Source organism: Cupressus sempervirens, chromosome 5 (genome assembly GCF_028749045.1).
Source record: "Cupressus sempervirens isolate cs-2001-9-10 chromosome 5, ASM2874904v1, whole genome shotgun sequence".
NCBI lineage: Eukaryota > Viridiplantae > Streptophyta > Pinopsida > Cupressales > Cupressaceae > Cupressus > Cupressus sempervirens.
Genome location: NC_143122.1, coordinates 951,446,200 through 951,590,378, shown reverse-complemented (window position 1 = coordinate 951,590,378; position 144,179 = coordinate 951,446,200). Strand labels below are relative to the sequence as shown.

General features: G+C 35.9%; 1 long non-coding RNA gene and 1 pseudogene across 1 annotated transcript; one reads left to right on the top strand and one right to left on the bottom strand.

Moving 5' to 3' along the window:
- Positions 1 to 65,245: 65,245 nt before the first annotated feature.
- LOC149559113 (putative cyclic nucleotide-gated ion channel 6) lies at positions 65,246 to 134,473 on the top strand (annotated as a pseudogene).
- On the bottom strand, positions 78,385 to 116,446 carry LOC149559114 (uncharacterized). The gene is made up of 3 exons (XR_016365114.1): positions 115,630 to 116,446; positions 113,336 to 113,419; positions 78,385 to 78,640 (listed from the first exon to the last, which is right to left on the bottom strand). It is a non-coding gene; the product is annotated as an uncharacterized LOC149559114 (long non-coding RNA).
- Positions 134,474 to 144,179: the final 9,706 nt, after the last annotated feature.

Sequence of the window (144,179 nt, the reverse complement as noted above, 5' to 3'; positions counted from 1 at the left end):
ATACTAGTATGTGTATTTTAAAAAGTAGAATAGAGCATACCAGTAATTAGAGTTGTACGACTTAAGGAATTATTTTTGTGACAAAATAATTACTAAGTCATGATGAGATGACTATGTGGATATTATTCCATGAATTATTTTATATTATGTCAAGTGTGTGATGACATGATGGTCCAACTGAGTAAAGATTTGCTAATATGCAAGGTATAAGTAAAGATCTTATCTTGAGCAGATAAAATGTGATATGTGTGATATGCTAGGGAAAGTTTTGTGATATGTGAACTATTTTCCATACTATCTAAAAGATATGCAAGCCTTATATGATGCAAGATATGATGTATGATCAAATGAAGTGTGAAGTACAACAGTGAGAAAGAATTGTACGTATACCTATTCTTGTGAAGAACTAAATTGTATAATTACATGTTAGGGTAGTAAGCTCTTCTTGCATACATTATATTTGATCTATCAACTCCTAATAGGTTTGAAAGCAACTCCTAACAATTTTAAGGCTTCTAAATAGGCCTAGTCCTCTAATAGAGACTTGAGACACTATTTGTATTTCATAGACTCCTAATAGGGTCAATATCCTTAATAGGATCCTATTGTTTAGTGAATCATCTAGTGGGTATCATCCCCACTAGGGTTTTCCCTTGGCCAAGGTTTCTCTAGTTAACAAATGATGGTGTTATGAGTTATTTATGTGCATGGTTATATTTTCTATTCAGCATTGTTGGTTTACTTTCATATGTAAGTTATAAAGTAATTAACAATATTCAATTGTAGCAAAATGTTTGTATAATACTAATTCACACCCCCGTCCCTATTAGTATTATCTATTTCTAACTATTGGTATCAGAGAAAAATTACTTTGAAGAGGCTTAACATCTTGAGTAAGACCCCTGTGAATATGGAACAGTTGAAGAAAAACCTTAAATAAGCTCTTGAATAGATTGACCATTTTACTAAAGAAAGAGATAACCTAAAAGACAAGTATGAGGATGATAATGTTTATATTGGCAAACTAAAAGAAAAGATTGATGATTTGGAATCTAGTAAAGAATAAATTGTGTAGACTAGTGAAAATGATGAGGTAGGAAAACTCAAGAAAGAAAATTAGATCTTGAAACATGAATTGAAAATTGTTGAACTTGAGTCTTAAGACTAATGACAGTAAGAGTGAGCCTGATCTAAAATATGAGAATCTAGACCTTAGTTCCCAGTTGAGTTAAGTGACATATAAATTAGATTCTATTAAGATAGACCAAGTTGAGTTGGAAAAACACAACATTACTGTGAAGGAGAATTGACACAAGCCAATCAGTAGTTAGAGAAACTTTACACAAGTTCTAAAAAAATTGATGAACAAATATTTCATCAGAGACCCTCTTATGACAAGATAGGTCTTGGATACCTTATTGGAGAAAAAATAGCAAAAAAAGTTGAGATTAGGAAAGAACTAGATCCAAACCCCTAAGGAAACTAATTAGAATATGATCCAGTCATCTAAAAAAGTTGAGGTAGCTAATTTGTTTAAGAATTCTGATGAACCTAAAATAACAAAGCAAGTTGATCAACCTAAGGGAGATGATTCACCCAAAGAAGTTAGACATGAATTCAGAGTTATATTTTTTGTATGTAATGAATTTGGACATATGAAGAGAGATTTCATAGGTAAGTCCTTTAGACTATTACTAATTTCTATTGTTAGAATTGTCATGTTTATGGACATAAAGCAATATAATTTAAGAAACCTAATTTTGATGGTGATAATGGGAATAGTAGAATGTTTAGGAATACTAACCCTATAGATAATGAAAGAGGTAGATTCCAAAGCATATCCAGTAATGAAGAGAGACCTAATAGTGAAATGAAGCATATTGTATGTTACAAGTGTAGCAATCTTGGACACATTGCAAGGAATTACAGAACACTTGAAAATCAGAATGGAACCAATCAAAGGAGAAATACACTTATATGTTAGTTATGCAATAAGTTTGGACACACAGCAAGATATTATAAAATGGATAGAAGGAACTTTAATAGGAATCCTAATAATAGGAGGAACAATAACAAGAATGGTAGAAGAAGTGAAAATGATAGTGACAATAGTTAGAAGGAAGCAATTAAGGAACATGTTGATGAATTCAATAAAGCATTTTTTGCATCTTGTAATCTAGAGAGATCTTTTATAGTTTTGGAACAATGGTACTTTGATGCATTTGAAGGAAGATTAAAGAGTGACATATTGTTTGTGACTCATCCTTCCTAAATTAAGCAGTTTTAGAAGAGTGAGAAGTGTCAGTTGGTCAAAACTATTGTTAGAGAGCAAGTTAGAAGTTGCATAGTTATCAGAAGGTGTTAAGATAATGGGTGTTGTACACATTGCATAATATTGTTATATTGTATTATTTTATTTTATTATGTAATATTGCACCTAGATGGACATGCAACATGCAAAGATTCCCATGGGATATACTTAATGAGTTGTATTATAACATTATGATAATATTTCATGTAATTATTTAATATTGAGGAAAAGAATTAAATTTACAATATTAAATGTGGGCTCAATGGGTTAGGTAGCACATAGTTTATGTAATACCGCTTGGTGGTTTTGTGGGACTTGCTACTATATCAGCAAGCATGAGGGTAGTTGTTGTGTGAGAAAGATAGAAGGAAAAAAGACAAGAGTTGAGTGGGACAAGGCTTGACAGGGTAGCCAAGGGAGCATTTGTGGAGCTTGGAAGAATGGCATGGGATGTGTGGATTCATGCTTGTTCACATGGATTGCTTGGTTGTGGGTATGGCTTTGAAGGCTTCCATGGTTGTATTACAATGGTGTTTTTTACTAGATAATAGATGGTTGCGGATGCTTTTGTAGGTTGGATTTTTCCCTTAATGAGGGTTTCCGAGGGTATATCTGGTGTCACATTTTTGTGGGTATATTTTCTATTCTCTTGCATGTGAATTTTAATTCCATATTTATTTCTAATCTATTATGGGTTATGTGGAAACAGTTATATAATTTGTTGCAAGTTTCCTTGCAAGTGGTATCAAAGCTATGGTTTTTTTGTTGTAACCCTAGATCAAATCCATGGGAATGCATGAGAGGATAAAAGAAAGGGAAAGATATATGAGTTGTTTATTACAAATATGAGGGTTTTGGATTTGTTGTTATCATGGGATATTGGTAGATTTTGGGCATGTGAAATTTTTGGACAAAAGGGTTTTTTAGATGTTTCATTTAAATGAGGGTTTAATGAAGAGCTTGCAAAAATGACTCTTAGGTAAAAATAGACCTAACCATTGGATCCAGGTTGACATTTCCATAAATTTTGATATATAATATGTCCTAGTTTGGCCATGTTCAAAGGAAATGAAAGAGGTTTTCAATTTAAACCTATAATGGCCATCAAATTTAATCTTGTCAGAATTTTTGTCACGCAAAAGAAATTGTAGTGAAAATGGTAAAATGACTATCTTAGTAAAATGGTCATAACATTCTCTCTAGATGTTGGATTTTAGACTTCTTATAGGCATTGGAAACCTAATTTATAGCACTAAAACTTGGTGTAGGTTTGGTTATGTGATTTTGACATTTTGTTAGGTTTTAAGAGCCCAAAAGTTAGATGTTATTTATTTTGAGCATAGATTAGGGCATAACTTTGGCATATGGAGCCAGATTTTGGACTTCAAGTAGTCAACATAAATCTCTTGGAGATCTCTATACATTGGTTCAAATTTGGTGTAGGTTTGGCATGGTCTATTTGGTGATATATTAATCTGAATAGTTTATGGTTTAAATTGACTATGGTACCATTGTGAGTTTATGACATTGTATGTTTGGAGATTTAAGATTTGATGTCATTGTATACTCAATTCATATTTCAGATTGGTCTCATGATGATATTGCTATTAGTGTTCAGAAATGGATATCTATGATTGTCTTATTAGGTCTACAAGTTGTGTAGTGTTATAAGAATTCTATACTTAGATATTGCATTTATAGCTTCATTATGGGTTGTCTTTGCCCATTGATCTTTCATTATTGATGCATATTTAGATTGGTGGCTTGGATTTGGGTTGTTTATGCCCTAAGTCACATGATTTGTTGATTTTTCTTCATGTTGAAGGGATAAGATGTTGTTACTATGTACAATCATGGAGGAGAATTGTGGTTGACTATTTTATACTGACAAGTTTGACACTTTCAAAATCAAAAGCTTGATTTATAGATGTACACACCCCCACTTTTCACTCAATCAAAAGATGCCCCCAAAAAAAATGCTTTTGGCACTTTATATGTAGTGCATGCACAATAGGCCTCTTGTCAAAATGAACAAAGTGGACTTCTATTTTTTGCTATTACAACTTCCTTTTGAGGCCAAAATCTAGAACTAAACATTGTAGTTAAGATACACAACAATTTTGAAAAGAAATGAAAGCAATACAATGTAGAAAAGACCCTAGCTCTAAAAGTGATATTTGTGTCCACACAACCCTAGAATCTAACTGTAGATCTGGAAGGTAGATAAAAAACAACACACTTTCAAAAAAAATGGAACCTAAAAATGTGTTCATATGAGCCTATATGGAGCATTTGAAGTTGCAAAATACAGGATTTAATAGGTATAGTCACCAAAAACTACAATTTTTGATAAATCCTTGCACAAAAACTAGAAAAGAACATCACCACTAAAAATTTCAAGAAATTCTACCGAAAATCAAAAAAAATTGCACCTAATTTGGAGTCTAGATAACCAAGTTATGGCCTCTCAAAGTTAGGCTGCCAAATCAAAAATGCATCTGAAGAGGGGCTTGGGCGTAAAATTTCTATCTTAAATTTGATGGTCAAATGGCCATCACAGTAGTTAGAAAATGCCTAGGAATGATAGTCAGACAGTCGCCAAATTTAACCTCATGTCTGGCTAACGTCAGTGAAAAAAGACTCCTCTACTAACATGGCATGCTGACTAGATGTATGGTCATAAAAAATTATTACATGTCTGACTGACATGGAGTACAGACTTGACATGTGGATGCTGACTCAACTAGTGTGAACCCATCAAATTTTGATGATTGACTAGTCACTAGTGGAATATAGTAAGTCGGATGTCGAATTTAATTGTGGTCATCGTAAATTGCTTAATGCCTGCAAAATAATAAATAAAATATTCCATACAAGTGCAGGGCTAGGCTATGACAACTCTATTCTGCAAAAAAAAAAATTCTTTGCAAGCCCACCTAGGTGAATTTTTTTACAAAAATACCCAATTTGAAAAATAATGCAAAGAATTAATTTAATGCAGATCTGAAACAATTGAAATGTGCAGATCAAATAGATCATACCCAGTTTGCAAAGTGGTGCCTTTGAGTGCCAGTTTGCAAAAAAAATTGACCCACGATCAACTTTAGCCCAACATAGGCAAATTTATAGCTAATTTTCACCAAATTGATGTTTCAAACATAATGGCAAGGTCCTGATTTGGCTCTAGATGCTCCCAATGACTGTGATACTCTGGATTTGGGCCAAGGTGCTAAAGCAACAATGGTCTCAAATGGCTATGTGAAGATAAATTTTCCAAGCTTTGATGCCATGTAAGAATTTGTGTTAGGACAAAATTCATCTAAGAACAAAGAACTCAAATGCAAACACAACTGTAGACCAAAAGGAGTATTATCAAAATATCGATATGTATTTGATTCAATATGAAAGTAAACTAGGAGTGCCTGTATATAAAAGCCTCTGAGATGCATCTAGAATTCCTAAAAATTAGCATCATGATAAGTCATAAAACTAGGCACATGTCAACCAGATATAGATTATCCTCCATTAAGCACAAAAGTAAGTATGATGATGAGAGGATAAGCCTACAAGGTGTATCATGCAAAATAATGTTGTAAACACCATGTGCTAAATTAGGAGTGCGAATAATTATGTTGTCTACATTATAAGTGAAGTAATAATGCAAACTCTAATGTTGTAGACACCATGTGCTTAATTAGAGTTGTGTACTTCTGTGTTGTCAACATGACAACTCATAAAGGTATGCGAACTCCTAAGTGTCTCAAAAAATAAATAATAAAATAATACATTAACCTGAGTAAACTTAAGTAAAGTGTAAAAAGTAAATATGTATTTACACCAACACTCTTTTCCACAAGAGTCAAAGTTATAATGTTCATCATGGTCTATAACTTAAAATACCTAATTAAAGACCTTTAACAAAAATGCAAACCTGTTACATTTTTTAGCTACACCTGATGTTGTATGCATATGAATTGAGATTGCATATTGAATTATGGCCTCCTTCTACATTGCTTGAAACCAAAAGATTCACATAGTTAGTTGTAATGCAATCATAGGTTAATGTTGAGCTTCACTTGGTTTCAAGAATAGTTTAATATTCTCTACTAATCAAGGCCAATCACGTGAAGGTAGAAGCTCATTTTCCCCACCCCCCAACATCTAAATTCCCTGTTAAAATGTAAAATTTTTAATAAAGGATCAATTTTTAAAGTACTTTGAATGTCCTCATTACCTCCTACTCTTAGGGGAAGTCCATCTTCATTTCTCATGAGTAATTCATCACAATTCTTTAGTGATTCTCCTACATCTAACACAGGTACATCCAAGAATGTCCTCATTGCCTCTTGCATAAAATGAGTCTGATACTACAAAATGCCCCCTAATAAATAATAGTTCAAGTGAAATAAACACATGAAAAATGAGAGAGAGAAAGAGGAATCTACTTACCAATAAGTGTTGCCATCGCGTTTGTGGACATGTTATGTGTTGAGTGAGTTTTATTGTTTTTATGTTGTGCCAAGATCTCTTTGTTTATATACATAGACACACGTATGTATGTATGTATGTATCTATGTATGTATATATGTATATGTATATGTATATACATATGTATATGTATATGTAACTATACATGTACATGTACATATACATACATATATGTACATATACATATACATGTGCATATACATATACATATACATATACATATACATATACATATACATATACATATACATACATACATACATATATATATATATATATATATATATATATATATACATACATATACAGAGATCACAAGGGCACAACAATGAAATCCTAGATCTCCATTGAACACCACAATCCATAAGATCTCTCTCTATATATATAAATACATACATACATACATAGACACACACATATGTGTGTGTATGTATATATACACACACACACATATATACATATACATGTATATATACATACATGCATACATATATATACATACAAATATACATACAATGATACATCCTTTGCATGGTTTAGAGGTAATATCATTGTGGCAGAGGCTTCTCCAAGGGAATGAGCCTCGAGATTATGGAATTTATATAGAACTAGAACTTGCTTCTTCAACTCATTACACTCAACTCTTCACTAAAGTTATTCTTCAAGTAGTGATTTTGTTGTCATGCCCTTGTGATCGCTGCATTTCATTATCATGCTCTTGTGATCTCTGCATTTCATTATCATACCCTTGTCATCTATGTGCCCTTTCTCTATGATTTTTTTATCATGCCATCACCTTGAGATCTATGTGCCCTTGCTCTATGATTTTCTTCAAGGGGAGAAGAGGTACCTATTGGTCTGATTTTTCACGATATAGAAAAGGTCTAAAATTTTGGTGAAAAATCATTTAGGTCATTGTATTTTGCAAATTAGGGTTTCATTCAATCATAATTTTCATCATGCCTTGATTCATGTGTTGTTTAATTCTATTAAATTCTCTAGGTTTGTATCTCAACATAGCCATTAAAATACCCTAAGTCTAAAAAAAATCCTAGGTCTCTTTTCAAATTTTTGAAAGGGTTTATAAAGCACTTAAGTTTTGCCCTTTATGGACTTATGAGGTAGGGTTTCACATAAGAACAAAAAACCTTCTTCCTCATGTTTCCATGGTTTTTTTTTATCATGAAATGTAAGAGCATGAAGAAGTTTTTATTTTAAAAGGATAAACTTTTGTCTTTCATAATAGGGGAACAATTCATTTTGAGGCTCCCCGATCATATGTTTGGTCTTTAAGTGACGAAGCATAAAGGCTTTTTGTGCCTTGGAAGTGGTATTATGCTTTATAGTGAATAATTGTGCAGGTAAGCAAAAGAATCTCAAAGAGGCATTCTCAGTCATACGATAGAGTATTAAGTGTGTGATTGTAAAAGGTTTTAAAGGAGATGTGTCATGTTTCTTTACGAGACTACAAGTAAACAGTTGAGCAAAAGGGTGGAAAGTTGTTCAGTTTTGATCTATGCATCTATATTCTAATGGATGGAGTAAGAGCATAATGCCCTAACATAGCATAAATGATGGTTTGTAAGAATGCATAAAGTGTTTTACGATTCTATGGGTAAAAGGAAGTCGTAAGAACAAAAGTAAGGTTTAGTTGTGTTTACGTGCATAGGTTCCTTGGGCTCGCAAACAACCGTAAAGCCATATCATAACATGATTGTGCTAAGTGGGACCTGTTGAGTTTACAGATTGGCCCTAGTGCAAGCAAATCAAATGGTGACATATCACAAACATTAGATGTGCCCAACACACATGACAGACAACTTAAGTTCTTAATTTTGCATGTGCTTGAAATCAACGGCGATGTTATTTTCTATTTTTCTAAGAATCAATCTAAGTCGTTGATAAGTGAAAGGTGAAATTTTATCATTACGCTTTTATAGTTGTAGGGTGAGTGTAAATTTTCTACTAGGCCTTGCAGGATGTATGACCCTAACAACTACATTACCAATGAGGTCAAGGCCATTAGGGGATACATCCTACCTCCAAACAAGCCAATCCTTGTAGAGGATTTAATTGCCAACATAGTAGCAATAGGGGAGGCTGATGAGCTATTAAGGATGTATGAAGAGATAAGGAAGGTAGAGGAGGCTTTGAAAAGGATCAACCCTAATTTTAAGGGATTTTATACAGAGGTTCCATACCCTGGTAACCTAAGAAAAATGGTGGACAATTTTGATTACATCATGTCACAAATGCCACATGAGCCAGATGGATAGGAAGCCACTATAAATAGAGGATCACCTAAGCTAGATGTAGAGTTGGAGATTGAGTTAGAGGATGAACAACCATCAACTTCAACTTGGGTGGAAAAAGGAAATAAAAGGCAAAAGACAATGCACATCCTAGAAAGGGTTGTAAGCAGAGCCTTACAAGTGATGCCAAGAAATAGAGAGTATTTTGCTAATATTAGGAAAAATTATTTACATAAAAGGGCTACAGAGGCAAGAAAATCCTCTAGTGATCTTCAAATTGCAGCATCAAGAATGGATGAAAGGCTCATCCAATCTAAAAAGTTTATGGAGGATGGTGATTTCATCAAATCATCAGAGTTTAAAATTTTTTTTTATAAGATAAAACAATATGAGCTCACATTGAGTCCCATGCCAGGAGAGGATCCAAATAACAAAAATTTAGTTGAAAAGCTATTAGCCTATGATCTTAAGAGTGAGACAATGACCCTTGCAGAAGCCAGGGAGTTAGTACATAGGAGTGGTATGATTTTGATACCCAATTGGGATATTGAGAAAGCTTGTGTCCTTGATCAAATGAAAAGATAGGATAAAGCCATCAATTATGAAGCCAATAGCAATAAGAGGCTGAAAAGGGGGTTTGGATTTAATGTAGATACAAAAACCCTATCAGTATGGAGTGTTGCCCCTGACAACAAAAAGCCCAGAATGATGGATATATAGGAAACTGCATGGGGCAACATGATTGTGTGGAAAATGGAAAACACTACTGGGAAAGAAATCTCTAGCCTAGTCAAACACTTTGATCTCATGAATGAGGTAAAGGTGGATGAAATTTAGGATAGGCTAGCTGTTGTGTACAACAAATATATTGATATCAAAAAATTGTATAAAGAGGAGCTCAAAATGAGCTATGTACAAAAACAAAGAATAGAAGAGTTGGAGGGAAAAATTCAAAGTTTAGAAGCAGAAATAACATCCCTCAAGGAGTAATTCAAGGCTGTAGCAGAGGAAAAACATGCACCTAGGTAGGTGGAAGAAGAAAGGCACACTATAGAAGTAGAGGCCCAAATAGAAGAGATACCTTTAGGGGTAATAGTGCTAGTGTCTATAGTAAATGTGGAAAGAAAGGCTCCTCAATCTGATATTGAAACAAAAAAGAATGTTATGATGAATATACTAAGTCACAAAATAAGTATTTTGAAGAGAATATCTCAAGATGTTTATAGTGCATTCATCAATCTATAGTGTGTAGAATAGGTATGTAGGGATTCAATAAGATGGCTTGATCCTATCTTTCAACAATGGGGGCCATATATGCAATTTTTTGATAGATTGATACCATTGTTAGCCAAAAAGCCAAATCTCCCAGATAAAGTTATTGTTGTCAAGGAGGGTATGGACAAGGTCAAAGATCTATTGCAATTTTTCACAAGGAAACTAGCAACCATTCAAAGCAACATGAAAGTATTGACAAGTGGCTTCTATTCTTTTGTTCTTCTTGTTCTTGATTGTGATAATAAACTAAGGGATTTCAATGAATGATCTAGTTCTTTTGACCATATTGTAGACTTGCCATAGGTGGCATCTATTTTCCAAGATAATTTTTGTATGTTTCCAATTTTCAAGAAAGTACATTCGATGTAGTCATGTGTAGTTTCTTTTGAGTTTACTTTTAGTCATATACTTTTTTTATGACAAATAAAAAGGACATAATTAGTATGAATTTCTAGGTTCTTTACTAAGTTTCTATTTGTTATTGTATTAATCAGCAAAAAAGATAATGTAAAAGGGTATTTCCACCAAATCTGTGTCACCATTTTCTGTCTCCCTTTCATGAATTTTTTTATTTTGAGATCACTTGAATAATGTTCATTTGATTGAATGCATTTTGGATGGGTTGTGTATTGGTTATATTGTTTCTTTTAATTCAATGGATTATGTAAATGCTTTAGTTAATCAGTAGAATTCATAAATTTATGAAGAGGATATCACATAAGAATGGAACTAGGTGATTGGAGTTGATAGATTCAATTACAAGTTAATTAAACAAGATCTTCTACTAATAGTTGACTCTTGGCCCCCAGGGATAAGGCACTAGTCATATAAATCAGAGATGATTGAGAGTGAATTCTGCCTCTACGTGTCAAAACAATTCAAAATTCAAAGTCATTTTCATTCTATTTTGTTCAAGGTTGTAATGCTGGTCACCACTCATTTATATTTAGTGTTTTGAGTCTTGGATAGTTGTTATTTCTAGGAATACTTGTAAACTCTAGGAGAATTATGACCAGATCTACTTATAGGGGATGCATATAAATTTGAGAGTATTGAAGAAATTGGTAAATTGTGTATGTGCATAAGGATAAAAGATGAAAATTAGAATGAAACTAAGATAGTTTTAATACATCATTTTGCATTAGAATTCATCCCTAGGTATACCCACCTTGGTTTTGCAAATCTTAAAGAGTAGGAAATCATCCTTGGTTTTGTTGAAGTTGGGTCCAAATGGTTTACTTATGTAATTGTTCATGGGAATTGGCTAATCCTTAGGTTGTATGAGTAATTATCATTCTAGGGTTGAGCATTTTGTTGCTCAATAATTTTAAACACCAACAAAATGGTAACTTTGCTGGGAAAAATAACATTGTAAGTATCAACAACCAGTGTATCATTTAAGATCTTTGCTTCCCTTGGGTAGATTCTAAGGTAGGTCTTTTCATGAGAACTTTTTTGTGGTCCCAAGGGTCATTTATATTTTTTCTGTGTTATTTCAAGAAAGAATTGTGATCCATTTAAAAGGTTTTCCCATTTTGATAGGGTGGGTGGTGACTCATAAGGTTTTAACTAGTGTCATTATTTAGAAGTTTGTTGTCTCAAAATCATGGAAAATAAAAGGAACACGAGGGAAAATGTGGGGAAAAACCTAGGAATCAAATAACAAACTTATCTCCCTCCAAAGGAAAGGCATAATTGGGCTATGAAAAGATCTCAGATGCATAGAGAAAACCATCCCCAAGAGCAAGTAATAAGGGGAGAGAATGTTCATTTTTCTACTATAGAAAGGGAATCATCTTGCCAAAGTTCTAGATCCCATATTGGACTGTTTGGTAATGACTTTTTCAGCACACCCAAAGTAATATGCTAAGAAACTATATAGCTACACAATACACTCAATTTAGACAAAAAGAATAGCAACAATTTTTTTAGCAAAGTACGAACCCTTTCTTATCTAACTATTTTGAAGGAGAAATAGCACCAAAACATATAGATCCTAAGAGTTTCAATGATGAAAAAACTACTAGTTATGAGTTTACTATCCCATATCCTGATGAGATTGAAGTCTTGAGAATGCAACTTGCTAAGCAAGAAGTCATAAATAAGAAATTGCAAAAGTAAAGGGTGGAAAAAATCACAAAAGCCTTTGAAGAAAAGTAGACATTACTTAGGAAAATTGCTACCCTTAAAAAGAAAAATGAAATAGTAGCTAATGCAGGGCAACCAAAGATTATAGGTCAAGTTGAACAACTTAAGATGCAAGAACAAAAGCTATTCCAAGCTCAAAATATAAACCTTTTAGGACCTGTAATACAACAGATTAAGGACTATAATGCTCTAGAAGCTAACAACAACAAAGAAAAAGGTGTAGGGCAACCTATAGAAGCTAAAGATAAGGGCAAACAAAAGGAGATTGGTGTTAAGATTAATGAACCAGCAAAAATTGTCCATATCCATGATTCCATGTCACTTTTAGATATTGAGCTAGAAAAGAAAAGGAAGGATAAGGATGCTCTGGTAAAGAGACTGGAGATTTCAGAAAATGAAGCAGCCATAGCTGAGATAAACAAGAAGATCAAATTCTTTGAGAATACTAGAAAGCAATCTACAGTTATGCCTAAAAATGATGATGGATCTAATGATGCAAATCAAAATACTAATAAGGTACCTACTCCTTTATTATCCTCATTTTCACATAAAGTAGATCTTAACAAATGTTTTAGTGATGCTAGCACTAGTAATACTATGGGTAACACTAGGAAAGATATTGACCATCATCATAAGTTTGATTTACATAGAACACCTGTCTAGTTAGAGGGTTATAGGAAAATATGTTTTTATGGAATCCCTAGTTACCCTAATCTTATTCCATAAGAAATGAGAAAAAGGTTATCTAAATTTGTCGAGAACATCGCTATCACTTGTGAAGACCATTTGAGGAGTTTTCTTGATATGATGAGTGATTATGAGGTTGAGGCTGAAGATGTTATTATGAAATTGTTTGTTCAGTCCTTAACTAAAGATGCTAGAGAGTGGTTCAAGAGACTTCTTGAATTATCTATTGTTGATTGGAAGGATATTGAGTACTATTTCAATGAACAGTATGGTGACAAGAAAAATTAGAGCTACATTTTGAGTGAATTTGATAATATTAAGAGGTTACCCAATTAATCTATCACTGAATTTAACATTAGATTCTAGAAGAGATGTACAAGCTAATGTAGGCCATATGATTAGAGGACAAGGTATGCTTGATTACTTGTTTGAATACTTTTGATGGTAAAATGGCATACCAGGTTAGGGATAAAGAACCTAGGACTTTAAGAGATGCTTTCAGAATTGCTATAAATGTGGAAAATAATTTTAGAATTTTAGAAAGGCTTGAAAGTAAGAGAGATAACCCTAGATTTTTTGGAAATAAGGGAAATAGAAAGGAAGACAGCAAGGGTGGAGGTGAAAAAAGGCAAGAGCCTAGTGAGATAAGTCAAGTTCTAAATGCTATAAAGAATCTAAATATCCTTTAGGTAAAAAATAATAGGAATCCCACTAAAAATCAGGCCCCTTACAAGTCAAATTTCAATAGACAAAATAGGTTGCAAAATTTCCCTTATACTACCACTTGGAAAGATGGTTAGCCTAACTTTCCTCCTCCCAAGAATACTAACAACAAGGTCACCACTAATCCCTTATCAAATGCTATAGGCCATAAGGTATGTTGTAGTGCAAGGTCAATTATGGTGGAGAAATATGGAAGGGGTACTTCTAAAATGTGTAGATGAAATTGAATCTAAAAGGATTTTGAAAGATATTCATGAAGGTGCATGTGGTGGTAATTATATGGATAAGACCACTACTCATAAAATTCTTAGGGGTGGTTTTTAGTGGTCAACACTTTTTAGAGATGCTCATGAGTTTGTAAAGTTTTGTGATGCTTGTCAAAGGTTTAGTGGAAAGTTAATTTTTTTGAGAATCTACCATTAAGACTAGTTGAAGTGCAAGCACCTTTTTAGCAATGGGGAATTATTTCATAGGTGAGATCTAAAATAAATCCAGTGGTGGACATTCATGGATCCTAGTTGCTACTGATTACTTCATTATGTGGGTTGAAGCAATTCCTACTAAGAATGCAACAAGTAAGGTGGTGATTAATTTCATCTTAAATAATATTGTGACCAGGTTTGGGTGCCCATAGAAAATTGTAACTAATAATGCTATGTGCTTTAGATCTGAGAAGTTTAATTTTTTTTGTAAAAGATATGGCATTACAGAGTGTACATCATCACCTTATCATCCCCAAGGAAATGCTCAGGAAGAATCAAATAATAATAGAATATTGAAAATCATCAAGAGGATTTTAGGAGAAAATAAGAAGGCCTGGGATTCAAAGTTTCCATTAGCTGTGTGGGCTAATAGAGTTACTATGAAAAAGTCCATTGGATGTGCTCCATTTGATTTAATTTATGGTATACAAGCTAGACTTCCCCAGGCTAGACTTTAGTTTATGGTATACTATTGGTCTAATTTTTCACAGTATAGAAAAGGTCTAAAATTATGGTGAAAAAGCATTTAGGTCATTGTATTTTGTAAATTAGGGTTTCATTCAATCATAATTTTTAAATTTTTAGGTTGCCCTAGTCATGCCCTGATTCATGTGTTGTTGAATTCTATTAAATTCTCTAAGTTTGTCTCTCAACACAGCCATTAAAATACCCTAAGTATGAAAAAAACCCTAGGTCTCTTTTCAAATTTTTGAAAGGGTTTGTAAAGTGCTTAAGTTTTTCCCTTTACGGTCTTACGGTGTAGGGTTTTAAGTAAGAATGAAAAACCTTCTTCCTCATGTTTTCGTCGTCACGTTTTATCATGCAACATAAGAGCATAAAGAAGTTCTTGTTTTATGAGGATACACTTTTTTCTTTCATAGTAGTGGAATAGTTCATTTTGAGGTTCCTCGATCATACATTTGGTCTTTCAACGAAGAAGCATAAAGGCTTTTTGTGCCTTGGAAGTGGTATTATGGCTTTATGGTGAACAACTGTGCGGGTAAGCGAAAGAAGCTTGAAGAGGTATTCTCGATCATACGATAGAGTGTTAAGCATGTGATCGTAAAAGGTTTTAAAAGAGATGTGTCATGTTTCTTTATGGGATTACGAGTAAACAATTGAATAAAAGGGTAGAAAGGTGTTGAGTTTTGATCTATGCATCTACCGTCTACTGGATGGCGGAAGAGCGTAATGCCTTAGCATGGTATTAAGGATGGTTTGTAAGAATGCATCAAGTATTTTACGATTCTACGGGTAAAAGGAATTCATAAGAACAAAAGTAAGGTTTAGTTATGTCTATGTGCATATGTTCCTAGGGGTCGCGGACAACCGTAAAGCCATATCATAACATGATCATGCTAAGTGGGAGCTGTTGAGTTGACAGATGGGCACTGGTGCAAGTGAATCAAATGGTGACACATCACAAACATTAGATGGGCCCAACCTACATGGTAGAAAACTTAAGTTCTTAATTTTGCATGTGCTTGAAATCAATGGCGACGTTATTTTCTATTTTTCTAAGAATCAATCTGGATCATTGATAAGTGAAAGGTGAAATTTTATCATTACGCCTTTATGGTTGTAGGGTGAGTATATGAATGAAGATCTATTTCATCTGTCTCTTCATGGTTACAAGGTTAGGGTAACTCGTGCAAGCATAAAGGGGCAATAAAGAAAAGATAAGAGGTATTATGATACCACGAGGAAAGCCTAGCTCGTATGACTGGAAGATGGGTATATAAAGAGTTACAATTACTCGAGTAATGCAATGAGTGGAGCAACATAAAAAAAAATTTAAAGGTTTTCGATAATACGTGTGTGTATGAGTGTAAAGGGGTAAAGAGAGGGTTGCAACAAGGGCTTTATTCTCTCATGAGGAATGTTTGATGCATAAGAGCCAAGGTATCAATTGAGAAGGCTTGAGATTCTATAGTGTAAGTGGTCTGTAACCTAGTCTATAACCCATGGAATAGTAATATGGAAAAGCTGATATTCCCAAAAGTGTTTGTTGATGTGGACCTTTTGAAAGCATTGATAAATTCCTACAATCTAGTCACTAGAACATTTCAAAGACATAATGGGAGTTTTTTGTGCACATTGGATAAAACTTCTTTTATAGAAGCCTTCGGACTGGAAGAGAAAATGGATGTGCCTATTGATATTGAAGACTTGTAGAGGAAATTTGGGAGAAATAAGACCTATTTTTTGAACAATGTCATGTTGCCCCACATCCCTTATAATGTGAAAAAGGCAGGGATGATTCCAAAGAAGGTGGGGGATATTTTTCTCTTGAGCAGATTCAAGAATTATTTCAAGAACACTATATGTGGGCTACACAAAGTATTGGGAAGTGATGGTGTAGAGGATTGTGTCTATGGATCCTTATTTTTTATGGCATGTGATATACAAGACCCCTTTCACCATAAAGAGTATGACTATGTGGCCTTTATAAATCATGGATAGCATGCACAATCAGCTTGTCAGTGCAAAGAAGGGAGAAATGAAAGATTTAAAGTTCCACCATTACTCACCATTGATGCACCTTATCCTATATCACAACATTGGTTAAATCAGCCCAGACTTCATTGATCAAACCTATGATGAATTTGGTGAGTTACCTGTGCAACTATGGACTCGCATTTGGGATAAAAAAAAATTCATTATTCAAATGCACTTATCTTTTTTAATTTATTCAGTTCTATTATCATAAGGCAATTGGACCATACTTTCTTTAGGGCACCAAATATTTTGAAGACTTTTCTTAGGCCCTCATTTTTAGATGAGAAAACCAAATTAGATCATAACTGGGGAACATCTTTTTATTCAAAGAGTGCACATTGATAAGAGTATATGCATGCCCACAACCTCCTCACCTTCTACCTAAATATTTACCCCCTAGATTGGCCATTATTAAGTTCTTTTGCCAATTTTTATTGATGAATAAAGAAATGATCCCTCTTTTTCTACACAAGCCTACTGTTGTTACTAGAACTTTTTAAGTGGAAGATTTTGAAATAGGAAAAAATGCATATGAAGATTTGAGTGAGTACCTAGGGCAGTAAGAATTTGCTATTGGGCCTTACAAGATGTATGACCCTGACAACTACATTACCAATGAGGTCAAGGTCATTAGGGGATACATCCTACCTCCAAGCAAGCCGAGCCCTAAAGAGGATTTAATTGCCAACATAGTAGCAACATGGGATGTTGATGAGCTATTGAGGAAGTATGAAGAGATAAGGAAGGTAGAGGAGGCTTTGAAAAGGATCAACACTAATTTTAAGGGATTTTATATAGAGGTTCCATACCTTGGTAACCTAAGAAAAATGGTGGACAATTTTGATTACATTATGTCACAAATGCCACATGAGCTAGAGGGAGAGGAAGCCACTATAAAAAAATAATCCTCTAAACTAGATGTACAGTTGGAGATTGAGTTGGATGAGGAGCAACCATCAACTTTAACTTGGGTGCCAAAAGCAAATAAAAGGCAAAAGACAATGCACATCTTGGAAAGGGTGGTAACTACAACCTTACAAGTGATGCCAGGAAATAGTGAATATTTTGCTGATATTAGGAAAAATTATTTACATCAAAGGGCTACAGAAGCAAGAAAAGCCTCTAGTGATCTTTAAATGAAAAGTTTATGGAGGAGGATGATTTCATCAAATCATCAAAGTTTAAAAGTTTTCTTTACAAGATAAAACAATATGAGCTCACATTGAGTCTCATGCCAGGAGAGGATCCAAAGAAGAACAAAGAGTTAGTTGAAAAACCATAAGCCTATGATCTTGAGAGTGAGACAATGACCACAGTAGAAGGTAGGGAATTAGTACATAGGAGTGGTATGATTTTGATACCCAACTAGGATATTAAGAAAGATTGTATCCTTGATCAAATTAGAAGATATGATAAAGCCATTAGTTATGAAGCCAATAGTAGTGTGGGGCTGAAAAGGGGGTCAATATTTAATGTAGATATAAAAACCCTAGTAGTATGGAGTGTTTCCCCTGACAAAAAAAAGCCTAGAATGATGGATATACAAGAAACTACACAGGGCAACATGATTGTGTGGACATTGGAAAACACTACTAGGAAAGAAATCTCTAGCCTAGTCAAGCACTTTTCTCTCATGAATGAGGCAAAGGTGGATGAAATTGAGGATGGGCCAGGTGTTGTGTAGAATGAATGTCTTGATAGTAGAAAATTGTATGAAGAGGAGCTCAAAATTAGCTATGTACAAAAATAGAGAATAGAAGAGTTGGAGGGGAAAATTCAAAGTTTAGAAGCAGAAATAGCATCCCTCAAGGAACAACTCAAGGTTGCAGCAGAGGCAGAACATGCGCCTAGGCAGGTGGAAGAAGAAAGGCACACTATAGAAGTAGAGGCCCAAACAAAGAGATACCTATAGGGGTAATAGTGCCAGTGCCTGTGGTAAATGTGGAAATAGAGGCTCCTCAATCTGATATTGAAACAAAAAGGAATGTTATGATGAATATAATAAATCACAGAATAAGTATTTTGAAGAAAATATCTCAAGATGCTTATAGTGCATTCATCAATCTACAGTCTACAAAATAGGTATGCAGGGATTCAATAGGATGGCTTGATCCTATCTTTCAACAATGTGGGCCATATATGAAATTCTTTAATAGATTGATACCATTGTTAGCCAAAAAGCCAAATCTCCTGGATAAAGTTATTGCTATCAAGGAGGGTATAAACAAGGTGAAAGATCTATTTCAATTTTTCACAGGGAAACTGGCAGCCATTCAAAGCAAAATGAAAATATTGATAAGTGGCTTCTATTCTTTAATTCTTCCTATTCTTGATTCTGATAATAAAGTAAGGGATTTCAATGAATGGTCTAGTTCTTTTGAGCATATTGTAGACTTGCCACAGGTGGCATCTATTTTCCAAGATGATATTGATGAATGTGTTTTCAATGAATTGATTGATACCCTATTCAAGATAGAAACTTAAATGAATAGGTTTACTATAGAGGGGAAAGTGATTACTTATGCCAAGTGGCAGAAGTCTGTTAATGAATTAGCAAAAATCAAGACATGTGAGTGGCCCACCAAGAGAGAATTTATTGTCTGGGAGGCAATCACAGAAATCAAAGCTTTACCAACATGGAGCAGTTAGAGAAAAGGACAAAGATAAAGATTTTATGCTCCAACTATCATTTGCAACTGCCTTTTATTGTTTCTTTTTTATTAAGGTGTCCAGATATTTTTGAAAAAGTTGTTATACTCATTGTTGTAAAAGGACACTTGTCAATCACAATTGTCCTTTGCTTGTTGCATCTCATGTTATATAAATGAGTTTTCAAGGCTTTGTGAGGGTTTAAAATTTTTGTATGTTTTCAGTTTTCAAGAAAGTACATTTGGTCTAGTCATGTGTAGTTGTTTTTGAGTTTACTTTTACTCATGTACTTTTTTGATGACAAATAAAAGGACAGAATCAGTATGAATTTATGGGTTCTTTACTAAGTTTCTATTGATTACTGTATTAATTAACAAAAAAAATAATGCAAAAGGGTATTTACACCAAATCTATGTCACCATTTTCTATCTCCCTTTCATGAATTTGTTAATTTTGAGATCATTTGAATAATGTTCATTTGATTGAATGCATTCTGGATGGGCTGTGTATTGGTTATATTGTTGCTTTTAATTCAATGGATTATGTAAATGCTTTAGTTAAGCAGTGGAATTCATAAATTTATGAAGAGGATATCACATAGGAATGGAACTAGGTGATTAGAGTTGATAGATTTAATTACAAGTTAATTGAACAAGATCTTTTGCTAATAGTTTACTCTTGGCCCCTAGGGATAAGGCACTAGACATATAAATTAGAGATGATTAAGAGTGAATTATACCTCTACATGTCAAAACAATTATAAATTCAAAGTCATTTTCATTCTATTTTGTTCAAGGTTGTAATGTTGGTGACCACTTGTTTACATTCAGTGTTCTAATTCTTAGGTAGCTGCTATTTCTAGGAATACTTGTAAACTCTATGAGAATTATGACCAGATCTACTTATAGGGGATGCATATAAATTTAAGAGCATTGAAGAAATTGGTAAATTTTGTATGTGCATAAGGATAAAAGATGAAAATTAGAAAGAAACTAAGATAGTTTTAATACATCAGTTTACATTAGAATTCATTCCTAGGTATACCCACCTTGATTTTACAGAGCCTAAAGAGTAGGAAACCATCCTTGGTTTTGTTGAAGTTGGGTCCAAATGGTTTACTTATGCAATTGTTCATGGGAATTGGCTAATCCTTAGGTTGTATGAGTATTATCATTCTAGTGTTGAGCATTTTGTTGCTCAGTAGTTTCAAACACCAACAATACTTATATAAATGTTATTATCCTTCTAAACTTGTATCTCTTTATATTTCCCCCAGCAGGTGTTTAGAGAAGCTTCTCTTTATGTGTGTGTGTGTGTGTACAAACATACACACACGTATGTGTGTGTCTATGTATGTGTGTGTGTGTCTATATGTATCTATGTATGTATGTATGTATGTATGTATGTACATAAATACATATACAAAGATCGCAAGGGCATGACGACAATATGTAGAGATTGCAAGGGCATGACAACGAAATGCAATGATCACAAGGGCATGGCAAAAATATCCTAGATCTCCATGTATCTCCACAATCCACAAGATCTCACTGTATATATACATACATACATTGATATACACATGTGTGTGTGTATATGTATGCTAGAGAACCTAACCTATCAGGACCATGCATAAACAAGAAAATATCAGTTGCACATATATATCAAATATTCAAAAGAAAGAAAAATACATTTAACACTATGCTTGAGTTTTACAACTCAATACAACCAAAAATAAACATTCTCATGCAACCTCAAAGTAGCTCAAAAAGGGCACCCATAAGATGCCTTGTCGATGTTCTTAAGTGTGAGGGATGTAGATGTGCTCTCCCAAACACAACTATGAATGGATCCCTTGATGATTAAAGTATGTGAATATGATATGAATCTAAGCTAGATGAGTGAGGAATGCTTCAAGAGGAGGTTATGGAAGAAGCCATTCTTAAAATATTCTAGGAAATGGAGATGAATGCAAGAAAGTAAACTAGAGAAATCTAGCAACTACCAAAGGGTTAGTAACAATACATAAAATCACCAAAATCACTACAAAGCTCTAACTCTAAACTAGCATGATAACAATGCAAATGAGGGAGATGAAAAATGCTTGAGATAAGGGCTCTATTTATAGGTTTGAGAGAGGCCTTGGGGAAGTGGCATCTATGTGGCATCCACATAGATTCGACAAGGGAGACACATGGGCTAAAGGACAAGCCATGCAAAAGTCACAAAGAATTTTTATGGTTGAGAGGCTCAAGGTGTGCTCCCCCATGTGTGAGCAACCTTGGGGAAAGGAGTGGGAGACAAAGGTGTAAAAGGTGTAAGAGGTGTAAATGAAGTAGAAGCTTTGATCATGAGCTTCTCACACATGTGTGAGCAAATGCTAAGGAGCTAAAAGGTGTTAAGAAAGGTGTTTAAGATAAATAAGTGGGATTAAGTAGTGAGCAGGCTTAGAAGGATGAGAGTGATAGGTGTAGACTAGGTTTTAAGATGGGATTAGGATTAAATTAAGTAGGATTTAACTTAATCATAGGATTAAAAAAATTAATAAAGTGGAGGGAATTAAATAAATTAGAATTTATTTAAAATGGGATTTATGGAGCACTATGCATTAAATGAATTTAATACATTGGAGGGGATGCATTTAAATTAAATTTAAATACATTAGGGAAATGAACCTATTTAATTAAATAAATTTAATTAAATAAGTAGAACAATATAACAAATATAATGTCAAAAAAAATATTAAATGAAGTAATATAACATTTGGGACTATTTTAAGCATCTACAATATACATATATATACATATACATATGTATATATATGTATATACATGCATACATACATATACATACATGTATACATACGTACATACATATACACATACATATATAGATACATACATAAATATCCATACATACATACATCTACATATGCAATTTATCACCTTGGAAAATTGTATTTAATCCCACTAGCTATGAACAACTAATTGTTCATTTTATTGTACCTAATTTGATGACAATTCTATTGGAAATGTAAGAGGAGCAACTGAGAGTGGAGGGGTGAATTACTTACCATAAAATAAAATAAAATCAACACCAAAACTCTATTGAAGCTAAATACACTATTGTAACTCAGTTAGCACATAATCACTTGGTTGACATAGTAAGTCAGTTTACACTAAGAATGATTGTCACTCGGTAAACACTTAGTTAATATTGAATATATGTATTATTACTTGTTAACACTGAACATGCAGATCTTAAGATATTAAGTGTGATTAACCTTAATTAATTTAGTTGCATAAACAAAAAGAAATAACATGAACACATGAGAACCAAGATTTAATGCGGAAACTCAATTTGGGAAACCACCAATTGCAACTAGTTACTATTTTTCACTCTTCTGAAGTGAGCACTATTAGGATCCAACCTTGTTAAAGGTTACAAAACACACTGTTAGGTGTGACCTTGTTAAATGAATTAGATCACCTTGTTAGGAGTGCCCTTGTTAGAGGTCTTCGAACACTTCAATCTATAAATGCCACCTTGTTAGACGATTTAGAAAATGGATGTTAAACTACTTCAATCTATAAATGCCACCTTGTTATAGGATTTAACAAATAGATTTTAAACTAACTCTATTAGGAGATTTGATTTACTATAACAATTATTAGAGAGTAACAATGACTTGACTTGATTGTTGATTTCAGATCTCTTTTTTGGCTTAATTTCTCAATCCTCCTTGATCAGAACATTCTTTGCACCTTGCTTAACTCATATAGTCTTCTATCCTTCTAATTCACTTCCTTTACTCATTTTCTTCTTTCCACACTTTCACTTATTCAATCGTCAATTTAACCTTATACCCATATGAATTGCATTGTCAAATCGGCTTAAATACACTTATGAACATTCAAAAATCAACCCTTTAGTGAGTTTGAACTAACAAAATAATCCAATAGACTCAATATGCTAATACAAAAAAAATCCTTTGTCAGCTGACTCAACTCGGTCAACACTAACTCACAAAAGACTTTTCTTTTTTAACCAAGTGAACTTTGTTAACACTACATCTTGAACTAAATTTCCTTTGGTAATCGAGTGAGCTCGGTTAACATTGGTTCCATGCCAACTTTCCTTTGGTACCCAAGTGAACTTGGTAGATAATGACTTTGAATTTTGTTATCTCTAGAATGCTCAACATACACAAGAAACTATCTTCATCACCCAGTGAGCTTAACAAACATTGACAAGTAAAGACTTAACATTTTGTGTAACATCAAAGACAATATACAATTGAACAATTGGTTTCAACGATCTCCCTCTTTGGCATTGATGGCAATACAACTTGTCATAATACAATGAAACTTTTAGAGTAAAAAAAGTAAGGATAATATCCTTAGTTTGGTTCTAATTCTCATCCATGAGAACTCCCTCTATTAGTGTGAGTTCCCTCTGACATCAATCTCTCTCTAGAATTATTCTCTGATTACTCTGATTGAAGTTTCCCCCCATGTTAGCAAAATTTCTCCCTCTTTGACATCTTCATTCCAAAAGCATAAACTCTCCTTTCATAAATTTTCTCTAATAAAATTTCTCTGATATGACCACATAATTTCTCCCTCTTTGGCATCTCATGCCAAAGACAACATTCAATGGACTTCCCATGTAACTGATGTATTGATTCATATACAATCTACTCTTACAATACTACATTAACCTTGACTAATCTTCAAATGCTTAGTTGATGCATCACTAAGTATTGTTTAGTGAACTTCAAATAGGCAAATAACCCCTAGCTTACCTCTTAGATACAAGAATGCATCCTGAGGCAATGACTTGGTGAATATGTTTGTAATTTTTTCCTTTGTATTCACATGTCCCAATCTCACCTCTTTGTCTTGCATAATTTCTCTCAAAAAATGAAACTTTAATGCAATGTGTTTAGTCTTGGTATGCATCATAGGATTCTTCGAAATGTTGACTGCACTAGTGTTATCAAAGAAAACAACTACTAGATCCTTGATTTCTTCCTTCATACCTAACAAAAATTGTTTGAATCACACAATATTGGAACAATTTACTATTGCTGCAACATATTATGCTTCTATTGTAGATTGAGAGATGCAATTCTACTTTTTGGTTGTCCAAGACACTAGCCTCTTTCCAAGAAAGAATGGTCAACTACTAGTGCTTTTCATGTCATCAATACTTCCTTGCCAATCAACATCAATACAAGCTTTCAATTCAAAGTTGTCTCCTTTCTTATACCACAAACCATAATCTTGTTGGAATGTTCAAATATGGAAAGAATACTTATGAGAGGGTGGGGGAGTGAGGTGAATCAAAAGTATCACACTTTAAGCAATAAAACTTTTAACTGAAAGTAAATTGCATGCATCAAATAAACATGAAACTAATACATGCATCAACAACACATAACACTGGAATTTGGTAACCCAAAAACCCTCCAGAAATAAGAAGGTAAAACTGGGGTGGGGATGATACCCACAAAAATCACTGCAGTAATATTGTTCAACCACTTCTAATGGTTTGCCTTGTTAAAGGCCTGCCCTGTTAAAGGCTTTACACTGTGTCAGTAGTGACCTAGTTAAAGGATTTACAAACACTTAACATGAAGTGTCACCTTGTTAAAGGATTTAATCACCTTTTGATAAGGATCTACAAATAGTTGTTAAGCCAACCTATATACATAGGATTTCCTTTCTAATACAATGGTAAAAGAGTATTAGGTATTATAAACCTGATTGTTTGCAATCCTTGATTGCTGAATGCAGGCACTTGTTCTGGCTCTCTCTCTCATTTTGATCCTCTAAGATCTAATTTTTGTTCATCTCCTTTGCTTTGTTCTGATCAACTGAATACTGAATTGTTGTTGTTACACTCTATGTCTCCTTTCACTGAATTCCATTATGTTTTTCCTTTAACACTATTCTTCTTCACTCATCCTTATTAAAATGAAACTTTTCATCTTCCTTAAAAAGACTTCGAAGACTTAGGGTTAGATATGGATTTACGATCCATATTGAATCTCAATTTCCCGCTCAATACTTCCCTTTTGGCTGATTGGTTGCATGCCTTTCCAATTTTCCAATTGGATGCATGTAGATTGCATAGGAAGTGTAAAAGATTCATTCTTATCTCTAGATCTTTCAAGATTTACCTTGTATCAGCTACAAAGATGGTTTACATCATAGTTTGTGCAATCACAAACTCTTATGCTAATATTTTGAGTTACTCGGCTCATGAAGCATTACTGATGCTCGACACATGCTGTTTCCTGGATAGCTCAGCACCTAAACAAAATTATATCACTTGACACCTTATGTTACTCAACACTTGATATTACTCGGCACCTTATGTTACTCGGCACTTGATATCACTCGGCACCTTATGTTACTTGGCACTTGATATCACTCGGCACCTTATGTTACTCGACACTTGATATCACTCGGCACCTTCTCTTTGCTTGGCATGTATAGTGAAAAATGGTTAAGTGTATTGACACTCAGCTGTCAAAATTATTCTTTAAACCAACAAATCTTCAGTACCCTTTAGATACCTCATGATTCTCTTAATTGCCATCATATGATTTTTTTTGGATTAGCAGAGAATCTTGCCACCATACCAACTACAAGTGCAATATCAGGTCTTGTATACACTACATATTGAATTTTTCCAATCATTGATCTATATGTAGTATGATCTACTTCTTTGGACTCATCATTTTTGGAAAGCTTATGTCTAGTAGACATAGGTGTTCCAACTAGTATAGAATCCTCCATTTCAAACTTTCTCAGTATCTCCTTGATGTACTTTGATTGAGTGATGTAGAAACCATCTTTCTTTTATTGAATTTGCAAGCCAACAAAGAATTTAGTTTCTCTAAATATTGGCATTTCAAATTCCTTACTCATTTCATGAGAAAAAGATTTGCACAAGTCATCATGTCCAGTAAACAATATATCATCTACAAAGATTTTTTCTAGCAATATCTTCTTCTCTAGTCCTTCCTTGATGTATAAGATGTTGTTGTCATTTTTTCTTCAAAAACCAATCTTTACTAAATAACTATGCATTCTTTCATACCAAGCTTTGGGGCTTGTTTGAGACCATACAAAGCTTTATGTAATCTGCAAACCATATTTCTTTTGTTGGGATCAATGAAACCTTCTGGCTACTCAATGTAGACTTCTTCTAGAATTTGATTCAAGAAAGATGACTTCGCATCCATTTGATATACTTTGAATCCTTTATGTGCAGCATAAACAAGTAGTGTTCTAACACCTAGTCTAGCAACATGAGAAAAAGTTTCTCCATAGTCAATACCTTCCTCTTGAGCATAACCCTTGCATACTAGAGCCTTGCCTTATTCCTTGAAACTTCTCCATTTTCATTCAACTTATTTCTAAAAACCCATTTTGTGCCAATTAAATTTCTATCCTTGGGTCTAGGAACTAGAGACCAAGTCTTATTTCTTTCAATTTGTTCTATCTCTTCATTCATAGCCTCAATCCAACTTTCATTGTCTAAAGCATCTTTAATAGTTCTAGTTTCAAACTCAAAAAAGAAAACATATACCTTTAAGTTTATTCCTTGTCATAGTGCCTTCTGACTAATCTCTGAAGGATTTGATCAATACAAATCCATAAAACCCTCAAACACCTACATGTAAAAACCCTATCACAGAAGAAAAAGATGAGAGGAGGCCAAGATTTTTCTCTGAAAATTATGCAAATGTATTCTCAGAAATGAAAGAGATCAAAAAATAATTATGAAAGATCAATCCTTACAAAAAGGGGATTGAAACTCCAAAGGGTAAGCTAAAAAGTTACAAAGGGTAACCTAAAAGGTAAATGTGATTTAATAATTACAAATTAATTATTAAATAAGAATGCAAAAGGTGCATAGAGTGAAATCTTAAGAAGGGAGTAAAGGGAATTTAATAAATTAAATTAAATTAACACTTTACTCTAACACCCCCCCTTTAATATGAGCAATAATGTAGCTATAAACAATGTAAAAAGAGCAAGGAAACTACAATGCAATGTTGAAAAAAAACCTGGGTCCCAACAAAAAGGCTTGATGAGGTACCCAATCACAACTAAATATCTATGAAATAGAGAAATAGAGAAAACCTAGTGGGAAAAACTCTACTCCAAAGAGAGATAGTAGTAAAAAGAAGGAAGGACTCGTCATTAAGACCCCCCAAGGACAACTTCCTTCACCCCAAGCATATAATGCAACTAAAGATATTGCAGGGATGCAAAAGGTTTAGTGAAGATGTCTACAACTTGCTCAGTAGTATGAATATACTCCAAGCTCAAGGCATCATCCTGAATGAGATGCCTGATGAAGTACATGTGAAGCTCATTGTGCTTGGTCACTGATGATCAATTGGGCTACATGAAATGTGTATAGCACTTTGATTGTCACACCACAGAAAGGTGAGACTATCAAAAGAAAATCCAAGCTCTATCATCAACTATCGAAGCCACAAAACCTCTTGACTAGCCAATACAGCTACCCTATATTCTGCCTCAGTAGATGATAATGTGTGAGCATGCTACTTCTTGCAAGACCATGTGACAGGACTAGAACCAAGATAGAATACAAAACTATAAGTAGACTTGCAATCATCAATATCACCAGCCCAATCTAAATTTGTGAAACCAATAATGTGAGGATCCCCTAATATGTAGTGAATGCCATAACATGTTGTACCTCTAATATACCTTAAGGTACATTTGGAACCTTGCCAGTGACTCTCATGAGGATCATGGGAGAATTGAGAGACAAGTCCAACCGCAAAGGAAATATCAAGATGTGTGTAAGTCAGGTACAACAAACTACCCACATGTTGTCTGTATAGAGTGGAATCCACTATAGGAGTAGAGCAAGTGGTAGATAAAACAACATTTGATTAAAAAGGTGTGGGGGAAGGCTTGCAATCAAGCATGTTGAATCTCTAAAGCATATCAAGAGCATACTTTTATAGGAGTATGGTTATCCCATCTGAAGACTAAACAACCCGCAAGCCCAAAAAATAGTGTATAAGTCTAAGATCTATCATCTCAAACTGCTCTCTCAATGCTTGTTGAACACCTTGTATCATGGAGACTAAGCTTTCTATGATGATGAGGTCATCAACATAAAGCACAAGTATCAATAAATCAGCCCCATGATGCTGAATACAAATTGTAGGATTGGAATGACACCAACTAAACTATGAAGCAAGCAAGAAGGAATCTTTCTTCTCATACCAAGCCCTAAGGGCCTATTTGAGACCATATAAAGACCTCTAAAGTTGGCATACCAGTGAAGTGTCCTGCACAAAACCATGAGGCTGCTCCATATAGATCTCCTCATGAAGGTCTCCATGCAAAAAGACACTCTTTGCATCCATCTGAAAAATTGCCCATCCCTGTGAAGCTGCTAAAAAGAATACAAGGCAAATAGAATTAATCTTGGAAATAGGGGCAAACGTCTCAAAGTAATCAATACCCTCAACTTGTGATAAACCCTTTGCAACAAGATGTGCCTTGTACCTATCAATAGAACCATTTGCAAAAGACTTGGTACACTACACTCAATGACACTAAATTAACTTTCTTCCTCTCAGAAGAGGACAAATATCCCATGTTTTGTTCTTCATCAAAGAAGAGTACTCCTCATCCATAGTCCTATCCCACTTTGAGTGTCCTATCACCTATGAAAAACTCTGAGGATCATCTAAAATGGCATGACTCAAAATGTCACTACCAACAATTTGAGCATGAGTGTGACAAGTATATGTAGGATCACCTGCCAAAGGTCTAGCTGTATTAATAGTATCATGAGCCCACTTGGGCACTTGTGGAACATCTAGTGGAGGTAGTGAAGGGGGATCAATATCAAGATCTTCCATAGAGGATGCATAATCTGGTAGAGGAGTAGATGAAGTACTAGGTAGGGAGGAAGAAACTTAAGATGGATGATCGATAAGAGGATAATGCTCATCAAATTGAACATCTTGCCAAAACAAGACATCTTTGGGATCATGATCAAATGACCCATGTGCCTTCATATCCTCACAGTAGCCAACAAAAATGAGTGGTCGACTCTTCTTCTCCATGGCATTCCATTTAGAATCTAGAATAAATGCCTAATACTCACTACCAAAAATGAAAAATGCAGAAACATCACGCTTAACATTAGTCCAAGCCTCCTCAAGAGTCAAGTGTCGTAATGCCTTGTAAGACAACTTATTCTAAACATAGTTGGCACAATTGACAACCTCAACTCAAAATGAAGAACTCATAGCTTGAGATTGTATCATACAATTGGTCATCTCTCATAATGGCATGTTCTCTCTTTGTAACCCCATTCTATACGTGTATAGGGAACAAAGAGTTGATGTTAGAAAACCATGCTCAGTAGAAAAATCTCTGAAAGACCGAATCACATATCCCCCCCATTGTTAGTGCATATATGCTTGATAGAAAGACTAGACTACTTCTCCACAAATGTCTTAAAGATTCAAAAGGAATCAAAGACACTAGACTTGTACTTTAGAAAGTACACCATGTGCATCTAGAGAAGTCATCTATGAAGGTGAACACATATCGAGAACCTAAAAAAGATGGAGTGGGAAATGACATAAGATCACTATATATCAACTACAATGGTGCCTTAATGCATGTGGATTTACCTATCAGAAAAGGATCTCTATGATGTTTTCCAAGTGCACAACCTTGACACACACTGTCAGTACAAGAGATCCAGGGTAACCCAATCACTAGCTCCTGTGTACTCATCTACTGTAGATATCTATACTTGACATGGCCAAAACACTCATGCCAAAGTTTTCTCAATGTGTCTACATGAGAAATGAGAGAAACACCTATAGAATTAGAGTTCTCAAAGCCAACGAACTAATATAATTGAGATTGAAAATCAACACTCCTTGTAGCAATAACCAAGTTAGGATCATAGAGGTCTCAAATAATCACATCATGTGTTGAGAACTCAACTATCTTTCTAGATCCTGAATAAAAATTTTGAAAGATAGATATGAGGTTTGTAGAAATGGTCAGAACCAAGAGAACATCCTATAGTGAACCACCTTCTAAAGAGATAGTTCCTTAACCTATGAGTGAAAGCTGGGAAGAATCACCAACTGCAACCTATGTAGTAACACTCTGAGAAAGTGAGGTGCACAAATTAGGTGAGTGTGTCATATGATAGGAAGCTCCAGAATCAAGAATCCAAGAAGCTATAGAAGATAATGCTCATGCAGAAAGAGCATGTCCTTTCCCTGTAGGTGGAGGTGGAGGCTTCAGAGAAGAAATTGGAATGTTACATGGCCTCCTCTAATGCCTCAAGACGTTTCCAACACCTAGAAACTAGATTTCCTTCCTTGCCACAAAAATTGCAAGCTTCACCTATGTACTTAGTCATGGAGGAAGACTCGCTAGACTTAAAAGTATTACCCTAATGAGAGGGCTTCCAAGAATCTGATTTGGGAGAAGGCTTGGAGGAACTCTCACTACCTATTGAATCTGACTTATGCTTTAGTTTCTACTTTGGCTTTCCTATAGATGTTTGAGCTACCAATGCCTTCATCTTAGAACCAGTCATAGTATCCAACTATGTAAGCTTTGATTGCTCTCTAGCCAAGTGATTGCAAAAGACCTCAAAAGTAGGCATAACAAATATTAATTAATTACAAATAATTATTAAATAAGAATGCAAAAGGTGCATAAAGTGAAATCTTAAGAAGGGATTAAAGAAAATTTAATAAATCAAATTAAATTAATGCTTTACTCTAACAATCTCCAATGATCTACTCAGGTGATGATATTTTCTAACATATCTAGCAAATACATGTTCCTTCTTTTTTATTTGACTCGGTTCACCATGATCATTTGAATCATGCTCGGGTCCTAAAAAGTAAGCATAAAAAATATATTCCCCAAAGCATATTTGGTAGAATAGAATGTGGAAGCAAATATATGAAAATTTCCTCAAAGCTTAGAGAGAATCAAATAGATGCACTCATCATTAGTCATCATCTTTCCACAACCCTAGAACATGGATCTTTGTTGATTAAACTTCATCAAGAAGTCATCAATAGTTGAAAAGGAATCTAACACAAGTGACATAAACTCTACCTCTATTTAAAGTGCCCTGAACTCATGCACATTACCAAACAAGCCATGAAGCTTGGTCCACATTGCTAGAGGAGTATTGCACCCATCTAAATGAAACTGTAGACTATCTGATATCTAAAATGCAATCAATCCAATTGTCTCATCCGTTTTGTTCTAATGTTGCATGATCTCATAAGGCCTTTGAAAATTAGGTTGCATGACATCTAAATATGACCACAACCCTTTTGACCAAAGAAGCCAAGTCATCAAGGTCTTCCAAGTGTGGTAATTGTGAGGGGTTAGAAGTTCTAGAGAAGAAGTGGTCCCAGCTATTGTTTTAGAAATAGATTTTCAAGTTTTCTGATATAATAATACAATAACAAAAAATAATATAAAATTGTCCCCCACAATGCAATAAACCAAACCCCAGCTTACAAATAGATTATGTAAATGAGAGAAGAGCAAAAAAGCTTTAGATATGAATCACAAATACCTAGTATAAAATACTAGTGAAATGATAGAGAATTTGGAAAGTGCTCAAGAAGAACATTCTGGCACTTTTTTCAAAACAAAAAATAGAGCTATAACGAAAAAGTTATGCCTCCTAGAAGATAGAAGTAATCAACAGACTTCAAGCACCAAAATAGTTACCAATCAGGAAAAAAATCCCAAAATTCATTGTCCATCATCTCCATTTTGGAACTAACTCTTCAGTGCTTTTTTCAGATCCAAATGAAGACCCTACTATGCTCAAGATATCTCAAAAAAACTGACAAGGCCCCCAGAAGCAATACAAAATTATTTAAATAATAATAATGACAATAAATTTTAACCACCAATGAGTGGCAGCGAAGTGACATCTAGGTGATAGAGCCCCTAGCAAAGCGAAGCCACGGTAGTGAGCGGGAGGTACCATTGATAATTGTCAATTGTGTAGTTTTTTAAACTGTAGGTTGCTAGTAGTAAGCATTGCGATGACCACGATAGTCCTAATGTGATTAGTTAACCATGTTGGTGGCCACTAGTAGTTTTTTTAACTGCAGTGGTGCTGCTAGGGCCATTTTTGGAAAACTTTTTAAAAACATGCCTCAAATTGCGTATAGAGACTATATGACCTTTCTGTGCAAAAAATTTTTGCCTTCTGGATCAATGTTGTCCAAAATGGACAAACTTTATATAGAAATAGAAGTTTTGGCACCTTCTAGATCCAACCGTGATGTCTATTTACCTCAAATTGCCATAAAAATTAGTGAACCCCCTATTTTTACAAGAAATACCTTAAAAACTCTAGATCTATTTTGTCAAACCCTCATTCTCCTTTTTCTACAAATAACAAATAAGTATAGAAAATTTGGCTCTAATACCATGAAGGACTTGATCAATACAAATCCACAAAGCCCTTGAACACATGCATGTAAAAAACTTGTCATAGAAGAAAGAGATGAGAGGAAACAAAGGTTTTTCTCTGAAAATTATGCAGATGTATTCTTAGAATTGAAAGAGATTAAAAAATAATTACAAAAGATCAATCCTTATAAAAGAAGATCAAAACTCGAAAGGGTAACAGAAAAGATAAATGCTATTTAATAACTACAAATTAATTATTAAATAAGAATGCAAAGGTACATAAAGTGAAATCTTAAGAAGGGAGTAAAGAAATTTTAATAAATTAAATTAAATTAATGCTTTACTCTAACAATATTCAATAATTTTCTCAGGTGATGATACTTTCTAACATATCTAGCAAGTACATGTTCCTTCTTTTTGATTTGATTCAGTTCATCATGATCTTCTGAATATGCTCGAGTCCTAAAAAGTAGGCATAACAAATATATTCCCCAAAGCATCTTTGGAAGAATAAAATGTGGAATCAAATATATGAAAGTTCCCTCGAAGCTTAGAGAGAATCAAATAGATGCACTCAACATTAGTCTTCATCTTTCCACAACCCTAGAACATGGATCTCTATTGGTTAAACTTCATCAAGAAGTCATCAATAGTCGAAAAGGAATTTGACACAAGTGAAGTAAGCTCTACCTCTATCTGGTGTGCCTTGAACTCATTCATAGTACTAGACAAGCCATGAAGCTTGGTCCACATTGCTAGAGGAGTATTGCACCCATCCAAATGAAACTATAGACTATTTGATACCTGAAACACAATCAATCCAATTGCTTCATCCATTTTGTTTTGATATTGCATGATCTCATAAGGCCTCTGAAAAATAGGTTGCACAACATCTAAACATGATCACAAGCCTTTTCACTGGAGAAGTCAAGTCATCAAGGTCTTCCAAGTGTGGTAATTGTGAGGGGTCAGAAGTTCTAGAGAAGAAGTGGTCTCAACCATTCTTTTGGAAATGGCTTTTCAAGTTTTCTGATATATTGATACAATAATGGAAAATAATATAAAAATGTTCCCCACAATGCAATAAACCAAACCCCAGCTTACAAATAGATTATGTAAATGAGAGAAGAGAAAAAAAGCTTTAGATATGAATCACAAATACCTGGTATAAAATACTAGTGAAATGATAGAGAATCCGAAAAGTGCTCGAGAAGATATTTCTAACACTTTTTTTTGAAACAAAAAATAGAGCTATAACAAAAAATTTATGCCCATTAGAAGATAGAAGTCATCAACAAACTTTGAGGGCCAAAATAGGTATCAATTTGGAAAAAAATCCCAAGATTCCTTCTCCATCGTCTGTGTCTCAAAAACAACTTTTTGGTATTTTTTTTTAAATTGAAAAGAAGACCCCAGTATGCTCAAGATATCTCAAAAAGACTGGCAGGGCCCCCCAGAAGCAATACAAAATTATTTAAATAATAATAATAATAATTTTTTTAATTGTCAGTGTTTGGCACTGGAGCGGCAGGGCCTCTAGTAAAGCGAAGCTACAGTGGTGAGTGGGAGGCACTATTGGCAATTGTCGGTGATGCAAATTTTTAAATTGCAGACTACTAGCAATAAGCACTGTGGTGACCACAGCGGTCTTGATGTGATTAGTTAACCGCGTTGGTGGCCATTACCAATTTTTTTACCGTAATGGTGTAGCTAAGGCCATTTTTGGCAATTTTTTTAAAAATCATGCCTCAAATTACGTGTAGAGGTTGTACGACCTTGCTGTACAGAAAAGTTTTTCTTTTTGGATCAACATTGTCCAAAAAGGACAAACTTTATATGGAAACAAGGGTTTTGATGCCTTTTGGATCCAACCATGATGTTTGTTTACCTCAAATTGCTTCAAAAATCAGCGACCCCCTTTTTTCACAAGAAATACCCAAAAAACTCCAAACCTATATTGTCAAACCCCCTTTCTCCTTTTTCTCCAAATAATGAACAAGCTACAATAGATCTGGCTCTGATACCATGAATGATTTGATCAATACAAATCCACAAAGCCCTCGATCACCTACACGTAAAAAACCTATCATAAAAGAAAAAGATGAGAGGAGGCAAAGATTTTTCTCTAAAAATTATGCAGATGTATTCTCAGAATTGAAAGAGATTAAAAAATAATTACAAAAGTTCAATCCTTATAAAAGGAGATTGAAACCCAAAAGGGTAACCTAAAAGGTAAATGCTATTTAATAATTACAAATTAATTATTAAATAAGAATGAAAAAGGTGCATAAAGTGAAATCTTAAGAAGTAAGTAAAGTGAATTTAATAAATGAAATTAAATTAACACTTTACTCTAACAATCTCCAATGATCTACTCAAGTGATGGTATTTTCTAACATATCTAGCAAGTACATGTTCCTTCTTTCTGATTTGACTTGGTTCACCATGATCTTATGAATCATGCTCGGGTCCCACTATCTATGACTCAGGTCCTTTAGACCGTGAATCCATTTCCACTATCTGAAACTTGAGTCCTTCTAACAAAGACTCAAGTCCTTCTAATTGTGACTTGGATTGCACTGGCTACAATTCGAGTTGAATTAGAGATTTTGGGGACTTGGGTGGTGAAAACTGTTGACTCTTAATTGCATTGGTTTGAATTCAGGTAAAGTATTAGGTTCATAGTAAACAAAGTTTTTGTAGTTTTTAGGTACTTTACTACTTTGTTCTTCACTCTTTTATGGAAACTCATCAACATTTACATGTGCACTCTCTATAACTTTGTGAGTAGTTAGATTCAAACATTTATAAGGTTTTCTTTTATTGGATTATCCTAGAAATATGCCTTCATCACTTTTCATATCAAATTTTCCTTTCCTTGTTTCTTTTAAGATATAACCTTTACTTCTAAATATTTTGAAATAATTGACATTAGGTTTATAGCCATACCATAATTCATAAGGTGTTTTCTCTGAATCTTTCTTTACCTGAACTCAGTTCAAGGTATGGACTTCTGTGCTAATTAATTCGTTCTAGTATTTGATTGCAACATTTTTTTTTATCATCATTGTCCTTGCAATATCCATAATGGATCTATTTATTCTCTCTGCTATGCCATTCTGCTAAGGTGTACTAGGTGTAGAAACCTGTCTTTTCATTCCTCTTTCATTGTAGAATTCATTGAATTCATTTGAGATGAATTCTCCTCCTTTGTCTGATCTTAAACATTTTAGTTTCTTTCTTGTTTCTTTTTCCACTCTAGCTAGATACCACTTGATTTTTTAAAATGCTTTAGATTTATCCTTCAAGTACATTATTTTCATCACCCTAGAATAGTCATCAACAAATAAAATAAAATACTTATCTCCACAATAGCTTTCTATGCCAATAGGTCTAAAGAGGTCTATATGAACTAGCTCTAGAACTTCTTCAGAATGATATTTCTTTCTCTTGAAGCTTGTCTTTCCCATCTTACCAATTTGGCAATTCTTGCACATACCCATGTCAGGTTCCTTGAGGCTTGGAATGCCTCTCACTCTTATGTTCTTGCTTATGTGGACCAGGTTATCAAAATTCACATGACACAACCTTTTATGCCATAACCAACTTTCTTCTACTTGAGCTTGGAAACATGAACTTTTAGTTAGATCTAGATAGAATAGATTACCTTTTGTTTGATTGACACTCCCAACTAGATTTTCTTTCCCATCCAACAACTTGGCCTTTCCATCCATGAATTCTACCTTGAATCCAATATTCTTCAACTGTGCCACACTAAGTAGATTATGTTTCAATCCTTCAACCCAATAAGCATTATCACATCTAAGTTCATTGGTCAATGCAATGCATCCTTTTCGTTTTACATAACAAGTTTCACTTTAGAACTCACTGCTTTGACTCAAAAAAATGAATCCTTGAAAGAAGAACTTGTAACCATTGAATCAAAAATCTTTTAACTTACTCAGCAACAACATCATGAGCAATAAAAAATATTGACCACAATGAAATTTTAACAGTGACAACATTTTCATGTTTGTATGGTTAAAACTCAATATATAAAATATAATACATAATGTTTAAAAAGCTTGAATATACTTATCCAGTGAAAGTTATAAGCTTTTGCATTGAAGACTAAAACTAATATTTAAATGAAGACAAATACTTGTTATCTTCCTCATTTGAAGCTTGATGGACTTGTTAAGCATAATCTTGTGAGCTCCAACAATGCAATTGAACTATTATGTTACTAAAGATAGAAAATATAATGGCTTTTGCTAATTGATATTATGAGTTTTTACTATTTGAAATTGTAAGAATTTGGCTTAGGCCAGAATTCACCCAAGAACAGAAGAACTCAACACAAGCACACAGTAGACCAAAATAGGCAAAGTATGATCAGAATGACGATATTCATTCAATAATTGGATGCAAGAGTACACTAGGAGTGCCTGATTATTAAGGCCTCAAGAGAGCTTCTAGAATGCATAGAAGTCAGCACCATGACATGTCATACAATCAGGCACATGTCCACCAGATATGGATTATACTCCATTAAGCAAGGGATTAAGTGCGATGATGTGAGGATAAGACTACAATGGTGTAGCACACAAATCTGTGGAGTAGACAACATGTGCTAAATGACGAGTGTGAAAAACTCTGTTGTCATCGCAACAACTCAGTGAATGATGCATACTCCTGTATTGTAGACACCATGTGCCTAATTACAGTTGCTAACTCAATGAGAGTTCACAAACTCCTAAGTGTCTCACCTAAAATAATAATAAAATAATTCAAAATAATTAAATAATGCATTAACCTAAGTAAAACTTAAGTAAGTGTAATAAGTAAATACTTATTTACACCAACACCCCCCTTAAGTGCAAGTTAGGGGAATGCCCTTAAGCTTACACAATCTAGGATGAAATGCAATATGGGTCCCGGCTACTAGGCCATGTTAGGTACCCATGTACATAATGATATGCAATCTCCCATAAAGCGAGGAAAGAGGGAAAACCTCATGGGAAAAACCCTCCCCCAAAAAGAGAGATAAAGGTGGATGCATGGATGGATGGAGTAATCAGGACCCCCCCATTATGACATACATCCAATATATACATAAGAGAATGATGAGAAGAGGTAGAGAGACAGGATGTGCTCCCCCCCCCCCCCCCCCCCCCCCAAAGAAGAATGTTGAACAATGAATGCTCCAATGAAGAAGCTGATCCAGGACTGTAGAATGGTGTTCCTCCCCTTAAGAAGAAACAATACCAAAGGTACAAATGAGACGCTTCCACTGTGTGTGGAAAGAATCCCATGAATAAGTGATGTCTCTAAAACCTACTCAACTAGCTGAAGAACCTGTCCCGAAGAACTATATGTCCCTGCAACTAATGAAGAACCCTGCCACAACTGTTGATCATGAGTATCCACAATCACTTTAACCTATGACGATTGATCATGTAGAGGATGAACAAGAGAGTCTGAAACCCTCATGACAACTGAAGAAGGAAATTTTACATCAAGAAGAAGCAAATCATCAATATTGTCTCCCAAATTTGTCACTAAACATGTATTTGGAAGATTGAAAGTACCTTGTTGTTCTAGACCTATCAGTGTGGCTATGTATGCATGCAGACTGAACTGATGAAGTGACCTCTCACTGTATCTATCAACAGAACTCCATGTAGCTAAATTTGTTGAAGCACTATCGCTGGTGTCACTATCAGTATCCACACTGTATGATCTGTGAAGAGGAGTAGAGGACAAGCTGGGTGAACTTTCCTCAAAATGTACATCCTTTTCCAAAAATACCTGATGTGTCTTAGGATCAAGAAGTCTATATGCCTTCACACTGTCTTCATAACCAATTAAAGTACAAGGCTGAGATGTTTGTGCCTTGCGACCCCTAGAAGATTTATTTTTCCATGCTGGACAACCAAAGACTCTGAAGTGTGTCACAATAGGTTTTTTGCCGCACCATGCCTTAAAAGGAGTTTTTCCATCTAAGGTTGGATGAGGAGAATGATTAAGAATGTGACTGGCACTAGAGATTGCTTCAACTTCTAATGATGGATCTAGAGACTTGGCATGAATCATGCAACTTGCCATAGACTTGAGAGTTCGGATCCTCAATGCTGCAACATCTGTCTTATGCGGACTGAATGTTGAAGGAGTCTGAAGATCAATTTCCTCATGTCTGCAAAAATCCTTAAGTCTTCTGTTCACATCCATGTTTCCATTATCCATGCGGAGTACTTTGATGGCTTTCTTGGATTGTCGTTCTACATGAGCCTTGAAATCTAGAAATGTGTCCAAAACTTCACCCTTACTATGCAGAAAGTAGACCCAAGTGAACCTTGAAAAGTCATCAACAAAGGTAAGTATGTAGCGACCCTGGTTGAATGCAAAAGGATATGCTAATACCATGTGAACCATTTGAAGAACACTTGCTGCTCTAGAAGACTTCCCTCTTTGTAACTTCCCCTCTGGATGCATATCCACTGAATCTGATGAACATTTACCCTTAGAAAAGTTGATTTGAGGTAGACTTTTGACCATTTGGTATGTGCAAAGTTGCTGAAGATAGCGATAGTCAAGATGACCATACCACTCATGCCATAATTGCATGTTTGAATTGGATTGTGTTAACAAGGCCTTTAAAGGAGTCTTGGGTACAAAATGCGAGAAAGAGTACAACCTCTTGTGATCATTCACTTTCCCTACTGCAACCAAGGAATCATCGTTAAGACTGTGCACTTTTACTGAGTCAGGAAGGAACTCAACTCGATGTCCATCTCCAAAGTGAGTGACTTGGTAGATTGAGAGGAGATCCGAACTTAGATTTGGAACATAGAGAACCTCTTGAAACTCTCCATTTTCCATTTCCACGTTGCCTTTTCCTTCAACTTCCATCTTGCTATCATTCCCCATGAAGATGTGTGGTACCCTTGAGGGATTCATCGAAGAAAAATCCTCCTTTGAAGAACCCATATGATATGAGGCACCTGAGTCAAATATCCATTCTTTCGAAGAGTTTAAATTTGCCATGAATGTTTGCCCTTTGCCCTTTGAATCTGAAGAAGATCCCTTCTCCTTGTAAGCATTAGGCAATGGAACATTATGCTTCTTTATGATGTTGGTTAATTCATCAATTTGCTTACGATAACACTCATGCTCTTCATGACCAGTTTTCTTGCAATAAGCACACTTCTTCTTCTCCTTATTATTGTTCCCTTTCTTGGAATTCGAGGACTTGCCTTGTTGATTTGATTGAGGTGTTGTCTTTTTTGCATCCTTAGATTTGCTCTTCCATTTCTTCTTACCCTTTCCTTTATTTGAAGATTGTCCAGCTAAATTTTGAGAAACCTCATTGGCCACCAATGCTTTGGACTTAGGTGATTTGAGAATCCCCATTGTTTTCAACTTCTTTTCTTCATCATCCAACAACTTAGCATATTCATCAAAAGTGACTTTCTTGTAAGAAAACCCTAAGGTAGTCTTTGAGGTGTTAAAAGAAAATATAAATGTGGAATATTCGGATGGCGGCTTGTTATGAATGAGATAGACCAGTTTGTCATCTTTGATAAAATTCCCATAATCAGTAAGCTTTGTCCTTAATTCATTCACCTTGATGATGAAGTCCTGTATAGAGTCATACGACTTAGGATCTAAGGAAACTAGCTCATCTTCTATCTTGAACACATCTTCTTCAGACACTTTACCATAAAGGCTTTCGAGGATATCCCAAGCTTCCTTGGATGTAGTACATTTCTTGATTTCATACATGATTTTATCATCTACCCCCAAACATATATCACCTAGGGCTTTTCTATCTATGGCTACCCATTCTGAAATTTCACTTGCTGATACATTAGCACCTGCTGGTTTAGGAAGAGTACCATCTACATATTGTGAAACTCCATTATGCATTAAGTGATACAACATTTTGATAGACCATGTAGCATAGTTATGAGGAGTTAACTTAGGAAACTTAAAGTTGCCCATAATGCAGAAAATGAAAGAAATATGCAGAAAAGAGAGAACACAACACCAAGAATACCCCCCCTTTTCACTAAATCAAGAAACCCCCCCAAAAAAGATGCTTTGGGCACTTTATCAGTAGTGCGATTATAATGGGCCACTTGCCAATTTTGGCCTTCGTGGACTTCTGATTTTGCTTGTTACAACCTCTTGATGGAGTACAAATCTAGAACTTTACAATGTGCTACAATACTGAAGCATTACAAAGCAAAGAAAGGCCCTATTACTGAAAGTGACAATTTTTTCCACATAACACTATAATATGATGCTAGATCTGAAAAGTAGACAAAAAAATACACACTTTCAAAAAAAAGGAACCTGTTTTTGACTCTAGATGTGCCCGTACCAAGCATTTTAAGTGGCAAAATTCGAGATTTTGGAGTTGTAGAATAATTCATAAACAAAGATCTCAAACCACCTACACTGATGTGTAGATCACAAAATCCTATCCCAAAACAAAAAAAATTGCTCACAAAAAGGAGTCCGTATGAGGAAGATATTGCTGTTTGAAAATCGCTGCTGCTGTTATTTTTTCTGAATCGCCGCCACGCCTCCAAAAAACAAATGGCTCTAGATTTTGCCTTAGATGTCCGATTTGGACAAAACAAAATCTGATCTGGGAGTTTTGGACCTTCTGAATGTGATGCAAATATCAGATTTGCACCAACAAGCTTCAATCTTCACCTGCAAAAAATCTCCCCTATGGCCCTATGGCCAAATTTTTTTTGAAAAAATGATGCAAATCCAAAAAAAAATAGTAGAGATGCAAATGAAAAGAAATAGATCTAAGAATTAAATGTACAGATTTGAAATGATCATACCAATTCTGCAAATCGGTCCTTCGGGTGCCGATTTGCAAAAAAAAATTTGCCTCCCGATCAACTTTCACCCAATATAGGCAAATTTATAGTCAATCTTCACTGAATCAGAGCTCCGGATGCAACAGAGAGGTCAGATCTGGCTTTAGACACTCCCAATTTTTGTGGATACTCTGAAATTGAGGTGTTGAAGCATAAACGGTCTCGAACAGCTACATGATGAGAATCCTCCTCAGCTCTGATACCATGTAAGAATTTGGCTTAAGCCAGAATTCACCCAAGAACAAAAGAACTCAACACAAGCACACAGTAGACCAAAATAGGTAGAGTATGATCAAAATGACGATATTCATTCAATAATTGGATGCAAGAGTACACTAGGAGTGCCTGATTATAAAGGCTTCAAGAGAGCTTCTAGAATGCATAGAAGTCAGCACCATGACATGTCATACAACCAGGCACATGTCCACTAGATATGGATTATCCTCCATTAAGCACGAGATTAAGTGCAATGATGTGAGGATAAGACTACAATGGTGTAGCACGCAAATCTGTGGAGTAGACAACATGTGCTAAATGAGGAGTGTGAAAAACTGTGTTGTCATCACAACAACTCAGTGAATGATGCATACTCCTGTGTTGTAGACACCATGTGCCTAATTAGAGTTGCGTAACTCAATGAGAGTTCACAAACTCCTAAGTGTCTCACCTAAAATAATAATTAAATAATGCATTAACCTAAGTAAAACTTAAGTAAGTGTAATAAGTAAATATTATTTACACCAATAGAAACTCTAGCTACAAAATGAACTAGGGCTAGAGTTTGGCAACATTAAAATGAGTATCATCTAGATTAGAACAAAAAATGCAACCATAAAAAATATGCATGTAAAATATCAGATAGGTGAATTAACATAAAGATGTTGCTTGCCAAGTGATTCCTACTAAGTGCAGTGTTCAATAAATTTCCAAATGTTCCCAAATAAAATTTCCTAAATTTTGCAATTGAAAAACAAAAAAAACCTAGTTGAAAAATCAACTTTGGCTAATCAGAAAATAAGAATTAACTAATAAAATCTCACTTCAATAAAATAATACAAGCAAAACTTTAGTCTCCTCCATTTTTAGGTCGGACTAATGAGTAATCTAAAATAGAATATAAAAGAATTGAAGCAAATACCCCAAAAAAATGACCATTACAACAATCAAATTCCAAGCCACAACTTGATCTCCTAATTATCCTTAAAACTCCTACACTCACTCTGTCATTATTAGTCCCTGCCTATAAAATGTTTTCATTAGACCTCCCTCAATTAATTTTTTATTTAGAAACAATTCAAAAATCTAAAGTTTGGTGAGCTTTATTTTTAAAATGTATTTTTGTAAATTAATTCTTAATTTCTTATTGGTTTACAACAAATTTTCTGTAGTTTTAACAATTTTTTAAATAAGAAAAATAAGGAAAAAAATCAAAACTAGATTATTTTGCATTAATTGTAGTGGTGAACTTTATCTAGTTATATGCCATGTGTGGTGCACTAGCTACGAAGCTTATAATGGATATAATTGTGGTAGGTCGTTGATTCCATACAGATTGTTAGGTAGTTTGTTGATGGCAATATAGGGCTATCTCCTTTAGCATCACATTATATTTCTTCCACGTATTAATAGGTGGGCCCAAAAATAGTTCGACTCTTGATTTATTTATTTGTAATATTTATTTATTAAAATATTAAAATAATATATTTTATTTTATTTTATTGTCATAAATATGTTAATATAAATATTTTAACATTTAGAACAACTATATTTCTATATTTTTGTATTGATGTGATTTAAAAATATATATTTATATAATATTAAAACAATTATCTAGTACAAATCATAATTAATATTAATAGATTTTTAAGTGATCAAATTTCATTTTAAATAATATTAATAATATTAATCATATGAAGATTTAATATTTAAGTGATAATGATATAATTGATATGAATCAATAAATTTGAATAAAAAATTACACATGTAAATTCTTATAGCAATATTACAATTTAATATATTTCTTATTTTATCAAATTAACTTCATAATACATAAATATTAATTTATTTTTAAAAATTATAAAATAAATATATAAAATGTATAAAAATAATATTAAAATATTAATATTATATATTCACATATTATATCTCTAACTAATATTATATAACATCCTTCATGCTCCAACTGGAGCTCTTGTTTCTAATGTCGAACATCAACATTTGTAAATACTCGTGAAATATCAGCATCAGAAATCTAATTAATAATAATTAATAATTCAAAAGCTAGCAGGAAGAGCCTTTCTTTCGCTACAACCGCTTCCGCAACGTCACCTGCAACCAGCAAGAATAAAGTCAAGCCTGCAAAGTCGAACTCTTTGAAGTTTGTAGATCTAATCCAAGACCGGCCTGCAGTTAATTTAAACTTCAAAAAAGAAAAGCCCCAACGCGAGGGCTGACTAGCATTATCTTGCAAAGCTTCTCCACCTGATTCGATGTCGAGACATATAAAAGTTGTTTTATTCAAATTTAGCTGGTGTTTGAGCATACTGTCATTGTATTTCAAAACTCTTTTGAAAATGAAGTATATAGGGGATGTCAGACGTAATTTACCAAGGAGGAGAAAAAAGGCGCAGAAGGAAGAAAGGATGTCGAGAAATTCAAAGAACTGGGTTTAAGGTACGCATGTTATTTTAAATCGTGGCAGAATTTAGACTGAGTAAAGAGTGCAGGAGCTCATAATAAACATTTTATTATGAGTGCTTTTGTAAAGGCAGGGGCGTGCTAGATAATTAGCATTATAATTTGATTGAATTTGCAAGGACAGGTGTTTGCTGGATAATATTTCATTTACTTTAAATCATTTAGGAAAGGTAGGGGTTTGCTGAATAATTCACATTTTATTCTGAGTGATTTGCATAGGCAGGGATTTGCTAAATAATGTGCATTTGATACTGAGTGATTTTTGCAAAGCAAGGGTTGGCTGGCTGGATAGTGTTTTTATTCTAATCATAGATGGAAAACTCACAGTTTTAATCGTGGAGTTTCAAGAACTTGTGAGTTTTTCAGCTCGCCGAGTTTTTGAGAGGAATTCGCAGAGTCAAATTATAGGATTCAATATGCTTCCAACAACGTTATCTTCCATAACCTGTCCTGGCTATTCGAGGTCAAATTAAAGCTGGATCAAAGATTTTCTAATGATTCTAACTCATTTTCTCACAAATTACTTTGTTTCAGTTCTATATTCTTGAGTCCTGATAGACTTTGCTCAGCCACTTGTTCTCACCCAAGACAAGCATTACTTTCCAGCAGGCCATAATGTGCTCACACTCACTCTCAGACTATTTTGCTATGATGTATTTACTTTAGTTTTTTAGAAACTATTTACTATGGCATATTTACTTCTGGTTTTATACAAACTAACTACATTGATGTATTTACTTTTAGTTTTATAGAAACTATACACTATTTGGCTTCCCCCCATCAGTGTTTCACATGAAAATGTGATTTTGCACCCACTTGCATTTATATGTATAAAGTCTGCTTGTTTCTTTTGTGTTTTCATTAACTTATTGGATGCATCTTCTCATTGAATTTTGAAACAAAAATGTATTTTAAATTAAACTTAAGTTGTTTTTAGGTTCTCAACTTTTTCAAAAAACTGGCTGAATTTTTTTGAAGTTTTTTTGAGCTTGGTGAGTTTTTGCCGAGTGAGAGTTTTCCATTAATAAGTGTGAGGTATTGATATAGAATAAGGCAGTTTAATTTGAGTGATTTTCTTATGGTAGAGGTTTACTGGCTGATCAGAAGAGGCAGTTTTATTAAGTGAAGGAACATCTAAAATTAGTTTTGACAGATTTTGTAAAGGCAGAGGTTTGAGAGATTAAATTCATAGGCAAAGAGAATTGTATTTGAATTAGAGAGAATTTGTTTTTATAGGTAAAGGGAAAGATGATCTGTACGGGATAATTACCGAGAGGCTGTTATATGGGCAAAGGGAAATTTAATTATAGTCTCTATTTTGTCTAATTTTGTAAAGACAGGGTTTTGTTAGATACTTAGTGCAGGAGTAGAACACATTTCTTGTGTGTTTGTTAAATTAGGATATTCTATTAGACTTGCAAAGGCTGAGGCTGGATAGTCAGTGAGAGATTATTTTAAAGAGAAGGGTAAAGGCAGTTTTTAGTTTGTGTTCTGAGACTGCCTTTATGTAAGCATTTCACAATGACAATGTTTTTTGGTTTACCATCTATATTGTTCAATTGAGGTGGACAACCATGACTCACATTTTGGATTTGTCTTTGTTGTTGGTAAGTGTCCTCCATATCCCCTTGAGATTTATGACATCGTCTAACAGCCTGTTGTGAGATCCTTAACTGGGATGGTACTTGTTTCCTAGACAGATGCATCTTTTGGTAGAAACAGCCAGCTCAACTGCCTTCAACTGGTATCAGAACAGGGTAATAGGTTCAAATTCCCTTGGGTAATGCTGAGGGGGAGATTGTTGGTAAGTGTCCACCATATCCCCTTGAGATTCGTGATTTCCTGGACAGATGTATCTTTTGGGAGAAATGGCCAGCCCAACTCCCTTCATTTGTGACCTCTAGTTTAGAGTATGCAAGATTTTCACCAGTAGGCCTAAGTTGTTTTCCATTCATCTTACATAATCAAGGGTGAAATTTCAACAGGGATGAGGACAGCAGTTAAGGGTTTTAACTGGATTATTGGTTTTCTAATTTTTAGTTTTTAATTTTAAAATTGTTGTAGGTTTGGTACTCTATTTGGAAGTATGCCTTTTATGCACAGTTTTAGGTAGGAAGCAACTTTTGTGTTAGAACGTGTTTAAAGTCATACTGGAGCAATCAGAAATGTCCAACTACCATATTGCAACAGATTTGAATCCTTCCACTGAGCTCTTGCTTTTACTGTTTCTCTTTGAATAAAAGGCGGATTAGAAGTGTCCTCCCTTCTGAGTCCTGACTGATTTGAAGCTTTGAATTTGTTAACTGCTAGACAGGATTGAGTTTGATTTAGTCTTGTTTAGCAGTTTGAATTTAGTTAAATCTTTCAGTTAGTCAGATAAACCATAAATAAGGTCAGTCTGTCATCTGGTTTATAGTTGTCCTTAGCCAAGAAGGTGGGAATTAGTTATTCAACTTCCAGAAATCTGTGGGAGTTGTTTGAATAACAGTTGATCTAGTATTCCTTGAATTTTGGAGTTTCTTGCCATGACTTTGTGCCATAATTTTATGATTGCAAAAGTAGTAGTTTATAGGTAGGATTGAGAGAGATGACTGTTTATCTAGAAAATTACAAAAAATAGAAACCTCGTTCTGTAAGCGACACATCTACAATAATCTCTTGGGCCTGGGACAAAATCTCGTAGGTACGATCACAGTTGGTTCTGAGGACATAAGCCTCCAGTAGCCATTACCATCTCAGTCATGCAATAGTAATTAGCAAGGTATAGGAAAGGAAGTTCCAGGAGTATCTGCAATCTATTAGGGAGTAACAACCATTATCAACCAAGCCCTCATCTGGCAATTGTGGATGCTAACCTGTACCCGGTAAGGGTTAGACTGTAAAGGAACCCCGGGCAATATATGAGATGCCTATTTGTGCCCTCAAACTGTGCAAATATTGGCACCAAAGTTGAATATAGAGATCAGGGATTTGGTGATGCCTCTCTTGTTTATAGCTTTGAGATATGTAGACATCAGCATGTTCTAATCATGTATCTAGGGATGTGTGGGTTGTGATTATGTTTTGCCTTGGTGTGACCATTATATATTATGCTTCAATGTGTATTGGGTGCCTTTATGTATAACGATGGGTATGGGCTGCCATCAAATCATTTGATGGTATGATACTTCATCATTGATCAAGATAAATATTAAATGTCAATGTATAGTTCACTAACAAGCTATGTGAGTATCATATATGTCTATGTTCATGATTTCAATGCAAATCAGAAAATTATTATAATTACAAAATCAAAATGTAGTTCATGATTCAATTTTCATCAATCAGAATTCAAGATTCACTTATCATAATCATAAGGATTCTAAAACAATGTGATGTCTCCACTTTTGGATTTTATTTGAATGCTGTAACCTGTAACAATTTGTTAGTACAATATAGAAAAATGTATTGTAAACATGTTAGAAATATTGAACTAATTAAACATTAGGCTAACTACTACCCTTGCTAACCCCTCCTAATCTCCCGGAGAGAGACTCTTCTCAAATCACCTAACCCTCTAGCGAGAATTACTTCTTGATTAGGAAATCATCATATAAAGAGTGTCTTCGTAGGCCTCTATTTGGGATCTCTGATTAAGCACTTTATTTGCTAGAGATCCCACCTCTAACTAAGTCTCTTATCTTTGACATATGCATATGTTTGACCACTACAATATATATTGTCTCTAAGAGATTCTCTACAAATCTCTCTTAGGGTTCCAACTTGGAATCTTGACATTCATGACGAATGGCCTCTGGCCTCTATGAGTTCTCTTTAAGAGAAGAACTCAACATTCATAATGAATGTTCTCTACCAAGATTACCTCAGTCTATGAAATGATCGCAAATCCTACTAACACTGAATCATACTTATCTCTAGGACAATTGTCATTCAATTATATGAATTATAAATGTCTCATATCTTTTTCTTGTAATTATTCCTCTACATAATTCTTCTTTGCAAAATGTTGTATATTAGTTCTTATTCCACTTTTTCTATCCATGTTTATCACTGCCCTATGCGTTGCTAATTATCAGGTCCCTCATTGCTGCTTCCTTTTGGAATATTGATGGCTTGAGGATTATTGTTATTTATGTGTTATTATTTGTAGCATTTATTGGCTTTGATAATACTCTTCTATCTATTCCTTTATTGTTCATGCAAGAATTTGGCTTAGGCCAGAATTCACCCAAAAACTAAGAACTCAAACACAAGCACAACTGTAGACCAAAGAGAGAGTATGATCAGAAAGACGATATATTCATTCAATATGCCATATATAAGTACACTAGGAGTGCCTATATATAAAGGCCTCTGGAGAGCTTCTAGATTGCATAGAAGTTAGCACTATGATAAGTCATATAACCAGACACATGTCCACCGGATATGGGTTATCCTCCATTAAGCACGGAAGTGAGTGCGATGATGTGAGGATAAGCCTACAATGGTGTATTACGCAAATCAATAGTGTAGACAACATGTGCTAAATTAGGAGTGTGAATAACTATGTTGTCTACATGACAACTCAATGAATGATGCAAACTCCAGTGTTGTAGACACCATGTGCTTAATTAGAGTTGCGTACTTCTATGAGAGTACAAAAACTCCTAAGTGTCTCACCTAAATAAATAATAAAATGCAAAAATAATAAAATAATGCATTAACCTAAGTAAACTAAAGTAAGTGTAAATAGTAAATACTTATTTACACCAACACCCCCCCTTAGGTGCAACTTAGAGAAATGCCCTTAAGCTTACGAAATCTAGGATGAAGTGCATGATGGGTCCTGGCTACTAGGCCATGTTAGATACCCATGTACATAATGATATGCAATCTCTCATAAAGCCGAGAAAGAGGGAAAACCTCATGGGAAAAACCCTCCCCCAAAAAGAGAGATGAAACAATGTATGGATGGATGGAGTAATCAAGACCCCCCCATTATGACATACATCCAATATATACATAAGAGAAAAATGAGAAGAGGAAGAGAGACAAGATAGGCTCCCCCCCCCCCCAAAAGAAGAATGCCTGCCAGTGACTACTCCGATGAAGAAGCTGATCCAAGATTGCAGAATGGTGTTCCTCCCCTTAGGAAGAAACAATACCAAGGGCACAAATGAGACACTTCCGCTGTGTGTGGAAAGAATCTCATGGATAAGTGATGTCTCTAAAACTTGCTCAACTAGCTGAAGAACTTGTCTCAAAGACCTGTCTGTCTCTGCAACTGATGAAGAACCCCTCTGCAACTGCTGATCATAAGTATCCACAATCACTTCAACCTGTAATGATCGATCATGTAGAGAATGAACAAGAGAGTTGGATGGAGGCCTCATGACAATTGAAGAAGGTGCTACCACATCAAGAAGAAGAGGCAAATCATCAATACTGTCCCCCAAATCTATCACTGAACCTGTACCTGGAAGACTGAATGTACCCTACTGTGATGGACCTATCACTATGGCGATGTATGCATGTGGACTGAACTGATATAGTGACCTTTCGCTGCAACTGTCGATAGAACCCCACATGTTTGAATCTGTTGAAGCACTATCGTTGATGTCACTATCAGTTTTCACACAATATGATGTGCAAAGAGGATTAGAGGACAAACTTGGTGAACTATCCTCAAAGTATACATCCTTCTCCACAAAGATTTGATGTGTCTCTGGATTTAATAGTTTGTATGCCTTCACATAGTCTTCATAACCAATGAAAGTACAAGGTTGAGGTGACTGTGCCTTACATCCTTTGGAAGATATCTTTGCCCATGCAGGACAACCAAACTCTTTGAAGTGTGCCACAATAGGTTTTCTGCCGTACCATGCCTCAAAAGGAGTCTTTCCATCTAAGGCTGGATGAGGAGATTGATGTGAGTGGCACTGCTAATTGCTTCGACTTCTAATGATGGATCTAGAGACTTGGCTTGTATCTTGCAACTTGCCATAGACTTAAGAGTGCGGATCCTCAATGCTGCAACATTTGTCTTATGTGGACATGAATGCTAGTGGAGTCTGAAGATGAATGCCGTCAAGTCTACAAAAGTCTTTAAGTCTTCTGTTCACATACATGCTTCCATTGTCCATTCGAAGAACTTTGATGACTTTCCTAGATTTCCATTCTACATGAGTCTTGAAGTCTAGAAACTTGTCCAACTCTTCATTCTTTTTATGAAGAAAGTAGACCCAAGTGAACCTTCAAAAGTTATCAATGAAAGTCGGTATGTAGCAACCCTAGCTAAATGCAAAAGGACCTGCTAATACAATGTGAAGCATCTGTAGAACACCCGATGCTCTTGAAGACTTCCCTTTCTGTAATTTCCCCTCTGGATGCATATCCACTGAATCTGTTGAACATTCACCATGGGAAAGGTTAATTTGAGGTAGACCTTTGACCATTCTATTTTTGCAAAGTTGTTGAAGGTAGCGGAAGTCAAGGTGACCATACCACTGATGCCATAATTGCATTGTTGAATTGGATTTAGATAACAAGGCCTTTGAAGGAGACTTGGGCACAAAATGGGAGAAAGAGTACAACCTTTTGTTATGATTCACTTTCCCCACTATAACCAATGCGTTGTCTTTAAGACTATGCACCTGAACGAAGTCTGGAAGGAACTCAACTCTATGTTCATCTCCAAGGTGACTGATTTGGTAGATTGAGAGGAGATTAGAACTTAGGTTTGGAACATAGAGAACATCTTGAAACTCTCCATTTTTCATTTCCACGTTTACTTTCCCTTCAACTTCCATTTTGCTATCATCTCCCACGAAGATGTGTGGTACCTTTGATTGCTTCATTGAAGAAAAATCCTCCTTTGAAGAACCCATGTGATATGAGGCACCTGAGTCAAATATCCATTCCTTTGAAGAGTTTGAATTAGCCATGAGCGATTGCCCTTTGCCCTTTGAATCTGAAGAAGACCCTTTATCCTTGTAAGCATTAGGCAGTGAAATATTATGTTTCTTCATGATGTTGGTCAACTCATCAATCTTTTTAAGATAACACTCATGTTCTTCATGACCTGATTTCTTGCAATAAGCACACTTCTTTTTCTCCTTATTGTTGTCCCCCTTCTTGTTGGAATTTGACAACTTGCCAAGTTGATTCGATTGTGGTGTTGGTTTTTCTGCATCCTCTGATTCTTCCATTTCTTCTTACCCTTTCCTTTATTTGAAGACTATCCATCTGAATTTTGAGAACCCTCATTGTTGGCCACCAATGCTTTAGACTTAGGTGATTTGAGAATCGTCATTGATTTCAACTTCTTTTCTTTAGTATCCAACAGATTAGCATATTCATCAAAAAGTGACTTTCTTATAGGCAGACCCTAGTGTAGTCTTTGAGGTGTTAAAAGAAGATACAAATGTGGAATACTCTGATGGCAACTTGTTATGTATGAGATAGATCAATTTGTCATCTTTGATTGAACTCCCACAATTAGTAAGCTTTGTCCTTAGTTCATTCACCTTGATGATGAAATCCTGTATTGAATCATATGACTTAGGATCTAAGGAGATAAGCTCATCTTCAATTTTGAAAACATCCTCTTTAGACAATTTACCATAAAGGTTTTCAAGGGTATCCCACGCTTCCTTGGATGTAGAACACTTCTTAATTTGATACATGATCTTACCATCAACCCCCAAAAATATATCACCTAGGGCTTTCCTATCCATTGCTACCCAAGCTAAAATTTTAAATATCACTTTCTAAATTGTTTGTCTTTGCAACTGATGAAGAACCCCTCTACAATTGTTGCTCATAAGTATCCATAATCACTTCAACCTGTAATGATTGATGATGTAGAGAATGAACAAGAGAGTCGGATGGAGTCCTCATGACAATTGAAGAAGGTGCCACTACATCAAGAAGAAGAGATAGATCATCAATACTGTCCCCAAAATCTGTCACTGAACTTGTACCTAGAAGACTGAATGTACCCTACTGTGCTGGACCTATAACTGTGGCAATGTATGCATGTGGATTGAATTGCTATAGTGACCTCTCACTACAACTGTCGATAGAACCCCACGTGTCTAAATCTGTTGAAGCACTATCACTGATGTCACTATCAGTTTCCACATGATATGATGTGCAAAGAGGATTAGAGGACAAGCTTGGTGAACTTTTCTCAAAGTATACATCCTTCTCCACAAAGATCTAATGTGTCTCCAGATCCAATAGTTTGTATGCCTTCACACCGTCTTCATAACCAATGAAAGTACAAGGTCGAGGTCAGTGTGCCTTGCATCTCTTGGAAGATATATTTGCCCATGTAGGACAAACAAAGACTCTGAAGTGTGTCACAATAGGTTTTTTGCTGCACCATGCCTCAAAAGGAGTCTTTCCATCTAAGGCTGGATGAGGAGATCGATTAAGAATGTGAGTGGCACTGCTAATTGCTTCGACTTCTAATGATGGATCTAGAGACTTGGCTTGTATCATGTGACTTGCCATAGACTTAAGAGTGTGGATCCTTAATGCTGCAACATCTGTCTTATGTGAATTGAATGCTGGTGGAGTCTAAAGACCAATGCCCTCGAGTCTGCAAAAGTTTTTAAGTCTTCTATTCACATACATGCTTCCATTGTCCATTCAAAGAACTTTGATGGCTTTCTTGGATTTTTGTTCTACATGAGTCTTGAAGTCTAGAAACTTGTCCAACACTTCATTCTTGTTATGAAGAAAGTAGACCCAAGTGAACCTTGAAAATTCATTAATGAAGGTTAGTATGTAGCGATCCTGGCTGAATGCAAAAGGACCTACTAATACCATGTGAACCATCTGTAGAACACTTGGTGCTCTTGAAGACTTCCCTTTCTGTAACTTCCCCTTTGGATGCATATCCACTAAATCTGTTGAACATTCACCATGGAAAAAGTTGATTTGAGGTAGAGCTTTGATCATTTTGTTTGTGCAAAGTTGTTGAAGGTAGCAGAAGTCAAGGTGACCATACCGCTGATGCCATAATTGCATTGTTGAATTGGATTTAGATAACAATGCCTTTACGGAGACTTGGGCACAAAATGGGAGAAAGAGTACAACCTTTTGTTATGATTCACTTTCCCAACTGCAACCAATGAGTTGTCTTTAAGACTATGTGCCTGAATTAAGTCTAGAAGGAACTCAACTCTATGTCCATCTCCAAGGAGACTGATTTGGTAGATTGAAAGGAGATTAGAACTTAGGTTTGGAACATAGAGAACATCTTGAAACTCTCAATTTTCCATTTCCACATTTCCTTTCCCTTCAACTTCCATTTTGCTATCATCTCCCACGAAGATGTGTGGTACCTTCGATTGCTTCATTGAAGAAAAATTATCCTTTGAAGAACCCATGTGATATGAGGCACCTGAGTCAAATATCCATTCCTTTGAAGAGTTTGAATTATCCATGAGCACTTGCCCTTTGCCCTTTTAATCTAAAGAAGACCCTTTATCCTTGTAAGCATTAGGCAGTGGAACATTATGTTTCTTCATGATATTGGTCAACTCATCAATCTTTTTAAGATAACACACATATTCTTCATGACCTGATTTCTTGCAATAAGCACACTTCTTTTTCTCCTTATTGTTGTCCCCCTTCTTGTTGTGATTTGAGGACTTGCCTTGTTGATTCGATTTTGGTGTTGGCTTCTCTGCATCCTCTGATTTATTCTTCCATTTCTTCTTAACCTTTCCTTTATTTGAAGACTGTCCAACTGAATTTTGAGAATCCTCATTGTTGGCCACCAATGCTTTAGACTTAGGTGATTTGAGAATCCCCATTGATTTCAACTTCTTTTCTTCAGTATCCAATAGATCAACATATTCATCAAAAGTGACTTTCTTATAGGTAGACCCTAGTGTAGTCTTTGAGGTGTTTAGAGAAGATACAAATGTGGCATACTCTGATGACAGCTTGTTATGTATGAGATAGATCAATCTGTCATCTTTGATTGAACTCCCACAATCAGTAAGATGTGTCCTTGGTTCATTCACCTTGATGAAATCTTGTATTGAATCATCTGACTTAGGATCTAAGGAGATAAGCGCATCTTTGATTTTGAAAACATCCTCTTTAGACACTTTGCCATAAAGGTTTTCGAGGGTATCCCACGCTTCCTTGGATGTAGAACACTTCTTAATTTGATACATGATCTTATCATCAGTCCCCAAACATATATCACCTAGGGCTTTCCTATCCATTGCTACACAAGCTAAAATATCACTTTTTGAAACTTTATCACCTGTTGGTTTAGGAAGAGTACCATCTATATATTGTGAAACCCCATTATGCATTAAGTGATACCACATTTTGATGGACCATGTAGCATAGTTAAGAGGAGTTAATTTTGGAAACTTAAAGTTGCCCATAATGCAAAAAATGAAAAAAAAGTCCAAAAAAGAGAGAACACAACACCAAGAACACCCCCCCTTTTCACTAAATCAAGAAACCCCCCAAAATATATGCTTTTGGGCACTTTATTAGTAATGCAATTACAATGGCCACTTGCCAATTTTTGGCCTTCGTGGACTTTTGATTTTTCTTGTTACAACTTTTTAATGAATTACAAATTTGGAACTTTACAATGTGCTACAATTTTGAAGCAATACAAAGCAAAGAAAGACCCTTTTGCTAAAAGTTACACTTTTGTCCAAACAACCCTAGAATTTGACTACAGATTTGGAAAGTTGACGAAAAATAACGCACTTTAAGAAAAAATAGAACTTTTTTTTGAGTCCAGATGTGCCCGTACGGAGCATTTGAAGTTGCAAAATGCAGGATTATGCAAGTATAGTTGCCAAAAAACACATATTATGACAAATTCGTGCACCAAAACTAGAAAAAAGTTGCACCACTAAAAATTTTAGGAAATTCTACCCAATTTCAAAATAATTGCACTTGATTTGGAGTTTGGATATCAGCAAAAAAATGGGGTTAATTTTGATGGTCATATGACCGTCGCAGCAGTTCAAAATGGCCTTAGAATGATGGTCAGACGGTTGTCAAATTTAGGCTAGTGAAATGATGACATCAGTGTACCCTTGGCCTGTGATGACGTCAGTATGATGCTATGATGATGTCAACATGTACAGATCGTCCGTACTATATGGATATGGCAGGCAAAAACTAGCGTGTCTGGGTATGTCTGCTGACTGGATGCCACATGTCATGTTGTCTTGTGAGGTGTTGAGCCTCGTGGCAGTCACAGATTGGCTCCTGTAGACATATAGCATGGCGGGATGAGTGCTAATTTTACGTCACATGGCGTTGTTTATTGTTGCTAGAGACTTTATTAGTGTCGCCGATATTGGAAGCAATGACGTTGGGAAAAGTGAATTGCATGCCGGAGGTAAAAAAGGCATCGCCATGTCCACCAAACGCACGTCGGATTTATGTTTTTCAACTGTCGGACTATTGGGAATAGTCCCACATGTGTGGGTTGTTAAACCTTGCGGGTGTTTAAATGTTGAAACCTGCGTTGGATTTGCCAAAGCCAAGGGGCACCGGTTTATGTAGACGCTAGGTAGTATGTGCCGTCCGTCGAAAATTAGTTTGTGCGGCCGGCCGGTGGAAGTCTTCAGAAATTTATGGTGAATTTGCAGTACAAACCAAAATTGAATTAATGAGCCCACAATATTAATAATATCTTTGCAATAAATAAATCTGAAATTGCAGAGCTGGTATCTAACAGCCCGGTTCTGCAAAAAAAAAAATTTCTGACTGGGGAAAATAATTCCAAAAAATACGAAAAATAAAATGCAAATTTGAACAATAAATAATCATATCAATTAAATGATCATACCCAATTGCAAATCGGCGCCTTCAGGTGTTGGTTTACAAAAATTTTTTGCCTCACGATCAACTTTCACCTAGCATAGGCAAATTTATAGTCGATCTTCATTGAATCGACGCTTCAAATGCAATGGCGAGCTCAGATCTGGCTCTAGACACTCCCAAGTTCTGCAGATTCTTCGGATTCAGGTCCAGGTGTTGAATCATGAATGGTCTTAAATGGCTATGTGTAGAGAATCTCCTTGAGCTCTGATACCATGTAGGAATTTGGCTTAGGCTGGAATTCACCCAAGAACTAAGAACTCAAACACAAGCACAACTATAGACCAAAGAGAGTATGATCAGAATGACGATATATTCATTTGATATGCCATATAGAAGTACACTAGGAGTACCTATATCTAAAGGCCTCTAGAGAGCTTCTAGAATGCATAGAAGTCAACATCATAATAAGTCATACAACTAGGCACATGTCCACTAGATATGGGTTATCCTCCATTAAGCATGAAAGTGAGTGCGATGATGTGAAGATAAGCCTATAATGGTGTATCACGCAAATCAGTGGTGTAGACAACATGTGTTAAATTAGGAGTGTGAATAACTGTGTTGTCTATATGACAACTCAATGAATGATGCAAACTCTAGTGTTGTAGATATCATGTGCTTAATTATAGTTGCGTACTTCTATGAGAGTACACAAACTCCTAAGTGTCTCACCTAAATAAATAATAAAGTAATGCAAAATAATAAAATAATGCATTAACCTAAGTAAACTTAAGTGTAAATAGTAAATACTTATTTACACCAACAGTTCATCTCCACATATCTTATTTATGGATGTTCTACATTCTTTATATTAGTGTCCCTGTTGGCTTACACAATTCTTTGTATTAGTGTCCATGTTGGCTCACGTGCCAATTCCCTTTGCTTCTTCTAATTGCTACAATATGTTAAGATTCTGTCTTTAGTTCACGAGGTCACCTCTATTTGGTGTGCAATATCAATGTTCATAGTGATCATGCCTTTATCAATAATGAGGAAAATTCTTGTATTGATGTGTGCTTAGTATATTTCATGATTGGTATTGTCTTTCCCTGTCTTCCGTTAGAGGTTCTTGTCTTGTCTTGTTTGATCCTCGATGCCAGCATGATGTGTCATAGATATTTGCATTGGAGTGTTTTCATTCTACATTTTTGTCTCAATGGTTTCAATGATACTTGTTAATGGGCATTACTTGATATGTTTTCTTGGTAACTTCCTCCATCTTTCCTTGAATCGATAACCTTGAAAGTCTCATTTGGAAAATGCCAAGGTGACTAAGCTTCCATCATTTTCTGTAAAGACCCCAACCTAGCCCGAACTGTTACATTGATGCACAAATTGATATTTTGTATGTTTAATGATTTTTTGATTTTCGACCCTTCGTAGCCTTAGTTGTTACTTTATCATTTTGATACTTACTACTCGAGATGTCGAGACATTATCCGATGCTTAGAACATATCATATTATTTCATGTTGTGTGATGTTATTTTCAGATATTTGATGTCCGTCATTTAATGTTTTATGTATATGTATGTCGATGAATTAAGTAAAAGGTAGGATTAACATTTGGGTTTAAGATATTTTAAATGGTTAAGAATTGAATAGGATGAGAGGAACCCTAATTTTTGTTATAGATGGATGTTTTAATTTATGTGATTCCTGGTATGTATATATACATATGTACATGTGATTTTCGGGACTACTGATATGTGCAATGAGTGTGCAGATATTTTAGCCGAGGAAACTGACGGAGGAACATAACTGATCTTTATGTGTTAATTTTGGAAACCTTGTTGTTCGTAATTCAAGTATTGTATTGTGAGATGTATGTATGTATCTCTCTGTGTTTAGTGAATGTTAATGTTCGTAACTATGTTCTTTTAGTGTCGCTTGACACTCGTGAATTGTTTGTGCTCTTTAGCATGCTACTTAGGGTTAGCTGTGTAACCCATGGACCTAAGTCAATTTAAGTTAGTGTTAGTTTGCTAATTTGGTTCTTAATCGAGGTTAGTCATCCCTTAACCCAAATTAGTGCTTAATCTGCATTGTTAGAGTTGTTAGATTGGTCCTAATTTAATTCTTTGCTTTTGTTTGGCTCTAAACCTTTTTCTAAGGCTTAAAACATGAGATAATTATACCCAAAGGCTATGGGTATGGGTTAGGGGTCTTTTCCAACCACTAAGCCCCTTTTTTTGACTTTTGAGGTCACTCAAAAAGTCTCATTTTGCCTTTGTGCGAAAATGGACTATGACTATCATGAGTTACCTTACCTCCATTTAGTGTTTAACCCTAGTGTGGGTTGAGTTAGGATCTTCTAGATTTGTAGGTGGGTGGGTGAAGTTATTGATTCCTTTGGTGGTTGAGTTTGAGGCTTATTTAGAGGCCCTTCTTGGAGTAGTTGAGGTTGTTACCCAATCTTTACATTTAGAGAGGAGTCTTGGAAGATTGGAGCAAGGAAGGAAAGAGCTCTTCTCAATTTGATCATTTACCATAACTCTTTGGTGAAGGTAGGGATTCTTCACTCCTTTGTATTGTTCTTCATGTTGTCTATGCCTGAATCATGTATAAGTTGATGTGTTGTTCTTTGTTTGTGCTTGCTGGTGTGTTGGGATGGGTTGGAGGGATTCTTGTTTGTTTCTTGATGCATTCTTATGCTTGTCTTGATGTTTTGTGTTTTGAAAGAATTTCATGGGGATTATTTTGGCATCACTCACCCTTGGATAGGGAAGAAGTGGGCATGTACGGGGGTAGGGCCTTAGTTGGACCTCAATGGTGAAGAGTCTTCTTTCATGGTGAGAGGAGGAAAAAAGGGTAGGGTGTATGGGCCCCTACTGGTCATCACATACCTTGTTGATATTGTGAAATCTTGAATATGGAAAGGAATGAACATCCTTGTGATAGTAGCCTCAAAAGGGCCTTGTAAAAGAATGGAAATTCTTGAAGTTTTAGCCCCGAAAGGGTTATGGTATGGTATGGTGATTGGCATCTCTCATTGAGAAAATCCACCTCCCCCCTAGTCAGGTCCTATGTTTGGATCTATTGTGTAAAACCGGGTTAGGGTGTATGCTTGAATTGTTCTTGATATTGTGATGATTTATCCGGGTCAGTTCTTGTCTTCTCCTTGTGTTTCCTTGAAGTTTTGCAGGTATTGGAAGAGAGTACTTGTGAAGGATTTTGAAGAGATTTCTTTTGAATTGTAATATTATGTAAAATGTATTTGAATTTTGATGTAGTGGCAAAGACATCGGGTTTTCTTACTGGTTCTTTCCCGATGGAGCCTTGAACCAGGATGAATAATAGGGAAAAGAAAAGATTATGAAATTCTCCTTGCAATGCTCTCATGTGGTTCCAAATTTTGGCATATGTATGTGAGAAATTAGAATGATAGATAATGTCTTGAATTGGGAAATTTTAAGTTTCAATTATGATAGTGAAAGACAATTGATGTTTTGAAGTTTTCAATTCGATGTTTTAAATATTAGCTTGTAATAATAATCCTACATTGTGATCACCAAGTTATCACATTCATTGTTAAGCTTCATTAGTAATACAATTAAATTTGATAAGAATTATTCATCACCTTTTTGAATTCTGAATATAGGATCATAATTCCTTGTTAAGTTTCATAAAGAACAAAATCAATTTGATTAAGAGGATTATAATCCTTTGCATGCTTTTGTATCAATTTGCTTAAGAGGATTATAACTCCATATTGCCTCTAGAAATGTTTAAACTCATCTTGCATATCAAATAACTTTAGCAAGAAAACATGCCAACACTTAGTCAAAATTGGCTTTCAAAAAATAAATGTGCACCTCTAGGTCTAAAAGGCCCTCTGGAAAAATGTATGAAAGAAATTTTAATTCCCTTAGTCACAGAGAATATTCTCTAAACTATTCCCTTTGAACTTCTCACAAAAAAAAAAATCATTGTTAAATCCTTCAAGGGGAATATAAGTTAAATAAATTTAAAATTTAAGCATTCAAGTGCATGTCTAGCTAACATATTCACCCATAAAACTTTTGTATTCAATTTCCTTGTGGCTAGGTAGGCTAGGTACTAGCCTAGGTTGCTATACCTATACTTTTAATTAAATCAAGAAAATTAAAAAAAAAAAAAACCGCCCACTTAATACTTCTTTCCACCTTATGCTCTTACCTTGTTTCACCTTTCAAAAAAGGTAGGCGTGGATACCCATCCACTGCCAGCATGAATTTCTCATGCCACTCATGGCATGTCACGTCAATTTAGGAGGAAGGGGGCGCAGATTAATGGTGTTAAAATTTAAAACTTTCTTTTCACCAACCCTCCTCTCCCAATCTCCTACCAAGCGCATGCCTTGGTTGAGAATCACGCAAGGTGGGTGACGTGGACATCAAGTCTGCAGCGCGCAGACTTGGGCAGTGCCCTGTCCTTGTGTATGGCCCATGTGATGGAGTTAGCCAGGGGTTCTAAGCTGAATTGAGTGAGAGGGCTTAGGTTATAGGTTTTGTTGGGTAGTGTAGGGTTTGTATTTTAAGTATGAAGTCTATGTTAATATAGTTGTGGGGTTTGAATATTAGTCTTTTAGTATTCTAATGAATAGAAATTTTAATGGGTTAATTTGACTTTAGTTTTCTTATATTGTTAAAGTCTTAGAGTTAATTAGATGTTGAGTATATGTCAATGTTCTAAATGTTAGAATGATAGTTACATTTTAGATTAGTATTAGTCTTGTTTAAATTAGAGTTAGTAGTAATATAATGTTAGTACCTTGTTGTAATGTTAATGTTAGTAAATTTTAAGTAATGTTAATAGTTATTAATAGCTATATAAATTAGGAATGTTAATGTCTTATTACTTATTTAATTTTATTTAAAATTAGATTAGTAAAAGTTTAAGCTTAAAAATATGATAAATATTAGAATTAAGATAGTTCTTAATTAGTTAGTCTTTTTTTTTTTTAGCATCATTTGTTATAATTTTACCTTATTTTATGTTATTAATTAGTTGTAAAGATTGCGAGAAGAGTTAGATGGAACCCTATACTGGCATTTAAAAGTTGAACCTAAAATTATAGTAGTTTTAAATAACGCTTAGTTTGACTTATAGATCTATTTGAATTAACCTTAGTCTTCGATTTTAATTGTAATGATAGATTAATGTAAGTTAGATTGTTATAAGTATGTAGGAGTTAATTTTCAATTAAAATGTTAGATTGGTAAGTTATGGAAGCTTGTTTTATTTTATTATCTAATTGTAGTTATATTCATTATATTGTTATAACCTTTAGAAATGTTTCATTTCTAATAAATTTAGGTTTAGAGTTAAGTGGTTAGTAAAGGTTTAATTAGTGTAACTCTAGTGCTCATTGGTAAGGAAAGTTAATGGTTACATTTCAAATATTAATTGTCATAGTACGTTTTAGTTTAGATTTCTTTCATTCAATTTTAGTTATGTAATTAATGTTATTATCATTCTAGAAAGATTCTTAAACTTTAAATTATTTAGTTTTAGGATAAAGTTTAATTATAGTTGGGATTATTATATTACATGATATAGTAGAAGTTAGTCTTAAATTTCTATGCTATGTAACAATTAGACTTATACTCCACCCGATCAATCTTAGAATCAATATTATATATCGTTTATTGACATTTTGCTCAATAATGTTTAAATAGTTAATCTTCATTTGTCCCTAATTAGATTTGGTTAATTTTTAAGTTAGTAGCAATTGGAGGTAGTTTAGTGTAATGGTAGATTAGTTATTTTAGATTAAAAAAAAACTAATAAATAAAAAATTGTTGTGTGTGTTTTGCCCTGATATTTTGGGCATGACAGAGTGCGAATAACTGTGTTGTCTATATGACAACTCAGTGAATGATGCAAACTCCAGTGTTGTAGATATCATGTGCTTAATTATAGTTGTGTACTTCTATGAGAGTACACAAACTCCTAAGTGTCTCACCTAAATAAATAATAAAGTAATGCAAAATAATAAAATAATGCATTAACCTAAGTAAACTTAAGTAAGTGTAAATAGTAAATACTTATTTACACCAATAGTTCATCTCCACATATCTTATTTATGGATGTTCTACATTCTTTATATTAGTGTCCCTGTTGGCTTACACAATTCTTTGTATTAGTGTCCATGTTGGCTCACGTGGCAATTCCCTTTGCTTCTTTTGATTGCTACTATATGTTAAGATTCTGTCTTTAGTTCACGAGGTCACCTCTATTTGGTGTGCAATATCAATGTTCATAGTGATCATGCCTTCATCAATAACGAGGCAAATTCTTGCATTGATGTGTGCTTAGCATATTTCACGACTGGTATTGTCTTTCCCTATCTTCCATTAGAGGTTCTTGTCTTGTCTTGTTTGATCCTCGATGCCAGCATGATGTGTCATAGATATTTGCATTGGAGTGTTTTCATTCTACATTTTTGTCTCAATGGTTTCAATGATACTTGTTAATGGGCATGACTTTATATGTTTTCTTGGAAAGTTCCTCCATATTTCCTTGAATCGATAACCTTGAAAGTCTCATTTGGCAAATGCCAAGGTGACTAAGCTTCCATTGTTTTCTATAAAGACCCCAACCTGGCCCAAATTGTTACATTGATGCACAAATTGATATTTTGTATGTTTAATGATTTTATGATTTTTAATAAAATATATACTTTGAAATTCTTTTTCAGAAATAAATGGTAGACAAGGAACAATATTGCAAAATAACACACTTCCAAAATTTAACAGAATTTATTTGCAAAAGAGAGTGTCGAACTAACAATGATTCCACAATTTAAAACAAACTTCCAACAACCAAAGAACCTGATTATAATTTAAAGGGTTCTAGAATGATCAATGCAGAACTCTAGACTGTAAGTTGCTGATTTAGATCATTTCGTGGCCTCCTCCAATTCTGATTATCACCCAGGCAACTATGATAATCAAAGATTAAAACCCTTCAGCCTATCCCCAAGACACGGATATTTCTAGCCAGTAATTAGAGATTAAAACCCTTCAGCCTGTCGCCAAGAACAGAAGCTATATTCTCCAAGACATAGCTGTAATAGATGCCAACAACATGCAGAAATATAGCACCCAAATGCAAATTTAGCAATCACAAATTCATATTAAACTTTCAATCTATAAAATGCAGGTATCAAATGTGATTTGTATCATCTTCTAATTCCCACTCACATCGATACGCACAACACAACTCTCCACAATACATGCAGATCAAACACTTACAACTTGTAGGTGGTTATGTAATTAAATTTCTGACAATAGATGACTTCCAGCCATAAGTCATACAGTAGGAAGACTCCAACAATCTCAAGCTTCACAATTTTTAGAATTTAATCCCCCACAACACCCAACACAAAGACTTCGTCCAAAGCAACAGTAACATAGAAATGGAAGATTAATAATTTTCAGGAATCTAATTCATGATACCTCAGCTGTGAATTGCCACTTCTCAGAATTAACCCTTATACTTCAGCAAGGGCCTCAAAATATTAGACTCAAGAAAGCCACAAAGGCAACAAAAGAAAATATATCTTCAAGCATGCTTTTCCCAATGAAATGAGCTTGTATTTATAACCTCCAGATTCCCTTTTGTTGCCAAAATGTAACTAAACTCAAGAAGCTTCACCACTCAACATTAATTAGAAGCTTTCATTAGATTCTCTCACTTGACTTGGCTTAACTAATTAATAAATGACACTTTCCAATAATAACTCAAACTCTCAACTTAAACAATGTAACTCGGGTGTGTGCACCCGGGTCAAAACCTTGGTGTTACGCACCCAAGCACCCCCGCTAGCCACTTTTCCACCACTGCACCCCTGTCGTACCGATCGAGCACCCCAGTGGGACATGCGTGGGTGCTTCTCCGGTGCTCGCGGGGTGTGCCAAGAAGAGACCCAAAAAAGTTTTAAAAACAATAGTTTTTGCATTTTTTTTTGTTTTTATTTTTTAAGTATGCTAACCCTAATTGGGTTTTGGTACCATGTGCTCTATTTGAAGGCTTAATAAGACCAATAGATCTCATTTTCATTTCACCATTTTGGAGTAGCAAGGACCTAAGTGAGAAAGAGTGTTTTGAGGAGCTTGTGAGAGATTAGTGGGTGGTTTTGCAAAGGATTGCAAGATCAAGAGGAGAAAGAGGAGCAAGAAAGTTTGATTTGGCAAGTGTCTCCTCAAGTTCAAGCCTTCAAGGTAGGGTTTTTTTAATTTTACTTATTTTTTTGGTTTTAAAAATCAATTTTTAATTTTTAAATTTAGCATTTAGTTTTACTAAGTTAGCTTCAAGTTTCAAGTTTCATTCTTGAATCTTGTTGATAGTTGAATCTTCTTAGTTCTATGATTTTTTATTTTATTATCTATATTAATTTTTAATTTTTTTTTTTGTTCTTGAAATAAAAATATGGCAATATGGAAAATTTTTATTTTAAGAACAACGAAAAAAAAAATTAAAAATTAATATAGATAATAAAATAAAAAATCATAGAACTAAGAAGATTCAACTATCAACAAGATTCAAGAATGAAATTTGAAACTTGAAACTAACTTAGTAAAATGTTTCAGCATATGCCATATTGCCATATTTTTATTTAGTATTTACTTTTAGTATTTAGCTTCATTTTTCAATACTTAAAATTTTTAAATAGTAAATGCTAAAATTAAATAGTAAAGTTTTAAGTTTTAAATTATTTTTACTTGGGCTGAAATGTATCATGATTATTTTTATAATTTTATTTTCATTTTGTGAAATGTAGTTTTATAAATGGCTTCTAGATCCAGCCAAAGTGCAGAAGATATGAAAATTAATAAGCCAAGTGCATTTGATTATGAGCCTGAACCTGAGCCTGAAGGAAGTGATCATGGGGCTAATGTAGGTGGTCAATCTGAGCCTGAGGAAGAGCCTTCTTATGTTGCACTAGGGGTGCCTTCTACTGATTTCCCTTCAGAGATTTTGAGGAAGTATGCTAGGGGTCCTTATGACCCAAAGTCCCCTCTTAAATAGTTTGCTACAAAAATTACATGCCCTACACCTTCAGGGGGTGGCACACGCAAATGGAAGTGCAATATATGTGGAGCAGAATGGTTTGGCAGTATTACAAGAGTTAATTCACACCTTTTTTGGAGTGGCTATGGTGTGAACCCATGCATGTTCTTGTCAAATCCTGAAAATGTCAAATATAGACTTGAAGTGAATAAAATATGGGGCATTCCTGATGATAGTGTTGTTCCAGTGCCTAGATCTTTGTCTTCTAGGCAATAGGTACAACATATACAACAGTTACAGGGGTAGCGAAATAACTCATATCTTGCATCAGAGAGCAGGGACTATGTCACCTACACCATCATTCTCCTCACCTACACATAATTCAACAGGGGACAACAATAGGGGGAAATAGAAAGCAACTACAAGTCGTACTAATAGTAACCCCATTGCTCATTTATTTAACATGCATGCAAGGGACCAATTAGATGATGTTGTTGGTGATTTCTTCTTTGCCAATGGCATCTCTACACATGTGGCTCGATCTCCCTATTTTGTGAGGATGATGACCATGGCAGTGAATGAGGGAGAGCCATCATATGTGCCACCAGGTGACCACAAGCTGAGGACTACAGTGTTGGATAGAGCCTATGACAAGGTTGGGATCTTGATGGAGAAAATGAAAGCATGTTGGATGGAGTTAGGTTGCAGCATTATCATAGATGGGTGTATGGACAATAGTCATCATCCACTTATCAACATTATGGTTACATGCACGGAGGGCCCATATTTTTTGAAGGCAATTGATTGTTCAGGGCATCGTAAAGATGCTGATTTTCAGTTTCATGTGCTTAGGAAAGCCATTGAGGAGGTTGGACCACAAAATGTGGTCCAAGTTGTGACAAATGCAACACGTGTGCAAAGCTGTAGGGAGGCTTGTTGAGGCATCTTATAAGTATATTTGGTGGACTCCATGTTGTGTGCATGCCATGAACAATGCACTCAAAGACATGGGGAAAATAGAGTGGATTAGAAAGGTGGTTAATGATAGGAGAGAGGTGCAGATCTTTATCTGCAATCCCATACATAACATGCACTTTTTAGGAGCTTCGCAGAGAAGCAATTCTTGAAACCAGTTGAGACCAGGTATGCATCATATTATATTCTTTTGGAGAGAATGATTGAGTTGCAAGAGCCATTGCAACTCATGGTTATGACACAAGAATGAAATCAATGGCCTGAGTCTAGAATAGAGTAGGAGAAGAGGGTGAAGGAGACAGTGAAGAGTGATTAGTTTTGGAGTGATGCAAAATACATAGTCTCCATCATTACTCCAGTGTTTCAGGTGATCAGATATGGAGATGTAGATTCACCTAGCCTTGGAGAGGTTTATGAGCGCATTGATTCCATGCTTGGGCAGATGAGGGCTGCTCTGCATGAGAGAGACCCCACTCTAGCATTCTATATGGAGCACATTGAGCCTATCATTCACCACAGGTGGGAGAAGTTGAACACTCCTTTGCACATGGCTGCCTATGCATTGAACCTAAAGTGGTACATACCTAGGCCTGGTAGAGTCACACCACTTCGGGATGATGAGGTGAAGAATGGGTTCTTTCGGTGCATTGTCAAAATGTATGATATTGAGACTGCTAGTGAGATTCGCACCGAATGGTTTGAATCTACTAGTCTTTCAGGTAATCCTTAAATCTTGATTCAGTGCTCTAAACTCTTTATAATTATACGTTCTTTTAATAATTAATTGTTGCTTTACTTATAAGTTATAACTTTATTTAAGTTATTTATAATTTTAATATTATGTTGTAAACTTTAAAACTTGTAACTTGTAGGATACTTGGATATTGCAAAGGTGGATCACAAAACCATGGCACAAAAGAATCCCATTTTGTGGTGGAAATGTCATGGGTCACAAAAGTTAAAGATCACCTCACTAGCCATTAGACTGCTTTCTCAGGTTTGTAATCCTAATAACTAATTCCAGCCCTTTACAATCTTAACTTGAAGAGTTTTACCTTGTTGATTTTAATTTATGATTCATTGATTCAATAATTATTAATCATCGATGTACCATTTATCATTTGTTACAAATTGTATGAAAATTTGTTTGTAACTTGTAAGTTGTAACTTTCAACTTTGTTATCTCAGGTGTCTAGCTCCTCAGCTGCAGAGAGGAATTGGTCCACCTATAGCTTCATTCACTTTGTTAAGAGGAACAAACTTACCTCTAAGAGAGCGGAGAAGCTGGTTGCTGTACATGGTTACTTGCGGCTCAAAGATCGCAAGACACGTGAGTACAAGGAGAGCCCTACAGCATGATGGGATGTGGAGCTAGAGGATCCAGCTTAGATTGATGAGGATGTTGATGAAGAAGGCAATGTAGGGCTAGTTGGTGTTCCTTTAGAGGATCAGGATCTTACCCATGAGGAGTCTAGTAGTTCCAATGATGAGGACTTTAGCATAAGGGATGATTAGAGAGCACTTGAGATGATTCCATTCTCATTATTGGCATTTTGTCATTTTGTTGATTATACTCACTTTGATATGGCTATGATACATTATTATTATTTCACTGTTTCATGCTATTCGGGTCATTGTCATTATGAGCATCTTTATGATATATGATATTCATAAAATCATATTTGAACAATGAATTTTGAATCTTGCATCTTGAACTAAGTTAATTTGTCAAATGGTCATTAGTAATAGTAATGGTTATGAAATTTCAAGTTTTAAGTTTGAACTTATGGTTTGTGAATCACATTTTAATTTTCTCTATTCATTGTAGTCAACTATATTTGGTATGTTAATGCTACATTTTTATATAATATATTGAAGTATCATTTCATAATTAGCATTTTCAATCATATATATTAATAATATTATATATATAATATGCAACCCCCTCCCCCCACTCCCTCTCCTCCCCCCCAGAACCCCCCTCTGCTCCCTCGCTGCCGCACCCCCAACGTCCCCAAATTGAGGCTACTTTTTTCCTACACCCGAAATTCGTCCCCATGTCCCCCTGTATCGCCACACTACAAATTGTAAAGTTGAACTATAATTTTATAATAAGCCATTTAATAATTAATAATAATTTGGCCCTTAAAAATATAATAACTCCCAAAATACTCATCATTTAAATATGTCATTTGAAATAGGAGTCATACCTATCATTTCTCCATGTGACCAAATGCACTTTCCAAAAAAGAAAGGGTCCATCTCGATTAAGTCCATCTCGATCAACACTAGCTTACCACAAATAGTAAGTACACAAAACTAAGCCCAAATGAAGTCTGATCTGAGCCAAACGAAGACCAACCTGTAGCTTATTGAGATGTGGAGAAGATAAGACCCTCCTAGGCCAAGCCATTGCCACAAAAGACCCTCTATCCACAATAATTAGCCTACAAGGATCACAATAATAGGTTAGTCCCTGAAACTCTGATGCCAACAAAATTGGGGACATTACACTCCTCCCTCCCCAAGATCGATTCTCCTCAAGCAATCCGGCAACACAATGAACTCCAACCTCTACCTGGATCCCAAATGAAGAATTACATGGCATCCCTGTCAACACCGAACCAACTGTATGCCAATATCATTAGGACCATCAACATATCTTGTAGACTAGCACTAAAAACTTGTGCTGATGATGTAGAAGTCAGAATGTCACCAGAAGGAAATTCCATAGAAGATCTATGCAACCTCTTCTTCCCTATATCCACCCACATAATATATATTGGACTGGAATCCTGATCATCACCAACATGTGTTGAAAAAGATGTAGCTACAAGCAAACCATATTCACTCATGCCAACGGTATCAACAATAGGTGTGTAGCCACATCAAATATATGGACATAGGAACAACACTAACTGCCGTAACAAAAAACTGAACCGAATTTGCAATTGATGAAAACTCATAATCATCAACATGTGTGCCATCATCATAACATACATCAATAATTCCATGCATATCGCTAAATTCATCTATCGATTGCTCAATCAATGTAGAAGTAACTGCCAATGCCGATATGACTGTATCATCACATGCTCCTACTCCCACCATTGAATGCATAATCTTGGGGACTCATATCAACAACTGCATCATCTGACTACTTTACAATACCCTGTATCTTAGATTCTCCATCCCTAGGCAGAGAAGTACGTCCTCTGTGAGTATAATATCTACCTGGAATGAATCTCCTGTCACCATCCATGTCACTATACCAATCACAAAAATAATCTGACACTCTCAAAAGTAAGCACTGACCAAAATAATAATTGAGCCCAATTCTTGCAAGTTGGTAGGAAACCTCTCTGATACCACTGGAAAGACCCCAACGTGGCCCAAATTGTTATATTGATGCACAGACTGATATTTTGTATGTTTAATGATTTTTTGATTTTTAATAAAATATATACTTTGAAATTATTTTTCAAAAATAAATGGTAGACAAGGAACAATATTGCAAAATAACACACTTCCAAAATTTCACAAAATTGATTTTATTATTACCAAAGAAAAGATGACAGAAGAGTTGATGAAAACCCTAGCGACACTATATGAAAAGCTCTCTGCTTCAAACAAGGTATTTTTCATGAAGCATTTATTTAATATGAAAATGGCAGAAGGTGGATCTATTGCAGATCATTTAAATGAGTTTAATCTTCAGTGGGTATCAATTTTGATGAAGAAATTAGGGCTCTTTTGATTTTGTGTTCTTTGCCTCAAAGCTAGAATGGCTATGAGTAATTCTATTCCTGGATTTAGTACCCTAAAATGTGAAGATGTGATCGGTGTTGTTTTGAGTGAGGAAACTCGCAAGAAAACCTCAGGTGGATCTACATCAGGAAGTGCTTTGAATGCACAAAGTAGGGGTAGAACGATTGAGAGAGGAAGTAACTCTGGAAATTATGAAAAATCAAGAGGAAAGTCAAAGGGGAGGAGGTCTCAATCGAGAGGACCGAATGATTTTTGCTACTCTGGGAAACTAGGTCATAAAAAGAAAGATTGCTGGAATCAAAAGAAAAATGAAGGAGATAAATCAGATGTAGACAAGGAGGCAAATGTGGTAAGTAACAAATCCAAAGAGGATGCTTTGCTTCTATCTTTAGAAAGTGTTTATGATTCATAGGTTTTAGATTCTAGTGCTTCATTTCATGCTCCACCTCATAGAGGTTATTTCATTGATTATGTCCAAGGGGATTTTGGGCTTGTTTATTTGGGAGATAATGAACCTTATCAGATTGTTGGAAAGAGAAAAATTAAGATTAAGTTGTAGAATGGGAATCATTGGCTACTATATGAGGTAAGACATGTTCCAAGGCTGAGTAGAAATTTAATTTCAGTAGGGCCACTCGATGATGAGGGTTGTGTAATTACTTTTAATGATAAAAATTGGAAGGTTTCAAAAGGTTCCCTTGCAGTAGCAAAAGGTGTGAAAGTAGGCACCTTATATCTTTGTACAAGTCATATTGTTTCTTCTACTTTAATTATTTTAGAGAAAAATGAATGTTCAGGAACAATTACTGCAGTTGAGCAGGGAGAACAAATAGTTGTTGTAAATTCTAATATAGCGCAACAACCACCACAACAAATACCACATACACTAGTGAATGTTAGATGGTGAACAAGGCAAATCAGACCTCCAGAAAGATTTTCTCCCTCTTTGTATTTTATTTTACTTACTGATGCTGGTGAACCTGAAAGTTATGATGAAGTTGTGCAGGTGGATACTAAGATTTAGTGGGAGTCTACAATGAAAGATGAAATTGACTCTTTGCTGAAGAATAAGACATGAGATTTGTGCAAGTTGCCTGCAGGTAAAAAGGCTTTATAGAATAAGTGGGTTTACAAGTTGAAAGAAGAGGAAGAGGGTAAGAAAAGATTTAAAGCTAGGTTAGTTGTAAAAGGATTTGCACAGAAAAAGGGCATTGATTTTGATGAAATATTTTCTCCTGTTGTGAAAATGCCTTCTATCCCTATTGTTTTAAGTCTTGTGGCTACTGAAGATTTGCATTTAGAGCAGCTAGATGTTAAAACAACCCTTCTTCATAGTGATTTGGATAAAGAGATATATATGGCTTAGCCATAGGGATTTGCGGTCAAAGGTAAGGAGAACTTAGTGTGCAAATTGAAGAAAAGTTTATATGGCTTAAGCAAGCACCTCAGCAATGGTATCTGAAATTTGACAATTTTATGGATGAGCATAGTTACAGTAGGTGTCATTTAGATCATTGTGTCTACTTAAAGAGGTTGGATAATGAAAGCTACATTATTTTATGTTTATATGTTGATGATATGCTTGTAGTTGAGTCTAACATGGATCATATTAAGGGGCTGAACTAGTTAGCACATCCATTTGCTATGAAGGATTTGGGGACAACAAAACAAATCCTTGGTATGAAGATTTGTAGAGATAGGAAGAACAAAACATTGACGTTATCTCAAGCTGATTATGTGGAGAAGGTGTTGCAACGTTTCTCTATGGAGAATGCTAAAGCTGTCAGCACACCTTTACTTGGTCATTTGAAGTTGACTAAGGAGATGTGTCCTAAGACATAGGAAGAGGGGGATAAGATGTCTAAGGTACCCTATGCTTCAGCTGTAGGAAGCTTGATGTATGTTATGGTATGTACTAGGCCAGATATTGCATATGCAGTGGGAGTCGTTAGTAGGTATATGAGTCATCCAGGAATTGAACATTGGAATGTAGTCAAATTGATTTTCAGATATTTGAGAGGAACATTTAATAAGTGTTTACACTTTGGGGGCTCTACTACTGATTTACAGGGCTATGTTGACTCAGATTTGGCAAGGGATATTGATACCATGCAGAGTACTACAAGTTATGTCTTTACTATTGGTAGGGCAGTCGTGAGCTGGGTTTCTCGGTTACAGAAGGTTAATGCTTTATCCATTATAGAGGCAAAGTATGTTGCTGCTACAGAGGCAACCAAGGAGATGATATGGCTTCAGTTCTTCTTGGAAGAATTGAGACACCCTCAGAAGGATAATTATTTGTTTACAGATAGTCAAAGTGCCATTCATCTTGCAAAGAATTTAGCTCTGCATTCTAAGACCAAACACATACAGTTGCGGTACCATTTGATTCAGTCAGTTTTGGAGGATGGACAGTTAAAGCTAGAGAAGATACATACAAATGACAATCCAGCAGATATGTTGACAAATGTAGTAACAAGGGAGAAGCTGAACTCCTCTTCAGCTTCGGTTGGTCTTCTACACTAACCATGAATCAATGAATAGCAGAGTCTAGGGTGGTTTGATCTAGTGGGAGCCCCATGTGGTAGCAGTATAGCTACAGGATCAGTCTCCAAGTGGGAGATTGTTGTTTAGTGTGGAGCCTGATTAGTCCCCAAGTGGGAGATTGTTAGATTGTCGTGACTAATAAGGAAAGTAATGTACATACTCCATAAATTGTTTGGGGTTTAGGGCAGCACTCCGAATTTTTTTTTTGGATCGTGGCCGACATATGGCCGACATGTTGTAACCCTAAAATGACATAAAATACTTGTATAAAAGGGCATAGGGTTAGGTATTTTCATTAAGTTGTGATGCTAAATTGGTTCTTGCGATGGTATTGAGTTGTAAGGGATTACAGATTGTAATTAGGTTGTAATCACTGGATCATAATAATATCGGACTTGCTGTTTGGTGGACGTAGCCCAAGGATTGGGTGAACCACGTTAAATCTTGGTGCCTTGTGTTTTATTCTGTGTGATCTATTATTTTTTGTTATTGGTTATATTTGCATATAATTGTTATTTCTGTCTGTGGTTTAATGCTAACACATATTACACTAATGATATAGTTAGTTCTATATTTGTGTACTTGTTCCTTATTTGGCAATTGCAAGACCTAAATCAAGACTTGTCTTGTTTAAAGGCATTTAAATTGGTAAATTTTATTTTTAGCCATCTTACAAATCCCATTTTATGGAATTTGAGAGGGCAAATCACAAAAAGGGGACAAATGTCTACCAGAAAGAAATGATCAACAATATATTCTATGTGCACTCTCAAATTCAGATATCTATTCTAGTGGCAACATTAACCTGCATGACTTTGTCTAAATAAAATGTTCAACACATCAATTTATTTCCCTAAATAGTATATGTATTTTCCAAATGAAGTTGTGCAATAGAAATACATTAATTTCTCACCTTACGTGCCCAAAAACTTGTAAATATAAAGGTACCACTTAAACTCAAGAATGAATCAACCATAGCCTACTTGATATTTTGCAATTTATTCAAGCTTGAAAACTTGTTTCTTAAAGACTTCATAAATTTTGATAAAATCAATTTTGTTGAATTCATTAAGAAAAATCTGTGCAATTTGAGCATATCTACTAGGGTAGATTCATTGCACCAGCGAATCTAGTTACTTGTAGGGTTTTCGTCCTAGGGTTTAAAGCTTCACAAGCCTTCCAAACTCTATACAATAAAAATGTTTTGTTATGACAATTCCAAAAGCATATGGAAACACCTTTCAATTTCCCACTCTTAATATTTTAGTATGGCTTAGGGAAATAAAGTGACTTTATTAAACTATAGATTAGAAACCACTCAGCTCATTTCTTAAACTTATTAAATTAATTAAAAAGTGTTTCCTATAAAGTATGCTTTGTCAGTAATTAATGAATTCACTTTCTATACAACTTTAGCCTACAAGAATTAAATAGGCTAGTTTGTCTTGAAGGACTATTCTACAGAAAGGGACATAAAAAGTGATGGGGTCTCTTTTTGTATATTCTTCTTGCAAAATCATTGGGCTTGAGGACATTGAAAGGGTGTCTTCTGCTTCTTTACTTCTGTATACCATTTGATGGCATTCTCTTTCTTGGAAATTTCTCATTCTTAAGTGTTCTATCAGCTTCATTATAAATTCATTTGACGTTTTTTTGCCCTTGGTCAAGATTCCTAAAAGTTTTGTGGAAAAACTCTCTGTTTTTCTCATCTATCACTTTCTTATTGCTTTGTCTTCCCCAGCCATAGTTTCTCATTCTATGTCTTGATGTAAATTGCTGAGGTCCTCAACCTTTGTTTTGCTCTGTTCTTGTCTTAAGATATTTGGTCTCTCTATTACTAGGAAGCATAAATAATCTAGATGCCCCATGGACTGGTAAAATCTTTTGATCACTGTAATCACCTTAATGATTATTAGGAGATAATATCATTTAGGGTTTTTATGATATTAAGTGAATCGACAAACCTCAATTTTTTTAATAGAAAGGTTATTAGGAGATAATATCATTAGGGTTTTTATGATATTAAGTGAATCGACCAACCTCAACTTTTTTTAATAGAAATCTAAATCTATGCTTAAGGATTCACTTTCGATTTTATAAAAATCATTCGAGACCATAGCAAAATCTCAATAAATCATAGTTTCACTAGACTGTTGATATCTAGAATTAAAAGACAAATAGACCTTGATAACTCTCTTGGCCTAAATGTAGACACTAATGCATTTCTTCTATGCAATCCCTCTTAGTGAAATCTAGTATATAGGGTATATGCATTAGTTTTGTTTTAGTTTTTGTTCAGTGTGAGTTTAAAGTTTAGTTTGATCCTAGGGAGCTTCCCTCACATTGTGAAGAATGGTTCTGCCATACACATCAGTTCCATATGTGTTTTCTTGCAAGAGACAAATCAAAATGTTAGCAGAGGTAAATATTAGCATGCTAGACTTGAGGGTAAATATAAACCTTGAAAATAAACAATTGGAGATAGATAAATAAACAAATTAGTTAATTGGTCACTCAAAGACCATTGTTGGAAATGCAGTAATATTTAGATGAGAACCATTAGTTTTGTTGCCAATATTAGGCTACCGACTTAACTTTCCTTAGTAATTATGCACTGAGTGTGATGGGTTTATAATTTATTAATTAATCAGATATGTTGAGGACCCTAGATGGGTTATGTGGATCCATATGGATTGCTAGATGGCATATGTATTTCACGATTCACCTTTTTGTTGACCTTGTATTGAAGCTTAATTAGATCTTTAATTAACTCAGATATAAATTTGCACCTATATTGGGATTTTATTTAGGTATTATAGATGGTGATTGCACCATGCTGGTGTTACTTTTGGCATTAAACCTCATTTAGATTCCAAAGGTCTATGTTGTAAGCATGATGATCTTTTTAGTTTTGAACAAAAAAATGAGGTTTAAATAATTTTAAAATGGATTTGAATGAAGAAAATTTGGAAAATAGAAGAAACAACATAAATATTTAAAAACATTAATTAAAAGGATACATTTGATCATGGTGATAGGTTGTTCTGTATCCAATCTTTTGAATGTTACAACATATCTCCAACAGGATTGATGTGAGAGTTTCTTGATACAATTCATGATAAATATCATTAATATTGAAATGTTTGCATGACACATGCTCACACTTGACCATTTCATCTATTATTATTGCAATGATCTTTAAAATAAACCCTTCCCTATAACAAATGTGAGAAATAAATTTCTTGTTATATTTATTTTACATACCATGAGAAAAGTGGCATTCGCTGGTTTCTGTATGTGGATATAGATTTTATGTGCAATTGCATATTTTCTGAAGGCTTGGATCTCCAAATGTTGTAACTTGTGATTTCCCTATTAAGGATACTGGAATGACATCATTTCCTTTCAGAAAATTCACTTTCTGGTTGTTTAATGATTTATAATTGTATAGATAATTGTTTTTCCCACTCAACTAATTTTTTTATTAGTTATTTATCTCACAGGTTTTACACTGATTCAGAGTCTGAGGAGCCTTTTGGTTCAGACATTTGCAAATTTATTAACTATGACTTATAGAAATTTGGATGGGACATCAAGCTCTACATTATGTTGTGTAAGAAGAGTAATGGATAAAAGAACACAACAATTGAAGAATATTGGTTGTTTGTTAGTAAATGAAGTTTTCAAGGCAGTCTTTCCATAGGATCTTAAGTTGTTCAAAAAGAGGTTATTTGATCCTCAAGATAAGGTCCTTCCGGAGTGGAACAAATTTTTTATTATATCATGCATAGTTGCAGTATCTGTTGATCCATTATTCTTTTATGTGCCACTTGTGAATGATGAATTAAATTGCCTTACTATAGACAAGAATTTGGCAACTGTTGTTACTATTCTACGGTCTCTCATAGATATCTTTTTAGTACACATAATTTTTCAGTTCCGAACAGCATTCATATCTCCATCTACGGTATTTGGGAAAAGAGAGCTTGTGATTGATCCAATACAAATTGCAAAAAAATACTTGTCAACATACTTTATAATTGACTTTCTTGTTGTGCTGCCTCTTCCCCAGGTATAGACATTTTATGTTTCTTAAAAATATATTTTATTATTGGCTATTCATGGGAGAGTTCATATCCCATGCTCTTGTATGGTTTTGTATGCAAAAATTAACAACAAACAGGGGAACTGTTGTTTGGATATCAGTTACAGACATACTTTGTCAACTTAGATATCAGTTACAGACATACTATCTTGCACTTTCTCATCCTGATGATGGATCATTAGTGTGATCTGAAACATTGATGATAAATAAACACACACAATCGAATCCAAAAAATTTAGTACTTTAGTATAAACTGTTCATTCCTTAAATAGACAGCTACATGAAAATATGGCCAAAAAGGGTCATGCCTATTAGAAAATTTTATGGCTCTTGGAAGTGCCTATTATATGAAATATCATTTTTATCACCATTACTTCTAGCAGTCTTGATTTGATTTGTTATTTTACTATTCTTGATTCAGTTCCATTTCATGTTGGAAGTATTAAGAGTTCTGAGAGAAGGGGGGGGGGGCGGGGGGGGGGGGTGCGGGGGGGTGAATCAGAACTATATGAATTTAATTCAAAAACTGATTACAATCCTTTATCAATTCATAACTGAATGTAAAGTTGTGCTGAAAAATATAAACATTCACCATGAACAGAAAGAAATATCAACTCACAAAATATAGAGACACGTATTTTACCGAGTAGGAAACTCTCAAAATTCCTCAAAAAAGATTCGTAATAGGGAGAAAACCCACTCTATGAATCTGTAATCTTTATTGAGCTTCAACTCCTTTACAACAGCAGCAATAACTGCTTAGGGTATTCAACCCTTTGTGTCTTTTGCTATGCTTACAATCTCATATACACATACAAATGTATATGCTACACCAATACATGTACATAAGCTTGTAATATAGCTTTCAAATCTCAACACTAAACAAGTTTTTCTCAAAATGTATTTGTGTCTTCTTTTCAATAACTTTCACACCCATACCTTTCAGAATTTACAAATAATCTCTATAAATAGAGATATAAATAGAGATGAAATTCGAAATAGGCTAGTTATATCAAACCAACTAAACCAATTAGGGTAGTTTAACAAAACCTTTTTTTTAAATGTTGTTTTTAAAACCAACTCATATTAGTTAAGCCTCGGTTTTGTCCATGTCTTTTTTTTAAAAAATGTCAGCCATATAAATCTTCAAACTGTGTATGTAGGATTTCATATCTAAAACCCTCAAAGAAATGTCCTTTTTTAAATAGTGAAAACTCTTCAAGAATTCCATTTTAGGGTCCGAACTAGTGACCTTGAAACTGTGTCATACAAGAAAAATTTGCCTTTGAAAAACCCGTCACGATCATTCTACATACTTTAACCTTTTCTTTCAAACAAATGCCATTTGAAACCAAAGAAATCCCTTTGCCTTTGAAAAATTGTCATCTAGGGTTTGAGAAAATTTCTTTTGCCTCTGAAATACTTTATTTCAAACAGATCTAAAAGATTTCTTTTAGCAAAAGAAATTTTTTTGAAACCCCTTTATCCTTTTCCTCTCTTCTTTTCTAAAAGAAATACTGTATTTCAAAATGATAGTATCTTATTCAAAGATAATTTGATTGTTTTTATTTCCTTTTTGAAACTGAAAAAGAAGAAGAATTTTTTTTATCTTCTTTCAATAAAAAATTGAAACCCATATTTCACACCTTTATGTCTGCCGAGCATGCATACCTGGAACTGTTTTTCCTTTATTTACCTCCATTGTTTCCAAAAACCTTTTCACATATTGATGACTTTCATAATGTCTTTCGAAAGCCCTCTGTCACTCCATTTATTCCCTTAGTTGTTCCATGCATAAATTTACAGAAATGAATAGGTGAGTAACAAGAAGCAACATCATGAACCTTGCACCAATTCGCTGTCGAAAATATTTTCAAACATTTTCATAATTCGCAGACCTTTTTTTTTTTATGCAGCCAAAGATCACACCGAAACAAAACAGCAAGATAGCTTCAAATTTGTAGAGCAAGGTAAAACTATGACTTTGCTGGTAAAAGGAAAGTATTTCTAGTTTATAGACATTCTTGTTTTGCTGACTTTGCTTCTTAGAGAAAAGAAAAGAAACTATATTTACACGCCAAAAAACTTTACCAATTTGCGGATGAACAAAAAGAAACTTTCACAATAATGTCCGCAGTGTTTTAAGAAATCTATCAAAAAAAATGCCCATAACCTTAATTCCATTTCAAATTCCTTTGGAGTCCGCCGTACAATCCTGACACATGGCAGAACATGCAGGCTAATATTTATGTCATGTACCAACTGTATTTACAACACGTCAGTAAACACGTTTTCAATTTTTCTTTTTACTTTTGTTTCATTTTTGGCCTTTTAGTAAATGTTTGTACACTTGCCACCTTTTCGCATCTTTCAAAAACTTGCCATTCACTACCTTTTTAATGCATTTTGCCAACGTTGTCGACATGGTCAACATTTCACTGCATTGTTTTGAACTCTTTTTTCATGACTGAACTGTATGTTTGATGTAAAAACTCTTGATGCTTGTATTATGGTCATATTGGTAAAAATTGAAGAAATAAGCTTGAAAGAAATCAGCGCATTTTCTCAAGTTCAGAGCATTGCATTATATTATTGAACATGCGCTAAAAATAGAAAGTAGTTATAGTCTAAAAATGGATGGCAATTACAAAAGACTTATATTACACTCAACTTTTTATTATGTACGAGTATAAAGGTGCACCTTTTTTATATTATTATACTAATATTCTAATATCCCTTCCTTAATGACTAAGCTGAAACGTTTTGGAGGTTTAGTCATAAATTATAAGATGTGCAAAAATATAAGGAAATATCTGCACAAGCAACTTTCATGACAAAATGCATACGAGAAAAATATGCAAAAGAACATGTTGGATATGGTTTATTTGGAGTTATCAATTGGTTTGCTTCCTTCTGAGGTGACACATCTGATATCACGAAGTCTTCATTGGATTCAACTTCAAAGCATCACTGAGGCTTTGAGGTATAATAGGTAAATATTGTGGAGACAAACTCTATATGGGTTGAGTCTCACTTAGAATTAAGATACTTTAGGTTTTGTGTTACTAATACATAATTGGAGAACCAGCATCCAAATATTGACACTTTGGAACATCCTATGGTTTAGAAGTTATATCTATCAATGGTCCCACACCACAAGTTTTTGTCTTTGTGCACATCGCTTGGCCTAATGCCTTAAGCAATTATCTTTTCTTGGTTTGCTTCACAAACAATGCACTCTTTCTCTCAAAATTAAATTCCAATATTTTTATTCTTTGTAAGTTGGGTGATAAAGAGTAAATTCTCGTTCCATCATAGAATATACCTAACATTTTGTGCTAAAGATTTGATGCCACTATTGAGTGCCATTTGACAACACCTTTCTTTTTGGTTATATGTGATTAGTCACCAAGTGAAACAAATTCTATAACTCTAATTTTTGTTCAACCCATAGGTTAACAGGAAATAAACATATAACTTAACAAAGAAAGTATTATTCATTCATCAAATGCTTCAGAACAAGTAATAATATTCAATACCAACATGATACCAATTACATAAGTGTATGCCATATTTATAATATTCGACATGGTGCTAATGAAACGACATAGTCGTGCCCGTACCCATAACCGTTTAACTACCCAGTTTGCCGAACAACATCATCCCCCCCAAAAAAGAAAAGTCATCTCCTGGTGACTCAAAATTGACAAAATTAGGAGACAACATACAATTATAGAAATAAACATAGACTATGGAGGAGGTTGCATCCCTGAAGTGTTCAGCAGCTAACGCAACTCGTAAACCTGATCGATGCGTATACATAAGTCCTTCTGTGTTCGTGTGTTAACCTACACAGCATCCTTCAGTAGAAGTGTTGCCTCCATAGCCTATGTCTGGGCCCCATGCAATCCTTTTTCAGCCCTTTCCTTGTCTTGCAACGTGGTTCGCTCTGTTGTCCATGTTGCCTGTTGACTAGCCAATTCAGCAGCTAGCTTCTCTTGAGCCTTTGCCTTGACCGCCCTAGACCTCTCAACTACAACCCCTTTCTGCTTCTCTATTTTCTTTTGTACACCGATGAGCATAGTAGATGTCTTTATACGCCCTTACTATCTCATGTGCAAGCTTCTCCATAGCAGTGTTGCGCGGTCCCAACTCGGATTCTGTGGTCCAATCAGCCAACATCTTTGATGTTTCTATGACTGGCCATCCTCTGGCCTCAAAGCAAGAGCAAAAATGCTCTGGGCAGCCCCTATGGATATAGGCTCGGATCAACTACAACTCCCTTCTATAGGTCAAAGCATGCTGTCCAATAATTTGACCTCTCTCCAACACATCCTCCATGGCCCTAATGTATGCCATGGTTCTCTCCTCGTCTGACCCATAACTCAAGCTATCCTCAGTATCGACATTTTGCTCCGTATCCATCTTTTTCTCCCTCTTTGCCCCTTCTGTGACAGCCACTTCTACCTCTGGTGTAGCCCCCTCATCTTCGGGTGCATCCTCAGATTGTGGTACTCTGGACTCCTGTGGCTCTAGAATGGTAGATACTCCTGTCAATACCTCTCCCCTCCTCGAGGACTAGATGGAGGGGCCAACATCTGCAAGGGTGAGCCAGAACTGCTATCTTAAGAAGACACTGACTCGGTCCATCACTTCAACACCCTCAGGCTGTGTTGGCGGGACCATTCCAACACTCTCGACCTTTGGCTATGCTGGTTGGGCCACACCCACAGGTTCGGCTAATAGGGATGAAGCTATAGTGACAACAACCTCTGTGCCAATCACGTCTAGGCGAACTCGAGGCTTGGGCTCTAGTTCTTGGTGCATCTCCATGAGCCCCGTCATTGGAACTGCAAGAACTAGATCTAGGGCAACTGAATCCATTGGGACATCCTCGACTGGAGTTCCCTCAGGGGTGGCTAGCTGGGATGGCTCCTTGACAATCTCCATCTGAGCCGATACATCTGTGGTCTCCGCCATGGCCGTGGGTGGATTCATAATAAAAGGCGCATGCCTCTGGCCAAATGGAGGAATAAGCGGCATGGGGGTGGTGGCTATCAAGTGCATGGAAGTTGGTAATTAAGGAGTTAAAAGTGTTTTAGGTGGGGACCCTACATCTGCATTCCCGACCTTTGTCGAAAATCGGTACCACCACTCCTAGTGGTATCCTCTTGTCCACTATTCATGTCATCATAGGCTTCTAAGCCCTGAATTACCCTCTTCTAGCCTGCCATCATGCCACTTGTGTCTAAATGCCTCTAGTAGAATATTGGGGGTTCTCTTGCCGCCAATCTTCCTCTTGGTGGGACTTCAAACTCATCGACTAGAATTTGATGGAGTGCTGCTTCAAGGAACAACCTTGTAGCATGGTGTGGCATTTAAAATGTGTGATGCTGCAGTGTCATGACTTCCTCCATTCTATCAGCGAGGATAGTCACCCAATCATATACCGTACCATTCATAATGCCACTCATGAAGGTAATTTGAGGTAGGGTGATATCTGAAGCCCTCGTCGCCCCGATTATCCTGCTCTTTGTCACATCGATGATACACTGCCAATGGCCTTCCCAGATGAAGTCCCGCCGCAATCCTCGACTCTTAGTGCCCTTTATGACAAACTCAAATTCCTCTGGTGTGAGATCACGTCCCACCAACTTCACCCAATACTCCTTTCGTTCCTGTGAAAGTTTGTGGTTCATGTAGCCTCCTTGGCTAGGAATGCCAAGAACCCTAGTGAAGTCGCGGGCTTTGAACGAGACTGTGAGACAATGCTTCTTGTATGTGAATGTACTTGTTCTGCTGTGTGTGTTGTTTATTTCAATCATGGCTCTTAATATTGGCTCAAATAGCTGTATGGAAAACATCATAAGTTGTATCGTGCAATGTACTTGCGCACGGATCAATATTTGTTTGATGAGGTCTGTGTCAACCGTTTCCTATCACCATTTGTGGCATTCATTGCCATTCAACCCTTCAAACTGTATTGTGAGATGAGAAAGATCGACCTTCTGTGTGGATGGCGGAACTTTAGGATGCACCTTCTGCTTCTTGCTACTCGATGCTCGTCACCCTCCAACCCAGACTCCTAAGGCCAACACTCGCATTCTTGTCCATCTTGGCACTATTCTCCTTCAATTGATCCTTCAATTGCCTCTTTTTTCCTGTAGATTGCATACTCCAATTGATTAATGGTCTCTTGTTTTGTCTTTATTGGAACAAAATGGTTAGGTTTTGTGGTTGCTTCTCCTTTTACTTCTTCGTGGCACATCTTGCTTTAGTCTCCCAATATTCTCTATCCCTCTCTCACAGTGTGTATTTCCTTTTCCCTTCGTGGCCTTTTGTTTTACTAGTGGAATGCTTCCATTTATCTTCTTCCTCACGGCAATGTCCTCTTTCCCCCGGATGACAATGCTTTTCTTATTCCTTTCTTTTTGTCGGCGGCATGTTTAATTTTCCTCTCCTCTTTGTGGAATTTTTAATCTCTCATCCACGGGCCGTGGGCCATTATGTATGCTGGTGGCACTTTCATCCGCAGGACACTCCTATTCGCGAGGCACTTTCTGCTTTCTTTCTTTTTTTCCTTTTTTTCTTTTAAAATAAAAAAATTATTTATTTATTTTTTAATCAAAAAAATAAAATTTCTGAAGTCTAAATTCTGGCACGCATTACCCCTTACCTTTCCTTCTTGACCTTCATGATAGATCTTCAACCTTGATCCATTAATGATCTTACAATTGAATATAAGGGGAACCTAAATGTTTGATATAATTCCCATATGCAGCAGACTGAACACATTCCACCTTGAGCTTTAAATGACACCAATCACAACCTGTTTAAGAAAGGCCCACATCCTTCAGCAGTCATCAACAATGCCAACAATGGCTCCAATACTGCAGCCCTTTAAATTCCCAGGTAATGACATTAAAACCAAATTTCCAATCAGTTTCTAGACACCCAGATTTGTGATTGCAGCAGCTTGGGAAAGCGCCAATAATGACGTTTAAAAGCTCAATTTTCCTTCACAAATTCAGCCAGCTAAACCCTCTCTTTAGAAATAGTAGCAACAATTAGGAGGAATGACAAATCGCATACCTCAACACAATTTGCCAACCAATCCTAGAATAATTCTTAGAATTGAATCTACAATACTTCAGTTGTAGATCCCAAACCCTTATATTTCAGCAAGGGCACAAATCAGAACTTCAGAAGTGTCACAAAGACAACAAAGAAAGATAAGATAATCAAATAATTGGATGTTTTACTCACCAAATGGGCTCATATTTATAATCTCTAAATGACACAAAGTTTCCCAAATGAACTTCACTTAAGAAGCTTCCCACACAAAACATTAAAGCATAATAAAGTGTCATTATAAACTAATTTATTAATTTTTTTTGGCTCCGAAGATGACCTTTCCATCATAACTTCAAATTCTAATACGTAAGGCCATTGTTTCTTGTTCCCATGATTTTAAACTTTTCGTCTCGGTTCCAATGGGCTATGATACTGAGGTGACCAACTAACAACACTATCAAAAATAACAACCTCAGCATATATATATGAATAATAATAATAATTTGTCTTTCTTGTGAAAACAACTGAAGAGGCATTAGAATCAAAATCTAACAACACTAAAGTGATCCTGATGATAAAAGATGATGAATGAACTTGATGGGGTGACTTACTCTAAATAGACGCTTCCTCCAAGATTCTTGGAGCTCAAATCGGAAGCCCGAAATAAAAATTCAGAGCATCCTCCAAATCCTCTAACTCAACTAAGCTCATCGAAATGTAATGTTCCAGTCCTCCTCTGTGATCAGAACAAATAATAAAATAATTATATGTGGTCTACTTGTGCGAGTGAGGTACAAATGGTGTATGGTATCAAGAATATTGCTTAGGTAAGTCCGTACGGAAGGCCACAGGAGGCCGTACATGATGCCATAGGAGGTCATACGGTATCTTGATCTGTACTACACGATAGATGATTGGCGTACAGTGGGCAAGGCCAGTAGGAGCCGTACAGTGTTTTAGATGTGGTTGTACGATATGTTAAAAGAGGTCGTATTGTATTCTGAAAGGGAGGTCGTACGATATGGTGAAGAGGAGGCTGTACAGAGTTGGAAGAATGCCTGTAGGCAATGATGTGAGGATTGTGTGGTGGAAGGATATGGGTGTATGGTGTTGTGGGAGGCCGCACGCTGAGGGAATGTGGAGGCCGTACATGTTTGTTGGGATTAAAGATGGAGTAATTGAGAGGGGGGGTGAATCAGTTACTATAAAAACTAATCCATAGATCCCTTAGATGTCTTAAATAACTAGTTATTGCTGATACTCGGTAAACATAAAAAAAATGCAGTAACTCGGTATTAACTTGTTACTAATCTTCAAGCATTCATGCATGCAATTGTAAATAAAATAAACATGAGAGACACCAGATTTAACATGGAAACCCAATATGGGAAAAACCACCAAGTAACTAGCTACCAATTTTCACTCTTATGAAGTGAACCTTGTTAGGAGCCAACCCTGTTAAAGGTTACAATACACACTGTTAGGTGTGACCCTATTAGAGGATTTAATCACCCTGTTAGGAGTGGCCTTGCTAGAGGTCTTTCGAACAATTGAACTGAACTGTCACCTTGTTAGAGGATTTACAAAATGGCTGTTAAACCAACTCTGTTAAGAGATTTGAAATCACTGCTACAATGATTAAAAAGTAACAATGAATTGACCTGAATAGGATGCAACTGAATTTGTTGATTACAGATCTCTATTTTGCATCATTAGATCCTCCTTGATCAAGTATAGCTTTGCTGCTCCTCAATGATCTCTGATCATCCTTCAAAATTCGCTTTCACAATAATCAGTCTTCCTTACATCAAATCCATCCCTCACATTAAGAATTTGCAACTTGACTTCTCATATATACCATTTAGATTATCAAGTCATCTCATTCATAAGTTACATTTATCAATAAACCATACATCAGTTGGCTACAAATATTACTTTAAACAATAAACGTTATTTCATAAATCAATAAAATCCTTCATTGGCCGACCTTGCTTGGTAAATACTGCTTCAGAAATAATTTTTTGAGTTAACCGTCTTGACTCGGTTAACATTGCAACATCTGCAAAATCCTTTGGCTGCCGAGTTAACTCGGTAAGAACTTAATTCCTTCGCTGTCCGTGAGAGCTTGGTAAACTGTTTCTGCCATATTTCCCTATGATGACCGAGTGAGCTTGGTAACAATTGTCTGCTCGATAGACACTGTAAACCTTCTTTACTAACCTTTTGAGCTCGGTAGACTCTGTCCTTTGCCTTACTGACCATCTGAGCTCGGTAGATTCTATCCTTTGCCTTGCTGACCAACTGAGCTCAATAGACTCTGTCTGATGACGAATATGACATTTGTGTGACATCAAAGACAACACACAATTGAACAATTGTATCTAACAATCTCCCTCTTTAGCATTGATGGCAATACAACATGTCATAGCAGAATGGAATTTGAAAACAGGTCTTTACTGACAGAATACTTTACCCTCTTCTTCAAATACAGTAATCTCCCTCTTTCATAATAATCTCTCCCTCTTACACAAACTCTTATTATTTTTGCAAATTTTAGAAAGATATGACAGTATACTCTCCCTCTTTGACAACACATGCCAAAGACAACACAAATCAAATGAATAACATTGTACCTGATGTATTGATTCATATGCAATGTCTTCATTGGTTTGCTGCATCAATTGATAGATCTTCAATTTTGTTCTTGTTGATGCATCACTAAAACTGTATTTTAGTGAGCTTCAGATAGGGGAATGACCCCTAACTTACCTTTTAGATATAAGAATGCACCCTTAGGTAAAGGCTTTGTGATTATGTCAGCAATTTGTTCTTTTGTATGGACATATTTCAATCTGATTCCTTTTCTTGTACCAATTCTCTAACGAAGTGATACATTATAGCAATATGCTTGGTCTTTGAATGCATCATTGGATTCTAGGATATCTTAATTGCACTTGTGTTGTCACAAAACATAACAACAGGTTCTTTGATTTCTTGCTTCATACCTTCTAATAATTGTTTGAACCACACAATATTTGAGCAGTTTACTGGCGCTGCAACATATTCAGCCTCTGCTGTGGACTAGGATGTACAATTGTGCTTTTTACTTGTCCAAGAAACCAACTTTTTTCCAACAAAGAAAGCTCCTCCACTTGTACTTTTTCTGTCATCAACATTCTTTGCCCAATCTACATCGGTGAACACTTTTAAATCCAAATTTTCTCCAAGTTTATACCATAATCCATAATCTTCAGTTCCTTTTAAGTATCTCATGATCCTTTTGATTGCCATCATGTGATTTTCTTTTGGTTTTGCTGAGAATCTTGCTACAATTCCTAATGCAAAAGCAATGTCTGGTCTTGTGTGCACTACATATTGCAATTTTCCAATCATAGATCTATACAATGTCTGATCTACTTCCTTTGATTCATCATCCTTGGTAAGTTTTAATCTAGTACACATAGGAGTTCCAACTGGTTTGCAGTCTTCCATACCAAACTTTTTCAATATCTCCTTGATGTATTTAGATTGAGTGATGTAGATACCATTCTCACTCTGATGAATTTGAAGACCAACAAAGAATTTGATTTCTCCAAACATTGACATTTCAAATTCTTTGTTCATTTGTTCTAAAAATTCTTTGCAAAGATCATCATTTCTTGTGAACAAAGTATCATTTACAAATATTTCTGCCAAAACAATCTTATTATCTGGTCCTTCCTTTATGTACAAACTACTGTTATCATTAGTTCTTTGAAAACTAATCTGAATAAGATAGTTATACAGTCTTTCATACCATGCTCTAGGTGCTTGTTTCAGATCATACAATGCTTAATGCAATTTGCAGACCATGTCCTTTTTATCTAGATCAACAAAATCTTCAGGTTATTCAATGTAAACCTCTTCCACCAATATGCCATTGAGAAATGCTGACTTGACATCCATCTGATAAACTTTGAATCCCTTGTATGCAGCATATGCTAGTAAGGTTCTGACACCTTCCAATCTTGCAACATGAGCAAAAGTTTCCCCATAGTCTACACCTTCTTCTTGAGAGTATCCTTTGCATACCAGTCTAGCTTTGTTCCTTGACACCTTACCATCTTCATTTAACTTGTTTCTGAATACCCACTTAGTTTCAATCACATTCTTATCTTTGGGTCTAGGTACAAGAGTCCATGTTTTGTTTTTCTCTATCTGTTCTATCTCTTCATTCATAGCTTCAATCCAACTTTCATTGTCTAGTGCATCTTTGACATTTCTAAGTTCAAAATCAGCAAGCAAACAAGTGCTTTTCAACTTACTTCTTGTCATTGTTCCTTCTGATTTATCTCCAATGATCTGATTTGGTGCATGATGCTTTCTAACATACTTGGCTAACACAGGCTCCTTGCCTTTTAAGTGACTTTCATTGTTATCCTTCTGTGCTTCAACTTCTGGTTTTAATTCTGGTTGCTCGAGCTTGGTAGATGTTGATTCGGTTGCTTTTGTTTGCAACTCGGGTTCTTGCAACTCGGTAGGTATTAGCTCGGTTTGAACTTCCTGCGATTCGGTTACTGATTGATAGGTGTATTTGGCATTGTATCAGGTTCAATGTAAGCAAATCTCCTATAATCTTCAGGTTCCCTTTTGCTTTCTTCTTTAGTTCTTTCTGCAGACTCATCAACTTTCACATGTGCACTTTCTATGACTTTGTGAGTAGATAAATTCAAACATCTATATGCTTTATTTTTGCAAGAGTATCCCAAAAATATTTCCTTCATCACCTTTTACATCAAATTTACATTTTCTAGATTCTTTCAAAATGTAACATTTGCTTCCAAATACTTTTAGGTAACTTACATTGGGTTTGTAGCCATACCATAACTCATAGGCGGTTTTGAATGAGTCATTTTTCAGCTATACTCGGTTCATAGCTTCCTTCCAATATTTGATAGCAATGTTTTTCTCAATCATTAAGGTTCTTGCATAGTCCATGATAGATCTATTCCTTCTTTCTGCTATTCCATTTTGTTTAGGAGTTCCGGGTGCTGAAACCTGTCTTTTGATTCCCCTTTCAATGCAAAAGTTATTGAACTCATGTGAAATGAATTCACCACCTCTGTCAGACCTTAAGCATTTCAATCTTTTGCCTGTTTTCTTTTCTACTCTAGCCAAATACCATTTGAACTTTTCAAATGCTTCTGATTTCTTTCTCAGGTACATGACAGTCATCATTCTTGAATAATCATCATCAAAAAGAATGAATTTATTTTCACCAATATAGCTTTCAATGCTAATAGGTCCACACAAGTCAGTATGCACAATTTCTAAAATTTCTTCAGACTGATAGTTCTTGCTTTTAAAGCTAGTCTTTCCCATTTTGCCAATTTGACAATTCTTGCATAGACCAACCTCAAGTTTCTTTATGTTAAGAATGCCTCTTACTTTCTTGAATTTACTGATTTTTATCAACTTGTCAAAGTTTACATGATACAACCTCCTATGCCATAACCAACTTTCTTCAATTTGAGCAATAAAACATGAACATTCACCAAGTTCAAGATAAAATAAGTTACCTTTTGTTTGAGTGCCTGATCCAATCAGCTTACCTTTGCCATTCAACAGTTTTGCTTTTCCATTCATGAATTCTACTTTAAATCTATTATTGAGTTGCTGTGTCACACTCAACAGATTGTGTTTTAGTCCTTCTACCCAATATGCATTATCGCATATAAGTTCCCTGGTTAGTGAGATTCTTCCTTTTCCTTTTATATAACAAGGTTCATTGTTACTAAATCTTACGCTGCCACCATCATAGTCTTCAAAATGTTCAAACTTAGTTTTAGCACCAGTCATGTGATGAGAACAACCACTGTCTATAATCCATGTATCATTTCTTCTCATATGAAAAATATGTGCCATTTCTTCATCATTATCAGACTCATCTTATACAGCAGTGTAAACAATTTCATCTTCTTCTTCATCATCAAAATCATTGGAATCTTTAGCCATGAAACATGTTTTCTTACCTTTATCCTTGAATGATTTGAAGTCTTTCTTGTCATTGTACTTGTGACCTTTCTTCTCGTCCTTGTTCTACTTATTTGGGCACCTAGCAGCAATATGTCCAATTTCTTCACAAGAAAAACAGATTAGAGGAACCTTACCTTTGTATTTCCTTTAGCCTCTTGAATATTTCCTTGCTAGCAGAGCTTCAACCACCTCAAGACCACTGTCTGAACTCTGTTTTGATTCTTCATCACTATCTAACTGAGGATCCTTTGTCTTCTTGCCTTTTTCTTTGAGTGAAAGCTTGGCTTTAAATGTTGATTCAATGTTCTTGGCAGCTGGAACATAATTATCATAGTTGTCTAGCTCGAATGCAGTCAATCTTCCAACTATGGCCTCTAAATTTATCTTATGATTTAATTCACATCTTCTTTCTTGAATTGCAGAGACTTTGATTGCATAAATAGGAAGTAGAGTTCTAAAAACTTTACTTATAACTGTCTCCTCCTTGATATCTCCTCTAGATGCTTTGATTGCACTAACACATGCTTTAACTCTTTCAACATATTTTGCAATGTTTTCATCCTCTCTCATCCTCATTTGATCAAATTGTCCTCTCAAACTTTCTGCTTTGGCTCTTCTCATATTATCATCTCCTCCATGGATCTCTTTCAGCTTGTTCCACATTTCAAAGGTAGTTTTGCAATCCTTGATGTCATCAAATTCTTCATAACTCAAAACAGATGCTATATTTATCATCATGTTGTTGTGAGTCTTTTTTTCAACAATATCATTGAGAGATAATGTACCAGTAGGTTCTTCATATTTTTCATCAAGATACTTCAGTCATGAATCACCAATAGAAGCCATATGAAGTCTCATCAATCCCTGCCATGTTGAGAAGTTGTCCCTGTTAAGTCTTGGAATTTTCCTTTTGTAAGACATCCTGATCTTTAGCTTAGATTTTTAAAATCTTTTCTTGAAAGCACCAAGAGCTTTGATACCAATTGTTGGGATTAAAGATGGAGTAACTGAGGGGGGGGTGAATCAGTTACTATAAAAACTAATCCACAAATCCCTTAGATCTCTTAAATAACTAGTTACTGCTGATACTCAGTAAAAATTAAAAAAAATACTGTAATTCGGTATTAACTTGTTACTGATCTTCAAGCATTCATGCATGCAATTGTAAATAAAATAAACACAAGAGACACCAGATTTAACATGGAAACTCAATATGGGAAAAACCACCAAGTAATTAGCGACCAATTCTCACTCTTCTGAAGTGAGCCCTATTAGGAGCTAACCCTGTTAAAGGTTACAGTACACACTATTAGGTGTGACCCTGTTAGAAGATTTAATCACCCTGTTAGGAGTGGCCTTGCTAGAGGTCTTTAGAACAATTCAACTGAACTGTCACCTTGTTAGAGGATTTACAAAATGACTGTTAAACCAACTCTGTTAAGAGATTTGAAATCACTGCTACAATAATTAAAAAGTAACAATGAATTGACCTGAATAGGATGCAACTGAATTTGCTGATTACAGATCTCTATTCTGCATCATTATATCCTCCTCGATCAAATATAGCTTTGCTGCTCCTCAATGATCTCTGATCATCCTTCAAAATTCATTTTTACAATAATCAATCTTCCTTACATGAAATCCATCTCACATTAAGAATTCACAAATTGACTTCTCATATATACCATTTAGATTATCAATTCGGCTCATTCATAAGTTACATTTATCAATAAACCATACACCAGTCGGCTACAAATATTACTTTAAACAAATAAACGTTATTTCATAAATCAATGAAATCTTTCATTGGCTGACCCTGCTAGGTAAATACTGCTTCAAAAATAATTTCTTGAGTTAATCGTCTTGACTTGGTTAACATTGCAACATCTGCAAATTCCTTTGGCTGCTGAGTTAACTTGGTAAGAACTAAATTCCTTCACTGTCCATGAGAGCTCGGTAAGAACTGTTTCTGCCATATTTCCCTATGATGACCGAGTGAGCTCGGTAACAACTAAATTTCTTTGTTTAACCTTGAAAGCTCGGTAACATCTGTCTGCTCGATAAACATTGTAAACCTTCTTTACTAACCTTCTGAGCTCGGTAGACTCTATCCTTTGCCTTGCTGACCATCTGAGCTCGGTAGATTCTGTCCTTTGCCTTGCTGACCAACTGAGCTCGGTAGACGCTGTCTGATGACTAATATGACATTTTTGTGACATCAAAGATAACACACAATTGAACAATTGTATCCAACAGTGTTGGGGAAGGCTTTTGCAGGGTGTAGTGTAATGTCCCCATTTGAGCAGTTGACCAAGTGTGTGTGCGTTAGCCTTGTTCTACATGGTCTCGAGGGCTAACAAAGGGTTTAATGGGATCCTGGAGTGTTTTGGCCTAGTAATTTTCAATTTGGGCCAAAACGAAGTTGATTTACTCAGTTTCAGGCATACTTACTATTTTTAGTAAGTTGGCAGGACACAGTGCAGGTCAATTTTGGTGATTGGATTTGATACTCCTCGGTGTGAGCTTTCCGATGAGCTATCACTCGCATTATTCGGAGTCTGATTGCTAATACATTTTAATGCTTGAAGTTTTATTAAAGTAACGTCTAATTTAATTGTAAAATATTAAAGTGTTACTTTAATATTTATTTTATGGGGATGTGTACCCAAGGGAGACATAAGGGGTATTTTAATATATGTTTTATATATTACACATCTTTTATTCCACATTGCCGATATGAGTTGAGCGGACCTTTGGAAATAGAATAAAAAGGAAGCATTTGTGGCTTCATTAGACAGGTTGAATATGAGAAGAAAATTGTGTGTGAGTTGCAGCTCTGTTCTTGGCATTTGAGGACGTTTATCCTCTCTTGTAACATTCTAGACGTCATTCCCTTGGGGATTGGCCTTTGGAATTTTTTGTTATCGGCTTCATTATCAGGCAGTTTAGTTGCATTTTCGGCTACAGGAAGATTTGGTATTTTGCTCATATCTTCTTTACTACTTGTCTGACGGTTATGCCGCTTTGAGGGAATGATATTACGAAGGTAGTGGACTAATTGAAGGACAAAGCACTGTAGCAGAAAGTTCGAAAGCATGGGCTGGAGTATTATGTCAATAATGCTGAAGTAATCAGTGAGTTGATAAATCTGTGATGTATTTGGTTTTATGAATTCTGAAAATAACATTTTATTGGCAACAATTCATTTCCACTTTGCATATTATTGTAGTTTCTTTCTTGTTTATGTTGTATGATTCCAATTCCATGCACAAAACACAACAAACAAATAAACGTTGATTTTCGGAGTTATAATGGGTTTAAAACATTAAACGGAGAAATAAGAGGTTGAATGCAAACTGTTTGACATAATTCTTTTCAGCAATTTGGTCTAGTTTTTTGGGACATTCAGGGGTGCCCATTACAGTGGTATCAGAGCTATAAGTCCTGCCATCCTGTGGAGGTCTTATAGGGAATTTGGAACAGCCGGATAGAGGGAAAAGTGTTTGACGAAATGTCAAAACACTAAAATCAGAAGTAAATAAAAAAAACATAGGCTAAGCATTTATGTTTGAGCATGCGATAGGGGCCTTATAATTTCCGCGATACCAGAGCAAGAAAAAATAGGATTTCAGACTTGCAAAGCAAATAGTCTAGTACATCCGTGCAGGTGAACATTGAATCCAACCATACAGACACAAAGGAGATATTCTTTGATCAGGACAACAATATGGGTGATCGAGATGACAGGAATACAGGATTAGGCAGAGGCAGGAATGTCGGTCCAGATCAGGGAGAGGTAATGTTTAGATAGTTACTGGATACATTAGAGCAGGGGCAGCGTATGTAGCAGGAGTAGAATAGGCGAATGGACATGATGTTGCAGCTCATGGCTAGACAGATGGCTGTCAATATTAATCCAGGTGATGCCAACAATAGAAACAATAACAATGAGGGAAACAATAACAATGGGGGAAACAATAACCATGGAGGCCAAGGCAACAACAATGGTCCTGAGAATAATATTAATGGTAATAATGGACACGAAAACAATGAGAATGAGGCTGATAATTTTAGACACGTTGCACGCCCAACGCGGACTGCGAGCTCGAGACCTCTTCTACCCACTTTCCCACCCAGAGATCCGGTTCAACCAGTAAATGAACCGCAGATTACCGAGTTACAGGATCAGTTCAGGAGGCATTGGGAGGCTAGTGGACCAGAGTTTCAGGTGAATATTTCCTTCAGAGATTATATGGACTTGAGGATGAGACACATGCCTAGAGTAGGAGGGAGGAATCAAAACTTTTAGCTGAGAAAGAAAGTTGGAAAACTTTCTTTACCTTATTATGATGCTTCAGGGAAGATGACTGCACGAGCTTGGGTGCAGAAGGTAGATACATACTTGCAGCTAAATCCTATGCCTGAGGAGGAGGCTATCAAGTATGCGGCTATGCACTTGGATGGCATTGCACATGAATGGTGGCATCATGTCATGGTGACTTTGGGGCATAATCAGATTACATCCTATGAGGAATTCACTGAAACACTGATTGAGAGATTTGACACTAGGGATCCCGAGTGACATTTCAAAGAGCTAGCACAGTTAAAACAGTCAGGTTCTGTGGATGCTTACATTGCTGAGTTTCAGCGCTTGTTTGTACTTGTTACTGATATCTCTCTTAGGAGATTGGTGGTGTTATTTTGTGATGGTCTTGTTGATCCATTATGAGGTTGGGTGAAGGGACATGATCCACTCACCTTAGCTGAAGCAACTAAAAAAGCACGAGATTTAGCCCCTTCGGTATACAAAGGAAAAAACCAGTCAACATATTCTTTCTACCGCAAGGACAAAGATAAAAAACTGCTTCAGAAAGAGTATAGCAAACCCAAAGAAGGATCAAAAGGACTAGGCAATAAAACCTTGAATGAACTTCGAAAGAAGAAGTTGTGCTTCCATTGTAGAGAGCCTTGGGACTTATCTCATAAATGTTCTCTCAAGGCTAAGGCAAATCAAATGGAGTATTTTTCAGGAGAAGATTCAGAGTCAGAGGGGGAGGATCAACACTCCGATTCAGATGAGGGTAACACTATAGAGGAGAGCAGCATTCCTAAGGATGATAGATCGTTGGCATGCTTGACAGGGGCCCAAAAGGCAATCACATTTAAGGTCAGGGGTATTATCCAGGGGCAGAAAGTGATATCTCTTATTGACACTGGGGCTACACATAACTTCATAGATGCACAGTTGGTAGCCAGGAGAGGGTTACAGACAGAGGAGCATGATGGGTTTAGAGTCATGGTTGCTAACGGTGATAAATTATTATGCACTCGGAAGATATCTAATCTTCGCATCAGGTTTGGAGATGGCTACGAGTCGGAGGATGAGTTCTATGTTGTGGACATGGGAGATTATGATGTCATCCTCGGCATGACATGGATGGCTTCACTAGTTGAGTTCACACTCAACCTAGCAAAATTGGAGATGAGATTCCAACATGAGGGAAAAACTGTGGTACTTAGAGGACTTTCAGATGAAGGTTGCAGAGTAGTGTCCTTGAGGAGAATGCAGAGACTTTTTCGTCATGATGACATGGAGTGGGCGGTAGAGTGCTACATTATGCCAACTTCACCAGAGCCACAAGAAAAGAGTCATCCACCAAATATCCAGAAGATACTTGATAGACACGCTAAAGTATTTAGCGATATTCCTCATGGGGTTCCTCCTGACAGAGGGATGGAACATGTTATTGAGCTCGAGGAGGGAGCCAAACCAGTTATGATTACTCCCTATCGTCATCCTAAGAAACACAAGGATGAGATAGAGAAGGCGATTAAGGATTTGTTGGAGATGGGGCATATCAGGCCCAGTAAGAGCCTCTTTGCTTTAGTAGTAGTATTGGTAAAGAAGAAGGATGGGACGATGCGCATGTGCATCGATTACAGGGCACTGAATAAGAAAACAATTAAAAACAGGTATCCCATTCCTAGGATTGATGAGCTAATTGATGAGTTGCATGGGGCATGCTTCTTCACCAAAATTGATTTGCGATCCAGATACCATCAGATCAGGATGAGAGCAAAGGACATTGAGAAAACAGCCTTCCGATGTCACTATGGCCACTTTGAGTTCATGGTTATGCCATTTGGTCTAACCAATGCACCCGCTACATTTCAGAGTTGTATGAACCGGGTATTCAGGAAGCAGCTGAGGAGATTTGTCTTGATCTTCTTTGATGACATCTTGGTCTTCAGTAAGACTTGGGAGGAGCACTTGCATCATCTGGAGGAGGTGTTATCTATTCTGGAGAGAGAGTCATTGTATGCCAAGCAATCTAAATGTGAGTTTGGCATGACTAAGCTCCTTTACCTTGGGCATATCATTAGTGCAGATGGCGTTCGGGTTGATCCCGAAAATATTAGAGCTATTGTAGAGAGGCCTACTCCCACAAACCTTACACAACTTAAGGGATTCTTTGGTTTATGTGGTTTTTATAGGAGGTTCGTTAAGGGATTCTCACAGATTGCTACACCCTTGACAGATCTTACCAGGAAAGGAGCCTTTGTGTGGACAGGGGCAGCACAGAGGTGTTTCGAGCATTTCAAGCAGGTAATGTCTTCATGTCCAGTTCTAGCTCTACCAGATTTCACGAAGCCTTTTGAGCTTCATTGTGATGCATCAGGTGATGGGATTGGAGTAGTATTGATGCAGGAGAAGCATCCCATTGCATTCGAGAGTAGGAAGCTCCGAGGAGTTGAGAAGAGTTATTCTGTCTATGACCGAGAGATGTTGGCCATAATGCATGCATTGGCCAAATTTCAATCATATTTGGTAGGTGGACATTTTGTGATCAAGACTGATCACAACAGTATTAAATACTTCATGAGCCAGCGTGATCTTAATGACTGGCAACAAAAATGGGTGACTAAATTGCAGGCTTATGACTTTGACATAGAGTTTGTCAAAGGTAAGAAAAATGTGGTGGCTGATGCCTTATCTCAGAGACCTCACTTATGTGCTCTAGCAGAGATTTCAGGAGATTGGAGAGATCGAATTGTAGCAGAGTATGTCGGAGATGCTTGGGCTTCTGGATTGATTTTAGGTACCATACAGGATGATCGCTATGAGGTGATAGATGGATTGATCAAAGTTTAGGACAGGGTTTATTTGATTCCATCATCACATTTGAGAGAGGCGATACTGAAGGCATTTCATGATGCACCCACAGTTGGACATCCAGGGGTCTTCAAGACCTACAGGCAGATCCGAGAGTGGTTTTCATGGAAAGGGCTCAAGGATGATGTTCAGAGGTATGTCAGGGAGTGTGGTTTGTTAACAGAATAAGGGAGAGCACACATTTCCTGCAGGTTTATTACAACCCTTGCCCATTCTTGATAGGAAATGGGAAAGTATTTTGATGGACTTCATCACTGGTTTACCACGAGTGCAAGGAAGGGATTGCATCTATGTGGTGGTGGACCGTTTGACGAAGTTTGCTCACTTCCTTGCTATTCCGTCCACTTACACAGCAGCACAGGTGGCAGATCTTTTCTTTAGAGAGATATTCAGGTTACATGGGCTGCCCAGATTCATTGTCAGTGACCGGGATAGTAAGTTTATGAGTGTTTTTTGGCAAGAGTTGTTTAGGTTGTGTGGTACAGATCTTACACCTAGCACTAGTTATCATCCACAAACAGATGGGCAAATAGAGATTGTGAATAAATGGGTGGAAGGATATTTGAGGAACTATGTAACTGCACAACAAAAGGCTTGGATCAGATGGTTGCATATGGGAGAGTATTGTTATAACACCACTTATCATATGTCCATCAAGATGACTCCTTTCATGGCACTCTATGGTTATGAAGCACCTAGCTTCATGGATTTAGTTTTGGGGGACAGTAGAGTGCCCAAAGCCAAAAACTTATTGCAAGATAGTCAGGACATCCTGAAAGTGCTCAAAGAGAATATACAACAGGCCCAAAATTAACAAAAATTGTATGCTGATCAGCACCGAATAGAGCGTAGCTTCGAGGTAGGGGATATGGTTTACTTGAGGCTACAACCATATAGACAGTCATCGCTCAAGAAGAGTGGAGCTGAAAAGTTGAAACCTAGATTTTATGGTCCCTACAGGGTGATTCGCAAAATGGGCAAAGTTGCCTATGAGCTTGAGCTTCCAGAGGGGAATCGAGTGCACAATGTGTTTCATGTGTCTAGGCTTAAGAAAGCCATTGGTCAGAGTGTAGTGCCTTTTGCAGATTTACCCCCTTTGGATGAGGAGGGAAAGCTTTTGTTAGTACCCGAGGCTATTCTGGACACCAGAGAGAGGAAGCTTAGAAATAGGATAGTGAAGGAGTATTTGGTCAGATGGAAAGACTTGCCAGAGGAAGATTCTACATGGGAGAGTGAGCAAGTTATTCAGCAGGCTGGATTAAGATTGCTTGAGGACAAGCAATTTCAAGGGGGGCAGACTGTAATGTCCCCATTTTAGCAGTTGACCAAGTTTGTGTGCATTAGCCTTGTTCTACATGGTCCCGAGGGCTAACGAAGGGTTTGATGGGATCCTGGAGTGTTTTGGCCTAGTCATTTCCAATTTGGGCCAAAATGAAGTTGATTTACTCAATTTCAGGCATACTTACTATTTTTAGTAAGTCGACAAGACATAGTGCAGGTCAATTTTGGTGATTGGATTTGATACTCCTCGGTGAGAGCTTTCCGATGAGCTATCACTCGCATTATTCAGAGTCTGATTGCTAATACATTTTAATGCCTGAAGTTTTATTAAAGTAATGTCTAATTTAATTGTAAAATATTAAAGTGTTACTTTAATATTTATTTTATGGGGATGTGCACCCAAGGGAGACATAAGGGGTATTTTAATATATGTTTTATATATTACACATCTTTTATCCCACATTGCCGATATGAGTTGAGCGGACTCTTGGAAATAGAATAAAAAGGAAGCATTTGTGGCTTCATTAGACAGGTTGAATATGAGAAGAAATTGGTGTGTGAGTTGCTCCGTTCTTGGAATTTAAGGACATTTATCCTCTCTTGTAACATTCTAGACGTCATTCCCTTGGGGATTGGCCTTTGGAATTCTTTGTTATCGACTTCATTATCAGGCAGTTTAGTTGCATTTCTGGCTACAGGCAAATTTGGTATTTTGCTCATATCTTCTTCACTACTTGTCCGATGCTTATGCCGCTTTGAGGGAATGATATTACGAAGGTAGTGGACTGATCGAAGGACAAAGCATGGTAGCAGCAAGTTCGAAAGCATGGGCTAGAGTGTTATGTCAATAATGCTGAAGTAATCAATGAGTTGATAAATTTGTGATGTATTTGGTTTTATGAATTCTGAAAATAACATTTTATTGGCAGCAGTTCATTTCCACTTTGCATATTATTGTAGTTTCTTTCTTGTTTATGTTGTATGATTCCAATTCCATGCACAAAACACAACAAACAAATAAACGTTGATTCGCAGAGTTATAAGGGGTTTAAAACATTAAACGGAGAAATAAGAGGTTGAATGCAAACTGTTTGACATAATTCCTTTCAGCAATTTGGTCTAGTTTTTTGGAACATTTAGGGGTGCCCATTACATGTAGTATGGTATCTCCTTTGGATTCACCAAGAGCTATGTTTTCCATTATGAAATGACAGCTCAATTAATCTATACAAGATACTCCAGAGAATAATGAATAGCACAAAAAAATATAGATATGTTCCAAATAACAAATGGTGTTCCAGATTTGCTAGAGCTTAAACAAGTAGTACAAAGATGGAATAGAGTGAGGGATGAATCCCACTGAAACCGCATGAGCCAAATACGAAAGATCTTTCACTTCCGAAATGACAAATTATAGAGAATCCCAACTGAAATTCGCAGTACAAGAAAATAATCTAAATAAATTGCATACCCTAAAACTACTTACAAGGTATGCTTAAATACCCGTCAGGAAAACTTTTTGAGGGTGTACAAACATAGCCGATGGTGGCACAAACTATGGAACAAAAACAAAAATGGGTCCGAGATATGTTAAATCAATTGGCCCATTAACAATAGTGTTATAAATGACTTATTTTATAATAGGAACATTACAGTCCTCCAGTCCCAAATTTTGCTTGATCTCAAGCAAACACAATACCGGGTGTTGGAGAATGTGCTCGCCCTCTCACATCACGTCATCCAATGGCAAGTGTTTCCAAAGCACCAAATATTCTTTCACCGTGCAGTCCACAGAGTCTTCTCACATACTTCGATGATCTCAGCTGGATTTAATATGAGCTTTCCTTCTTCATTGAGTGGTGGAAGGTTTGTGGCTATTATGATGCTCTGCCCAATGGCCTTCTTCAGGCATGAAACATGGAAGATGTAATGAATATGGCTTCCCTCTAGAAGTTCCAGCTTGTACGCGATTTCACCAATGCGACAAACTACATGATAGGGGCTATAAAATCATGGCTTCAATTTTTCTTTTCCCTTTTCCTTCAATGAGGATTGCCGATATGGTTGGAGCGGGAGATAGACCAAATCCCCTACTTCGAAACTCCTCTCCATTCTGTTTGTCAGCATACATCTTCTATTGATTTTGTGCTCGCTATAAGTTTTTCTTCAAGCATCTCAGTATGTCTTGTACCTCCTAAAGCCAGTCCCTCGCCCTTGGTGCACGACTATCACCAAGAATTGTGTCAATGAAGGAAAGGGATTCGTACCCATATAGAGCTTTGAATGGTGCCATTCCGATGGACATGTAGTACATGGTATTGTAGCAATATTCCCCTAGATGTATCCATTTGACACACGCTTCTTGTGTTGCCGAAATGTAGTTCTGAAGGTAACCTTCGAGCTGCTTGTTCACAATCTTTGATTATTCGTCTATCTGTAGGTGGCAACTAGTACTTGGTGACAATTCGGTCCTTGTCATTTGAAACAGTTTTGTCCAGAAGATATTGATGAATCGCCCATCCTGATCATTGACAATGTTTCGGGGTAACCCATGTAGATGAAAGACTTCTCTAAAAAATAGATCGACAACTTGTGCGGCCTAAAGATCTGAGGGGATGGTGAAGAAATGTGCGTACTTTGTCAATCTATCAACCACCATGAAAATACAATTCTTTCCATTCACCTTGGGAAGCCCCATTATGAAATCCATCGAGATACTTTCCCACTTATGTTCTGAAATTGGCATAGGTTGCAATAACCCAACAGGTAGAGTATGTTCAGATTTGTTTTGCTCGCAGACCGTATAGTCTCTTACATACTGCAACACATCCCCTTTAAGTCTTTTCCATGAAAATCTCTCTTGAAAACTTCTGTAGGTCTTGAGGAAAGCTGGGTGTCTTGCCAAGGGTGAGTCGTGTACTTCCTTCAAGATTTTTTGCTTCAATTTGGATCCTGGCACTAAAAATATTCGATTCTTATAGTAGATAATGTCATCCACCACTTATTACCGATCATCTTGGGTGTTGTCATCCATTAGCTCATAGGAAAATGTGTTTTTGGAATATTCTACCAACAAATGTGCCTTCTAGTAAGTTGAAATCTAGTTTAGTGAGTAGATGGCAGGTTTCCTGGACAAGGCATCTGTAATCACATTGTTCTTTCCTTTCACATATTCAATGTCAAAATCAAAAGCTTGAACCATGCTTACCCATTTTTGTTGCCTCTCATTCAAGTCCCTTTGCTCCAGAAAATATCTCAAACAGTTGTGATCCATACGGACGACAAACTTGGCTCCCACTAGATACTACTGAAACTTGGTTAGTACATGTACGATGGCCAACATCTCTTTGTCGTAGATGGAATATAGATGTTTTATTTGTGTAAGCTTCCTGCTTTCATAAGCTATGGGGTGTCTATCTAGCATCAGTACTGTGCCAATGCCTTCTCTGGATGCGTCACACTCCAAAATGAATGGTCGAGTGAAATCAAGTAATGTAAGTACGGGACAAGTGCTCATTGCCTCTTTCAGTTTATCAAAAGTGAGTTGTACCTTTTCGTTCTACTAGAAAGACCCCTTCATTGTAAGATCCTTTAAGGGTGCGTGGAGCTAAGAGAATCTTTTAACGAACTTCTTGTAATAACTGCACAGTCTGAAAAATCCTCGCAATTCCGAGAGTGATTTTGGGAGAGGCCAATCAAAGATAGCCTAAATCTTCTCTTGATGAACTGAACTCCATATTTACCGACAACATGCCCCAATTATAATATTTCTGTCATATCAAATTCACACTTTGATTGCTTAGCAAACAAAGATTGTTCCTTCATGATTGTTAGGACTTCCTCTAGGTGCTTCAGGTGCTCCTCCCATATCCTACTATAAATAAGAAGATCGTCAAAAAATACCAGTAAGTACTTTTGCAATTGTTTGTTGAAGATGCGATTCATGCATGATTGAAATGTAGCAGGTGCATTTGTCAATCCAAATGATATGACAAGAAACTCATAATGCCCATAGTGACAACGAAAGACCGTCTTTTCTATGTCTTCCTCCCTCATGCAGATTTGATGGTATCTGGAACGGAGATCTATTTTTGAAAAATAGACTTCTCCATGTAATTCATCCAGCAACTCATCTATCCTTGGAATGGGATATCCATTCTTTATTTATTTTTGTTCCACACATAGTAGTCCACACACATGCGCATCGTCCTGTCCTTTTTGACCAATACCACCGATGACGCGAAAGGGCTAGAACTGGGACTGATCCATATTTTTTCTAGCAGTTCTTGAATCATCTTTTCAATCTCATCTTTGAACTTCTTGGGATGGTAGTACAGTGTGGTTATGACTGGTTTCCCTCCTGCTTCTAGCTCGATTGTATGTTCAAACCCTTGATGCAGTGGTATGCCAGCAGGAATGTCTATAAAAAATTTATTGTGGTTGCTCAAAATCTTGTGGAGATTGTCATCCTAGAGAGGTTTCCATTGCTCTTTTATAGGTTCTATCGAAACAAAACAATGTGCAACCTAAACAACATCATCATGCTAAAAAATTGCCTCCATTCGATGCGCAAAAACTTCCTTCGGACCCTCATTTGCCATTCTGTAGAGAACAACTTTCTTTCCATCGATAATGAAAGTGAAATCCATCCGTTTGAAACTCTAAGTATATTCATCAAGTGTCTCCATCCACTGTATGCATAGAATAACCTCCATATCATCAAGGTCCACTATGAAGAAATCCTCGGTCACCGTGTGATTCGCCATTGTGATACTTAGCTGAGGAACAAGGTGCGTGCATGGCAGAAGAGTCCCTCCGACAACCTTGACCTGAAATCCTACGTTTGTCTCCGTAGGTAAACCTCTTCTCTTCACTAGAGATGAGTTTATGAAATTTAGAGTGGCTTCGCTATCCAGCATCACTGTAACCCTTTGTCCTTGAAGGGTACCCTGTACACAAAAAATTGTGCACCTCAGGCTACTAGCTAGGGCAATAGTTCCTCCACACCGTACCAAAGGTGCAATTCTTTCCATACAATTCAAACTAACCATGTCGGTGTCATCGCGATGTTGGTTGTCTTCGGCGAGCGTTTCTTCCTGTTCATCCTCATCATCGGACACAACCTCAATGTAGTGTATTTTTCCTTTTCTGAGGCATTTGTGGCTAGGTTCCCACGGTCCCTTATAGTTGAAACATAATTTCTTCCTTTAGAGTTCCTGTCTGGTAGCTTCATCCAATGACTTCCTGGGCAGAGGTTTATTATCTTTGTCCCTCGAAAATGCCGGTGGTTTGTGGTGTAACTTCGAGAGGATGATGTTGATGATGTTGCTATGCTCTATGCCTTCTTAATAGCCTCTGATAGGGTGGCAGGATTGATCCTTTTTACCCAACCTTTTAGTGGTTCTGTCAGTCTGTCTATAAAGAGCACTATCCGTCTTCTTTCAGAAATGTCCGTGACCAAAATAGAGAGTTTTTGAAATTTGGCAATGTATTGGTTGACCGATTCAGTTTGTCTCAGCCGTGTCAAATCTTTGAAATTGAGTTATGGATCTTTACCATCTCAGTGAATTTCGCATAAATAGTTATTTGATCATGCCCTAGTGTGATGGTGTCGTGATGCCACCATTGTAACTCCCTCCAAGTGCAACGCCAAAAATTTGTTTGCTTCTTCTAGCACAGGATTCAAGTATTGACCTTCATTAGCTATGCTTGTGCAAATATGGATCTGGATCCGTCAAATGGAGACAGCTTTACATTACTCAACTTTATTCTCATATCATCGTTAAAGTATCCTCAATTTCTGCCTTCCCAATATCTCATTCTCAAATCTGTGTAATCTTTGTAGGATATATCCTCCTCAAAATTTGCATTCTTCTAGTATTCTCTTAGTTCTTGCATCTCTTCAAAGGCTTGTTGTTTCCTTCTGCGTGGTGCCTCCGTCCGTGGGGGAAAAGATGGCATGGAAGGTCGAGAGCGTGCTGGAGGAGGGTTTGATTTAACCAACACCGAGTCCGCGCTGTGATCATTCTGTTCTCTAGATTTTTTATTGTCTGCCAACTTCTTGAGAGTCTCTTCCATGAGTCGCTAAGTATCAGTGATCTGTGCCTGATTCCTTCTTCTCTTTTGGCTATAAACTCTCATTCACTATCCATAGGCTGGTAGGATCGAAGCTCTGATACTACTATAATGTTCCAGTCCTCCTCTGTGATCAGAACAAAAAATAAAATAATTGTATGTGGTCTACTTGTGTGGGTGAGGTACGGATGCTATACAGTATCAAGAATGTTGCTCAAGTAAGTCCGTATGGAAGGCCTCAGGAGGCCGTATGGTATCTTGATTTGTGCCACACGATGGATGATTGGTGTACAATAGGCAAGGCCAAAAGGAGTCGTACTGGGTTTTAGATGTGGTTGTACGATATGTTAAAAGAGGTCATACAGTATTATGAAAGGGAGGCCATACAATATGGTGAAGAAGAGGCCGTACGGAGTTGGAAGAATGCTCTTAGGCGATGATGTGAGGACCGTGTGGTGGAAGGATGTGGGTGTACGATGTTGCGGGAGGTCGTACACTGAGGGAATGTGGAGGCCGTACGAAGTGTTGGGAAAGGCTTTCGCAGGGTGTAGTATGGTATCTCCTTTGGATTCACCAAGAGTTATGTCTTCCAGAATGAAATGACAACTCAATTAATCTATACAAGATACTCCAAAGAATAATAAAATAGCACAGATAAACATAGATATGTTCCAAATAACAATGATGTTCTAGATTTGCCCAGATCTGAAAGAAGCAGTACAAAGGTAGAATAGGGTGAGGGATAAATCCCACCAAAACTGCACGAGCCAAATAGAGAAACTCTTTTACTTCTGAAATGGAAAATTACAAAGAATCCCAACTGGAATTTGCAATATAAGAAAATAATTTAAATAAATTGCATACCCTAAGAATACCTACAAACCATGCTTAAATACTCGTCAAGAAAACTTTTTGAGGTCGTACAAAGATAGTCAATGGCGGCACAAACTACGGAAATAAAAATAAAAATGGGTCCAAGATATATTAAATCAATTGGCCCATTAACAATAGTTTTATAAATGATTTATTTTATAATAGGAACATTACACGAAACCAACAGATTGACTTACTATAAATAGTAAGTCTCTCAAACGGAGCCAAAACATACCATAGGCTACTGGAAAGCCTATAACCAAAAATCTGAGACCCTCAAATCACACTGTCAGTGTCGAGGGTCGCGATGGTGAACTGACCTGGCTAATTGCAAGAACCTGCTAAAAATGGGGACATTACAACCTTGTCTTGCTCTTGATACTTTTATGGTTCTGCTACATTAGGATCTAATATTATATAATATTGATCCTCTCTTCCTATTCTCCTTAGCCACAATCAAAACCAACTTTCCACATTTGCCCAATCTTGACAAAAATTGGAGACTCGAATCAAGGCTCCATCAGGCCCATCACTTGGCAAATGTCACATAATGGCTCTAATATCACACCGTGAATATGCGACATTCCTTGTTCAGATGGCTCAAACTATTGATGAGATAGCCACTACCATGCTAGCTAGTATCTTGGACTTCCCTCTAATCATTGTTGGTTGATATTGTTCCTGTGACCTTTTCATGTATGGAGCTAATGTGCTTGGGAATACTATCAACCACATGAATTTAGGTATGGTAGATCAACATGGATATTATCTGTTCTAAAATTTCTTATCCCAAGAGTTTGACTCTGCTCTAGTACCATTTTAATATTATATGGATTGCGTTTTGCAAATGTACTAACATTTTCATTATTATTGGTGTGTTCCAAATGCAGACTTGAAGACTCATAAATATGAGAAGAGGAGACATGTCTCTATGGTTAATTATCATCAGTTAATATATTAATAATATAAATATCCATATATATATATAATATGCATTTTATATTATTCATTGCTCTATTGTACACATCATTGTACGATGTCGACAGTGTTGTGTGGATATTTTGCACCAACAGTTTTGTGAAAAATTCAGTCACAGAATAGGTAGACCAGCCACAACGTGTAAGACAAAGTCTTTCCTACATTAAAGGGAAGGCTCCCCCTTCTTACCATTCCTTGGATCAACTTGAGGTAAGCAAGAAATTGAGAGATTTGTGAGAGGTGTTACCAATATTCTTTTTCCTTTTAACTTTCAGGAATGAATCCACTTACCCGTGGAGTGAGTAATGGGCAAAATGAAATCTCTAACTACACTTCTATTTAATAGCTCAAAATGGTGATACCGATAAACCAACACCAATTCAAAGGCTGATTGAAAGTGTACCGGTTTGGCTCTAGGTCCTATTTTAATCTATTTTATAAAAAAAACCTCTACCATTGGGGTGCAAAGACTTTTACAAATAGGAGAGTTCTAACTGTTTTTCGTGAATTTGAGACAACAATACAAACTGTAGTCAAAGCTTCTAGTCTATGTATCACCATAATCGCTCCCAGTGAAAGCTTCAACTCCAATTGCTTCTTAACTCACTATGCTCTATTATTGAACACACAATAACAACATGAATCAAAGACAATAAGCAGAAATTATAGTCAAAGCTTCTAATTTTCTCTCTCACAATTGCTTCCAGTCAAAGCTTCGAATCCAATTGCTTCTTTTATTCACTTTTCTCCCAAATTCGCACTATACAATAAAAGTTATGCTTGCATAAGTCTGAAAGAGCTTTATTGCATACAACAAAAGATAAATTTTACAATGAGGGGGCACTCCTTTATATAGGCCAAGGAATTGAGAAAAAGGAGGAAAAGGTGGGAGCAACTCAACCAACTTTGACCTTTTCAAACTAACAAGAGAAATTATTGGATTAGATGTCATAAGGACATGTAAATCATATTACATGTAATTACACATTTTCATTTAATACATCCTCTTCAATTACAACATGAAAGAAGAAGAAGAAAGTTAAAACTGTTGATTCTGAGTGAATCAACCCTGTAGATTGTCAGCCTTTCTTGTATTTGATGATGCAATCTTGGATGATCACAGGATCAGAGTTCTTGTATTTTGTGTCACTTCATTCACCTTGATAATCATGGTGTTGCGTCTTTTGATAGCCTCTAACTCTCTTTGATGAATTGTCCATTCTCATTTGAAAACTTGATGTGATCAAGCTTTTCCTCATTTCAAGTTTTGAATTATCTTTTGTAGATTGGCACATTTTGGAATCTCTAACACTTTGAAAAGCTTCTCAATGGTGTCTGAATGTAAACTCAGAACAACTTTCCACTGACATCTTTTAAATATTTTATCTTTTTGAAGAAAAGTGCTTGGCGCATTACCACACAAATTCAGGTTCTCAGACAACCATTGGGAAAATGAAGATCAAATGAATTACTGCTTTTTGAGAATCAAAACATGCTTTTTTGACAGGATATCCCTATTTTTTGAAGAAGTTTTGACATATCTTGAAGAGTATGTCACAACATGAAGATGATAACATCTTCCAATGAGATTGAATCCTTGAGAACTTCGGGATTTGAGTTACAATGACGAATCCATGAAGGGTGGGTATTCAAAGTATGGATTAGACACTTATTGAACACATATGATGGCTGGAAATGAACCAGAAAGCATATGTATTTGGATGAAAAGGACCAAAGTCAGAATTGGAAAGATGGATTGCATGTGGGCAATGATGGGCTTTCATGGGTATGGACAAGAATGCAAGTTGGGATGCATATGAATGCTTGCCAAAAATGATTTTGGTGTTTAAAAGTGTGACCTATTGTCAAAAGTGGTTTCTCTGGATGTCATTACACATAAAGTGAATTACATGTAAAATGAACATGCATTTAGGTTCGGAAGATGGAAATGCACATAATGGGAACAAAGGATGAGATTGTACGTAAATGTGAATGGAGGGTGAGATTACATGTAATCACATGTGGAGAATGAGATGTAGTGTATCATGACATGGAAAGTGGAATTACATGTAATTGCTCTTGAAGTGTAATTGCATATGAAAGGAATGGATGCAATGTGCCTTAACATGTAATGGGATATATGGAATGAAATGATGCACCGGCATGGAGAGGTGGAAGGTGGAGTGAAGTGAAACATGCTCAAGTTGTTGGGAAAGAACTTGCAATTTCTTTTAAATGGAGAAAAACAAGAAAGCAAGCAAACAAACAACTAAAATAAACAAAAAACAAACACATGCCTTTGGTTTTAGACTCAAACATGTCAACAAGTAAGTTACTTCAAAATGCAAATTCGAATTTGGAATTTGGGAAAAAAACAAGAGTATGAAAATGAGAGTTTTTATCATTTTAAAAGGCAAAATGCACTTTTCATGGCATATATATGAACAAGTGTGCAATCTCAAGCTAAAATATGCATGAAAACAACAAGATAAGCATGAATTGATGAGCAAGTTTGAAAATGTCCACTTACTTGGAGATCAAAGAGCCAAAATAGCAAGAATCATAACTTTGAAGACCAATTCTCTTCCAAATCCGGATTCTCAAACAATAATTTGACTGCTTCCATACTTGCATTCATCAAATATTAATGAGAAATGAAAGGTCGAATTTGACATGAGGATGCCGAAAATATGGTCTCCAAAGGCAATATCATGCATTAAAACTAAAAACCCACCCCTATTGATCCAAATGTATGGGCTGGAAATGTCATATTTTTAGTGTTTTTAACAAAAACATGTTTTATAAATGCATATAAATTGATCATTTTTGGGTTGTGAATGCAAAATTGACTTTCCACAATGAATTTACATGGACCCAAATGCAAAAATGTGGCTCCAAAATGCAAAAAAATGAATTAAAACTCAAATTTTTGGGCGTTTTTAGCAAAAACGTGATTCATAGAGGGTATGAAATGAAGCGTTTTTGACTTGGATATGCAAAATCATGACCCCCAAATGCATATATATGCATTAAAACTAAAAAAAACTACCCTTGCAATGGATTTCAAGTCATTATATGGGCAGATCTAAGCTTTTTTGATAAAAAAATGTGTTATTGGAGGAAGAAAACATCAATTTTTTTGCCTTTGAATCTTCAATTTCGGGTTCTATGAGGGCATATGCATGTATTGCAAAGCAAATTGCACCTTTTGGGGAAGATTGCATGTTTCAAAATATGTATAAGAGTCTCCCCATTCAAATTGCACCTTTTGGATGAATATGCATGTATTAAAATTTTCTCACAAATGACCCTTAGTGCAAAATCACACCTTTTGGGGGCCACTGCATATTTTGAAAACACTCAAATATGCATGTCTCTCCTTTTGGAGTCATTGCATATTTTGAAACACATGTAATGGAGTCGATAAGCACAATCACACATTTTGGATGCATATGCATATTTTAAAATTTTCTGTCAAATGACCCTTAGTGCAAAATCGCGCCTTTTGGGGGTCGCTGCATATTTTGAAAACACCCAAATATGCATGTCTCACATTGTCAGAGTGTTGTGAGGTTTTCACACCATTGCCCCAAAATTTTGGGGACTCCCCTTTTTTTGATCGCTTCGGCAAATTTTTGGATCCAACAATTTTGATTTTTTCGAGAATTTTGAGCCTTGAACACTTTCGGGCCAATGGGAGAGGGTTAGATTTATTTTCATCCGGTTTCAACTTGATTTTCCAGAGCCACCAATTTCATCCTTAGGCCAAACAAATTTTAAAGAACAACTCTTGGCAGGATAAAATTGTGAATTTTGTACTTGTACATTTTCTTTTGAAAATTTGGATATAATTGTATAAATTTGGATAATTTTCAAAAAATGAAATTTATGTTAAATTTGTTCTTTTGGAAAATCTTAATTATTTTTTTGGTGAAGAAAATTAATTTTTGTGATAGTGAAGTCAAATTGCAAAATCAATTTTTAGGCTCTAGAGAAATAATTTTATTTGTGTTAAAATGCTAAAATTGCTTAAGCTAAATCGATTTGAATTAAAATTGCAAAAATTGGTTTTAAATGGATTAATTTGCCTTGAAAACTTTTAGTCTTTAATGAAATTAGTAATTTAATATTGAAAAATAGCTTTTGGCTAGCCAAAATCTAATTTTAATGACGTATTAATTACTAAATCTTCATTAAATGAAAATATTTAACACCTCTAAGGCATTATTTATTTTCTTTTTGCAATTTTGGTCCAAATGGCAATTTAAAAAGTTAATTTTCATCATGGCAAAATTAATTTTAGCTATGTATTTAATTGTGGGCCATAATTTTGCATTAATTATTTATTTTTCTTTCTCCCAAGGTCCAAGTCAGCCAGCTTGGAGGAAATTAGAAAATTGGGTATAAGAGAAGGTCTCTCTCTCATTTCTTCTTCACTTCTCACTTCTCCTTCTCAAGGCGTTGGTGATTTTGCAAGAGCAGATTTGCACTCTTCTTGCTTGGCGAATTTTGTGGAGGGCGAAATTTGTGGGAGCCAAAATTTGTGGGAGCCGAATTTTGTGGGGGCCAAAATTTGTGGAGGGCGAAATTTGTGGGAGCCGAATTTTGTGGGGGCCGAAATTTGTGGGAGCCGACATTTGTGGGAGATAAAATTCTGATTTTTGCAAGAGCTACAATTTTGGCCCTAGGTTGGGTAATTTTATTTGGAGGTGAATTGCATGATAAATTTATGATTTGCAAAGGATTTGAAGTTCTTAAAGTCAAGTCCTAATTCCGAAACGTTGCTGTAAGATTATTGGTTAAGGCAAATTTTCATCATCTAGAGTTGCAAGGGGTCCTTAAGCTGACATCCTTCTTTTGTTCTAGTCTTAGGATTGCTTCCCTTGGTTCTACTTGCCTTTTGGTCCACCACTCTACCATCCCGTAATAAGGTGACGAGCATGGAGGATGTTAGTGCAAGTAAGAATCCCAAGCGAACAAGACTAAGAAAGACAAAGAGGATATGATGACCAAAATGCCCTTCTTCTCGAAAATGAAGAGAATAACCGACACCAATATCAATACAGTGGACATGATACGGATGAAGAATGACAATCCCCCCTTGGCAAAGAGGATATCAATGAGATAGATTTTGGATCGAGGTTGGATGAGTTGGGAAAGGTTGCCATCAGGAAGAAGCATTTGGGCACCCTTTCCTATCCTAATGCTTTTATTGGATTTGCGAAAGAATATGAGAAGGATCACTAAAAGATACTTCAAGCAATGAGCAGCGTGGCGAAGTCAGCAGAACTCAGGGTGAAGCATACACCTTGTCCTCCTATGGAAGAAGTTAACAAAAGGCTAGCTAAGTTCATTGCCTTAGCTAAGAAAATAAAAGAAAAAGGAAGATTTATATTAGAAGATCATTTGATGTAAGCCTAAGTGGCAATTTTCCTTTCTTCTAGAATAAGACAAGTGTCTATTTCTAATTGGCCACCATTTTGGTGCCTTCTCATTGGTTGCCACTTTTTGCATTTTTTTCATTGGTCCATTGATGAGGTGGTAGCTTCTCATTGGCCGATGGGGTGGCACCCCTAATTAGGGTTTTGAGGATCCAATCTGGATAATTGATCTTATTTTTTTCTCCACTGTCCATTGTATTTTTGGCCTCTATATAAGGCCATTTGCTCTCATTTGTAAAGTTGTTGGAGAAATTGTTGCAAAGATAATACCAAAATTGCTCTCTTTTTCATTGTTGTGATTTGCATGTTGATTAAGAACATTGGGTATTATTGCATGTTTTCTACTTCCACTTACTTAGATTTCCTTTCAAGTTGTTGAAGCAAATTTCATTTCAAGTGGTTTAAGTGAGAGCAAAGTAGATGGATAGTGGTATGGTAGCATTGGTAAATGTTTGATAGGGATCAATACTAGACCACTAGCATCCTAGCGGCTGGTTGAGAAGCTTTGTGTGGTAAACTGATTTATTATTCCTTTTGAATCATTGCACCTATGGAAGTGAGGCCGTTGGTCAACTCTCATTAGGTTCGATCCTCGTCCATTTGCTAACCTTCCATTCATAGGAGTAGGAGTAGAATAGTGAGTAGCTGGGTAGTCGAAGCTTAGAGAGGGAAGTTAGAAGGAGTAGGTCAAGCATTAGAACACATCCATTCACCTTCCACCACCATCACTTTCCCATCAACATCATCATTGGCAGACACACCCTCCATCATCACTACCATCAACATTATCTGCTACTGCACATTTTACAAACCGAGACACCATCACCTTGATTCCACCAAAGTCCAAGTCATCCTTGAATGAATAGCATAAGGCTGCCTACATGATTATCAATAAATCACATCGATAAAACTGAGCGAGTATCCAACAGTGTAAGGAACATTGGATTTATACTCATGTCTCATGAGCAATAACTTTTCAAGAGAGGAGTTGCATGTTTGATATCCCATATCGAATATTCAAATCCTAATATGTTATGTAAGTGATACAAAACTCACATCAACACGGAGTCATTGCATATTTTAAAACACATGTAATGACGTGTTTTATGTGTTTAACAATTGTCTTTTCATTCATAATCGCACCTTTTGGATGTAATTGCATATTTTGATGAAAATGTGCTTGTAGACATGTTATGCGCAACATAAGTGATAAATTAAGTGTTGCTCAGTTTTCAACTATTGGTCAAAAAATTCATTTTTTGAGCCATGATCGCTAGACTGACTACTAAGTGAAATACTTCTGGTCGTGCATTTGGTTATGTTAAAGCACTTGTCATTTCAAGCTTATTAAATACATTTTATGACGAAAAGTAAAAATCACATGTGAACAAATGAATGCTATTATCTTTTTTGAAAATGTATTTTTATTCATAAAATGTTCTACACATTTCACACAAGCCGTGAAACTAACCAATAAAAATAAAGCAAGATCTGATCTACGAAAATAAATGCAAGTGCGGAAAGTAAATAACAGAAAAGTAAAATAGGTCATGGGTGCCAACCATTGCCTGGAATGACTGGCTGCATTGTTGGTTGCTTGCATCTTTGGTCCCGCTTTCCCACCTTCCATGCCCCCACTCCAAATCCTATAGATGTAAATAATAGAGTTAGATCTAAAAGATCTAAGCAATGACTGACAATCTCACCATCCTACCCTGCATATGCATCTACATCCATAATCCCAGGATCCTGATATATTTTCTAATAGTTTGTGTTATGAGCAAAAAATGATCAATGTCACATGGACGTAATATGTGACTCCCACAAGGGTTCAAACCCAACATATCATTGATCAGCAATTATCAGACAAAGAAAAATAATATCAAAGGGACATATCAATCGTTGATTTGAAACCTTTTATTATCTCAAATACGCAGAGCACACAGTGAATTATCTAGTTGTCTAAGGGACAAATTACTATTTAATTTGAAACCTTGCAAAGAGTAACTAGGAGCATTTTGAAGGTGGTCGTCAAGCAGAAAGTAAACAAGCTACAGTATGAGCAAAGAGAACACAAGAAAGAAAATATACAACAGCATATGTTCTCAGTAATAGAATGCTTCTACTTGCGATTTCCTGAAAGTTGCAGCAGTATGAAATATGCAAAAGGTCATCAAAGCAAAGTTTCAGCAGTTATGTGGTTTCATGAGCAGAATGAAGAAGTGGATTATATGGATGAAAGGACAGTGTCATAATAAACTTGCTAATTAAGGAATTATGCACATATTGTTATCAAATTGTAAAATCCCTCAACAGGCTATATCCTTAGCAAACATCAATTTGTTTTTTCTAATCAACGGTTTGATATTTTGTCAAACATTTGGTAGGCAAATTATTATCACTCAATAAATAATTCTTTAAATTCACAGCCAACTACTCACAATTTTAATTGATTAAGTCTTTATCAATTTGGACAAATGAACACCACTAAAGAATTCAAAAGTAATTCTATAATTGATGGCAATGCTATTAATATCCAATTTAAAAATTGACTTTTGAAAATTTACAAGAATGCAATAATGAATTTGGAAATTGACTTCTAATAGATGAAATATGAATTGCAGCTCTAAAAAAAATCCAATTTACTCGTAGGGTCAAAAATACATGCTCCTTGCTTATAATTGCAGGTACTCTAAAACCTGATTGCTGCCCCCCAATAATTGATTGCAGCCTTCCACAAAGTCTGAAATCCCTGCCAAGTTCAGGGGTGACAGCCACAGTACATTCCTCTTTAACCACGCCAAACAGTAGACAATTATGGCATTCCAAATCACAAATTCTCCAGCCACATTGAAATTCCTAAGTACAGTACATAACAATCTGGAAATACTATAATTTAATTAAGACAATTTTAAGAAATAATTCACAATACCTCATTTGTGAATTACCAGACACTTTTTAATTCACAAGACATATGTAGTCCATAAATAAGGAGTTCAATAATCAGATCCAGAATATGGTTATGAAAGCATATTTATTGAATAACATGTTCCAATTTTCAAGGAAAATGTGTGCATCAGAATATAGAAAATGCTGTGATATAAGTGAAATGTGTAGAATGCGCTAGATAGACAAGCCTGGAGTCAACACAATAAAATTCTAATGCAGTTAGCAAATATGGTGGTTAGAGAAAATCAAGTATCTATGGGAAGAAAAACCTCGTGTTGTTTACAAGTTGAGCAAAGCTAAAATGTTGAAGCAAGAGAGAGCCATGGATGCAACAAAGGACCCATACAAGAGTGCATGAAAGGAATGTGGTTATGGCGGAGGATGAAGCAGCTAAATTGGAGAAGGAAGATCTACTTCAAGAAACATTTTAGCGAAATCCTTATCATCTTTTACAAATTCCAGCTTGAAAGGAGTGAGACAATCACAGATTGAAAGGACAAGTATATGTTTCTTTTGTTTTAAAAAAACACGGGCCGTATAAATCCCCTTAATTTTGCAGGGAGAATGCCATAAAAGTAATAATGGACAGCAAAATGAAAACCTAGTTTGGGGTATGGAGGAAAAGTGAAGCTAGCACAAGTCCAGCATAACGTATTCATTTTAGTGCATAAAAAATACCCAAAATCAAGTGTGATACCAGAAGCTTCAATTATGAAAGGGGAAATATCAGCCAAACACTAAAGTTCCTGATTCATCTAAAAAATGTCAGACGAGTAACATATTCAACCAAAAAACTTCCCAAATATCAGAAATAGCAGTTTGCAATTCATGAAAATACAAATGAGTGACTGAATATTAAGGTGAAATTGTTAAAACATGTCTACAGGAGTAGATTCAAAGGTATTACCTTGAGATTATGTGTAACAGTAAGCTTCTATATAGCTTTCAAAAAACAACAGCCTTGTATCTTCTATTGAAAAATGAAGATGGAGTTGAATGTAAAAACGAGTGTAATTCCAATAGGCAAACAATAATAGAGTGGTCATGGCATCACTTTTTAGCTCCAGAATGCCCAGAAGTGGCAGATCAAATGTGAGACAAGTTAAAATTAGTAAAGATGCTTTTGATCGGTGGTCAAAATTAGGAAAACTTGCCTAAAAACAGCTTGAGGATCTCACCATACAAAAGTGCAACAGAAAATCCTTGTAATGGTGATACCTTCATGCATATGACAAATGCCAACGTTTTCTAAGAAATCGTGAGTGCTGAAGTAAGTGAGGAAAAGAATATGCTCTAGACGTCAAGGTAACACTAGATGTGAGCACGAATGCGCAAGAAAAGAAGCCATTCAGTGGTCACAACATCACACTTTACTTCCATAAACCCAAAAAGGCAATAAGAATGAATTTACAATGCAGAAATATCTTCATCAACAGCAGTTATACGCAAAATGAACAGGGTTGTCTTCAAAACATAGTGGCTTAAGCACCAGATATGCTCAAAATCACAAGAGTAACTCCAAGTCTACAAAAATCCCTCAAACCCTAGCAGTGGCAACAATGAAAATAAAAAGATCATGCTCTAGACATCAAACCTTCCAGATGTGCTCAGGAACAAGGAGAACAACTCTAGAAACAACTACAAATGGAGTAAAAATGTCCCCAAACCCTAGTCATTTTTTCTTCTTGGCTCATAAACTTTCCAAATTGCTCTCGATAAAATGAGTGAGAAATACCTAGATGAAGATGCATATGTTTGTCTTTCACAACTAAAGTGTATTAATTTTGGAGTCCAAGAATTATCATGAGGTTTGTTTATTTTATTTTTCAAGTATACTGTGGGGTGGGGAGTATTTAGAAATATTTGGAGATAAGAGCTAAGTGTTATTTAGACACTTTTCATTTTGCATTGAATCTATATTGTAAAATTAAATATTAAATGATGATTATAAATCATTATAATATTTTTTTTATTCGAAGTGCAAGTGAGAGGGAAGTTTAAATTTGCTCTTGTGATTGTTGGGTGGATATTTTGCAATCGACAGTTTTAAGTAAAAATCCAGTCACAAAATAGGATGACCAGTCATAGCGTGTGAGATAGATTCTCTCCTACCTTAAAGGGAAGGCTCCCCTTTCTCACCATTCCTTGGATCAACTCAAGGTAAGCAAGAAGTCGAAAGATTTTATAAAATGAGTGTTACTAATATGCTTTCTTCTTAACTTTCAAGAAAGAATCTACTTACTCGTGGAGCAAGTAATGAGTAGGGTGAATCTCTAACTACACTTCTATCAAGAGCTGGAAACAGTGATACTGATAAACCTTCACTAACTGAAAGACTAGCTGAAAATGTACTAATTTGGCTCTGAGTCCAATCGTACTTCTATATGGAGAAACTTTACAATTAGGGCACAAAGACTCCTAAAAGTAAGAATAAATTAAATATTTTGTGAATTAAGAATGAAAATATAAGCTACAGACAAAGCTTCTAGCTATATATTCTCACAATCGCTCCTGGTCAAAGCTCTGGCTTCAACTGCTTCTTAACTCTTTTCTATTTAATTCACAAGATACAATTACCAATAACACAAGATAACTTAGATGAATTATAGACAAAGCTTGCAACTCACACAAATAACAATCTCACTTAATCAAAGTTAAGTTTCAAATGCTCCTTTGTATTCACTTTCTCTCAAAATAGTGCTTACACAAACAAAGTTTTGCTGGCACAATTTCTCCTGAGCTCTATTGCATAAAGATAATGATGATTTTACAATGAGTAGGCACTCCTTTATATAGGCACAAGAGTTGAGAAAAAGGTGGAGGAAAAGGTGAGAGTAACTCAACCAACTTTGACCTAGTCTAACTACAGAAGAAAATAAAGGTTAAATGCAACTCGCATTACATCCTTTTACATACAAGTAACTCGCATTACATGTAATTACACTTTTTCATGTAATGCATCCTTTACAACTATTAACATAAAATAAAAACAAAACAACAATCTTAGAGATTGTTTCTCAGTGCCTTGAATTTGACAATAATGTCACACACTGTTGGAAGATCAACAATTTCCATAGTCTTTGATATGGCTTCTACTCTCACTGCATTTTCATATGCTGATTGCACAATTTTGGAATTTTCTACTGTAGTATCTAACAAGTGTTTTGTCAAGGATTTATACAAAACAAACTTGTTCATCGTGTGTAAACCAAAATCTTTAGAATCTACATCGGCATTGATCCTGATTGTATATTTTGAATTTACTCTTTTTGCTGCAATAAGATTACCAAAGTCATCAGTAACACGGCATCCCATTTATACAAAACAATAATGTCACGCACTGTTGGAAGATCAACAATTTTCATAGTCTTTGATATGGCTTCTACTCTCACTGCATTTTCATATGCTGATTGCACAATTTTGGAATTTGCTGCTATACTATCTAACAAGTGTTTTGTCAAGGATTTATACAAAACAAACTTGTTCATTGTGTGTAAACCAAAATCTTCAGAATCTACATCGTCATTGATCCTGATTGTATATTCTAAATTTACTCTTTTTGCTGCAATAAGATTCCCAAAGTCATCAGTAACATGGCATCCCGTTTTTTCTAAATCACAAGTAACACTTGTTTCAATTGCTTGACAATCTCTAAAGGTCACCTACAACTTTGTGATCAGCGTTCTCAATGTCTCCTCCTTGTAACCAATGAGTCCTTGAAATTTGAAAAATATTTCACATGATGGAAGAATGTCACATGAGACCATAGCATTCAGATCAAATTTTATCATTTCATCCCAATCATCAAAGATTTCCTTCAGGTTATTTGCTTCTTGAGTCAAAGAAGAGATTAAGTTTTGCTCCATTTCATTCATCTCTTTGACATGCCTAAGAACTGCAAATGTCTCTGTAATAGCTCAAACTCCTTCAGAAATGACTTCCTGTATTCAAGATTTGGCAACTTCAATCAACTTTCTCTCCTTAGACGTTTGAGAGATAACAACAACACTCTGAGAAGATTGTTTTTGGATAACCTCATTTAGATGAGAGACCTCTTGTTTCAATTGATTTTTCTTTTCTCAAAGTTCATGATTTTTTCTTTGATACATTAGCCAATGCATCTTGCAAACAACTCAATCGTGATTGCTTTCCAATTTCAACTTTTGTAAACTTGTAGTCAGAACAAGTAAGTTCCTCAACAAGTTTATCCACTAGGGGCTTAGCAACCAAAATAAATTTGGTTTTATCAAAATCAACCAAAACTTTGGAAACAATCTTGTCTTTCAAATATTTGGATTTGGTCTTCTTAATAGGAAAATTGTCCGAAAGAACAACCACTTTTCTCCTCTTTGTTGTTTATTTTGCTCAACCATGTAGGTAGGCTGAAACCTTCATCCACAGAAGTAGTTACAGTGGAGACTATTGGCATTGATCCTGATTGTATTTCCATTGTAATAGAGCAGGATTCAGTTTGCACAGTTAAGGCATAGGAAGATGCTGAGAAGACTCTGTCATGAAAAGCTCAAATCCTGTCAAAGATGTATCAAGTTGGGAAACTTGACCATTGATAAGAGTTGGAAAATCGTCAAACACATTTGCTAAATGATTGTATTGTTCATGTGCAAGAATGCAAGGAGAAGCAGAGGAAATAGGAAGAGCCGTGGTATTAACTTCTGAGATTGGAATGGAAGGAGTGAAAATAGTAGAGAATGAATCTACATCATCATCAACCTCATGCAGGAAAGACTTCATTTATAGAAGATGTATAAGCTTATGCAGGCTTTGGAGGAGATATGATCATGATTTCCCTTTCATCTGAATCTCCTTTATCAGATTCTATTTCCAATTCCTCCTCTGATTCTTCCACTGATTCTTGAAGTGGTTTAGGAACTTGAAATGATTTAGCTCCTTTTCCACCTTAGCTCTTTTTCCACCCTTCAATTTGAATTTGAGGGAACCATTAGCATTAGAAGATGAGGCACCATCTTTCCCTGTGATTTTCAATTGTGACTTTCTGCTAGGAGGACCAAAACTTCCACAATCCAAGCCCATCTTAGGATTTACTCTTTTAAGGCTTTTACTTTTCAACCATTTGTTGGTGTTTACCAAGATGGATTGAAATCTATCCATGACAGACGTACCTTCCTTTTGTTGCCATTGAATAGGAAAAGGGTACTTATCAAAACCGGCTTGATAAAACTTCAGATCAAGGATATTGCCATCATCTTCAACTTGGAAATCTGAAAGAATTTTAAACATGTTAAAATCAATTATCTACTGCAGGGTTAATCTGCAGTAGTCCATTTTTATGATATCAAGTTTTGTCCTCATATCTATCCAGATGTCTTCAGTGCAATGAACATGAGTGTAGGCTCTTTTCATTTGAGAATTCATCTATCGGTAGTCAAAATCAAATCTGGCCTTGAACTTCTTCAAGGTAATCAACTGCAACTCTGCTTCTATATTCTTTGCTTTAGGCATAGAAATGATTGAATAATTGCCAATGAGCAAAGGCTTAGCTGAGGTAATGTTAAAACCAAGCATATGCAAAGCATGCTGATCACTCTGCACATCCATGAGCTGTCTAGCTAGCTCCATCAGAATAATTTGATCTGTAGCATACCTAGGTAAGGTATATGGCTCACCTTTGGAATATCCAACTCTCAAGTATGTGAAAGTGGGAAAATAAAGAAAAATACAGCCATATTGGTTCACCTTCTCCCATGCTGCATCAGATACTTTTTTGACAGATAACTGGTTATTGAACAAGTACCGAAAATTCCCAAAGAAGGCCTCTTGGACTCTTCTATAATGGAATTTACTATTTGCTAAAGTGATTTGGTCATAGTAATCCCAAATATGAACCTGAAAATGATCTCCCTTGGTAGAAAGGCTAGAGAAAGATCCCATGGCAGCAACAATGTAAACAAGATAAGAATTCATATAGAAGGGCACTGATGTACCCACATTGCATATTTGTTGGCAAAGTGCAGTACTGATGAGTTCTCCCCAAAAGATGTGTTCTATATTCTCCATAATCTGAAACATAAACTCATACATCCATGGCTCAAAATCGGTAGAATCTTTAAGGTCACAAATCCTGTTGAGAAGGATGATGAGATCCTTATACTCTTGTTTGAAATTGGACTGATGAACTGTCTTTGACCATCTAGAGAAGTTGCTTCTCTTATTGTCTAACTAGTAAAGGTTGACATACTTCTGATAATCGCCCTTTTGCTCATTCTAGCATGCCAATGATGATACTTTGGTCAAATCAACACATTCTGCTTTATGGGGAACTTTGAAGATTTGTTCTATGACCTCAAGATCAAGGCTAATGATAACCTTGCCGTCAACATCTTTGATAGTCTTCGTCTTAGGAGTAAAATGTCGTGCACATCTAAGAATGAAATCAAGTTTTATAGCCGCTATGGGAAACGTAGACACCAAGTGAATGTTGCTTCTCTTAATACGCTTCATTTCATGACTAGTCGGAGCTTCAACTCTTTGTAGAAAATCGGCCACATCCACATGACCAATCTTTATGTCCATCACGTTATCCAGAATATATATGACTGATGAAGGGGTTGTATGTGCCAATTTTTTATCATATTGATATTTTATTTTGCCTTTGGATTTGGATGGCGAGGACATGTCTTGTGTTTGCACTGCAACACAAGGAAATCTTGTTAAATGATGCCAAAGCGTGCCCTATTCATGCTCCATAATCCAACATTTTTGGATACTCATGCTTGTGGGATGTTTTTTGGAAAAAACATTTTTCTTCATGATGCAAGATCAAATCGTTTTGATCATTAAACACCAAAATATGAACCACAATGCAATGTAACCTCCAAAATATGCCAAATCGATTTACTTGGGAGGAAAAAGATGCATTAAAAATGTATTTATTTGCTGATTTCTCCAAAAACGTGCCCTAGAATGAAGCTTTCAAAAACATTTTTGAGCTTGATAAATCCATTTTAAAAGCAAAATAAATCATTGCCAACCAAAAATGCCTCAAATAGAAGAAATCTCATGCAAATCCATTGAGAAAATCTCAAGTTATGATAAAAATAGGGTTCTTGGAGGGCAAGAACATGTTTTTCAAAAACGGACCTTTGGAGTGTCAATGCATATGTTAAAACATGTCTTTTGATCTAAATCGGACCTTTTTGGGTCACATATTTTAAAACGTGCATCTCAAAATCGTACTTTTTGGGTGCTCTTACATATTCTAAAACATGCTCATAGGCAAACACAGACCTTTTGGGGGAGAAAACATGTTTTAAAATGCAATTCACTTTTTAGATGTCTAAGCATGAAAACTTCACTTTTGATGCAATAGCATTAAAAAGGTTCACTTATGATGGACTTTTGATATAATGACATCAAAAAGGTCCACCAAAGTAAACTTTATATGCAGTGACATGTAAAATGTCCACTTTTGATGGATTTTACATGTTTTTGCATATAAAATGTCCACTTATATAGACTTTAAGTCATTTAATTCACTCAAAATTATAAAAATGTTATAAAATGGGCCATAAACAATATTTACTTATCATATTTGGAAATATAACATATAAACATCATTTAAAAAGTAACATTTAAATAAACATTTGATTTTTTAAAACAAAAAATTAAACTGAAACTATATAGTTATATAGTTACTTTAAGTGAAAAATTAAAAAGTAACTCTACTTAAAATTATAACATAAAGTGCACTATAGTCACTTTAAGTTAAAAATTTAAATTTAAAGTTAAAGTAACTTAAAAACATAACAAAAAGTGAATATAAGTTATATTTATCAAAAAGTGAAAGTCATATTGAAAATATAACATCATATTTTTAATTCGTGCTATTGCACCCAAAAAGTCCCCTTTTGAAGCACTAGAATGGACATGTCTTTTGACTAACAACTCCGATTGACCTCTGGGTTAGACCGAATTGAAGGGGAAACCAAAAGGCATGACATGAGCAAAATCAAAGGACTAAAAACAAACAAATACAAACTCAAAAGCAAAGAACGGATAATGAAGACTTTAAAAATCAAACAAAGGTTCGACAGAAAACAAAACGAAAAAGACTTGACGAAGGCCTTCAGTAAAATGATTTGATATACGGATTGAAATGGATGGATCAATCAGCATTAAACAATTGAATATCAAATTCAAGCTTAGAGAAACGTGAAACTAACTTGAAAAAGTTTCGTGCTATTACTAACATTTTGTGGTGACAAAGTACAAGACAAAAGTGATGAATGAGTCAAATGTGACATGTGTTCTAATACTTAGTCTTATGGGTGATGGAGATATTTGAAGACTTAGTGTTATCAATTAAAAGTCATGAGGAGTATTTATAGGAGGCAGTTCAAGGTCAGATTTGACTTTGCCTAGGCTGTTTAGTTGTCTTTATGATTAGTTGGAGAGTTTTGTGGGCAGTTTTGAGTGAGTCACAGGTGTTATTATGACTTAGTGGTGGGTTATGAGTCAGTTGGTCATTATTTTGATAAGTATTGACTCCTATTTTGGAGACTTTTTTCATGGGTTCAACCCCAAGAGGTTTGTACTTAGTCTATTGAGTCTCCTTTTGAGTTTTTCAGTTCTGATTATGCAGAGAAGAGACTGTGACATATCCTTGTGTAATGCCTGCCCCTAAGTCGCATTTCTATCATCATTGCCAAACTCTTTTAGGCCAATTTATGTTTGATGATTAGTATTATTATTTTAGAGATTATCAGATGTTGTTTTACACTCAGTTTATTATATGATGAGATTACTTGGTACTCTATATATTTCATGCATGTATGATGATTATTCAACGTTTTCAGTTATCGATGATGATTAGTTAGATGGTTTATTATCACACGTGCTTTCTTATGGATACTTACCCCATACTGCATGTGTATGGTGTGCGTGTTTGTTTTATTTATGTATGGTGTTTCTGATGTGGTTAAGGAAGGGAGTCGTAGTCACCTGCTAGTCGCGATCTACACGATGCACCACTTCCTGCCATTGTCTGTTTAGCTTAGAATATTGTGTTTGTACATGCGTGAATTTTATGCAAGTTGCAGGTACCGGGTATCGACTTTTCTAAATTGCCAGGATGAGCGTACCCTATCGCATTGTCTCAATGGTAAGAGAGGGGAGATAAACTCTTAAGTCCAAATCCTAAACCCTTTAGCCAATTGTCCTAATTGATAATTAGGACAAGTATCTGAGTTAAGTACCCTCCAAATGCATCAAATGATGTAATTTCGTGATTATAACCCTTTTTGTTTGATTTGGTATGTAATTTTCTATGTTGGATTTTCGTATGTTGCTTTATGAGTCCTTGGTGTATTTTCTATTAATTAAGTCTAATTAAAAAGATTAATTAATGATTTAATTTAATAGAGAATTATTATGATATCTTTATATTTAATTAATTGAGAAATTAATTAAATAAAAGAATTAAATTTGGAGATTAAAGTTCAAGGATAAATTTAGAACAGGATAATATTTATTTAATTTAATAATAATATATTTGGAGTTCATTTTTAAATAAATGCTAAATATTATTTTTATTTAAATTAATTAAATATGTTATCAATTAAGTTCTAAAATAAATTAAAAGTTGAAAGATATTAAATTATTAAGAATTCTAGATTGCATGATCTAAACATGAGTTTAAATATGAGAATTAAATTAAAAGATTAAATTATAGAAATTAATAATGTTATTTTAATTTCTTAAAAGTGCACATAAGATTAAAGTAATAAATTAATTTAAAATAGCAGTCAAGTGGAATATTAAATAAAGTTATTTAATAATTCAACTTAATGTGCATGAAAGTTGAATGCAAAATAAAAGAAAAGATAATAAAGGTTAATTTGGAGTTAACTGAGTTGTGCAAAGAGTCTTCTCGGGTAAACGCACAATTAGTGCCCCGATTTGAGGAGAAATTGCTTATCACAACTTTGGCGGTTCATTTTTGAGGGAGACGAATTTGGACGGGAATTTTGGGGAGACAACTTTTGGAAGCGAATTTCAGAAGGCTGATATCAAGAAAGTTTTCCAGAGGAAGGTTATTGAGAGGAGCGAATTCTCTTACAGTTCCTGGAGATTGCATAATAGCATCAGGATCAGGTAGGGTCTTGTGTTTTCTTGATTATCCATTAAATACGCAATTATCCTTTCCTGTCTTCTTCGTGTCTGGGGTTTGTAAATCCGAATTCTCTGTGATGAAAGTTTTAACTTTTCAATATTGTGAGTTTATTAATTGCTCTTCAATAATTTCTATATTCATGGAGATTGGAAGAGTTATTAGAACCCTTGTTTTCTAGATTAAGAAATTAAGATTTAATTTGGTAAGGGTTTTGATTTGAAATTGAAAATTCTAGAAAATAAAATAAAATAAAATAAATAAATAAATAAATATATATATATATATTTCCTTTGGAAGAAATTGTTTTAATAAAATTAAACAAAACTAATTTTAAAATAAAACTTAATTTATTTTATATATATTAAAATAGAGTTAAAAAATAATAATTTAAAAAAATATATATAATGTATTTGGAGTGGGGCGGGGCCACCACTTCCCACGCCCCACACACCCACGCTGCCGGCAGGTGGTACTGCTGCGCAGTAGTAACACCTGCGGCCGCAGGAAATGGTAGGCCGGCGGGCCTTTAAACACGCTGATTTTTTAAAAAAAAGAAAAAAATAATAAATTTCGACTTACTTTTTATAAATCGATTTTTTAAAAAAATGTTTTAAATAAAAATTGTTTTAATTAATATTATTATTATTTAATTTTTAAATTTATTAAATTTTAAATTATATTGAAATTTTATTATTATTTATTAATAATTTTATAAATAAATAAATTATTAATAAATATAATATGATTCTTTATGTATCACTAATTAATCTTATTTAAAGTTTGACTTAATTAAGATTAATTAAATCAAAAATTTGTTTAAACAAGTTTAATATTATACCACTGATTTTAATGGAAGCGTAGATTATTATAATCAACAAGGATTATTAATAATTTAATTATTACCCTTAGATTGTTTTAGGACTTTGACTTGAAATCAATTAAGGGTAATTAGGTGTTTCATTTGGAGTTAGGAACGGGATAATTTGTAAAGGTGAACTATGGATTCTATCTGTTTAAAACAAACGTTCAACTGGAAATGGAAACCTCACATTAACTCAATAATATACTTTCAAATCCAATCTCCGAGACTTTGATGTTGTCCTTGTGCTTTGAGTGTTTTGGGGTTGACCTAGTATTGACCAGTTTAGGTTGTTACCAGAGGCTCGGGATTGTGAATGTGATGTCATGATGATTTGGTTTCGATCTTTCTTAACCTGACCATGGTAATGTGATGAAGTGCTCTATGACATGATTGTGTTTACTATTTGTTATTGCTTTCCAGTTTCCTTGTGTGAAGTTGAGATGTATGTATTTGAGATACCTGACTTAACCATTTTCGAGTCTCGATCAGTTATATTGATAACCATTTTTGAGTCTCGATCAGTTATACTTGGATTCCTTTTCGGTCGCTTGAGAGGACTGAAGTATTTGTTATGTTCTTGATGATGTCATGTTTTGACTTGACCATTTTGGAGTCTTCGATCAGTATTGTAATTTACTATTGGAATACTTTCTGGTTGCTCATTGGAGAACCATTGGATTTTGTGACTTATCATTGATGCCTTCAGTTGCTGATAGAGAACTGTCGTGATCATATGATTACTATTTGATATTATCTGTTGCTCATGAAGAACTGATGTAATTTTGTGGCTTATCTTTTATGATATTTTTCAGTTGCTTGTATAGGACTGAGGTGGTTTTATTATGATTCTTTGATTTATGATTTCATGAGCCTAGGGTAGGTTATCTATGTGTAGTGTCGGGAAGTGGCTTGCAATGGGGATCAGGGCCCTAAGAGGCTGCCTGGAGTAACCCATTGTAAGTTGTTTTAATAAGTGAAAACATTTACACTAAATAAGGGAAAATGAACCTAATAAGATAATTGTATGTTCTCTCCCATGCCTTGAGTGCTAGTACAGACTAGGATGGGGTAGAGAGAACGCTTGGTTACGACCTTGCATTCCATAGTATGCCTCGTCAGTACGAGAGGATACTAGTGGTCGCAGGGATCAGTAGGGACCCGAGATTCCTAAGGGATTGCTCAGGTAACTTCTACGTGACTTTTGCAATGACACTTTTCTGCTTGAATATTAGGTTTCCTACGTGTCTTGTGGTACCTCTGGGATTTAGATGTCGATCTTTTTAGGAACCCTTGAGTTAGCATACTTATAGGATTTCCTGGACTTAGAGAGTATTTATGATTATAGGTTTTGTTATCCTATTTGGGACTTGTGACTATCTCCTCAGCACGGTGGGAGTGGACCATTTAGGTTCCACGCGGTCGGGTGGTAGTGCTTTTTACTCTTACCATTGAGATCCGTTCCGTGGTCACCGTGGCTGGAGTTTTTGTGATTGGCATTTACCTTCACTATGTTCTTGGATTATTATGATGGATGGTTAGATTTTATGTTAGATGTTTTATCATTATGGATGTATGGGCGCATCAAGTATGGTGAATAGTTTTGTATATATTTTTACTATACTTTGTATCATGGATTTGAGGATGTTGTATCTTTATCTTTACATATGTATATTCTTTTAAGCCTTTCATACCCTGTGACTTGTACAGTGGATGATTGAGCATTTCGAATTAATTGCCAAGAGGCATTCAGAACAAATGTATATTATGGACATGGGACTTTCTGATTATTCTTTCATATGTATGTGATAGTTGTTAGACTTAGAATTAATTAAATTTAAACGTGACTCAACGTCTTGGGATCTTTAAGAAATGTAACTTACAATGTATGTTGTCAATGATTACATGTTATTGCTTCCACTACTATGTGTTTGATGTGTATGTTATACTTTCTTACTTAAAAAAAAAAAAAAATTGTTTAGCAAACTTAGTGAAACTTTAGGTTAATTCTTTTGGATCCCTTGGCGGGGCGTTACACCTTGTGTCCTTGTTATTTTTTGCATCTTTTAGTAACTTAGTTTTTTGGATACTAAATATCATAACTGGATCATTTTAGTAAGAGTTTACAAGTCCTTTTCTTTTTTGCAATTTTGTGTAAACATGTGATAGATAAAAGCAATTAGTGAGTTTTAGGATTCCTTTTGTTCTGTCTCACCTCTTATGAAATTACAAAAGTGTTAGTCTGTTTGCAAGTTGCATTGTGTGTCTATCGAACTTGTTAAGATTGTTAGTGAATATCATCTTTTCCTTCACATTCTGTCATTTTAGGACTTCGGTGTGAAATATTTTTGCAAGCTTTATAGAATTGAAGTGTCTAAACATCAAAATAAGGTCTTCAGATAAGTGAAGTCAGTTATACGGTTTTTGTGTCAATATCTTTGGTGAATCACCTATCAAGTTTTTGTCAGTTTTCTACAACATCTTTTTCCTTTTCCTTTCTAAGTCCTAAGGAGCAAGTTCGATAATTATCCAATAGGAACCAGCCTAGAATTCGGAGGTCTCATATTCATAATGGCATATCTGACATGTAGAATTTGAGACCCATGTTATGCTAGGTTACTAAAGCTTAAAAGTGATAGTAGGATGTAGATTTGGTGCATAACATTAAGCACATGTCAATTAAATTTTTGAAGAAATATTACTGAAATGGGTCATAAATATTATTTACACTATATAGTTAATTTTAATGTGCAAATATCATTTCAAAAGTAATATTTATTAAGATGTTTTGAATCAATATAGTCAGGTGAAAAATTTAAAAACAACTCTACTTAAAAGTATAACTTAAAGTGCTCTATAGTTACTTTAAGTGGAAAATTGAAATAATAAAGTAACTTAAAAACATAACATAAAATGAATTTATGTTATAATTTTTCAAAAAGTGAATGTCAACTTCAAAATATAACATGATATTTTAATTCGTGCAATTGCACCTAAAAGGTCCACTTTTTGAGCACTAAAATGGTCATATCTTTTAATTGCCAACTTCGATTAAGTCCTAAGATCAAATCGAAGGGAAACCAAAAGCAATAACTTGAGTAAAACCAAAGGACCAAAATCCAACAAACACACTAAAAAATGGGAAAAAGGACGTTGAAGGCTTAAAAATCAAACATAGGCTTGACAAACAGAAAAAGTAAAAGGACTTGTCGAAAGCCTTCACTAAAATGATTCATTATCAATTGGGGTTGATCGATTGTACTAACCAATTAAATAATGAACTAAACTCAGAGAAATGCAAAGCTAAGTTGAAAAGTTTTGTACTATTACCTACATTTTGTGGTCACAAAATGTAGGACAACAGACGGTACAATCCTCATTTTTCTTCTCAGAGATGTGTTTAATCCATCGATGAACCATCTCTTCTTGAATTCATCTGCCAATTCGGTTTCCATCTTCTTGAGCAATTCCTTAAACCTTCTATTGTATGCTCGGATAGTTCCTTCTTTCCTTGCTTAGCACTGTAAATTCTGTGACGATCTCCTTGTTATCCCAAAGCAATTTAAATTTTGTTTGGAATTCTTTCCTGAGATCGTCCCATGAACCTATTTTTCGTTTGTTCGTGTCCGAATACTAGTCAATAGCAACACCTCCTAGGGTTGCAAGAAATTGTTGAACCCATTCAACTTTATCGGTAACACTATTTGCCACTCAGATAGTTTCACACATACAACAATGTATCACAAGATCTTCCTTCTCGTCACGTGTAAACTTGGGTAGTTTCTATTTCGGCCCTGCCATAACTGGTGGCTGCTGTGTCTGTAACGATTGTTCTTGTTGTGCGTGAACTTGTGCCTGTGTGCGCTCTAGTATGATAACTTCTAAGAACAGGTGTGGTCTACTATCAAACTGTACTAGCTCAAACAGTGTATCTGGGACAAAGTAATCATTGTGCGCTTGTGCTCCTTCTGCACCTTGAGCCACACTGGTTCCCTCTTTACTTTTGTATGGGTTCTCCACTCGTGGCATATGTAAGTTTAGAAACTCCTCCCTCGTCTCCTCTACCAAATTCAACCTTTTTTGCGTCTCTTCAAGTCAGTCCTTGGTAGTTCTCGATGGCAAATGGTTAGGTGAACCCTGTTCTCTGTTCAGTGCACTGAAGTCACCCTCCGTGACCCCACCATCATACCCACCAATGAGTTGCTAGAGCCTTTTTTGTCACTCGACTTGTTGTGCGAGGATCAAAGCTTGTTGTGTAGAGTGAATATCATTATTATTTTGTTCATTTCTATTTTTATTAGTACTCAACTGATTTGTCATTAATCCTCAAAAAACATTATTGTTAACAAGAACACTTTTATTTATGTAAGTCTCTGTACATCATTATGTTCATTTATGCAACCGTTATAGAGGTTAGTGCACTCACACTCTACTCACATGCCCATGGCCTAGGGCTCATGGGTGGGACCTTCGGCTATTTTCATCACTCTTTTTTTTCTCGATGGTTGCGTTCTTGGAAGTTCTGAAGGGTTTGCTGCCTTCGCTACTCCCGCTCGATCACCTTGCATTGCTGTCTTTATACTAGAAAGGCTTGTACAAATAGTCTGGGAAATTGATGCAATAGTTGACTGGCGGTGGGGCTCACGTTCAGTGAGTCCTAGACATTGTCCTCCAGAACCTTTTCACATACGGCTTCTCTACATATGAAGGTTTCAATATTTAAGTGGAACAAAATGTGGAAGTTCTCCGTCATTTTGTGCTCCCCTTTGAACAACTCAGGTATTCTGTATTCGTTAACTCTCACATTCTCCTCTAGAGATATTCCCATTTACTCTATTTGTGGTATGCCATTGGTCGCGTTGCTTTCCTCAAATTTGAAATGACAACAATGCCAAATGTTTACCCTCGTGGGGTAATAGAAACTAATTACGTACAAGAAGTAAAGTGCTCAACATGGAATGTAAAGAGAAATAATAATATTATATTTCATTCATTGATCACCTTACACAAATATGCTTCCTACCAACATGTCTCAATTAAAGGAAATGATACATACATATAGTATCCGAGGGGTCTAATTACGTACAAGAAGTAAAGTGCTCAACATGGAATGTAAAGAGAAATAATAATATTATATTTCATTCATTGATCACCTTACACAAATATACTTCCTACCAACATGTCTCAATTAAAGGAAATGATACATACATATAGTATCCGAGGGGTCACGAGGTGAACCATTGCAACCGTTCAACTCCCTCGGATGTGCCAACAGTCTAACTACTCCATAACCTGACAACAATAACTTAGAGGCTTTCATAAACAAATTTCAACGCATTTCAATGATGGTTTATGACATTTTAGAGAGGAGACATGTAATATAGGGATAATTTTAAGAAACCCCCTCCTAAGAAACTTTTTAAAATCGTGGCGAATCCAACATAACTTCTGTGGAAATAAATTAATTTCTATTGGCAATTTTTTATTCAATGTAGGAAAAACTTTAATTTTAGGGGCGATTTTATTTCGGCCATAGTAAAATCCGTAAAATTGAGACATGGAAAAAGTATATGATGTATGAGGCGAGTTTGTCCCTTGTGCTGGAAAAGCATCTAATTTATGAGGTGACTGTTCCCATTGTATAGAAGAAGTATTATATGAGGCGATTTTCCCTGTTTGATGGAAAAAATATATATTGTATGAGGCGATTTGTTCCCTTCTAATGGAAAACATATATAATGCATTGGTGAATCTGTATCAGGATATCACAGTGGATGATGTTGTTGATTAGCACAATGTGCACCTAACATTCGTTTACCATCTGATAATTATATATCAACAATTGAATTTTTATTTCAGGTTGAATGTCTTGAACGAAACCTCAATCTTCTTCAAGTCACTGGAATGGTGACACGTCTCCTTCCACCTAGTTTCACTTGTAGTGGACATTAAATAGATGTCTTGTCATTGCTAGTGATATTCTCTCTTCCATTGGCTCCACACGCATCACTTTTTTCGGTACAATCCTATATTTATGGGGAAGATTTCCAAATATTTAATCATTTAAAGAAATTGAACTGGAAGGACAAAGGGTTAGGGTTAAGAAATTTCCAGGCATCCGAGCTTATTTATAGGCAATCAAGCTTCTTTCTTCGTCATTACTCATTTCATCTTTGGTAGTCACTAGTCTGGTAGTTGTCGATAAATTCTGGTCTTGTTTAGTTCATTGCTCTAGAGGTAATTTATTTGCAGCTAATTAGTCTAGTTTAGTTCATTTATCTATAGTTAATTGTTTTCTCTTGTTTACATAAATTGAGGATCAAGATGGACACTCCAATTCGTCTGATATGCAAATTGGAGGAGGCCCAGAAGGCCTTTTTAGGCCCCTTCCCATTAAAACCTCGAGTCAATTTGCAATGAGGTTTGAGCCTTTCATCTTTCATGCTGTGAAAATGGTGTTGGGCTGCAAATTTCAGGAGAACGAGAATAGGTATTGTGCCAAAATGGACACTATGTCCCATTTTCTGGCCTCTCTCCTCGATCTCGGAGGAGAAAAGGTCAACACTATGATGCTGCTGAGGAAGACCTTTGAAGGCTTCATGGGCAATGATGTTGAGGTTGCCATTTTTGCAGAATTAGGGGTGGGGATCCCTTGGCCAAGTGAAATCCTCAAACTTCTACAACCTGGCCAGAATGTGGCCATCCAACCATTTTTGTTAGGAACTGGGCACGATGTCACTCACCCGCAGTTGAAGAGTTGCAGACCTAATGAAGCATTATGGCTGGTAAATGCCCCTATAGATTGCAAATTCATTAACAACAAAATCTACGCAACTAAAGGTCAGAAAATTATATCCTCAATTTGTTGTTACTGTTTTGAACAGCAAACACTGATTGTATGTTGATTTTTGTTTGCATCTGTTTATCAGTTTTCTGAATGTTATCTGAATGCATTGGAAATTGATTCAACATATTTTGCAGTGAGGATGTTTACCAAAACTAAGGCCAAACTCTAAATCAATATCTCCGCATACAAGAAACTTACTATACAAAGCAAGTCGCCTGTTATCCTGTGTAACAAATTTGGACAGAAATAATAATGAGGAGAACCTTAGTTGCCAGTGCAGAGTCTTATATGAGATGTGGAGGCATCATTCTCTGTACTAAATTCAAATAATTATTGAGTTCTATATCCCCTTGTTTTGGCTATCCAGCTCAAAGATGCCTAGTCCTTTTCCATAGGGGAAATATCCTTTTCAGATGTAGGACTTTATAGGCCACCAAGGAAATGATACAATCTCTATAGCAATTCATGTTAGTCACAAACACAAGACACCAATTTTATTCGAAGATTAATATATTTAAAACAGGCATTTAAAAACCATTTCTGATATTAGTATCTCAAGTTTTCACAAGGAAGCAGTTGAAAAGTGCCGTGTATCATTTCAATTGTCTTTTAAATCAAAAGCTTTATAACATTCTGTTGATAAGTGTGATGTGGGCACTGTAGTATAACATATTCTGTTTTACTGTCTCCTTCAAGTTTGTATTCTGAATTGGCTTTTCTATTGCAAAATGTTTGGGCTCAGGAAACATGTTTTAAATTGTGTTTTTTTTCCCTATTGCAGGCCTATTTGCGGTCATTGACAATCAGGTTGGAAGAAATGAGAGTAAAATGGGCTGATACAGAGGCATGGATGCACCATCGTTTGCTCCCTAAAGATCTTAGAGATCATGTCTGCCGACATGATCAATACAAATGGCTTCAAATCAGAGGAGTAGATGAAGAGCAGTTAATTCAAAGCCTTCCAAAAGACCTCAAGCATGACATCAAGAGGCATCTCTGTTTAGACTTAGTCATGCAGGTGAGTGACATCTATCCCACAATTTCTTCTATCTAGTATTCAACAATTCTTGTCAATGCCGGGTTGTAACTTTTAAACCCACTTCATGGTTGAATGACTCATAATGAGTACTTGAAATTCGTTCTATTTGAATCCATAATTTGTGTTGAATAGATTTACTATATTGTAGGTACATTTGTTTAAGAATATGGACGATCATTTATTAGATGCAATGTGTGAGCATCTTAAGACATGCCTTTATACTGAAGATACACTTATTGTAAGAGAAGGAGAACCTGTGGGCGAGATGCTTTTTATTATTCGGGGCCATATAGAGAGCCTGACAACATATGGAGGGAGAAGTGGATTTTTCAATTGTAGTTATCTAAAACAAGGAGATTTCTGTGGCGAGGAACTGCTAATGTGGGCTTTGAACCCAAAGTCTGGTGCGAAATTTCCATCATCAACGAGAACAGTGAAAGCTTTGTCAGAGGTAGAGGCATTCACTATAAGAGCAGAAGCTATAATGTTTGTTGCAACCCAATTTAGGCACTTTCACAGCAGACAGGTTAAACATACCTTTCGCTTCCACTCACAGCAGTGGAGAACGTGGGCTGCTTGTTTCATTCAATCAATCTGGCGCCATCACTACAAAAGGAAGGGTGCTGAAATTCTTCTCAGAAACCAGCACAAATTGGAGACTGCTATGGCAAACAATGGTGCTACTTACCTCAGCCAAAAAGCAACATTTTATGCATCCTTTTTTGCGACAGATGCTCTTGATGGTATGCACAGAATGCGTACTATGAAATCAGAGCAGCCAACACAGGTTGCTGAACTCAAAAAACCCTCAGAGCCTGATTTCAGTGCTGAAGCTTCTGGAAAGGTTTTATTTTAATTGTTTGCATTGTACATGATTGGCCCGTTGCATACAACTTTAAAATGAGACTTTTCTATTTATATGTGAGAGTCTGGAAAGAGTGAATGTTTCTCTCATTCCTGATCGATTTTACGGATGTTTTGAATTGGAGAAAAATGTTTATATAGTAAACCAATTGTCACGTTTCTCTCCTTGTGATCAAGATTTTAAGATCAATCCTATGCATATTATTTTCAATTCAAGCATATTTTCCTCCTCTCTTAAAACTCCGCTTAGCGTGAAATATTGGCTGTATCGAGTGTCAGACTGAATCACTGCATTCTCAGCAGCTTCTCGAATATAATCATTTCTGAAGGGAATAACAGTATCTTAAAGTGATGAGATGTATATTCAAGCACTATGAAGCTGTACGTGCGCGCGCGGGGCGAGGGGTAGGATGTCTGATGCCTCAGCTGATGAGATGTAAACCATTCATATTGAAAGAATCATTTTGTTTGTTCCTGTTCAATTTTACAGATATTTTGAATTGGGAAACATATTTTTTACTGTAAATCAATTATCGTGTTGCTCTCTTTGTTATCATTAAGATTTTAGTATGAAAACTTTGCAAATTAGTTTTCAACTGCAGCATACTTTGATTCTCTGATACACTTCGGTGTGCAAAATTTATTGTATTGAATTTTGAGTGCCAGACTGAATCATGGGTTCTCAGCAACAAATCAAATCAAAATTTCTGAAGAAAATAACATTATTCTGAAAGCGATGAGATGGATAAACACTTTTGAGGCTGTGTTTGTTGGGTACAAGGGCAGACAGGGGACAGTGATGAGGGGTGGGACACCCTGGCTGATGAGGTGTAAACCATTCATACGAATAATGCCAATTAGTGACGGTCTTTAGTTTTGCATGATTAATTTTGTTTACATCCAATTTAGACTGCAGACTCTTTTGTACTGTGAATCATTTGTCTTCGTTTTTCTTCAATTTGTATTAGTTCACAATTATATTGAGATTTTATTGGATTTGCACGAATAACAAATGTTCTCTCAATTAAAGAAAGTTGGGGATATTTCTTAGTATATTGTTTAGTCAAAGGGATTTGGTTAGACGGCTGCACATTAATGGGTCTAATTCTATAAATGTTTATGTTAATGTAGATTGATGTAGATATATAGACAGACATATTACTAAATAGAAAGTGAAATTATTTTGATTGAAGTAAAAATAGATTTTAAAAGGGTTTAGATTTTTGTATAAGTAGTAAGAAAAGGTAATAAAGCTTAATAAAATAACAAAATAACAAGCATGTCATAAGCGGAATAACTCCTAATTATGGAACTTTTCCCTTCACAACTTTGCAACTTTTCCCACATTGTTGTTTGAATTTGCATGGCCTATGAGGGCTTCCTATCGATTGACTCGAGTCCCCTTGTTTGTCTGGACCTACTCTTGGTGCTTACCTCTAGCCAAGGGGCCAAGGGGAGGTGGATCCCAATGTGTTTGGATCTAGGGTGTCGATTAATGGAGTTGACTTCGTGGGGACATACTCAATTGGTGATTCTCTAGGGGATGACCTAGCCTTCTTGCAAGGGCTCCCTAAAAAGTCTCCTCTGACCAATGTGATGTTGAAGGCTAACTTAGCTAGTACTTGTTTGTGATGGAAGGATGCCTTGGTGGTTCTCCTCCTTTTGAGGATCCTAAGATTCTTCAGGGTGCAGAAGGTCCTAAAATCTTTCTGTCGGATAGTGTGGTGGGGAGTGTGTCGTCTTCACTATGACTCTGTTTGGTGGGTTGTTTTATTGCTTTTAGACCATCGATCGAGATGGTTCGAAAATGTGTTGGACAAAACTGAAAGGCAAAAGGTAGTGTAAGTGTTTTGGCTAGGGCTAGTGGTTTGTTTTTCTTTACGTTTGCAGTTACGGAACACCTAGCTATTGTATATGAGCAATGTTAGTATGCTAATAGAAACCAAATTTAAATAAAACTTCTACAAACTAAACAAAATTCATAAACTTTAAGATAGACTAAGATGAGCTCTCAATTGAGAATATGACCCATTAATGGGCTCTCTCAATGAGAAACTCTCTTGTTGAGTAGCTTTGTCTAAATAGATAGGATGTATGCTCAAGCTTATGCTTCAAAAAGGGCTTCAAATGGAGTTGGAATTTGGGTGTGAGTGTATGGTTTTGATGTAAAATGGCTTCTCAAAATGGAATTATGACTTTACTTCATGGATTGTGTTATTTTGCAAAGGGGAAGGATCTAATTTATAGGCAAGAGGCTTGAGGGATTGAGGGCTAAGATGCAAGGATGGGAAAAAGCTTATGGAGGGCTCAGATTGCATGAGAGGAGAGCACATGGATTGTGCTTCGTTATAGCCAATCAAAGAGTGACACATGTCACATGGTGAGAGGATGGAAGAAAGGGGAAGGATGAGTCAACAAAGGAGGCTCAAGGGATAAAATTTTCATAAAAACCCTCATAATGACTTGTAAGAGCAATAAAAGGGCTTGGAAGAGTCATTTATGGCCTAGTGGGCTTCATAAAGTTTTATGGTTGAGATATTTTGACGGTGATGAGAGCAATTTCGACTTGGACTTGATTAGGAAGGTTTTAAGCTTGTTTAGGCTTGTGCAAATGATTAGAGGATGGATTAGGATGGTTTAGGATTAGCTTAGGGATAGGCAAGTGGATGGCATTTAATGAGGGTGGGTGAAGGAGGAGATATTTGTTAATTTTGGCTTGGGTTAGTAAGTTTTAACCCATGTTTAGAGAATGTGACAAGGTTAGGAGGGGATTAGGATTAGGTTTAAAGACATCTTCTAGAAGAGTCTAGACTTTGGATGAGGATAAAGACTTTCTAAAATAGTCTAGAATTTCCTAGGATGAGGATGAAGACTTTCTAGAAGAGTCTAGAACTTCTTAGGATGAGGATAAATTAGATTTTTAGGAAATAAATAAAGTTTTATTTATTTCAAGGGTTTGGGTTGAGGAGATATTTATTAAAACTTTTTTAATAAACATGAGGATTAATATTTAATCTTAATTAAATATTTTGAGTTGGGATTAGGGGTAGGAAATGATGGGATTAGCCTTTAATCGAAATTAAAGAAGGATTAGAAGATTTTGGAAGAGGTTTTTGGTCATAAGGAAATTGGCCAAGTTTTGGGCAAAAAATAAATTTTTTATTTATTTTAAGATTTTTGGTCAATTTATTAATTAAATAATTAATAAATAAGAAAATAATGTTTAAATAAGATTTAAACATTTTAGGGAGGGATTCCTTAATTAAATATTTTTAATTAAGATAAAGGGATTTAATGGCATAAAAATTAATTAATTAATTAATTAAATAATTAATTAATAAATGATGATGTCATCAGGAATTTTTTCAAAAAATAAAAATACTTTATTTTTTAAAGGATTTTTAGGTGTCTACATTTTGCCCCTCTTTGATGTGATGCCGCAAGTGGCATGACATCAAAGATAAGAAAATAAGATGCCCAAGGCTAGAGCAGAAGAGGAGAGAATGGACTGTGAGATGCCCCCTCAAGAAGGCAGCGGGGAGAGAAAGCGAGGCTCGATGGCTTCTTGAAAAATACAAGAATCTGGGATGAGCAAGGAGACTCAGATTGGATTAAGAGAAGAGGTTTAGTTAGCTCAAACTCTTACTATGAGAGAATGATAAAGGGAGAATCAGAGGCACAAGAGGAAGCAAGCTTAAGATCTCAGGGATTGCAGAGGATGAAGGAGTGGAGCGCTATAAAAAAGAATCCAGGATAGGGAGATGGATGAGGGGATTATAAAGCTGATGCAATAAGATTTCAAAGAGTTAGATTGGCGGAAAATGGGTTTCGGAGATCCCTAGGACTAGGATTGTGGATCTCGAAAGATGAGGCTTGGTGGGTTGATTTGGATTGGTGGATCCCTAAGACTAGGATTGTGGATCCCTAAAGCTAAGAGTTATGAGTGATTCAAAGAGATACTGATGCATCAGCTGGGGTAGGAGAGATGGATGCTAGATATGGATGGGGGATAATGGAGATGAAGGAAAACCATTGAAGCTTTTTGAGTGGGGGGATACTTCAAAGAGAAGTACCACAATGTAGTTGAGCACTAGATTTTCTATAGGACTATTGGTTAATTGCCAAGGTTACCAATAACATCAAGGCCTTTTCACCAACCATCCAAAGGACTGACAAACTAACTCAAAACAAACACACAAGGATTGCCCCAGCATCACACATGAATCCTAGAGGAAGCAGCGTGGAAACGACACTGGAGAACCCACAAGCAGAAAAGAAAAACAAACGAAAGACTTGATCAAGACCTTACGCTCTAATTGCCCCATTCGCAGCATACCATGATATGGAAGATCGTGGCAACCTTGAGGAGGGAACAAGGAGATTGCTTGGAAAAGATACTTCAAGACCCGAAAGGGAAGATCCCAAATCAAAAGAAAGTGAAAATCCAAAAGAGAGCCGTTTGCCAACGAGATGGGTAGGGCAAGGTACTAACGGACCAAGATCAGACATGAGGAAAGCTATATCCTGCAAGAACCTATCGGAGAACACCGAAGCTGGTGGATTTGGATGAGTCATGCGTCTGGCAAGCTGAACTAAGAAAGATAACACTTTGGTGACAGGAAATCTAGCTAAAGGATACGTTGGAATAGCTAACCAAGATGTGTGATGGGTGTAAGATGTTGATCAAGGACGAACTGACACGAACGCTGGATAGATACGATGGTACTAAGCTAAAGAGGATGTACAAGCTGACGGACCAAGATATGTTACAAATGTACAAGTTTGTTCATGTTTTGGTTTTTGTGAGATGGAAATGTTTGTGAAGGATGGGATGTCTATAATAGGTGATAGGTGGATAGGTAGATGGTTTGCGAAAAGCTTAAGTGAAAATGGGGTTTTGTGTGTGCACGTGATAGTATACAAGCTAGGATACAAGATTATTTATAGACTGGTATATGGTACAAACCTTGGACAAGATTCAGATAGACAAGGTATGGTACAAGATTTACAAGGTATAATACAAGCTTTGGTACAAGATTTACAAGCTGTATAGGAGGTATTTACAAGCTTCATTAGATTTTGGATATTTGGTTGGAACACCAAGGGAACAAGCAAGTGTGTCTTATGGGATGGTGGGTGAATGGATGAGGGATATGATAGTGATAGATAATGGATTAGTCTTTAGTACACAAGGTGCCTGAATTGCCAGGTTTTCACCAAGGTACCTATCCAAAGCGCTTGAATTGCCAAGTTTTCACCATTGGACGCTTATTTCTCTTTACTATTTTTTTTTTTGTATTTTTCAAAAGCTAGGTATACCAAGGATCTTCAAGCATAGAACTTCTTGAGATGAATGATGTTAGTAGGATCATTCAAGAGTTCTCCTTCTGGTGTAGATAGCTGATAGGCTCCGGAGCCAAAGGAAGCAGTGACAACATAAGGACCAAGCCATGTAGGTTCAAACTTGCCTTTCTTTTCTCGATCTGCTTGGACTTTCATATTTTCTTTAAGGACCATGTTACCTGGCTGAAAGTGTCGTGGAAGCACCTTCTTGTTGAAATTCCTTTTGAGACGAGTTTGATAGACTGTGAGATGATCATAGGCTTGTTGTCGCTTCTTGTCTAAGAGATCTAGCTGGGTGAGCCGAGCTACTCTATATTCTTCATCTGATATTTGCCCTTGCAAAGATATGCGCAAGGAGGGAAGTTCAACCTCTATAGGTAGTACCGCTTCGGCACCATAGACTAGGGAGTATGGAGTTGTGCCTATGAATGTACGGAAGGAAGTTCGATAGGCCCATAGGGCTAGATTTATTTGTAGGTGCCAATCACGGCCGGAATCATTGACAACTTTCTTTAGGATTTTGAGGAGGGTTTTGTTAGTTGCCTCTGCCTGGTCGTTACCTTGTGGGAAATATGGGCTAGAAAAGCGGTGATGGATGCGGAGGGAAGTGCATAATTCTTCCATGTTGAGATTTTCAAAGTTAACTCTGTGGTCAGTGAAGATGGTGGATGGGATGCCGAAGCGACAAACAATGTGGTACAAGACGAACTTGGAGACCTGAACTCCTATAGCTGAGACTAGGGGGACTACTTCCACCCATTTAGTGAAATAGTCTGTATCTGTTATTATCCATTTATGTCCATCAGATGAGAGGGGTGTGATAGTTCCAACTAGATCAAGGCCCCAACAAGCAAAAGGCCAAGGTGGTGCAATAGGCTGTAGATCTTGTGCTGGAGCGTGCACAAGATTTGCATGCTACTGACATGGGAGACACTTTCTGACAAAGTCACAGGAATCTTCTTCAATGGTAGGCTAATAGTAGCCTACTCTAAGGATTTGTCGCGCTAGGACAATATCACTCGTGTGGGCACCGCAAAGTCCAGAGTGTACTTCCTTTAACACCATCGCAGCCTCATTTTGGTCTAAACATCGAGAGTATCGTGATAACCTCGACGATATGGGGTATTGGCTATGATAACATAGCGGGATGATTTTCGGATGAGGTTCTGGCGTTGGGTACGTGTGAGGTGAGGGGATATGATACCATCATTAAGGTAAGCATGAATCTCATGGTACCAAGGGGATTGGGGGCCAACCAAGATACAAACACGGTTTGAATCCTCATTCACATAGGCGGGTGTGAGGAGCTGCTCCACTAAAAACTCATATTGTGTAGATGCTTGGGGAATTTCCAAGAGCGAGCCTATAGTAGCCATAGAATCTACTGCTTTGTTCTGTATTCGAGGCACTTGTGTAAACTGAAGCTTTGTAAAATGTTGGGTTAGCTGATCAACTAGCTCTTTGTAGGGTAATAGCTTTTCATCTTTGGTTTGATATTCATTTAGGGCTTGCTTGATGAAGAGTTGAGAATCACCAAAGATTTGTAGATCAGCAATGTTCCATTCTGCAGCTATCTTTAATCCTGCTATGAGGGCCTCATATTCAGCTATATTGTTGGTGCTAGGGAATTGTAGCTTGAAGGCTTTTGGAATGTAATCTCCTTGAGGTGTGACCAACAATATTCCTGCCCTTGATCCATGAGATGTGTATGAGCCATCAAAATAAAGTTTCCATGGGGGTTGTTCTTCAATTAGACAGATATGCTCATCTGGAAATTCTGTGATCAACGGATAAGCATCTATTAGAGGTGCATCAGCTAGGTGATCTGCTATAGCTTGCCCTTTGATTGCCTTTCTATCCACATACTGGATGTCAAATTCACTAAGGAGCATAACCCATTTGGCCAAATGACATATAAGTGCTGTTCTAGAGAGCATATACTTGAGAGGGTCAATCTTGGAGACTAGTTGGATGGTATGACTTAGCATGTAATGGCAGAGCTTTTGAGTTGAGAAAACAACTGCCAAACAAGCTTTTTCCATAGGAGTGTAATTGAGTTCATAACCAACTAGGGTTCTACTGATGTAGTAGATGGCTCTTTCTCTGTTGCAGTCATCAAGCTGTGCTAGAAGTGCCCCTAGAGCAGTAGGTGTTGCTGATATGTACAAAATTAGGGGACGACCAAGAACTGGTGGAACCAAGATAGGGGGATTGATGAGATACTGCTTGAGATGGTCGAAGCTGCACTGACATAAAGGATCCCACTTGAAGTTCTCATCCCTCTTCAGTAAATGTGAAAATGGTGTACACTTATCTGCAAGCCGGGAGATGAAGCGCCGAACAGATTGGAGCTTTCCTTGAAGAGAGCGAAGCTATCGCAGTGTTTGGGGAGGAGGCATGTCTAAGATAGCCTTGACCTTCTTGGGGTCGATCTCTATACCTCATTTAGAAACTATGAAGCCTAGAAGCTTGCCAGATGTGACCCCAAAGACACATTTCTTGGGATTCAGCATGAGATGATATTTGGCTAGCCTATCAAAGACTTTCTCCAGGTTAGCAAGATGATCCATGAAGGTATGAGACTTGACCAAGATATCATCCACATAATCCTCCAAAATGCTATGGATGAGATCATGAAAAATGGTTGTCATAGCTCTTTGATAGGTAGCCCCAGCATTCTTTAGGCCAAAAGGCATCATGTTGTAGCAAAAGGTTCCCCAAGGGGTAGTGAATGCTGTCTTATGTTGATCCTCTTTTGCAATCTTGATTTGATTATACCCAGAAAATCCATCCATGAGGGACAAAATTTTATGTCCAGCTGTAAGATCTACAATCATATCTATGTTGGGCAAGGGAAAATCATCTTTTGGACAAGCTTTGTTAAGATCTCTGAAATCAGTGCAGATTTTGATGTCACCAGAAGGCTTAGTGACGAGGACCATGTTGGAGATCCACTCTGAATAGTTGATAGGTCAGATAACCTTAGCAGCTAACATTCTTTCTAATTCAGCTTTGACCAATAATGCCACCTTGGGGTGCATTTTTCTAAGCTTTTGTTTGACGGGCTTGATCTTTGGATCAACTGCAAGATGATGAACTAAAAGCTTTGGATCAAGCCCTGGCATGTCCTGATATGACCATGCAAATTGACCAATGTTTTCTCTTAAGACTTCAAAGAGGAGATCGGCTTGGTCTTGTGATAGGGATGCAGCAATGTGAACAAGTCTGGGGATCTCTAAAGAACCAATGTTGACTTCTCGAGTATCCTCAATTAGAATAGAAGACACCTCTGATCGATTATCTTGAGGAGGCAATGCTAAATCCTCATGTTCTTCTTGTGGCTCTGGATTTTTTTGCTGAGGGGTTCTCTTCATTGCCTTAGCTAGTCTCAGATTCACCTTAGTTCCAGTTTTGGGTGTATTAGAACTAGGTTGGGGATTTTCTCCAAAATACCCCTTGGGATCTAGCTTGTAGATATAGGCAGAATCTGGCTTTGTTTTCTTGTGAGGAGTTTCAGCTCCCATGAATGTTAGAAGTGCCTCCTCTGATGTGAACTCATCGATGTGTATGACACTTGGTTGGTCCCAATCTATGAGTTGTGGATGGGCGAGTGGTAGGTCAATGAGGTGGATGGATAGTTCTTGGAGAACAGAGTCTCCGAGGGAGATTTGGTCTAGAATATCATCGTAGGCTCTCTTTTCAACTTCCTCAGGAATGTCTTTGATTTCGACAAGGTTACGGTGAATGTTCGAAAAAGCGTGACCGTTCTCATTGGTGCCCCCAGTTGTGGGTATGCCAAAGCCAAGACCTGACTTTGATTCCCACTTGTGTGCGTCGATGGGGCACTGCATGGCTCTTTCTTCTGGTCCTAGACCACCACCTTGATAGTTCCATTTGTCAGTGATGAGCTTATGTTCTTGGGGATACTTTTGGCTGAAGTGATCAAGGCGTGCTTGATTTCTTTGAGGTGCATCCTTATGTAACCATTTGTTGATATCTGGAGTGAGCTCCTCATGAAGAGGGATTTTCGAGGATACAAAGGTTGTTGGGCCAAACTGTTTGTATCGAGGAGGTGGAATCTCCTTAGCTTTGTGATATGTCGGTCATCCATGGGCATGTGGATCAAGTGGGAGTGCTCCGACAGCAAATGCATCCGACAGACTATACTCTCCACAACCTTTGTTATTGATCTTCACGGTAGACAGGGTAGAGGCAAGGATGGTTTCTGGGTCATTATAAGTGTGGGATGAGCTGGTGATGGATGTGCCAATATTAATTCCAGGGAAATGGTTTGTATATGAAGCTTCAACCACATTGCAGTAAGCAAAGGGTTCTGGATCGGCATGGATGGTTAC